The 144,179-nt window shown below is 36.7% G+C and overlaps 1 protein-coding gene across 3 annotated transcripts; it reads right to left on the reverse strand.

Annotated features, from left to right (window-relative positions):
• Window positions 1-3,495: 3,495 nt before the first annotated feature.
• USP47 (ubiquitin specific peptidase 47) lies at window positions 3,496-121,546 on the reverse strand. 3 transcript variants are annotated; one of them, XM_087433210.1, is made up of 29 exons: window positions 121,331-121,546; window positions 79,290-79,349; window positions 72,920-73,123; window positions 69,351-69,464; window positions 67,445-67,583; window positions 62,851-62,947; window positions 58,108-58,253; window positions 57,201-57,280; window positions 54,920-55,069; window positions 38,200-38,295; window positions 37,971-38,123; window positions 35,429-35,596; window positions 33,439-33,570; window positions 32,926-33,002; window positions 32,279-32,334; window positions 29,788-29,900; window positions 28,997-29,101; window positions 26,372-26,579; window positions 23,536-23,648; window positions 20,431-20,550; window positions 17,802-18,579; window positions 13,097-13,272; window positions 12,653-12,733; window positions 11,180-11,295; window positions 10,711-10,829; window positions 8,305-8,435; window positions 6,075-6,122; window positions 5,853-5,983; window positions 3,496-4,994 (listed from the first exon to the last, which is right to left on the reverse strand). In XM_087433210.1, the coding sequence occupies exons 1-29, from the start codon at window positions 121,367-121,369 to the stop codon at window positions 4,820-4,822; spliced, it is 4,125 nt and encodes a 1,374-aa protein (XP_087289336.1). In that variant the 5' UTR covers window positions 121,370-121,546; the 3' UTR covers window positions 3,496-4,819. The 3 variants fall into 3 exon arrangements, with proteins under 3 accessions (XP_087289336.1, XP_087289335.1, XP_087289337.1); XM_087433209.1 differs by having other exon boundaries at window positions 23,536-23,651; window positions 121,331-121,545; XM_087433211.1 differs by lacking the exon at window positions 79,290-79,349 and having other exon boundaries at window positions 23,536-23,651; window positions 121,331-121,544.
• Between the last annotated feature and the right edge of the window lie 22,633 nt (window positions 121,547-144,179).

Raw genomic sequence — 144,179 nt, forward strand, 5'->3', positions numbered from 1 at the left:
AGACTTATTCCTTCGGCTAAAACCTGTATGTGGGGATCTTTCAGAGAAACGCTCATAAAATTTGTATGGGAGCTATTGACACATCTGCTTGGAGTTGAGTCCTTGGCTGGTGGGACCTGCAGGGCATCTGCCTTCCAGTCTACAAGGGTTAACAGTGACCAGACGAAAGGGGACAGTAAGCTCATCATGACCCTCAGGAGGCTGTGCATATGTGGGATGTCTTCCCCTCCTCCTCACCTCTGCCACTGTCCACAGAGCTAGTGCAGGAAGGGGGGGTAGTGAGAGCACTGAGCACACCTCCCCTCACCCTCCCAAGCCGAGAGCAGCACAGCTAGTGGGCACTGGGTGGGGGGACCTTTGAATCAAATGTCTGAAACTTTAACAAGATCCAATTGTTTTAATAACGCAAAGTGTCTTAAAAGTTATAGGATTGCACTTAGAGTTTGATAAGAGTCCACTTCCAGTGGGGAACTGCATTCAACAGAACACGGTTGGGACACTTACTGGAAAAATAGAACCACTGTGTATTTGTATCTCAACAAGTTGATACTCCTTCATTAAACAGGTTACTTAAGCATTCTAAGAGGCTGAAAACTAAGTGTGCCCACTGTACTGGGGGAAGGGGCAGGTTGGGAGCCAAGAAAGCAGAGGGGGAGCGTGGTCCCCACCTTTCAGGCAAGGTCATAGGGTCCACTAATAACTCCTGGCCTGGGGAATTCTCAGGCTCTGCCCAATAGGAAGACCTGCTCACCTGTACCATTACCTGGTGACGGGGAAGGGGTGGAGCATTCCTCTCCAATGCTTTTAGCCCTCCTAGCTTGGCCCCTAGTGATTGCTGCATTCTTTTCTAAACAGTCACACAAGCTTTAATGCACTCTTGATTTTGTCAAGTATTCTTGTTTCTGAAAGCCAAGTTTGGAAAATTCACTCTCTATCTAACCAGATGATCATAGAACCCCCCCACCCCTCCCCTTGGACAACACACAAGGAGCATCTTGATTACATGTACACGAAGCCTAGGTGGCTACAAGCTTTATTCCGGCCATGAACTCCCTTTGCAAACCTGATAAAAAACATTACTAGCCCCCTAGAAAACTGTACATACATACAATTTTGCATTTAAGGATTTATGGCCTTATAATGCTTTTGACTCCTAGTGACCAAAATATTGTTCTTCAAAAATTACACAGAATTATTTAGATGGAATAGTTTTATTTAGCAAACAGAAAACTTGCTAATTCAGATTATCTTCTATTCCATATACTCTAGACTACAATTTGCAAGTCACAAGTGCAAAAGAGTTGCTTAGGGTCTTCACGCTGAACAAAGGGACAAAATTCAGAGGGAGAACCACAGTAGCCAATTGAAAAGGAAATACTAGCAAGTGAGCCAGAATAAAAGATTTTATTGTATTCCATACATTCACAGGTCACTTCCAGATTTAGTAACAACGCTGCAAGGCTCTGACGCTGGGCCCTCGTTTAGCTTAGACCACGTTGTAAGTCTGTGGCTCTCCTCTCCCTCCTAGAAATGTGCCACAATACCGTTCAGTGCAGCCTGGCATCCAGTAGCTGCTTGACTATCTTCTAGCTGTGGCCTCGGTCTACCCCCATTTTCTCAAAATTTTAAAGTCCTTTCCATTCCATTACAAAAGAGATCGCCAAACACTAGCGTAGGGCTCCTTCACTCAGTGTTTTTATCTTAGCATGACTACTATCCCTTACTTACACTTCCTTAGTTTGAGGACCCTCAACTAGCAAACTTCTGTACAGACCAGCTAAACACGGCGTGGTCCCGAAACCATAGCTTTTGCTTCTTTGGCCAGAATGCACCCCTCGCCTTCAGCACTTGCCCAGATCTGTAGGTACAGGTTTCTCCCGCTATCCGAATGTAGAGCGTTCCTATGAAACCTTTCGTAAGCCGCAATGGCATAAAGCGAAGCAGCCATTACCATTAATTTATATGTGAAAGTTTTTCGAGCATTCCCAGATCCAGAAAATAACCTACAAAATAAATCCAGATAAAGCACAGATGCTCACACAGTCAAAGCTATGGGGGCTCGAGGCGGAGATGCTAAGTGTAGTTCCCGGGGAAGGAGCTTGGCGGCGCCACTTGCCGCCTGGGTGCGCGCTGCCTGCCTCTATCACGGCTCGCTGCGAAACAAATGCTGAACGCTATTTTCACTTTTAAAAGCAAAAATCCTCTGGATTTCTTTTGGTTAGTGAAAACAGGTCCTAACGTAGGTCTTTTGTAAAAGCGAAGTGGTGTAAAGCGAACTTTCGGACAGCGGAGGAAACCTGTACTTGGTTTTCACAGGGCGTGCCTGACTGACACAAACCCATCTGCCACACGGTCAAAGCTCTTCCAAACCTGGGCGTGACCTGTGGGGAGCAGGGTCGCAGTTTATTGCATGTGGCCTGCGTCAGCCTCAGGAGATTCAGCAGATGAGTGATCCCCGGGCTCCACTGCCTCTGGGCGTGGGGCGCTTGATCCACATGTTCGTGCTCTGCCTTCCGGCTAGGCGCTCCCCTGGTTCTCTGAATCTGAGAGGCTGGCACGCATTGACCTCCCTCACTTCAGATACTGCTCCCGTCTCCACGAATCCACTTTGAGACGTTCACCAGCCCTGTACTGAAATCATTAAAGTGCAACACTGTGTTTCACTCTTTCAGGCACTGAAAAGCTAGAAGCTTTAAATTTTTGTTTTCTATAATGAAATATTTTCTTTACTCTCAGTATTTGTAATATGCCTGCAGTCAGAAGCAGCAAACACAAAACAAAAAACAGGGCAGAAGGCACAGAGAGAGGAGCAGGTGTGAAAAGAATTTTACCATTTACTCTTATAGGAACACCAAACCAAGCCCATTTTGTTTACAAATCGGCCTCCTCTGCTCCACACAGTCAGTCCTTGAAAGCAGAAACCCGATTTATTAACCCTATAGTCCAAGTAAGCAGGCCTGTATAGAACCAGAGAGCTGTCATGTTACATCAGAAAATCCAAGTGACCCAAAAGACAATTCACCGCAAATGCTTCAAGTTTCCCTCTGAGACCACCACCAATTCCACTACTGCAAACTCAGAACAGCACTTCAAATTCAGCAGAATGCTACAGAGTTTACATGGAATAAAAATTAGCCAGAAAAATACCTTAGAAAAGATTTTTTCCTTATGGATTCCAAGAGACTTTTAAGATATTATGGAATTCTCAATCATTATATTCAGATTGCAGAGCCAACATCTGCTAATACTATTTTCTAATTATCTTTCTTAAAAGGAAAAAAGGGTAAAAATCTGATTGTGAAATATTGACAGGATCCTCCAAAGTTAAATATTAACATCTCTTCATCTCTCCTATGAGAACTTTACTGTAAACATACCTTATCATAGAAATAATTATTTAATACACATTACAAACTGTTATATTTAAAGAAAACAAATCTATTCTTAACCCAGATACTTCATCCACAAAAGTTTAATGACTAAAATAACACAACAGAATGAACAAATGTTTTATTGGCATGTTCATTGTTGTAAACAGCATCTGGCATGAAAAAGTTTTACCAAAACCTTATTGATTTTTATAAATTAGATGGCATTTTCAAAATTTACGTAGAATTGTGTTCACTGAATAGTTGTATTTAGCAAAGCAAAAAAACTTGCCGATTCTGATCGACTTTGCAATGAAATCATGTTGACTGCATCAGCCTGTGCCATGACCTGACTTACCACCAAGTTGATTCAACACGATGTGAAGACGTTTTCCCCAAGTTAAACTACGTGTAACTACAAATCAACTCCAAAAATTAAAGTGGGACTTAAAGGGGTCTAGAAGATTCAAACTTGAAGTAAATCTTCAAAAATAAATGTACAAAAAGAAAAAAAAATTGAAGCTGCTGAACAGAACCACCTCATTAACAAGGGCAAATACAATCGTATGGGACCCAGCACTGAGGAGCCTCACTGAGGATTACATTTACATAGACTGCTCTACTTCTCAATGGACACAAGTGTCGATCATGAATGATATGTGAAAAGAACAGCCATGGGAAATAGCTAAACTGCAATTATGATAACTCAATAGGATCAATTTTATTTACATGCTGAATGAACGAGTGAAATGTATTCTCCACATCCATAACTTAAGTACAATCAGTTATAATTACAATATTGCAGCAATGTGAGCTACCACCTGCTGGGTGCCTTCTAAGGGAAACGTTTTGATGTTCCAGAATGTTCTTAATACTTCACAAAAAATGAAACAAAACACAACTTCACAATTCTTTACTGGGTTACGGCTGGTTCTAAGAACTCTTTCTTCAGCTCCTATTTTGCTGCTTTCCAGAGTCAACACACGTTGCATTTACTTCCAAATTGTCAATGAGGTAATGTGTGTATCAGTGAAATAAACAGAAAATTCATTCATTCATGGCCTTTGCACAGCTTTTATTATTAAGCTATGAGCATCCTGTTTGAGGCTAGTTTGACTAGCGGCTATGTGCACATTTGTCCTCAATAAAAGAAGTTTACTCATTCCCCTTCCCCCTTTTCTAGTAGCAGGTTTTGCTTTTTGTTTTTTGTTTTTATTTTTTTGCACATCCCTTTTCACTTTACAGTACATTTGACTATAGTGCACAACATGATTCCAAGTTACAACAGTGGCCCATCGGGCACTGAGCTCTTCTGATTGGTGAAGGGCAGTCCAATCAGTGCTGGTGTCACTGGGTTACCCCAACCACGTCCGGCCGTCATGGCACTACACAGTAGCAGTGAACCGTCTAATTAAAACCAAAATCCCTCAGGGAAAATGCTCCATTAGCAGTCAGTCTTGAGCCAGATCTTTATTTGGTGCTCCATCCAGATATATTTTGAGTGCTTTCTCTTTCCGAGGTGAGTACGTTACACGATGTCCTGTCTTCTGCAGTCGACTGCTTTCTTTTTTCATCAGTTCATTTCTTTGCTCATCTGTCAACTCCATTAATTCTTCTGTTTTATCCCTACATTTAAGACATTAATGACATATTAGACCAGTATAGCCATCTGCCTCTATTCATTTATGCTTCAGTGCTATAATGCTCCTCGGTGAGAAAATGAAATCTGATTGTCACCAGTGAAGTTAAATAATCCCATATACCAAGATGTCCTCGATTTCTAATGTGTTTATTATATTAACATAGCACTCACTTCTGAAAATGGCATGGAATAATTTCCATGTTATCATTAGTATAAGGATAGCTGTCATTTATTGACCATCTATATGTAACAGGCACCATGCCAGTATTTTAAATGCAATAGCACTAATTCTCATAAAATCCTGGAAGGTTGACATCACTGTCGCCATTTTACAGATGAGGAGCTAGGTAAATAACAAAGCTAAATCTGACCCCTTTGTCTGCCAGGCTCCAAAGAATATTCTTTTTCCTCTGGATCTGTGTTGTCCAATACAGTAGCCACTAGCCACAGGTGCCTACTAAACACTTGAGATGTGCCTGATCCAAATTGAGACGTGCTGGAAGTGTAACAGACAGACAATATTTCTAAGACTTGCTACCAGAACAAGAAAATAAAATATCTTATAAATGATTTTTTATACTGATCACATGTTGTAATGTTAACATTTTGGATAAATTGGGTTAAAATATTTTATTAAAATTAATTTCACCTGTTTCTTTTTACTTTTTAAAATGTGACTACTAGAAAATTTCAAAATGTAACGTGTGGCTCTTGTATTGCTACTAGTCAGAGCTGCTCTATATCATAACAACAGTATAAAGGTATTTATGGAAAACAAGATATTTATGCATAACAAAAATGTTTTATATCAGTAGAAATAACAAAAACACTATGAATGTTACCTGTAAAATATGACTGCACCATCATCACAGATATAAAGAGGCCAGACATTCAGGGTAGAAACTTTAGGATTCCAGTCCAAATCTTGATGAATATCAAGGACAGAAATATCACAGGGAAAAGTTCCTCTACCCTAAGGAAAAAAAGAGTGAATGAATAAATCATGCCATTAGCCATGTTTATTGAGCACTAGGACCCAGATGCAAACATTCTCAGAGCTTTACCTTGACAAACTCAATATCTTCCAAAGGAATTCCACTGATTTCAGAAAGCTGTGAAAGGAAACATTTTATATGAGTTCATTTCAAAAATAAATTTGCTTAGAAAAGTTATATTCCTTTTATCCCAGAAACATAGAAATAGCTTGATTTTTTTTTCCAAAGAAGTTATATATTTGATATAAAAAATTAGAAACAAAAGCAGAATGCCATGTCCCATAAATATCAATTTTGTATATTCCTTCCAGACCTTTTCCTAAGCATATATAAACTACATACACACATTTCTAAAATACACAAAATTCTATTTATGAACTATCTCTATACAACAATTGTATACAGCCCACACATAACAGGATACAGAGTAACTCATTCTCCTCAATAGCTGAACAGTACACCCTTTTATTTCCTGCTGATGGACACTGAGCCTGTTTTTAATTTTTCCAGTTACAATGCTATACTGTATACCTTTATGAATATCTTTGCATATTTCTGCAAATATTTCTTCAGACTGAATTCTTAGATGTGGAATTGCATATCTGAAATGTTGATAAACAATGCCAAACTGAACTCTGAAAAAAATCATATCAATTTAACCACTTATCACAGGTGTGTGATATTGTCTGTTTTCCCCAAAATTTAATGATTCTAGGTATTTTTTGTGTGTGTGTGTGTGTGTGAGGAAGACTGGCTCTGAGCTAACACCCATTGTCAATCCTCATCTTTTGTTTTTTTTTTGAGGAAGATTGGCCCTGTGCTAACATCTGTTGCCAATCTCCCTATTTTGTTTTTTTCTTTTTTTCTCCCCAAAGCCCCAGTACATGGTTGTGTATCATAGTTGTAGAGTTGTAGCTCTTCTATGTGGGATGCCGCCTCAGCATGGCTTGATGAGTGGTGAGTAGGTCCATGCCTGGGATCTGAACCGGCAAACCCCAGGCCACCAAAGCGGTACTCACACACTTAACTGCTGTGCTACTGGGCTGGCCCCAATTCTAGGTATTTCTTGATCTTCTAAATCTTCACCAATTTAAGAGGTGAAAACGTTATTACTGTTTTAACTTGTATTTCTTGTTCTATGATTTGTCTATTCATGTTCTTTGCCTATTTTAAAATGAGATTGTTCATCTTTTTCTTGCTTCTTTTTTTTGTTTGTTTGTTTGTTTTTGTGAAGAAGATCAGCCCTGAGCTAACATCCATGCTAATCCTCCTCTTTTTGCTGAGGAAGACTGGCTCTGAGCTAACATCTATTGCCAATCCTGTTCCTTTTTTTCTTCCCCCTCCAAAGCCCCAGTAGATAGTTGCACGTCATAGTTGCACATCCTTCTAGTTGCTGTATGTGGGACGCGGCCTCAGCATGGCCGGAGAAGCGGTGCGTCAGTGCGCACCCGGGATCCGAACCCGAGCCGCCAGTAGCAGAGTGCGCACACTTAACCGCTAAGCCACAGGGCCGGCCCCTGTTCATCTTTTTCTTATTAATGTAGTAGCTCCTTATAAATTACAGACATCATGTTGCATATATTTTTTCCTGTTCTTGTTTTTTAGCTTTGTTTATAGAGTGTTAAAAAAAATTTTCTTTTGGGGGGGGGGCGCTGTGCAGAAAATTTAAATTTTATGTGGTCTATCTTTTCTTTTTGAGCTTCTAGCATTACACTTAGAAATTTATTTACCTTTCTGGGATTATAAAAATATCTTCATCTAGTACATTTATCATTTAATTGTATTTTTTATATAAATTTAATACATTTAGAAACTATTTTTGTATTTGAGGTGAAGTACAGAAACAAATTTCTTTCTAAAATGCCAACTGTTCTAGTACTGTTTATGAATAATTCACCCTTTCCCCAGAGATCCTTAAAATTCCCACCTTTAAAATGGAATATGTAAAAGAGACCTTCTTTGGATTCTTTATTCAATTCTATATCATTTTTTTTTTCTTTTAAATATATACAGCAATTTACTCTAGTAACTTTGAACTAATCCTAACTACTTAGGACAAAGTTGATCCAAGTAACAGAAAGTGAGGGTCTACTTCTGGATGGACAGAAACCAATGTAATTTTTCAAAGCATCAAGAGCCTAAAGAAACAACGAGAGTGTGACACAAGGTGTCACAAGCTGTGACAGAGACAAAGAAAGAAAGGTTGCTGCATCAGTGTTTGGCACTTGCTTCCTAGGCTATCTCTTAGGCAACATAGAGAAAAATGTTTATCAGCTTATTTTGTTTAAAATGAATTTACCTTCTCTCGCAACTCATCAACACTACTGCTTTCCAACACAACCTCCTGGAAGGGATCCAACTTCATCTCTGAAGGCCTCCACCGTCTTGACAGAACTGCAAGCTGTGACATGGATTTCATCTTCTCTACCCCTATGAATATACAAGATTAGGCTATCATTCTATTTTCTCTAGAAGTTCATAATTTGACTTTTCCTGTATTGCCTGACTAAACAAAAAGATTTATTTCAAGTGTTATTCTTAAAAAGTGGGGATAAAAGAAACTCATTATCCCAAGGAATTTTTGAGAAGGAAATGTTTGCCCTCTTCTGCCCCATCTCAGAAGGTAATTCTTAACTCTTCTGCAAGCTCTCCTCCCATCAGGAGTCCTAGGTCCACTCTCTCCTGATTCCTGCTGGACACTGCTGTACCAACCACTCTCTGTGCTGGATCTCCAGGCTTTGCCTCTCTGTTGGCTTCTAGCCCTACAATTGAACCATAATCAATCACCTTCACTTGATCTTCTCTTTTCACTCAAGCTATCACTAATCCTTCTCTTTTCATTTGCTCCTAAACTTACTGATCCTTCAACACCTGCTCAGGTGTCGCCTTTCTCTCTGGTGTACACAAGAGCAACCTGCACTTACTGATTTGGGAATGTGCAGGTTTGCAGCTCTGGTTCTCTCAGACTGCGTGCATCTGGAGGGCAGTCACTGGTTCTTATTCATTCTTGTAGGACCAGGCATTAGCAGTGTGTGGCAAATTACAGGTCAATAAATGTTTCTTGGGTTTAATGACATGACTTATTTCTTAGTTAACTATTTTGATGCTAAAATATATATAGTCATGCATTACTTAACGACAGTGATATTTCTGAGAAATGCCTTGTTGGATGATTTTGCTATTGTGTGAACATGATAGAGTGTACTTACACAAACCTAGATGGTATAGCCTACTATAGACTTAGGCTATATGGCACTAATCTTATGGGACCACCATCACATACGCGGTCCATCATTGACCCAAACGTCGTTACATGGTGCATGACTGTACTGAAACGATACTGATGCAGGCACCCACCATTCAATAAAATTTTCTGGCTAATCCATTTCTGCTAATACATACTCAATCCTTCCTAACAAGGGTGACTTCTATATCCTTCATGATCTCTTCCTGGCTTACCCAGACAGTAATTCTTCTCTAAGGCCCCAGATAGTCAGAGAAGGAATTACAATCTGGAGCACTTGCCTACACACCATGGTAGACATGTCCTGGTTGTTCCTTGTCTCTCCAGTTAACTTATCAATTAATCAGAATTTCAACCACTGAAATTTAAACCAAATTAGACCTGAAACAGCCTAAAATAGGTGAGGTGTTGGTATTATTGAACTTTCTGAAAAACTATCATAATCTTACATAAAAACATCCAGAACTTAGGACATTTTATTCTGTGGAAAAAGAAAAGGAAAACCAAAATCTTTCTACACAATAGTGAAGTCACAAAGGAATACAGAACTAGTTGTTTCCCTTGATAGGATCTCCCAAAAGCCAACTTTTCCCCGACTACTGCCTCCATAAAACAATATTTGATCATTAAAACCAGAGGTATGACAAATACAAGTGCTCTTCTAGGTCACTGTCATGGCTTGAGTTGTGTCCCCCCAAAACGACATGTTGAAGTCCTAACCCCCAGTACCTCTGAATGTGACTTTATTTGGAAATAGGGTCTTTACAGTGGTAATCAGGTCAAAATGAGGTCATTAGGGTGGGCCCTAATCCAATATGACTAGGGTCCTTATAATATTGGGAAATTTGGACACAGACAGACAAGCCCATAGAGAGAACACCACGCAAAGATGAAGGCAGAGATCAGGATGATGCATCTACAAGCCAAGGAATACCAAAGACTGCTTACCACCCACCAGAAGCGAGGAGAGAGCATGGAACAAATTCTCCCCGACAGCCCTCAGAAGGAACCAACCCTGCCAACCCCTTGATCTTAGACCTCTAGCCTCCAAAACTGTGAGGCAATAAATTTCTGTTGTTTAAGCCATCCAGTTTGTGGTACTTTGTTATGGCAGCCTAGGAGACTAATATAGTCATTGTTCTCAAAAGCTCTGATAAGTTATCAATACCACATCCTCAAAACAAAATAAGCCATAATGAAAAAAGAAACTAAAGAACAAACAGTTGAGAAAACATTAGCAGAATTTTCCACAAAAAGTACTAAAAATACAACTTGAAATTGCAAATTCCCTGTAAGGAGGAATTAATATTCTCAAAACTAGAGAAAAGAAGAAATATTTAAAAGGCAAATGGGACCCAGAGAAAAGATAGAAAAAACTCATGATTTGATTAAAAACTATAGGCTTCTATTAGTTTTAGAGCATTTCTAACTGATATTTCCCCACAAAAATATTGATAATACCATCAAGAACTTCAAGGAAAACCTCCCAGTTGCTGGAAATATTAATATCTTCTTCATAAATATGATAATCCAAAAAGACAGTGCCAGGATTCTTCCATGTTTTTTTCCTTAGACGAAACCTACAAATGTGATAAGACATTTTAAACTACCATAATTTGCAATTCTTAACTTTAAAAAAATTACATGAATCTGACATCAAGGAAAAATGAACTATATTCAAATACAAAAGTCAAATGGTTATTCATTAAAATTTGGAGAAAACATAATGAAATGCTCCCAAGACTTCAAATTTAGTATCCTACAGAGTCTAATATTTTTGCTTAGTTCTATTAAATTATTCTGCAGTACTAAAATTCTGAATAGTACAGGGATTTTTAATTCTTCTAGTTTCAGAAAATCATACCAATCCACGTCAACTGCTCACACGGTCTTTCTTCAAATTGCTGACGGCACTGTAATTGTACTTTACCTGTCAATACTGAGCTCTAAACCACATTGCTCCCTGAGTTGAGGAATTAATTCCTCTTTTGATTGCCGTACAGTCATTCCTTTAGCAAACACAGCGTCGAGCAGAAACTTGCATGGCTAGGAATATAAACATAAACAATTAGAGCCTGAATTACACATTAAAATAAGGATAATAAGACATTTTATTTGCACTTTATAGTGTGACAATTAGGGGCCTGAGTTTAGGAGCCTGTCTTCTTCCTTGGTTCAAATCTTGGGCTCTGCTACTTACTAACTCTGCTATCTTGGGCAAGTTTACTTAATATTTCTGTGCCTCAATTTTCTCATCTGTAAAGTGGGGACAGTGTCTCCTCACAGAGTCATTGTGAAGCTTAAATAAAATAACATTCATTATTTTCCTTCTTATAATAAAATGATCACAATTTTGAAAGTAAAAAGAAGTATTTTTATGACTAAAATGAGGGAAATGCATACTAATTCTCCAAATACGTACATTGTCTCAAGAGACATAGTATCCACAAACCCCAAACTCAGAAGGAACATATAAGTCAAAATGACTGTAATGGATCACATATAAGAGAGGATGAGTGCTTGATAAAATATTTGTTGAGTGAATGAAGGCATTTTATGAACAATGTTTCTCCTTATTTGCTATTCGGTTTCCACATTTGTCTAGGTCCTCAATAAGATGTTATAAACATCCTGAAAATAGGGTCTCCGCCTTATTCTTCTGTATTTGCCACAGCCTTTTATATCACAGGAACTAAGACATTTTACTAATTATTCCCCCAAAACACATGGCCTGTTTAGATCTTTAATCCACCATTTACAAGTTGTATGACCTTGAGCAAGTTACTTAACTTCCCTGTGCCTCAGTTTCTCCATCTATAAAATGGGAATAATAAATAGTCCTTATCTCACAGTTAACTGATGAGTATTAAAGGAGTGAATATTTGCAGGCACTTGGAGCACATGGTGAACACTGGATAAATGCCTATGAAATACTACCGTGGCTCTCTGAACACGGAAAGTACATTCTCCAGGTCAGCGGCTATCCCCCTGCAGCATTATACGATCATTCCCAGAAAACAAGCACAGACAAATCCCCTTTTAAAAGCAGGAAATTACTGCCTCACTTCAGAATTTGTAGCAACACTTTAGAGCAGGGGGGGTACAAAAAATGGCCTGAGGGCCACAGGTGTCCACTGCCTGTTTGTGTAAATAAATTTTAGTGGGACATAGCCACTCCCACTGGTTTATGTATCGTCTATGTCTGCTTTTGTGCTGCAATGTGAGAACCGAGTAGTTGCAACAGAGGCAGCATGGCCTGCACAACTACAAGATTTCCCAGAAAAAGTATGCCGAGCCTGCTTTAGAGAGAGAAAAAGGAAAGACTAGTAATAAAATCTCTGCACTGTATGTTTTTAGTAACTACCAAGAGTGACCTTACAGTGCTCTTAAGTGTCTCACTTACCTCTTGTTCATTCACTAGAAGCTGGTACACTTTAACTCTGTATTCTCCTTTTTTAAGTGCTCTTCCCAGTCTAATTGTAATCTATAAATTAAAAACATTTTTTTTAGATGGCTGGTCTCAGCAGAATAAACAACCCATTCTCACCCCATTGTTTAGTTTGTTTTCCAAAATTCTCTAGATTATGGGCTCTCTGAGAACAAGCATATCTTTTACCTCTGATTCCCCAGCACCTAGAACAGTAACTGACACACAGTTAACATTTAACAAATGTTTGTTAGATGAATGAAGAAAAACAACAACAAAAAAAGCCAAATAACCACTAAACAACAAGGAAAAATGACCCTTCTAAGGGCATCTATTTCACCTTAATTGGAAGTAGTGCAAGATGTTCTCAAATCTATCATTTAAAACAGACTCTAATTATTCAAAATTATTTTAATCAACCTTATTGTCATCTGAAAATGATGAAAGTGTCTCATTCAGCCGGACGCTCTCAAACTCTTGATTGCTGGCATACACTCGAAAGACCTTGAAGTGAGAGGACAAAACTCCAACAAAGGGTTCTAAATGCTGTTTGAAAGCGGCCAGAGTAATTCTTTTATCAACATGCACCATCAACCCTAAGCACAAAAAAACCAAAACAAAACAGAAACAAAAATGTGTAAAAGAAACCTCTTAGAGCATAATAAAACAGATCATATATTCATTACACCGTAAGCAGGAAAAAGTACCCCTTTTCAGCCACTTGACTGTCAGCTAATATACAACATTGAATGGACAGAAAACATAGACACTGAGTATAGACTAGGTATAACCTGACAGCTGTAACTGTGTGGAGATAGTTCAGTGCTTCTTTCTTTCTTTCTTTCGACTGCTGAATTCAAAACCAAACTTGCAGGAATTCTTTTCAAATACATACATTTCCAGTTCTCCACAGTGATAGTGCGGGCTCCAGGGGGTTCCGACCCTGCCTCTTCTGCTTCCTGACTAGCTATGTGACATGGAGCAAGTCATCAGCCTCTATACCTCCATTTCTTGAGTCGAAAAATGGAGATAACAATAGTACCTACCTCATAGCACTGCAGTGTGAATTCAATGAGCTAATATGTTTATCATGCTTTTAGCTTAGTGCCAGATATATAATAATTGCCTTAACAACTGTTAGTAAATCCAGTTCTGGGATTTCTCCTAGAAAAAAATATGTCAAGACTAGCATGTGAAGATAGGTCTGTTTTATCGTGGTTGCACTGTAACAGGAACAGCATCTAAGTGGATCAGAAATTTCCACCTCCAAGCTTCAATTTAAGCTCATAATTATTGTAATAGGCATTATTACACTAATTGTAATATGTAATAGGCATTGTAATAGGATTATCTTTAATGAGCTTTTTTCTAATGCTTATTATTTTAATCTTTTGACCTCTATTTTATAAGCCACTCATGAGCATACTTCTGGAATATTTCTATTTACTCTGGTCTTCACATTCCAGCAAAGAGCAAAAACTTGACTCATTTCTTTCTCTTGTAGTAGGCAGTGCAGAATACACGAGCTGGTGTGCTGTCACAGGCCCGCGGTCCCTCTGGAGCCCCAAGGCTCTCTCTTGGGCAGGCCTTCATTTTCTGTGAAAGTTACATCAAACATCAAGGAAAAGACCCTAAAACCCTCGTGGTTTATGTTCTCAGGTCATCCCAACTTAGGCTGATGAATTTTTCTGAGTGGATTTTTTCAAATAAATTAATGATCATTTACTATTTTCCTGATTATAAGATACAGGTTCACCACAGAAAATGTGACAAGTACAAATTAGAAGAAAATATAAACAGGGTGATAAACTTTTTTATTATATATACCTCTTGAGGCAGCATTTCTTTTACTTTGTTTAAAATGTCCGTTTCTAGGCTTTAAGGAGTACCCCTCAATGTTAACAATCCAGCTTTTCGCAAACAAGTTTTTACTTATGTTATCTGGCAAGGTCCTAAATTTCTTGAGAGAAGGGTGTAATGAAAAAAAATTACTTGATTAGAAATCAGAAGCCTATGGCTGGATTTCAGTGTTGCCACTTTAGTCTGACAAATGGCTTTAAGGAGGTCATCTCATCTCTCTGAGCCTCAGCTGTCTCACGGGATCATTACACCAGTCTCACTAACGCGTTACTCAAATACAAGGTATTATTGCCATTTTTGGTTTCTCTCATAACTTGCATAATGTTGTGTCACAGGAAGACACAAATGTTTGTTGGTTATTGATATTGTTCAATATGGTGACTAGGACCAAGTGGTTCTGGAATTAGATGGCCTGGCCTGAATGAATTCCTAGCTGCTCCTTGTATATTCGATTTGTGACTCTGACTTCTTAACTTCTCTACACTTCAATTACCTCTATTATTAAATGGAGGTAACAGTATTTATACCTTATGATGTGTTTTTGGGTCAAGACTTATAAAATGCCTAACATAGCCCTGGCAAAAAGTGTTAGCTTAACTGATTGGCTGTAATTATTTTCTAGTTTTAGAGATTATCATCATATCATTTTTCCTATCCACCTCTTCAAACTGAAGAGTTCAGTCTCGTCACAGTGCAACCTCAAAGTATCTTTAAGGCTTTTCTTTTTCTTTCTTTTCTTTTATGTATTTCTTGGATGAGGTGGTAACCAAAATTGTACAAAGAAATTTCAGTGCAAATGCACTACCATTTTTATTACCTTGACCTTCCTGTTTATACCCAAGTGCCTGCAGACTACAACTCGGTCACACTGGAAGAGTATTTTCAAAGAAAAGTCTATAATTACTCCCTGAAACAATGCCTGGATTACAACAAATAGCTTAAAGACCATTATGTTAAGTGTTGTTTGGTTATTGCCTATACTGTGCATAGAATATCATTCTTCAGATATCAAATTCTGTGTTATATACTTTGCCATTTCAGCACTTTCAAGAGCCCGTATTATTATTCGTCATCCACATTTCCCGGGCACCTGCTTTCAGCTCACGAGGAACTGTGACAAACCAGTCTTAGCACAGACACCTGAAACCCCTGGCTGCTGGCTAGTGTCCCTACTCCTCTATCTCCAAGCCAGTTTTCTAAACATGAAAAAGCATTTCCCAGGGTTTTCACTTTTTCTTTTCAAACAAGCCTCCTGTAAGCCTAAATAAATTGTAGTAAATGGTTTCTCTTCATCACCATGTTTCCTATTTCAATGAATGCCCACTATAAATTTCCGAAAAGGTTAAAATGGCCAGTAGTCTCAAGATGTCACTAACCATTCTAAGATGGAAATGAGACTCTTCAGACTATAATTCTAAGCATTCCCACTGAATTCTTTTTAAGGTTGAGACTATCATGCAGTCAAGTTTTCAGCACATGATTCTAAAACCAACCACTTAAAAGAAATTTCTAACCTTTTCCTAAAGAGGAGCTACTTTTAATTTCTCCAGTGCACCTGAAGGATTGAGGATGGTGAGAAAGCAGAGTAGCTACTGGCTATTTTTCCTATACTGTGGTGTGAGGAAAGGAAGGAACACTGGTAGCAGTTATGGGTGGCGGAGTCCACAACAGGCTCACAGTCAAAATGCCTCAGTTTAATCACAGCAATGTGACCTCAGGCAAATTATTTAACCCATTTGAGCCAGTTTCTTCGTCAGTGAAAAGTGTCTGACAACATCAATTTCCACAGCTGTTGAGAACTAAATGTGATAAGGTAAGTTAATGAGCCTTATCAGCTAAAAACTCCAGAGAAATTTAAAGTATTATGATGATAAGAGTTTCCCTGTCTCCATTTTGGCCCACTAATCCACACTTCCCACTTGAGTTTCTGCAAGATCTATGTGTAGATGTCACATGGTTCCAGTGTTACTTGGACCTAGTTAGTTTGAACACAAATTTATGTATTTTTACTACTGATTTCATAATTTCTACCACTCCTTTTAAAAGACCAAATTTTGAGAGTACAAGCATCATAGCACTTAACTTTCATAGTGGTTGTTTGTGGCCCCCCCCACCCCCCCACCCCAGCTGAAGCACAAGGCTGCATCCTGGTCATCTCTACTCATATCTACAGAGGCCCTGGCATCTAGCACAGATTCAGGAAATATTAATTGGGTGGGTGGACGAATGGATGGATGAAGAGTGGGACTCTCTTCCAAAGCTAACAGGAGCCAGTGCATCCAATTAGAAGCTTTAAATTCTAGTAATGGTTCCACTACTTTCTAGTTGTGTACTTTTGGGCAAGTCACTCATCCTCCATGAGCTTCAGTTTTCTTATCTGTCAAATGAGGATATCAATGTTTGCTTTATTAATTTCAGAGAAGCTTCCAGCAAAAACAAAAAAGTATTCTGAAAACTAAAATATACAAATACAAGGAGTAATATTAATATTTGCCTTGTTAAAGACTAATGCAAAGTATTTAGTTTTTCAGCTGTTTCCCTTTTATACTTGAAAAAAGATTTTTTATCTTGAACCTGGTTGTCCTGCTAATTCTTTGGCTGGTTTTAGTCTAACGTTTTATAAAAGTTGTTTTATAGTAATTTTAATGTTGGTGTGTTTTTGTTGTTACCTGACAGACCCTTTCCATCTTTTTGAGATTATTTAATTCAGAATTGCTAGTTTACACCTTGTCTGGAGCTTACTTAAAGTATCAACTTGAAAAAAAGTTCCTTTCCTTTCTCCGACTTTCCCACTTAGTTATGGACTTTTTAGGGGGTGTGGGAAGTTGTTGTTTGCATTGGGCAATAGAGGATGCACAAATAAAAATTTCCCTGGGCACTGAATATCAAATTTTCTAAAGTGTCTAGCTTTTTTTGTTCATTTGTTTACTTATTAAACAATTTCTTAATTTTTTACTTAGTGCTTTTATCATAATTCTTTCCTTTTTTAAAAAGTTCTTTTTTTCTTACTTCTCTCACTAGAGTTCTGACATCATTACTGTCCTAGGTCTGATCCATCACACAGGTCTAAGAACACTGTTCACTATAACTGCATCGAAAACGAAAGCAAGGGTGATGGAGAAGAATCGTATAGTCCAGCAAGTTACAGGTGGTCTTAGAATGAAGTACCTAACTCTTAGCTGATTCTTTTCTTAACTGAAAATTTAAATAAACTGAGAAAAAACTGATGCTGTTTCAAGGAGCATTTTTCTGTTTAAGTACATACATTTATGTCCTTCCCCAGAACCTTCATCTGCAGCATAGGGCTCTGCTTTGAAATACATGTACTGTGTTTCTCCCCTACTCTTGCCACTCTCATCATATTCACTATCAGTTCCAGAGTCTTCTTCCGCTGTATCCCATGTCTCTTTTTTCCCTTCATTTGCTTTAGTTCTTCTACTACTCGTGATGCTATGGGAGTCAAGTCCATTAGCCAAGGGGATCTGGGCATTATCTGCATTGCACAAAGTGTCACTGCTATGACTGGAGCTGAGGATGTCACTGTCCACCGAACTTGTACTCCTGTCATTATTCACATCTGAGTCTGATCGTTCTTCAGACTGAAAATTTTCAGGATCAGAAGTCTGAATATGCTGTTCAAGTTCTCTATTATCCACCGATGCTGAAGAGTCCCTCTCATTAAGAGGTGATTCGATGTTTTCAAAGTCACTTGTTTCAGTACTTTTGCTGCTGTCCCCATTATCTCCATCTTGCTGCTGCTGTAGTGACAAGCTTTTAAGCTTTTCAGTGCTTTCTTCCAGAATAGCTTCCACAGACTTTAGGCTCCCCACAGGTCCTTTGACTCTTTCACAGTCATCATCCACATTACCAGAATCGCCCCCAGCTTTCTGGTATGCTGTCCTTTTGGAATAAGATCCTGGGGATTGTTCAGGTAACAAAACAAATAATCTGATTGTATTTGCATGCCGATCCAGGAGTTTCCATAAATGAGAGTCTGTAAAGGCCATCTGGTAATCCAAAGTCTCCGAACTTTCAACGAACACCTAAATAGTAAGTCAAAGAGTTATATTACATCATTAATTTTACTGACATTCCCATTCATCAAAAGAATAATATTGCATCAATACAAGACAGTGCATAAGTTATAAAATTTGGGATGATACTGTTTCTAAAGGACACGTGCGTTGTTTTTGGAGACTAAACAAAATAAATAATTATGTTCATATGTCTTTGTAATTAGCCATAAAATTGTGCTATGATAGATGAGACACACACACATGCAGATATCTTGTTTATTAGGTTGTCCATTTTCAAAAATTTTTGTATTCCACAAAATTGTGGAATCAAAGCTTAGCATGAATATTGATAGAGAAACACGGATAAAGGCATCTTGGGAATGCAGCACCAAAATCCAGATTATAAAAGAAATCTAATGGACAAATGACTTGGTTCTATAGCAAATAAATTGCATGGAAACAGACAAAAAACATGTAGGGGAATCTTTAGGTTAAAACAGACTGGAGAGATATATTATGGACTTTATTTGGATCCTGATTTGAATAAATAAATCCCACTGGAAAAAAATTTTATAAGATAATCAGGGAAATTTGAACAGTGACTAGATATTGCTTGATATTAAGGCATTTCTGTTAATTTTTTAGGTGTAGTAATGTATTTGTGGTTATACTTTTTTTAAAAGTTCTCATCTTTTAGAGCTATACATTCAGATTACTTATAGATAAAATGATATAATGCTGGGGACATTTTTCAAATAATCCGGGGGAAGGAGGTGGTGAAATACAGATGAAACAAGAGTTGATAACTATAGAAGCTGGGTGATGAGTACATGGGGTTCATTACGCTATTCTCTCTACTTCTGTGTATGTTTGAAGTTTTACATAATAAAGTTTTTTTAAAAAATGAAATGCATATACATAAATTTGGCAATTATGAATCACATTTTGAGTTTTGCATAAAAAGATAATTATTATTATTCAATAAATATTATAAATCAGGACTATCAGCTAACCATTTAAAGAAAAAAATAAAGTTAGATCCCTCCCACTCCTTACCTTAAAACATTAGAGTGAATTAGAGATTTTAATGTTACACACATAAACACCACACAAAAGTATTAGAAGAAAACAGAGGTAAATAAAAATTAACTATTAAGATTAATAAAGCAACATAAAAAAGGTTAAATGAGATAAAAGACAAGACTGCACTAAAACGAATGAGACTGGAAAAGGCGATAAATAAAAGATGACAAACAAGGAAAATTTTGGATGAAATTTATCCCAAGTAAACCAATGGTGTTAGGAACAAACACATAAGAAAAATGGTAAATGATGGACCACGTAATAATACCAAGAGATGGAACAAAAAGATCAACGCGAACTTTCTCTTTTCTAACAGAGATAAATGAGTAGGTAAAGGGAATAATGTTGGGTGAATCCAAGATGATAATTTTCTCTATACTAGGCATGCCTCTGACTTTCACCATGAAGTACTGCTTTATGGGAGAAGCTCAAGAATGAACAAAATTCAGAGGACATAATCACTGTGGATAGAAATACTCATGAAGGCTTCATCAAGAGGCAAGACCAATCTGGGGCTGGAAAAAAATTTAGGGAGAGGGGAAGAACACTCTAAGGGGGTTAGTTCATGAACAAGGCAAAGAGGAGAACCAGCAAGACTAACTCTGAGGACAGAAAGAAGCCTGATTTGAGCTGACTACAAAGGAAGGTAATTAATTATTGGGAGGATGTGAGAATTTAAAAGGTAAATTACAGACAGACGGTGGATAGCTTTAGAGGCCAGACTTATAATAATAAACTTAATTTTATTTACTATTACCAGCATAGAAAATAGTAATGAAAAAATAAAAGACATACCTTGTTACTTCTAAAAAAACCTTCAGCTTTCAGGGTTTTACTGGGCACAGTGAGAAGACGCAAATCATTGTAGCAGCGTTCTAGCACTATTCTCATTGTTTCCGCGGGTAAATGAATGGCCTACAAGGAAAGCAATTTAATAAAAAAGTACTCTTTCAAGAATAATTCTGCTTGCCTTGGAAATATGGGAAAATAAAATGCTGCTGAGTTCTTCTTAAAAATAGCAGAAATAAAATAAAAAGAAAAATAATTTTAGTACAGGTTTACAAATTTTTAAAGAATTTATGGGAAAAATTATTAGTCCCATCCATTAATTATGCTATAAATTAGGAGAACCAAGTATCACTTATAAATTTATTCTCTGAAACTATTTTAAAGGCAATGATTTTTCACGAAAAATTCTACTCCTCTCCAATCCGCAAAGTAAATGAGGTGATTTGGTTCCAAAGAAATTGAATAACTGACTCTTTGAGAGCTGATGTCAAACCATCATCTGTTTAACCTCCTGACTTTTGGCGTTTTCTTTTGTATTCTGTGAATAGTTGTGAATACTTTTACTAAGTCAACTTTCTTCTGCGTAAAATGAGATTAAATGAGTACGTAAAGTTTAAAGTTATTCTAAAATTCCACGTCCTTAATTTTTTGTGTCATTTTATAAATTTCACATGAAATGATCAGATAAAAATAATTTACATTTTAAAAAACATAATTTGTTTTCAATACAACTAACCATACCTAATTCTTTGGTAGTCTAGTGATACTTTAAACACTGTATTTCTTGGCACCATGTTTTGTGACTGCCTTTATTCTCTACAGACATATTTTTCCCCAACAAAATTATCAGCTTCTCCAGGGAAGAGAATGTCATGTGTTTCCTTTGTATTCTACCTCAGTGCTCATACTCTAGATTAAACTATAGGACAGAGCAATTACACTAATGTAGTCTTTTTATGAGCAATTTAATTATGAAATATGACTTCACAATATGATTTGTTTCCTGCAATTATTACTTTGGCAAAAGTGTTAGAAGTCATTGTTGTCTTTTTAACATAATAATAATTAAAACCCAACTTTTATATAATACTTTACAATTTTTTTTCACAGAGCATTTATTTGTTTTATTAACATTCACAACAACCCTGTTAAAACAGGCATTAAAAAACCCCAGATGAGGAAGAAAATATTTGCAAAACATATATCTGACAAGAGGTTAATCTCCATAATATATAAAGAACTCACACAACTGAACAACAAAAAAGCAAACAACCCGATCAAAAAATGGGCAGAGGATATGAACAGACACTTCTCCAAAGAAGATATACAGATGGCCAATAGGCACACGAAAAGATGTTCAACATCACTAATCATCAGGGAAATGCAAATCAAAACAACACTAAGATATCATCTTACACCCATTAGAATGGCTACAATCACCAAGACAAAAAACAACAAATGTTGGAGAGGATGTGTAGAAACAGGAACCCTCATACACAGCTGGTGGGAATGCAAACTGGTGCAGCCTCTTGAGGTATGGAGATTCCTCAAAAAATTAAAAATAGAAATACCCTATGATCTAGCTATCGCACTACTGGGAATCAACACTGGGTATTCCACTACCTGAAATCAACAATCCAAAGAGGCTTATGCACCCCTATGTTCATTGCAGCATTATTCACTATAGCCAAGAAGTGGAAGCAACCCAAGTGTCCCTCGACTGGTGATTGGATCAAGATGATGTTGTATATATATACAATGGAATACTACTCAGCCATAAAAAAGACAAAATTGTCCCATTTGCAACAACATGGATGGACCTGGAGGGTATTACGTTAATTGAAATAAACCAGAAAGAGAAAGACAAACACCATATGATCTCACTCATGTGGAATATAAACCAACACATGGACAGAGAAAACTGTAGTGTGGTTACCAGGGGCAATGGGGGTAGGGGGTGGGCACAAGGGGTGAAGGGAGACATGTATATGGTGATGGACAAACAAAAATGTACAACCAAAAATTTCACAATGTTATAAACTATTAAAACATCAATTAAAAAAAAAAAACACACACACAACCCAGATGAGATAAAAGACCAGAATACCATAAGATGAATGACTGGAAACGGGACTCAACTTCTTGACTTGAGATTATGGAACAATTTCCACTACACCAAGGGATCTTAACCTGGGGTTTAGGGACCCTGCAAAATTTTGCTTATGTCTGTGTGCTCAATGATCTATATAGAGTACAGGACCCCTGAAAGGATAATAATCATTTCTCTGGAGTGGACTAGTTTTTTTGTCTGAGGAAATTTGAATGTTTTCATCATCATATTTTTCCAGCTCAAAAATTCTGAATGAGCCTGTGTTCTTTATCATCCCCTCACATAATATGGCCAATATTTAATTCATCACCTTCCCTGTCAAATCTCCCCGACTTTACTCTTCTATTTCTATTAATATATCATCACTACCTTTCTGATTACCTAGTTTGAAACTCCTCAGGCCTTCGGTGCTCCTGCCTTACTCCAACATTTACCAATCACAAGTCCTGCAGATACGATTTACATAATTACTCTTACAAATCTACACTTTCTCTCATTTCTTGTCATATGCCTTCACTTGAATTATTTCCACAACTTCCTCATCTACATTCCTGACTCCTCCCTCAATCCATTTGGAATTCTAGTCTAGTGTTGCCAGACATCACTCTACAGCAGAGCTCCCGTGAGACCACTGCTGTACTCAGGAAAACAAACAACCCACTTCTATTGCCTCCATCAAACAAAGCCCAAACTTTTGTGTTTACTATTTAAAACTCTCCATGAAATAAACTGAACTTATATTTCCAGGCAGGTATTTTAGAATGATCCAGCCAAACACACATGCCATTGTTATGTACACTTGCCTCACACTTTCTTACCTCCGTACTTTGGTCAATCTGTTTCTTCTATTTGACACATCCTTCTCTCCTAACTATAGTTGTCTCCTAGCTATAAATATTGGCTCCTTGAGGTAAAACTGGTTCCTATATCTTACTCATAATTATCAAACAGTGCTTTGTAGAGAGCAGGCACTTAATATCACTGAACAATTTTAAACTTACCTTTGAAATAAGCTGTTTGAACTCTGTAACGGTTTGATTTAAGTAAGCACGCACAGTGATAGGAGCAGCTACAGACTCGGCCTTGAGATCAACAACATGAACTTTCACCATCACTTCTGTCACATGTGAAAAACATAAAAAACACAACTGGAGGTTATTTTTAAAAATGTATTTTACATGAGCAATGCATTCTTTTTTTTTTTTTTTTGTGAGGAAGATCAGCCCCGAGCTAACATCCGATGCCAATCCTCCTCTTTTTGCCTAGGAAGAGTGGCCCTGGGCTAACATCTGTGCCCATCTTCCTCTACTTTATATGTGGGATGCCACCACAGCATGGCTTGATAAGCAGTGTGTCAGTGCGAGCCTGGGATCCGAACCCCAGGCCGCCACAGTGGAGCGTGCGCACTTAACCGCTATGCCACCGGGCCGGCCCCAAGCAATGCATTCTTAATGTGTTTCTAATAGATGGCAAAGATAACATTTTTTAAATTATCAAGATGGTGGATGTATGTTATACATGTATAATACATGTTAAAACTTCTCTTTCACAGTTTATCACATTACAAACATTTATAAAGAAATGGAAATGAGGCTAATAAAAAAGTTCTCCTAGATGTCTTTAAAAAATGAAAAAAGTTGGGGCCGGCCCAGTGGTGCAAGCAGTTAAGGGTGCGTGCTCTGCTGCGGAGGCCTGGGGTTCGCCGGTTTGGATCCCGGGCGTGCACGGATGCACTGCTTGGCAAGCCATGCTGTGGCGGCATCCCACATAAAGTGGAGGAAGATGGGCACGGATGTTAGCCCAGGGCCAGTCTTCCTCAGCAAAACAAAAGGAGGATTGGCAGATATTAGCACAGGGCTGATCTTCCTCACAAAAAAAAAAAAAAAAAGAAAAGAAAAAAGTCAAAATGTGATTTTTAAAAATACATGCTTTGTTTCCTTGTAAAACATAACATCACTGTCAAATTCATTAAGCATATTAAAAATATGTCCAAAGTTCCAAAACGCAAAAATCACAACACTAAATGAATGTAAATAACTAGAGAATGCAGATCAAATAATAAAGGGAACATAGCAGCCCTACCTGCTTGTGAACAACCTTCATTAAACCATTCAAGACCTTGTTCATAATCAAAGACTTCCTCTCCTCAAACTAATATTCTCTATACTCTATGGAAAATTCTACAGAAAAACTGTTTCGGTTTACATGTTTGTTTTTTCACTTAAATTCTTCATATTACAATTTAATCCCATCTTTCCCTCTTCTGTTTTCAGGAGATCGTATTAACTAAACTTTCAGTTATTAGAAAAATAAACGATCTTCAAACACGACATTTAATAGACAGCTATTCTCCAGCTTAACTGTTTAAATCTCTTATTTGTAGTATATGTCAATCCTCAGTTTTTTCCCTATGTTGCTAATCTAAATCTGACAAAATAATCTGCTAAAGTCTTGATTATTAATGAATAAAGCATATTGTTTTACAATCCACACTCACATTTAGAGTTCTTTTGAAAAAGTGGTTTTACTGCTGACACATGTTATCTTTAATCATAATTTTTGCTATCTAGCTCAAAAATAATCTGCAAGGAAATGCTCCAAAGGGATTCTTTACAAACAGGGCAGAGTCTGACCGAAGGAGCCCTTGAAAGAATACCACACTTAATTTACTATGGAAAGAGGAGCCTTCATAAAAAAAGGAGGTGCATACAATCCACAGAAGAACAGAATTTGAAAGGGTAGAAGAGTTAACAAAGTTACCTTTGTAACTTTGTTAAATTTTTAGGAATAAAAGTAGAGAACATAAGTCGGAATTCCTTTTTTTGTTTTTATTATTATTTTTATTATTTTTTTTGTGAGGAAGATCAGCCCTGAGCTAACATCCATGCTAATCCTCCTCTTTTTTTTTTTTGTTTCCCCAAAGCCCCAGTAGATAGTTGTATGTCATAGTTGCACATCCTTCTAGTTGCTGTATGTGGGACGCGGCCTCAGCATGGCCGGAGAAGCGGTGCGTCGGTGTGTGCCCGGGATCCGAACCTGGGCCGCCAGTAGTAGAGCGCGCACTTAGCCGCTAAGCCACGGGGCCAGCCCATTCTGAATTCTAATTAATGACCGACTCAAGGGAGTTACGGTCAAGACAACAACAGTAAAAATTTTGTAAAATTTTTTAAATGTTGATTTCCCCCTATTTGTTACAGTTTACATATAGCGATTACTAGAAAACTCTGAACACGTAACTGTCTTTAGGGACTACTTTGGTAAAGCTAGGGGCATTGTATTTTGCTTTCTAGATTAGTCTCAAACAAAGGAAAAAACCCCCAAGATACTGAGGAATGTGACAAATTTAATGAAAACAGAAAAAGCTGAAGTCTTTGGGACCTGTAGAAATGGAGAGGATGGAGAAAAATAAAAAATGTTCGCAGTGATGTGTTATAAAACCACCTCTTCAAGGAGACCCTGAAAAACAGACTCTACTTCTGCGATTTTTAATGGGAATGTACTTTTTTTGGACTAAGGTCTTCTCTAGAAGGTAGAGGCAGAGGCAGAGGCAGAGGGAGGGAGTGAGGATGATTCAGTACTGGAGAAGAAAAATCCTACTGAAGACTATAAGCTCGAAGTTTTGTAGTTGTTTGTTTTTTAAATTTTGTGTATAGCTCTTTGAAAGCAATCTAGAACTTAATTCCAAGTTTGTTGCTGACTACTTTCCAACTTTTCAAAATTATTCTACATTTTAAGATCATATAAAAAATTTAAAATTAAATTCATTTCTATAAACAAAAAACTTTCTTATGAAAATTTTAAGTCCAGTACAACTCAAAATACTATAAAATTCCTTACCTCCAGGTTTATAAGACTGGAAAACTTGATCAGGTTTTCTTGTCTCCAACAGCAGATCAAACATATATGTTGACTTGACTCCACCTAGTAGAAGTCCCATTGGTGTATCTTCTTCTCCCTCATACGATCGTTCAAGATAATCATGAAACTCATCATATTTAACAAGGCGACAGCAATCCATGGGTATTACCTCTTCTAAATCCATCATCTAAAAGAAAATGACCCCCAAGAAAAAAGAAAAAGAAATATGCAGTGTTTTAGTCTGATGTGTAATGGGACTACCAACAGACCCTAACAAGCAATAAAAGCCATGTATTTATGATTTGCATCAAGGCTCACAGTCATCCAAGTTGAAGGCATGACTTTGGTTATTTTTAAATAATCATATTTCATTTTCCCTCAAATCATACAACCTATGCACTAACATATTTAAAATACATTTTTGGTTTTTAAAAACGTTAACATTTTAAACTTTAGATGGACTCAAAATCAATGTATTATAAGCTATTATTCTTTAATCACTAAGTTGGAAACATAAGGGGGAAAACAACCAACTAGAATATGCATCTTTTGTTTTCTTAGTCCAATTTGGAGAAGAATTGCTAACTCATGCATCTAGTAACTATCTTCCCAAGCACAGGAGGACAGCATCCCTTGTAGAGCCACACAAAGGCCATAGCTTCTGTGTCTCTTGAGTGTATCCCATTCCTCTTTGGACCACCCCCTTCAATATTAGCCTCCAGAACACCTACAGCTCAGGAATTTCTATCATAAAATTTTCCTCTAGCCCATGTCACTCCCTAGTAGATGGCATACCCTGGGTGCAATATGTCTTAAGTGGGAAATGAAGCTCCTGGAGAAACACAGTAAGATTGCTTAGAACTATTTAACACCCATTTAAGGTTTGTGGTTAGGACTTGAGAGAAAAACGTGTAAGCATTGGTGTGTGTCCCCACTGACCTCTCCTCAGTCCCCACTCTCATCCCCAGAGATGCGGCTCCATTTTTGGTACGTAAGATAGATTTGTTTCTCTCTTCTGTTTGACTCTTTATATTTGTGAACTTTTACTTCCTATTTTTAAGACAATATTTTCTCCTGGCATTAGAAACTGATGGAATATAAACCACCTTTACTGCTATCACTGATTGACCTCACTGTGTAAAACTGTTTAGTTAAGATGTTTCCTCCGTTTTAGTCTAATTTGACTTCACTATTGTTTTGCAAAGGTAATGTTTGCAGCCCACCATTCTTTTCAAGGATTTTTATTTTAAGGAGGTGAATCCAGAGCCATCCATCCACTGTTTTTACTCATTCACATGCCCATCCAATTCTGATTCTCCTACATACCAGGCAAAAGTACTGGAAATGCAATCGTGAGCAAAACCAGAATGCTCTTCGCCCTTTAAGTGCTTACAGTGTAGTGAGGGAAAGTGACATTAATTAAAATAGTCACACAATTAAATGTAAATTTTCAGTGCTGATACGGCCTATGAAGAACCAGGTACATAATACAAAGGGGTTCTCAAACTTTAGTATGCCTAAAAATCACCTGCAGTACTTGTTTAAAATGCATATTCCCAGGCACCAACACAGAAATTCAGATTCATTTGCAGGAATTAGGTCTTTAATAGGAAAGTGATTCTGGTGCAGGTTGTGTTGGATCACACTTTGAGAAACAATGGCAGCTATCTTGTGTACTACTTTTAGTTCTCTCATTGGTTCCATAATTATAAATGAAATAATGTAGTATGCAATTTTTCTGTAGGTAATGACTATTTAATTTCAGTCAAATGATGTTTATGTATATATGGAAAGGGCAAAGAATTTAATTTGTCAAGTATCACAGATGACACTTAGAATAATCTGGTTAAAGAATGCTTCCCTTTCTATTTGCCTTTCAAAACCCACTAATAACTTTCCATTATTCTTAGAATAAAATGCAAACTTCTATTCTTACAAAGTCTCTAATTTCATTTTATGCTACTCTATTCTCATTCAAGACAATCTAACCATAAAGTCGCTTTTTCCAGCTTCTTGGTCATGTCAAGGGCTTTCTCACCTCAGTTTTCACTCATGCTGCTCCCTCTACTTAAAATATTCTGCCCCAACGTTTTGCACAGCTATCTCCTTCTCATGGTTAAAGTCTCAGAATAAATAATCTCAAATATACTACTGATTTACTTTATAGCATCTAAATGATAAAATATTTGCAAATTGTGATGTTTAAATATTTTTGGTCTGTTTTTCTTCCCAATGGATATAAACTCCATGAGGGCAGTGAGCGTGTCTTGCTCACCCTGGTGTCTCTAATGCATCATATGGTAGGCACCTAATAAACATCTGCTAATTGAATATAAAGAATAAATAAATATTTTTGTTTCTAAATCTAGTTCTGAGTTCTAGACTGCTTAACTGGTTTCAGAGTGAGAAACTGCTTAAAATCAACTGAGTATGTTCCAAAGAAGAGGTATAAACTACGATCTTTAAGAGCCAGAGGATTTAAACGGGCTATCCAAGTTACTGCAAGTGCTTATATTACTATTGACTATAATAAAAATTTTGGAAAATATGTTAATACTGTTCAATCAATCAATAATTAAATGCCAACAGGACAATTAAACATACCTTATAAGCCATTTCTACTGCTTCCTTTAATGTCTTATCCTTATGAACCTCCAATTTATTTTCCATCATTACTTGTTTCACAGGATGCAAACAGAATAATTTTATCTAGAAATTATAAAATATCATCATCAACTCAGCAGGTCATGAGTCAAAGCTTAATTCTTTTGTAGACAGCATTTTTTTTCCTAGGGATCATTTTCTCTCGTGTCTATCTCACTTAATAATTGATAGTGACTACGTCTCATGTTACTAAAAAATTCAAAAACATTAGTTTTAACAACTGTATGTTTCTTTACGAGCATGTACCATAATTTATGTAATCATTCTCCTACTGACACGCCTTCAGGTTGTTCCCAATTTTTTGCTAGTTTGGAAAATACTGTGATGAAAGCCCTCGTGGTCAAAATTTTTACAGCGTTTGTGATTATCTCATTAGGTAATATTTCTTTAAGAGAATTATATAAAAGAATATGAAATTGCTTAAGGCTCTTGATAAATTCTACTCAATTTCTATGCAGAAAGGTTTACCAACTTATTCTTCTTGTAGCAGAATGTGACAATGTTCATCTCATTGTAACCTCACCAGCAGTGAATATTACCAATACACGTTAGTGTTTTTTATGCATAAAATAAAATCATATCTTACCTCAGTAATATAGTTGATTACACTGCCTAATGACCCTGATAGCATAACTGTCTACAGAATCAGCCCAATGAATTAGTTACGAGAATGGCAGTTAAGCAAATGTCAACAGCACTTTTTAATTACAAATGAAATTACAAAATCTAACCTTGCACGTATTGCGCTCAATTTCTCGTTGCCTCTTTTCTTGTTCTTCCAATTCTCTCTCTCTCTGCACCAAGTTTTTAATATGTTCTGGATATTCATCTACTTCTAGAAATTCTGTTAATGATAAGAACAGGGTAAGACAGGGTGACTGAAATTGAGCTTCTTTTATTTAATGTTGTTCTACTATGTCCGCACAGTATATACTTCTACCACAGCCATCACCAAACTACATTTCAATTACATCAACCTCTCAACTTGGAACATGAGCTTCTTCCAGACAAGGGTGAAGAGACAGTTGATAATGACACATGGTTAAGTCTCATATTTTAAAAAGCCATATATTTGTCCGTAACAGCTCTTGGTTCCAGGACAATTCTAGCAAGTAGATTAAGATTTTTAGAATGAAAAAGCCTCTCTGAAATTTGGAAATAGAATCATTTCTGATTTCAAATCATGCTATACCATCAAATTGTGTGACCCTGGGCAATTTTACTTCTCCAGACCTTGGTTTCTTCAATTTATTAATAGCACCTACCCCAGAGAGTTATTAACTGGGATATAATAAAATGTAATAAACGCTGTTGCTGCTGCAACTACCAAAAATGCTATTTATTTACTTGTTTATTATTATTCACTAATACGTTACTTTTCCTTTGTTCTCAAAGCAGTCTTTTAGCTGCCTTCTGATCAAAGAACTTCAGATGTAACTCAAAGCATTAAAAGTGACAATATGAGATTATGACACTGTTTAATAAAGCCAATGATTATTGGGCATTAAATAGGGAGAGCAATTTGTATTAAAAAAATCATGCCTCTGTGGAAGGTCAAAATCCACTGTTTGTAGAAATGAGCTCTGATTTTTAAAATATTCCATACTATACATTACAGCGCCCTCTGGTGCTTCATCCCAAAACTAGAGTGGGGAAAGCAGATAAAGGAAAGCTGAGTTACAGCACTACTGGAAATATCGGGAACGCTGGGTACCACAGAGGACACAAGAACTACAATCCTGGCTCTGCCTCCAGGCAGCTATGATCTTGGATAAGTTACTCTTTGGGGTATAGTTTCTTTATCTGTAAAGTAAGAATGATTACTCCAACTCTGAAATCTCTGTTCTGAAATGACTTCTTGTTATAATTTCTACTTATTTTCATTAATTCCACAGTAAATTATCGATCAGCCACTATACGACAGACTCTGGATTATACCACTGGTGAAAAGATGAGTAAGTCCTAAGCCTTGTACTAAGTGAATTCACAATCTAACGAGGGTTAACAAAAATGTAAACAAAAACATTATACTACTTAAAATAGATTTACTCATAGTATGGTAGTTTCTAAACAAAGGAAATACGTTGAAATCAAAGACAGTGATTACATTATTTTAATTATGAAAAGAATATGTGCAAACACACCACCTGTGTATGTATCTGTATATACATGCACACGCCCCTACCTATTTGCAATACTGCTTCAGTCAGTCAGAGTTAGCAAGAAAAAAACAGGCACTGCAATTTTTTAAAGTAATAACTACAAAAGAAAAAAATGACAAAGCCACATGCTTTCTATACAGGATTGTTTTGGGGATTCTTAATAAAATTAAAATATAATAAAGGATGTGTACTAGACTCATAAAACTTTACTTGCTTTTTAAGCAAATAAGCAAAGATATTTAACTCTAGTTCTTAAGAATGTTTCTAGAGTAGTAAGGTGGAAGTTTATTTCACCCAGGATCCCCATTCAAAGCATTCAGATACTAAAATACCCAAAAAGCTTGTAATATAAAAAAGCCATAATAGCTAAATTTGAGATTTTACTATGTACTAGCATAATGCCAAATGCTTAAAATATATGTTATTTCATTTAACTTTTTATAAAAACCCTGTAAAATACTATAATTATTCCCATTTTACAGATGTGGAAAGACTTAGAAAAGTTAACTTGCTCTGGGACATGCAGCTGGTGAGTTACAACTGCTACACAGGTCTGGGGGGGTTATCATCACTGAACCAAACTGCATATGATACAATTTTACTGCAAATAAATATCCAATTTATTTAATGTAGAGTAAGTTTTGTGTCCTAGTGTATTAAAAAATAGTTCAGGGGGGCTGGCCCAGTGGCATAGTGGTTGAGTTCACACGTTCCGCTTTGGCGGCCCAGGGTTTGCAGGTTCAGATACCGGGTGTGGACCTATGCACTGCTTATCAAGCCACGCTGGGGCAGGCATCCCACATATAAAGTAGAGGAAGATGGGCACAGATGTTAGCCCAGGGCCAATCTTCCTCACCAAGGGAAAAAAAAAAAAAATCAACCTTTTTCCAAGTGTTTTTACCAGTTGGTATTATCTCATAACAGTTTTTATAATTAATTATTCTAAGCATAAAAAAACTTAATTGTCCTATCATTTAAAAGTGGTTATCTGAGTTTGTAAACTTGCGAAAAAAATTAGTTTATAACAGATTAAAATCAAATTAACTATATGTTAACATACTTGCATTTCTTGCTGGATCCTTCAGTCTATATATCAGCATATATGCATTTGTGGAGCTAGTAGAAATATAAAAAAGATTAATGGGGACAAAAAGTAGATTGTAAAGATTCCATTTCCTAGCATCAAATATTTATTTAAAATAGTTTTTTATTATTTCAAACAATTAGAAAATCATGCAATTCTTGGACAGGTTCAAATTTAAAACATTCTAGAAAGAAAAGGAGAATCTACTTTGCTTTTACTGACACATTTATGAGAAGATTCCATATCTCCTCTTGGTAACCTAGTAAAGTCTTCAGAATATCTGTGTCCTAGAATGATTACCACAGTTAAGTCAGGACTCAGCAAACCTCTGGAAAGGGCCAGATAGTAAAAGCCTTAAGCTTTGCGGGCCAAATGGTCTGGGCTGTAATTATTTAACTTCTGTTGTAGTGGGAAAAGATCAACATACAATATTTAACTAAATGAGTATGGTGGTGTTCCAATGAAACTTTATTTCCAAAAACTGAGGGCAGGCTGGCCCGTGAGTTACAGTTGGCCGATCCCTGGGTTAAATCTTTTTAATGGTAAAAACTGTTGAGAAGCTATAAGTGATTCTAATTTATAAACACTAAAATACAGACACTAAACATTATCAAGTTACTTACCTTGCAAAAGCACTGGAGTAATAGCCTCTGCTTCCTGAAGATCCACCATGCGTTTTCTTAATGTCCTCTTGTGTTATCTGAAAGTTGTTCCATTATTTACTTTTTTGTAAAATCTGTAACACTGTTACCTTTATGTCAACGTATAACCCAATTTTTAACCTCAGAGGTAAATGGACCACGCAGACACCAATTCACAAAATTTAATCATAATCAGTGGCTGCTACCAGCCAATCAGTTCCAGCGCTCCTAAAATTAGGCAGCCCGCATGAAGGCTCAGGGCAAGAAGAAAACTGGGAGTCTATCTCTTGGAAACAAGAGAAGCCCGAAACAAAACAAAGAAATAACAATGAACAAGCAGGAAACTTAATGAAAGCAAAAACAAAAGACTGATTTGCTATGTGTCTTAAAATGCTACAGTGGACAATCTCCCATTTTTAATAAATCCTGCTGTCGATTAGAAACATCCCTAACTCCTGTCTTTCACAATAATAATCTTAAAAAACCCCCCCTTACCCTGCTGACATGTTGATCATTGAAGCTGTACCACTGTTCATCACTGAATGACTTTATACAAGCATAATAATGACCACCAGCAGCACTCCCTGAATGAACCATAACGGAGAAGAGCTCATAGATCAAGGAATTCTAAGGGGAAAAAATAAAAGTAACTCAGAGAAGAGGAAAAACACAAAACTCTTATTTTTATATTTCCTATTCTCTACTAATACATAGTGAAGTGGCGTGTTAGTTGTCCTGTATATTTATTGAAGGTCAACTTTCCTCTAAGATAACTAAAATGGCAAGTCACCACATATTATACACCACAAGTTTCATTCAGTGTATTCCTTCACATTTTAATTATGCTATAACCTCTGGAACTATGTATATCTAAAATATAAATTTATTCATTCATATAAAAAGAAAATAAAAGTCTGAAATTTTAGAAGCAAGTGCTAAATACAAGACTGTTCTGATATGCACAAGATCAAGAAATCCCAAATAACATTGTTTTTTATTCAAATAAGATTCTATTTCCTTTACAAAAGAGCTGAAGGATATAATGATTTAGAACATCTTCTAATGTATATACGTAATATCTGTGATATAGCGATCTACCGATTTGACATCTCTCAGGTATGCAAAGCTGGTTCAATATGAGAAAATCAAACCATGTAATCCAGGCTAAAACATTACATGATTATACCAATTGACTCAGAAAAAGCATTTGACAAAATCCAATACCCATTCATGATAAAAACTCTCAACAGACTAGGAAGAGGGGAACCTCCTCAACTTGATAAAGAACATCTAAAAAAACCTAGAGCCAACATCATACTTAACGGTGAGAGACTGAACACTTTCCTCCTGAGACTGGAAACAAGGCAACAATGTCCTCTCTTACCACTCCTATTCAACATTGTATGGGAAGTCCTCCCTAGTGCAATAAGACAAGGAAAAAAACCAAAACTGACGGACATAATTGTCTATGATGAAAAACAAGCAGGGGGTTGGATTTGGCTCTTGAGCCACAGTTTGCTAACCCTTGCTTGAATGCAACGTTCTTTATACTAAGTTATAATGTATCCACTACATTATTCATTACATAGCAATTCACACTCACCTATCTGCCCTGAAAGAAACAGAAAATTTTAAAGAGTAAAGTGTAGTGATGATGGAGGTGAGAATAATGGTCTTGATCCAAAAATAGATTTATGTAAGTGAAACTGCATTCTTTAATATTTCCTAAAAAACTCTGTATTTAACATGACTCTGTAAGATTTGAGCTAGTGATCAGTCTTCATGCTAGTGATGTTATTCACACCATGCTCAAGACATTTGATCTGTAATTCTCCCCTCAATAAAGCAGATTATACTAATGTGAAAGAAATGGTTTGATAAGATCTTAAAAATCATTGATGCAGTGACAAAAAAGATTCTACCCTAGAGATTATTCAGTCTTGTAGTCTTCAAATTAAAATCCACAGAAGGATACCTTTTTCTGAAGTGCCTTAAGGGCTGTCATGGGGGAGGGAGACTGAGGGCTTTGGCTTTCCCCCACCTCAAAAAGATCAGTTCTATTATTTACTGTTTCATAAAGGGTTCTATAACCATAACTTTTTAAACCAACAGATTTAGTCTAATGCTTTCATTTTGCTGTATGAGAAAACTCTCATGAATAAGATTTAGAGGCTTGCTGCAACTTCAAAGGCAGAAGTAATTTCTTGACTACTAGGCACCCTTTCCACACCACCACCCAGCTTGCTAACGTTGTTAAAGTTCAGCCTCCCAGAAATTAATGCTCCCACTTGTAAGTATTTTTTCCTAAAGTTTAATAATGATCACATATATGCATAAAAAACAATACCTTAAAAAAAGTCTTAACTTTCAAAAATTAAACTTCTTTTAAAGAGAATTTTATCAGTTACAACAGCTGGAGAATTATATAGCAGTTCAGAGATTATCTGATTCTCTCTTTCAACAAACAACCACCTATAAAAGATACCTTTTCAAGTCCAGGTTTTGAAATCTTTTCAGTTCCACTGTTGTTTTCAAGACAGATCCCTTCATCGACACCATCATCATTGGAGAAGTCATTGCTCATTTGATCACTGTGACAACTGCCTTCATTTTCTGCTCCACTGTCCGTGCAACTTTCAGTCTGGGGAGATTTCTTAACAAAACATAATTATCTTACAATTATAAGCTAAATAAAGGGAAAATATATACTCAGTAAAACTTTCTATCTATATGCTACTAACTTTTTCACATAATTTAAAATACAATTGTTAATAAAAATACCTAAGTAAATTTATTTTCTCTTAAAAAATGACACCTTAAATAAAATTAAACAAAAAAAGTGTATTTTAAAAGCATTTCTATTAATGTCCTTAAAATTCTAATACATCAAATTAGTGATTCAGAATTCTACTAAACCCCATTTCTGTTTATAGCTACAACGTAACAACAGAGAATTACCATTTCTTTCACCAAAATCCATAAAAGCAGAGAACCCAAGCTCCAAAATGAGCTTCTTTTGTTCTCAAATCCCAAAAGAATATCATCTTTTTTCATGAACAAAAAGTTCAATTCAGCTTATCACTGTGCTACGTATTACAATTAGAAAGAAAAACAAGACATTGTATTCATCTTCAAGAATTTTATACTCTAGTGTATAGGAGGTGGAAATGTAATAACAGCATTCATACTCTTCTGTGCTTTTATGATTTTTAAATTTCTTTCATGCAAATTTAATTTGAAGAAATATACTTCTTAGAAATCCCCAAACAACTCTTTCCCTCCTTTTCTTTTAATATTTTATATACATACCTAAAAATGTTTTTATTTAAATAGTTTGAGAATTTTTCTCTAAGATGTGGACTCTTGATGCGCATACGGCATTGCATAGAAATTCTTGAATTAACCAAGCAATATGTAATAAACACCAACTTTTTGCCAAGAACTTTGTTGTAGGGACTGCATCTAACAGGCAGACTTCATCCCTCAAGAAAGTTTGGTTCAAGGAAAAATGGAGATGAAAACCAACTTTAGAACTCTACACTAAGTCCAAAGAGATCATTCCTGAAACTCTTTTAACTAAATCAGAACATCTTCTCTTCTCTTTTCCCAAGAAATGGACCTAGAACTTTCTAAAATTTTCTGTCAAACTTTATATCTAGGTTTTCTTCCCTTGGAAAAGATTTCCTTTTCCAAGAAATACATTAGTAATATACAGAAGAACAATCTAATATTCATCTCTGTTTGAGGAGGAATACTATAAAGATTATGTCTTTGAAATGTTGGTATCCTTTGGGGTAGATTTTTTAGTTTACACACGGCATTTGACATATTATTTTAAATTAAACCTTTCAAAATGTTACCTGGTCATAGGTACCATTCAATAAACATCTACTTTATTTAAGGCACTCTGTTCTATAGAAGCTATAAAAAGCAATTATTACTCTTACATTACAGACAAGCAAAGTGAGGCTCAGAAAGCTTGCTCACATTGCCTCTTAGTATTTAAATAAAACCTGATGAATGTTTAAAGTTATTTTTGAGCTTCTGGGAAAAGGCATTTTTATAACTATAATAATCAGTTCCATTCAGAAAAAAATGCTTCATGGTAGTTTTGAGAATAATAAAGATTTATCACTCTGTAATAACTATGTTAAGTGACTGTAAATATTCCCCATAATGAAATCAGAAGAGTTTCCAAAAGAATACAGTGGGACAGTACGAATCTTCTACTGAATAAGGATAGAGGAACCAGAGAATTTGGGGAGGTCAATGAGTGAAAGAAATTACCTGTGTCCTTCAAAGTTGTATTCTCAAACTATTTAGTTTTAATTAAAAAAAAAAAAAAAGACACAGAAATCGAAATATAATGGTATACACTCAAAATTTATACATTATAAACCAATATTACCACAATAAAAAAAAAAGATTCATTAAAAAGGGAAACGGACAAAATACTTTTAATTGCCTAGCTTTCTAATCTAGCCAGTTTAAGAGCTAGCACACCTTAAGTGAGAATAACTCAGAACACTTAATCCTTGAAAAAGACACTAAGACAAATACAAGAAATAAGGCCATACTACCCAGTTTGCTTGTTCATTCATTCACTCACATATATTTCCTATGTGTTTATTATGTATCAGAAACACAGGTGCACCCCATGTCTAGACTGATTCGTTTCAATAACTGGTAAAGTTATGAAACATACTATTATCACTCAAATTAAGGAAATAATTTCAGAGTTTGAGATCCTTTTTGTCTTTTCAAAGAATATCATAAGTTACTCCAATCAAGCAAGAATATTTGAAATATAAGTTATAGTGGACAGGAAAAGCTTATAGAAAGCTGGGTCTTTCTACAGAACTTGTCATTACGAAATAAGGAAAGAAAGGAAAAGTTTCAATCAAGAAGACAGTCTAACCAAACAACATCAGTGTTAAGTTACTCCAAATAGCTCTTTTAAACACATGATGGACCAAAATGGATTAATGAAAAATATCTTATAACAAGAAAATATAATAAATATTTACCTCATCTTCAACATCAATAAATGTACTCATATCTAGCTCCTCAGGAAATGTCATCCGATCATTCAATTTAATCCTGTGCATGGTTGTATAATCAAAATCAAACCTTTTCAATTGTAAGGTCAGCAGATAAGGGAAATGCAAAAACCGAAGACCCTGAAAAACAAAGGGACCTATTGAATATTGAATATTATCTCAGATAATTAAGTATTAATTTCTACATGGCATCTACCTTTCGTGCATCACACTTCTTCTTACAACGTTCACAAAAATATTGATTTGGGCCATCCAGGATCTCAGGCTGAATAAATGCATGCAATGCTTCTTCCTAGTTAGAAAAAAATAATTGTTTTATAATTACTTACAAATATTATAATATTAACGACAAAGCCCTGAATATAAAAACACTGCAGTTACCAAATACTTATAAGTAGAATGGTTAGAAAATTAGAACTCAAAATGCAAAAAGGAAAAAAATTGTCATTATAAAAACTAAGCAAAACATAATTTATTTCCTGTTGCATGAGGTCTGCCTTTCCCAGTATTGCACATCATAGTCATTTCTACCTAATTTTTTTGACTTTACATTGTGGTGTCTGGCTAAATAATCTAGTAAAAATCCTCAGTCTTTAGATTAAAAAAGTAATTCCATACTTCTTAGAAAAGCAGTTACATGTATCACTTCAATCTTCTTGTAAAAGGAGACAACTGTACAATAAATAACACAGAACTCTGAAGAATTCACACTATACATACATTAAAAAGTCTAATAAACATCCTTAATCACTATATCTAAGGTCAGTGAGTAATCCACCACTAAACTAGTTATAAAGACTGGAAAACACTGCAATCCTCTCACTGTGTATCAGATACTGCTCCATCTGAAAATGTACAGTGAGAGCTCCTGGACTGTTCACCTAGTGGAAGGAACCATGTGGTTCTTTTTTCTCCATACAGCCTTAAGACAGAAGCAAGAAACTTAGTATAATTACTGTTGAAGAATCAGTGGGCATAAAATTAATCTTTAATTTTTAATTACTGATTTTTCACAATCAAAAAACCAAATTTTAGTTAACACAACATGTAAGATAAGACTGCATAATCTCAAATTTTGTTTGATGTCATCTCTTTTCTTCACACATGGTCTAGGCAGAACTACTGACAAAAAGGAAAAGAAAGGGAATCACGAAGACAGACAAAATATCTTCAAGTATTTTTCTTTTGGTACAGAACAAGTTGTTCCTCAAAAGATAAATAAAGGAGTTTAATCTGGCAAAATGGACCTAATTATAAAATAGCTGGTAAAGCTTATTAAACTACCATCTACATATTGTTTGATATAACTCATTCTGGAGTAGGATCAAAAATATGAAAAGATATTCAAAATGCTTCTAACTTCATCTATCTTCTATTTTGTTCTCAGAACACAAGGAAGCACCAAGCGTTGCGGGGATCAATTAGCTGGGGTGTTTTCCACATGACCAAGCATTTTACTGGAGGTCACAGGAAAGGACACATTTAGAAAATGATTTTTTTCTCTGAAGCATATTTTAAGCATGAAAAAGGCAAATTCTGTAAAAACATGGCAGAAAAAAAAAAACCTTTTAGATAAATCACTTCTACAGCTTAACACAGACCAACAGATATCAAATTCATCAAGCTTTCCAACAGAGGTAATTTGAACTGGTAAAACATTTAACATCTAAAAAAAAAAAAAAAAAAAGGGTGGGGAGAGGAGGGAGAGTGAAAAATTCTGTAACTCAAATTCTACTTTACTAAACTAAGGTGTGTGTGTATTAGTCTCTGGCTTAGGGTTCACAGCTAGAGCTATCTTTTTTGTTGTTGTTTAATTTAAAACTCAGAGAAAAGTTTAAAGAACAGAAAATTCCTATAAACTCTTTACTTAGACTCACCAAGTTCTAACCTTCTGCTACCCGTGCTTTATCATTCTCCTACCCACATACACATTATGATGTATTTTTCTGAACCATTTGAGAGTAGTTCACACATCATGCTTTTCCTCTTAATACTTCAATGTGACTTTTTGAGAATAAGGATATTCTTACATAAACAGAGTTATCAAACTCAGAAAAAATTAATATTGATAAAGTGCTTTTTGTCAGTCCATATTTCAATTCTGTCAATTATCCTAATAACGTGCTTTATAGTATTTCTCCCCGTCCAGTACAGAATCAAATCAAGGATCACAGATTGCATTTGGCTGTCTGTTTCTTCAGATTTCTTTTGTCTAGAACAAAGGAAAAGCCTTCCTTTCTTTCATGACATTAATATTTTTTTTGTAGGGGCCAGTTATGTTCCTCATGATTAGGTTCAGGTTATACATTCTTTACTAGACTAGTACCTAAGTAATGGTATGTCCTTCTAAGGGTATCACAGCTGCAGGCCATGATGTTCCTAACTCCTTATTGGTGATATTAACTTTAATCACCTGGGCAAGGTGTTATCCTGTTTCTCTGCTATATAGTTATTTTTTCCCCTTGCAACTAATAAGCAATCTGCAAAAAAGACCCTCGGAGACCAGGCAAAAATCCTGAGCCTTAAACTTTCCGCCCTAGATTCAGTATCCACTAATGGATTCTCACTTATACCAAATTTTAATGTGATGTTTGCTTTAGGAGGCAACTTGAAAATCTTTTTCTTTTAATAGGCAATTTAAGCCTGTTTATATTTGATATGACTGATATGTTTTGTTTCCTCTCAGTCACTACTGTATGCTATAATTACTGCACGTATTAAGTAATATTTACTGTGTTCCTTTCTCTACATGGTGTTTTCTTTGCTACTTTTTACATTTTCTTTTGGTATTTAGGAAGGTCAGTAATTTTGCTCTAGTGCATTTATACTTGTTAGTGCCCTTAATCCTTTTTCTCCCCTTTTTTCTTACTTAAGCTTTTGGTGTCCAGTCTGCCAGTTTTTAACGGTATCCTTTGTCTCCTACCTATTCAACAGTCTATGATCTTATTCTACTTTCCCTTTCTCTCCTCCTTCTCCTCCTTTTTAAAGAATGGTATTCTTTGTACTTTGTCAAACGTGTAACATTTCATACTATTCTTCTACTCATGACCCCACCCTTGTTTTATTTACCCCTTAACTTTACAATTCAATAAATCAAATGCTCATAGTCCTTCAGCTGCAGCTTCTCCAGTGATCTCTTGGTTGGATGGAGCTCATCCTCTAATAAACTCCTCAGGAAGGGCTCATGGTTACAATATTCAATGCCTTCTTCAATGTTCAAAATTGGTTTTCTATTGCCATCATAATTGAAGGGAAACTTGGCTGGATATCAAATCCTTGGCCTGTACTTTCTTCCCTTGAGTTTCTTGAAATTGTTATGCTGTTTCCATGATTTGCACGTTGCTCATCAGAAATATGATGCCAGTCCAATTTATCCTTCAAGTTGAACAGTTTACTAAAATATGTCTCAGAGATGATCATTCCAGGTTAGTTTGTCCAGGTACATGGTGAGTCCTTCAAAAGGCAGTTTTAAATTTCCCTTATTCCTAGAAAGTTTTCCTGGATTATAAATTTTGTTCCACTGTGCTTTTATTCTTCACAGACTCTAATTATGTTGGACCTCCTTTGCTGGTCTTCCCTTTCAATCATTTTCTCTGAGATCGTTTTAACCTCTTTATCTCATTTTCATTTGATGTCCCTCTTTAGATTTTCATTCCATTCTATTCTCTTGAGAACTTTATAATTTACTCTTCATTTCTAACATAGTTTTGTCTTTTTCTTCAATTTCTTTACTGAGTTTGATCAACTCGCATTGTATTTCTTCTTCTTCTTCTTTTTTTAATCCACTTCTCTCCTTAAACTTTTGGATACCAGGTTTTGTTTTGCTTGTTTGAGAATACTTAATTTAGTCTAGAGTACGGTGTTACAGTATTCTACTTTGTGGTTATTTTCCCGAGGGTTTTTTTGGGGGAGGGGCTGGATTTTCATAAGCTGAAATACTTTAATACATATTTTCTGTTTTCTTCTAACAGTGGTGCTAAGTTTGATTTTTTCCCTCTAGTCATTTTGTGGATAGCATTCTTTAGTTTGAGTGTACCTTGTCAACTTAGTGAAGTGCAGTCTCTTGAATGGGTAATGGGAGGGGAGAGGTTGGGGTCTTCTTTCATTTTGCAGGACCCTTAATTTTTCTCTCTCTTCTTGTTTTCTCTTCACTGCTATGACTCAGAGGCATCACTCCTTCTCTGTTTATATCCTCCTTCTCCCAAAGCAAAATTCTTCCAAGGATGCCACTTCTAAGTCTGCTTACTCTAAAACCCCTTTCTTGTAGCTGGTACTATAAACTACCAAGTCCCAGTCTATGTTCACTATTTTGGCACGTACTGTTGTACTTTCTCTTTTTGAGGGTGATTTTGCCTCCGTTTTGCATAAGTCCTTCAATCCCCTCTCTTCTGTTTCACAGAGTCTCTAAAGCTTCCCACTTCATCCTCTCCACATATACAGACTTGCAGCAGCAGTGGAACCGCTGCTGGAATCTGGTGATGATTTTGCTACTTACAGGTGATTTGAAGTTCATGATATTCTGTCTCCTAGTAATGCAGAAGGAACACAAATGAAACCCAATTAACCCATACCTTCTATGGTTTTTTGGGAGGATGTGTGGAGATATGTAGATTCAGGTAGGCACCATTATCCTTCAGATTGAGAAACCAGTTAAAGCTATATTAATAATTTTCTATAGCTTCGTTACTCTAGCTTTTAACAAGATGTCACCAGGATAAATATAATTAAGATTACTGAGTTATAAAAATTAGTGTCAATTCATCCATCCATTCAACAAATAAATTATGTAAATAATGGGGTAATGTGGTTATATATTTCTATCTTGACAATGTGATTACAAGACAACTAAAAATCATGCCGAACAATATTTTAGATTTTAAAAAATAAGTTATGAATCATAAAAATGGAACAAAATATTATAAACACTGTACATTAATAATACACACAAAAAAACTGCACTGCTTACCATGAGCTGTCCTCTTGAATACGTTAAATTTATGTGTCTTGCTTCAAAACTAGCTTTGGGTTGACTATGATTATTTTTCATCATTCCAGAGTGAAGATAATAGTTTTATTTTCTAGAGCTTACTCCTCTTCATTTATTATACAAAATGTAATTTTGCCCATTTTTTAAAGATTCTGTCATTTTTACAGTTCAGAATAGAACATAGAGAATTTTTACATCCTTAGTTCTCCAAATAAAAAACACTGGCTATCACAATTTTATAGTTAATGCAGAAAATCTAGGCACCGTGCAATCAAAAGAAATAACTAAGGAATGATATTGCCTATAAAATCCTCTCATTTTTTAAACTATTAACCTATATATAAAATTCTTTCTCCATCATTCAATGTCTATTTTATTCTGAATGGAGAAATGAGTGTTAAAATATGATACTTTATTTTTCAAATTGAACAAAAAAAGATAAATCAGAAAAACCACTGATAACTATTTCCTAACTGATTTTGATGTACTTAGCGAAATTCTGTGCTATTGACACACATCAAGAGACATATTCAATTATCTTTCCCACATATACTTTAAGTTGTGTTTTTGTTTTAACTAGGAAGAGAACTAGATACTTTTACCTAAGCCATCCACTTTTTTTAATTGCAATTTTTGAGATAGTTGTAGATTGACTCATAAGAAATAATACAGAGAAAACTCTTGTACACTTTGCCCAGTGTCCTCCAATGGTAACATTTTGCAAAACTATAGTATATCACAACCAAGATACTGACATTCACACAATCCACCTATCTTGTTCAGATTTTGCCAGTTTTAGTGTACTCATTTGTCTGTGTATTAGGTTCTATACAGTTTGATCACCTGTATAGGTTCATGTATCCACCACCACAGTCAAGAGACTGAGCCGTTCCTACACTACAAGGATCCCTCCTGTCGCTCTTTTTTAGTAACCGCCTACCCATCCTTCCCCTGGCCCCACAAAATCTATAAGCTCTGGCAATGATTAATGTGTTCCCAGTTCTAAAATTTTTTCATATCAAAAATACTGTTTTGGGATAGGCTTTTTTCACTCAGCACAATTCCCTGGAGATTCATTCAAGTTTTTATGTGTATCAACAGTTTGTTGCTTTTTATTGCTGAGTTTTAGTCTATGGTTTGTATGTGTCACAATTTGTTAAACCATTCACTTGCTGAAGGACATCTGGGCTGATTCCAGTTTGGGGATATTAAAAATAAAGATGATGCTATGAACATTTGTGTACAGGTTTCTGTGTGAACATAAGTTTTCATTTCTCTGGGATAAATAACCAAGAGTACAACAGCTGGAGCTTATGGTAACTGCATGTTTAGTTTTACAAGAAGCTGCCTGTAACATTTCACATTTCCACCAAGAATGTATGAGTGATCCAGTTTCTCTGCATTGTCGCCAGCTTTTTGGGCCGTTATTTTTTATTTTAGCCATTCTGTAGGTGGAGAGTGATATGTTCATTGTGCTTTGAACTTGCATTTCCCTAGTGATGCTGAACATCTTATCCCGTATTTATTTGACATCTGTATGTCCTCTTTGATAAAATATTATGTCTTTTGCTAATTGTCTAAATAGATTTTTTTTTACTATCGTGTTTTGAGACTTCTTCATATATTCTAGATTAGTCCTTTGTCAGATACGCGGTTTGCAAGTATGTTCTCCTAGTCTGTAGCTTCTCTTTTTATCCTCTTCACATGGGCTTTCAAAGAGCAAATGTTTTTAAATTTTGATGAGATCCAACTTGTCAATTTTTCCCTTTGTGGATTGTACTTTTGGTATCAAATCTAAAAACTCATTGCTTAATGCTAGATCTGGAAGAATTTTTTTAAATGTTTTTTTCTACAACTTAATAACTTTACATTTTACGTTTAAGTCTATGATCCATTTTAAGTTAATTTTTGTACAAGATAGGAGGGTTAAGTAGAGGTTTATTTTGTGCATATAGATGCCTAATTGTCACAACACTATTTGTTGAAACTATCATCATTCCTCCATTGAATTGTTCTTGTGCCTTCTCAAAAAAGTTGGGCATATTTGTGTGGACCTATTTCTGGGTTTTCTACTCTGTTCCATTGATCTATATGTCTATCCCCTCCACCAACACCACTGTAGCTATATAATGAGTCTTGAAACCAGGTAGACTGATGTCTCCCACTTTATTCTTCTTTTTCCAAAATTCTTTTAGCTATTCTAGCTCTTTTAGTTCCTTTGCCTTCTACAATAAATTTTAGAATGAGCTTGTGTATATATCATCAAAAAACTTTGCCAGATTTTAAAAGGAATTGCATCAAAACTATATAATTTTGGAAAGAACATCTTTACTATGTTGAATCTTCCAATCAATAAGCACAGTATGTCTCCTCATTTATTTAAATATTCTTTTCAGAGTTTGTAGTTTCCAGCACATAGGTCCAGTACACATTTTACTGGATTCACATCCAAGGTTTTGGGTTTTTTCCACCACTGTAAATGGTAGTGTATTTTTAATTTCACTTTCCTCATGTTCTTTGCTAGTATTTTGAATTACAATTGATTTTTGTAGGTTTATCTTATATCCTGCTACCTTGCTAAACTCACTTAGTTCTAGGGGTTTTTTGGGTAGATACCATGGGACTTTCTCCGTTAAAAAATCATGTTATCTAAAAGAAGGGGCAGACAATTTTATTTCTTCCTTTAATTGGTATGCCTTTTATTAACCATTTCTGGCCTTATTGTCTTGGCTGGGACTTCCAGTACTATACTGAATAAGAGCGGTGAGAATAGACATCCTTGCCTAGATAACCCTGACATTCTAGGGAGAAATCATTCAGGCTTTCACCATGAAGTACGATGTTAGTCATAGGTTTCTTGAATACATTCTTTATCTTGAGAAAATTACCCTCTATTCCCAGTTTTCTGAGAGTTTTTATCATGAGTGGATATTGAATTTTTTCAAGTGCTTTTTCTGAGTCAACTGACACGATCATGTAAATTTTCTTCTTTTGCCTGTTAATATGATAGATTACACTCATTTTTTTTAATATTGACCAGCCTTGAATCCCTGGAATAAACTCTACTTAGTCATGGTCATGATATATAATTCTTTTTATACATTGCTTAATTCTATCTGCTAATATTTTGGTAAGGATTTTCCCATCTGTATGCATTAAGCATATTGGCTTGCTCATAGTTGTTTTTTCTTTTAACTATCTTTGGTTTAGTATCAGGATAAGATTAGCTTCATAAAATAAATTGGGAAGGGTTCCCTCCATTTCCATTTTTTGGAACAGATTGTGTAGAACTAGTATTCATTGTTGTAAAATGTTTAGTACAAGTCTCCAGTGAAACCACCCTGACTTGGAGATTTCCTTTTTGAGAGATTTTTAATTATGAATTTAATACCTTAACAGTTACAGGGCTATTCAAATTATCTAATTCATACTGGATGAGTTGTAGTTTGTGCTTTTCAAGGTATTGGTTCATTTCATCTAATTTATTAAATTTATATGTGCAGAGTTGTTTGCTGTAGTTTCATTATACTTTTGATATCTGCAAGGTCTGTAGTAGTATTCATTTTATTCCTAATGCTGGAAATTTCTGTCTTTTTTTTTGTCAGTCTTGCTACAGGTTTGTCAGCTATATTGCTCTTTTCAAAGAATTAGCTCTGTTTTACTGATTTTCTCTATTGTTTTTCTGTTTTCAATTTCACTGATTTCTACTCTTTTCTTTATTATGTCCTTCCTTCTACTTGCTTTGGGTTTCTTTTGCTCTTCTTTTTCCAGGTTAGGTGAAAGTTAATTGATTCAAAACTTTTCCTCTTTTTCGCTAATGTAAGCATTTTACTAAAGGTCAGCACTTAACGCTCTTAGTTTCCCTCTCAGTATTGCTTTAGGTATGTCTCAAAATTTATGATATATTTTCATTCTCATTCAGTTCAAAATACTTTTTAAAATTTCCCTTGAGACTTCCTCTTTGACTCATGGATTACTCAGAAGTGTGTTGTTTATTTTTCAAGTGTTTTGTGATTTCCAGTTATCTTTCTATTACTGATTTTCAATTTGATTCCATTGTGGTTGAAAAACACACTCTCTGATTTTAATTCTTTTAAGTTGGTTGAGGTTTGTTTTATAGGCCAGGGTATGGTTATCCTGGTATATATAGTCTACGGGTACTTGACAGGAATGTGTACTCTGCTATTGTTGAGTGGACCATTTTATGAGTGTCTATTAAATCCTGTTGGTTGAGTTTTATATCTTTGCTAATTTTCTGTCTAGAGGGTCTACCTATCAATTATTGAGAGAGGGGCTTTGAAGTCTCCAACCACAACTGTAGATTTGTCAATTTCTCCTCTCAGTTCAGACAGTTTTTGCTTCATATATTTTGCAGCTCTATTATGTGGTACATACACATTTAGGATTGCTGTCTTCTTGACAGATTGAGCTTTTTATCATTATACGATGCCCCTCTCTGTCTCTAGTAATTTTCTGTGCTCTAAAGTCTACTTTATCTGATATTAATATAGCCATTCCTCATTTTTCCTAATTAATGTTTACATGAGATATCATTTTCCATTCTTTTACTTTCACCTTGCCTATACCAATACATTTAAAGGGAGTTTTTTGTAGATAGCATACTTTTGGGTTATTTATTTATTTATCTGCTGAGGGAGATTCACCCTGAGCTAACATCTGTTGCCAATCTTCCACATTTTGCTTAATAAAGATTCACCCTGAGTTAACATCCGTGCCAGTCTTCCTCTATTTTCTATGTGGGTTGCCACCACAGCATAGTCACCAACAAGGGTGTAGGTCCGCGCCTGGGAACTCAGGCTGCCAAAGCAGAGCATGCCAAACTTAACCACTAGGCCACGGGGCTGGCCCCTGTGTTATGTTTTTTTAATCTAATATGCTAATCTTTGCCTTTTAGTATAGTTAGACCATTTACATGTAACTAAGTCTACTACTTTAGTTTTTCTCTTTCTCCTGCCTTCCTGTGGAGTACTTGAACATTTTTTTGAATTCTATTTTGATTTATATCTAGTGTTTTCGAGTGTATCTCTTTTTCAGTGGTTGCTGTAGGTATTATATTATATACACATAACTTATCAGTCTACTGGTGCCATCCTTTTACTAGTTCAAGTGAGGTATAGAAACCTTACCTCCCTTTATGTCTTTTTACCCTCTCCCATTTATAATATAATTGTCTTAAACATTTCCTCTACACATATTTAGAACTGCATCAGTGTTATAATTTTGGTTCAACCATCAAACATAATTTAGAAAACTCAGGAAGAGAGGGAAAGCCTATTGTTTTTACCAGATTTTTGCTTATCATGTTCTTTCTTCATTCCCAATGTTCCAAGAAGCCTTCCTTTTATCTTTTCCTTTCTGTTTAAAGAACTTTCTTTAGCCATTTCTTAAAGGCATATCTGCTGGTAACAAATTCTCTTAGTGTTCCCTCATCCAAGAATGTCTTCATTTTCCTTTCATTTCTGAAGAATATTTCCACCGAGTATAAGACTCTAGTTGACAGTTTTCTTTCAACACCTGAAAAATGTGCCACTTCCCTCTGTCCTCCAAAGTGTTTGATGACAAATCTGTTTATGAGAAATCAGAGTGCTTTTCCCTTATAAGAAAGGTACCTTTTCTCACTCACTGCTTTCAAGATATTTTCTTTGTCTTTAGTTTTCAGAAGTATGACTATAATTGCACTTGATGTAGAGTTCTTTTGGCTTATCCTGTTTGGGGTTTGCTCAGCTTCTCTGATCTGTAGCTTTATGTCTTTTGCCAAATTTGGGGAGTTTTCAGCCATTATTTCTTTGAGTATTTTTCCAACCCTGTCTTCTTTTTCCTTTCCTTCCAGGACTCCAATGACACAAATGTTAGATTTTTTGTTATAGTCTGATAGGTTCCTGAGGACCACTTGTTTTCCAGTCTATTTTCTCTCTGCTGTTTAGATTGGGCAGTTTCTATTGTTCTATACTCAAGTTCACTGATTGTTTCCACAGTCTCCTCCATTCTGCTGTTGAGCCTATCCATTGAGTTTTTTATTTTGGTTACTGCATTTTTCATTTCAAAATTCCCATTTCACTTTTCTTTTTATCTGCCATTTCTTCCCTGAGACTTTCTATTTTCTCTTTTGTTTCAAGTGGGTTTGGAATCTCTCACTGAAGTATTTCTATGATGCTTGCTTTAAAATATTTGTCAGATAATTCTAACATCTGTCATCTCAGGGTTTGTGTCTATTGATTGCCTCTTCTTTCATTCAAAGTGAGATTTTCCTGGTTCTTAGTATGCAGAGTGATTTTTTTTTTACTGAAATCTGGGTATTATGTTATGAGATTCTGGACTCTATTTAAATCTTCTGGGTTAGCTGCCTTCTTTGACACTGCTCCAGCTGGGGAAAAGGTCCCCGCCTTACAACTGTCAGTCAGGTGGAAGTACAAGTCCAGGTTTCTCACTTGGCCTCTGTTGACACCCAAGGTGGGGTGGGGCTCCTCATTGCTGCTGGGCAAGGGTAGGGATTCTGTCTGCTCAGTGGGCCTCTGGCTGTGAGGGGCAGGAGTGTCTCATTACTGCTCCCCTTGTGGCCTCCACTGACACCACAGGTCAGAGGGGGGCTAGCCTCCTTACTGCTGGGAGGTGGTGAAAGTCCTGACTCTCCACAAGGCCTCCTCTGACATCACTCCAGTGGGGAGGCAAAGGAGCACCTCCTTACTGTCAGGTGGGAGTGGAAGGCCAGGCTCCCCATGTGGTCTCTAATGACAGTGAACCAGAGAAACAGGAGAATGGTGGTGAGGAGGTTTGTTGCTGCCTGAAAGGGATAAGACTCCTGGCTCCCCACTCAGCCTTCTCTGAAATCACCCTGGCGGTGGGCTGGAGAACCCTGTTACAACTTCTTGAGCGTGGAAGTCTAGGATCTCTACTCAGCCTTGGCTGGCATAGGTTGGAGCGGGGGCCACAGTCTGTCTGTGGTGTTTGGCTAGAGCAGAGTGGTTATTGTCTAAAAGTTTTCTGCCTTGCTAGGCTGTCCCTTTCCTGGTCTTTTGGTTAGAGAGAGCAGGCTTTTTAGTCTGTGCCTGTTATTGTTTCCTAGCTGCCAACTTCTTCAGCTCCAAGTCTGGGATATATTAGGCAAAAAGAAAACCCAGGGAACTCACCCCATGTCATTCCTTGAGTCCTGAGGTCCCTAGTCTTTATGCCTTTTCTCCACCTTTCAGAGTCTTCTTATGTTTATTTTATATATAATGTTCAAGATTTTCAGTTGTTTTAGCGAGAGGAATAGGGCAATGTACATCTACTCCATCTTCCTGAAAGCAGAAGTCCCCACTTTTTAAACTGGTTCCCACTATGTCCAACCACACAAATTCCTGGAAAAATGAGGGTAGAGTCTGTGGAAGAGATTTTTCTTAATGTGATGCTTACATATTTGGACAAATTTGGACCACTCTGCCATCCAAATGAGTCAGGTGGCTGAGCCAGCCACATAAGAATGTCCAAATCACCTGTTAAATCAGGGCAGGACTTATGATATAAACTAGTGTATATTAAACACTTGAAACACTTATGATTTCATAAATACTCATGAATTTAACAATTTTCTATTCAAAACTTTAAAATAATCATTAAACTATGTTTACTTGGGGAATAAAAGTCTTTTACATAATCTGATCTTTCCAAAGACACTATATGGAACTATATGGCTAAATCCAATTTCAGACTTTTGAACACATTTTGTCATAACAGACAGATATTTAAAGGTACTTACCCAATAACAGAATAAAGGTATCCTAATAGAAAATAGCCTACAACAGTGCCTGCCACAGACTAGGCAACTCAATAAATATGTTATATATGTGGCTGGTGGCGCAAGCGATTAAGTGCGTGCGCTCCGCTGCGGCGGCCCGGGGTTCGTCGGTTTGGATCCCGGGCGCGCACTGACGCACCACTTAGCAAGCCATGCTGTGGCGGCGTCCCATATAAAGTGGAGGAAGATGGGCATGGATGTTAGCCTAGGGCCAGTCTTCCTCGGCAAAAAAAAAAAAAAAAAAAAAGAGATTGGCAGATGTTAGCTCAGGGCTGATCTTCCTCACAAAAATAAATACATAAATAAATATGTTATATGACAAAAGATACCCATAAAAAGATAGTGTCTAAAATTTTACTGTTAAATAGAAAAGCATTTCCCTAGTTAATGTCAAGAACATAAGGCTATATCATTTTTGTCTAATTTATGAAATATGCTTTCCTGGTTTCATAAAAAATTATAGTCCCAATTTTTATGTATCATTAGAATATATTTAGGACTATTTCCTTATAATAATACATTCTCAAATGTGTTTGGCAATAAGCAGATTCAAGGTTTCTTTAATTATGAAATTCAGAAAGATTGGTTTTATACAGAGAGCTCTAATCAGTGAAAATAAAAGGTTCAAATTACCTAATAAATCATTAAGAAAAGTTTTTAAAAGACCAATACAGTAATTTTTCAGCTGACATTAATTTTTTAGGATTAATAACAAAATATGTAAAACAACTGGAAATTATAACACATATTTCAGTATTCTCATTTCCCCTCAACATCCCAAGGATACAAACGTTAATGTAACAAAGTAGAGATATTCCTTAAACCACCTTAATCTAATGTAGAACTTCTCAAAATACGTTCCTCAGAATCCAAGTGTCCCTTGAAATATTAACAGATGTCCGACAGAGAAAGACAATGCTAAGTTAAACACAGTTAAACAAATTTCTCTACTACAGGAATCCTCAGGGCATTTAAAATAAAATATGCACTGTGAACTTCCCAAAGAGAATTATAGTTACAGTTTCCCCAATTTATTTAATCAACAAAGCTTTCTCCTGAACATCTATTAAATTCCACTGAAGATTAGTGTTGAACAGAACTCAATCAGAGAGAGAATGGCAGAAGAGCCCTTAAATGTTGATTCTCTTACTTGGCCAGGTAAAATGAAGACCAGAAATTTAATAAATATCATAGTTATAACTAAAAAATAATTCAATAAAAAATATTATGATGAAAAGCTTTTCTTTTAAATTGTAGGCAATTCCTAGCATTCATTAAGAAAACAGGTTGTCAATCAAGGTGAAAACGACAATAAAAATTGATTATAGATGTTACGATGATAAATTAGCTAAGTGCTAATTCCATTCATATTTTAATCTTAAATACTATTCTCAAGTTAATTTATTTGAACGGAGATAAAACAACTCCAGAAATTGGATGTTTCAGAGAAAAGTTAAAAGAAAAAACTTAAATTTTTAACAGAACCTCACACTTAATTGTCTGAAATTAAACATCAGGTATTAACCTTACTATATATATATATATATCTATAACATTGTGACTCACTGAACAGAACATACAATAAACAGAACATATAACCATCAATGTTGTGTGTGTATGTATGTAGATGTGTGTATAGATGTGTATTTATGTGTGTGTGTATATCTAATAAGACAAAAATACTAGAGTCCATTAATAAAGTGGGAAATAAATTTAAAAAGAGTTTGGTTCACATTAAGGCAAAATATTATATATAGTCTGAAAAAGATTTTATAATGCTTCTTTTAACTAGATTTTTACAATCCACATTTATACCAAATTCTTTCTAAAACACATAGAATTTACAAAATACACAATGGCAAGCAGTGATATAAAACTAATTTTAGATGCTGTGTGACAATTTCTGTGGATTAAGAAGTGTAGGTTATAGGTTTTGAATTCAGAAAATAATGGGAAACCACTTACCTTCAACTAAAATTCTCTGAAGGTAGTATCCTCCTTAGAACCCCTATCTTGGGTAGTTTCACCTGCTGTAATTTCCCTCAAGAGATTCCAGCAAAGTCTAGGAAGTTTGAAGTTCCCTTCTGCAAGCCCTATTAGCGCATGTGTGTTATGAACTTGCTCACATACTGCTTCATAGCTGTAACTTCCAATTCCCACTGAGTCACCACCACCACTACCACCACCACCATCTGCGTATCAATGGAAGACTGTCACTGGAGAAATCCATTAGACATGTGACTTTTTTACTTCTCCGAAAGTATCCTCCAAAGCACTCCACTGCTATGTCTATAATGTACTTAGACAGTGATGGCAATTCAGCAGCTAAATAATTAATGACATAAAGATTTAGCCAAGCAATTATATTTGTTGAGTACTCAAATATACGATTATAATATAACACAAATAAAACTAGCTTCCTCAACATTCAATTAATATATAAAAAAGCTAAACTGAATGTATAAGAGAAAAACATTTCATAAAAAATACTTTCATAAACAAAGTAGAAAAAATATTCTTTATCACTTTATTTTTTAATTAATTAATCAATTTATTTATTTATTTATTTTTTTCCTCCAAAGCCCCAGTAGATAGTTGTATGTCATAGGTGCACAGCCTTCTAGTTGCTGTATGTGGGACACGGCCTCAGCACGGCCGGAGAAGCGGTGTGTCGGTGCGCGCCTGGGATCCGAACCCGGGCCGCCAGCAGCAGAGCGTGGGCACTTAACCCCTAAGCCACGGGGCCGGCCCTTCTCTATCACTTTGGACTACCAAATATTTCCTTTGTATATTTTGCTAAGAAAATGCCAGTATTTAAACATGATTTAGAAAATTAGTCATTGAAAGACAGATGTTAACTAATTTTCAATGATTTTTCAGTATGTCACTTCTACTTTAAACTGCCAAAATAAACAAAGTAAAAACAAAACAAAAATGAAAAACAAAACTAGCCACTCAAACCAAGGGTAAGCTCATATGCCTAGAATGGGAGTTAACAAGGATAATATTAAGCATTTAACAGAATTTTTCAAATCAATTCAGGAAGCTGACTGAAAAATAGTGGAGGAAAGGAGACTTGATCTTCCACTATCCAGAAAAGGTCTGTAACTTTGGATTCCACTGATTGATTCCATATCTTCTTGCAGATTATTTCCTGATAGCCATACAAATGTAGGAGAAAAAAAGCAACAGGAATCAATCATCCTAGAGGCCAGAGGACTAAATCACATTCGTAGCACTATTTTAGAGGATAAAGTACGGATCAGCTTTAAAAACACTGATTTTAGCTATGAGCCACCATTAGCTTGTTAACAGCATAAATAAGACCCAAAACAACATCATGAATGAAATTCTACTTTTTTAGATGTTTTCGTTAGCTCTGAAAGTTTCCCTTGGTTCATAATAGGTTTAAATGTTTCTGAACACTCTAATTTTAAATATTAACTTAACTCCTCCCATTACTCTCCTTTTGTATATAAGTAGTTAAACATACACACATAAGGATAAAATGCAATAATAAAATTATCAAAAAGCAATTAAGAAATGGATAACAAGAGGTGGAACGATAGAATCTTAGATAATCTCCCAATTAGATACTGAGTATATAAATTAATTATATATAGTTCTGATTCTTCAAATTATCTATGCTTACATACGATATATGGTTTTTTAAATTAAATTTTAGAACAGGGATGCTCCTTTAAAAAATGTGGCCTCTGTTTATCATAAAAACCAAAGATTATTTTTCCAATTTTTAAAATCTATGGAACAAAACAATGTCCTCAAAACAAGAAGTACTTTCCAATGCAAAAAATGGTCACAAAAATAGCATTTATAAAAAATATTTTTTAGAGGTAAAAAAAGATAAAGTGAAATAATCTAGTCCTCTATCAGAAAGAATCAATACTGAGCCATGAGGCAGTACACGTGCATTCACTTTCTCTCTTATACATGCACTATTAGGACTCACTGAAGGGTCAAAAATCTTCTAGATCTTGCTGGTTTAAATGCAGGAATGACTAACAACCCAAGAAGGTGTATCTAGGATGATACTTACCTTACGATAGATTATACCACTGTGCTATTATGTATTCTGTGTATGGCTACACAACCAGTCAGCTGAAAGGTACACACCACACTAGCAAATGCTTGGCTGGACCCATAAGGTCGGATGACCAATGGAATATCAAGATACGTGTCGATTCTCCAGCCCTCATAACCACATTCCAGACATCTCACGTAGTCCTTCAGCTTGCCTTGATAGAGTTCATTTATAAGATCAGCCTAAAAATAAGAACATTTACATTTTAAAAAGTGTTCCTTAAAAATACTTTTTAAAATATGTGAAAACACAATAATTCGTGCTTTTAAAAATTAGTTTCAAAAGGATATTTATTCTTACTGTTGAAATTTTAGAAAGCTTTAAGATTTATCTAAAATTCTATTAAAAGATCAAGGCTTGACAAAAATCAACTAGAAATCAACAAAATTAGATTAACATTAATTTAAGAATCAACGTGCAAAACTTTATTTCAATTCTCATATTACTAAAAACCTCTCTCTTAAAACGTTTTGTTGAAATCATTTATTATACTATTAAACCTCATATTATCTTTTCATTAAGATGAGAATACAGCCTAATGTATCACTTTAGGCATGCTGATAATTACACAGCTAAACAACTGGCTGTTTTTATAGCTTTACATATGTTAAATCATCACTCTCAAAATAATATATTCTGATTTCTAAAATCATATCTTCTAGCTCAAGGTGCAAATAAAACTTTTTAACTTTCAGTAATATACATAAAACAATTTAAGAGGAAATACCATACTGTAATTTTTTAAAAATGTATAGAAATAAAAAAAAAAAATCTTAAACTCCATCTCCCTCAAAATATCCTCATCAAAAAAATGATCTCTCACCTAGTCCCCAAACTTAGCCAAGTGGGGCTCTTCTGGCCCAAAGAAGGCAGATAACTCCCTAAGGCGGAACCCTCCACATATATGTCTTGCCTCGAGATTCTTGTACCAAAACTTGGGAACTCAGTAGGAATTCCCTGGCTGATCTTAATGGAAGCGTTGACCCACAGAGGGATGTAACAAGGGGAAGGGTAACTTCAGACCCTACAAAGAGGAAACAGCCCCTAATACCATCTACATAAAGTTACTAAAATACAATTCCATAAGACTACGTAGGGAAACTGGTTCACTAAATGAACTTAAAAAAATTTTTTCAATCTCTCTTAAGTAAGAGTAGACAAGAAGGAAAGCATATTACAGTTTACCTCTTTCATAAATTTACATCTCTTCAAATGTCTAGGACTTATAAGCCTTCAAACTAGGATCCACCATCATGTCTACTCTAAAATTGTTTACTTCATGAAGGCTTCTTCATTCACTTGCTCCAGTCATATTTGATTATGTCTTCTGCACCTGGGAGAGGATTTCTAAGTGGTTCACTCCCCTGCTTTTCAAACAGTTTTGACAGCAACGCACAGTAAGAAAATAATTTACATGGCAACCCAGTACATATAACTGTAACAAAAGTTGCATAAAACAATACTTACCCTTACTTATGTGATTCTCTCTTACACTTTTCTATTCTATTCCATTTTTTAAAAATGCTGGTGTAGATTCACTAAACTGATTTCATAACCCACGAATGGATCACAATCTACAGTTTGAAAAACTGGTCCAAGCCATCATAATAGTTCTAATCAGAGAGCAGACTCTCCAAGCTATGTTCCAGATTCTTCCCCTATACTATCCCTATGCTCCTCTATCACTACACCCAGTATAAACCCTCCTCTGACTGAGTCCTGAGTCCCATCCACTTCCTCCTTACTCCTCATCCCAATGATATAGCTAGTGTTCTCCCCACTTCTAACCTGTTCCTCTTTCCATTGGAGAAGAAGAATAGGGTCAGATTAACAAGGATCCTAAGTGTCAAAAACATATGACTATACCTCACTGGTCAAAACGAAGGTAAAGCTTGATAAATATACTTTATAATGTGCTACAGATTATAAGCCATATAATTTACTTAGCAAATATCTGAAAATACTGTTCAAAAATCATTCCCAAAACATATATATATATATGTACATACAAACACACATATATGTATACATATAAATTATATAGTTTTTATCTAAAAAGAGATCATCTAGATAATAAGGCCTAACTTCCTTATTTTAAAGATGAGGAACCTGAGGTCTAGGGTGGTGTAACGAGCATCTTGATGACTCAATTAATGGCCAAGTGAGAACCTAGTACTTTCAATTCCTCATTCAGTACTTTACCAACCGGACTAATGCCCAAGTTTTAAAACATTCCAATAGAATAAAAGTCACTTTAAGGTAATGAATGATTTATTAGAAAACACTCCCCTCAACTTGAGAGGGATGAATTACCTGTTCTGTTTGTTTCCATTTCTGCTCCAAAGCATCAAACATGACTCTGCACAGTTCTTGTACATCATGCTGCTGCCAAGCTATTTTAAGATAAAATTTAATTAAAAATAGCAATAAATGTAATGTAATGAAATATTCATTTGTTGTTTAAAAGCAGATTTGTCAGAAACATGGAAAAGTCTACACAAAATAATGCTCAACTTAAAAAGAACACAAAATATACATTATAGTCATGAAAAGGCAATCATGAGAAAAAGAATCAAGAGAGCTCAGCATTTTATAAATAACATATGCTTTATGGTGCCACAATATTTTCTATTTTTGTGGGGTTTTTTTTTTTCACTGTAGAGTTAAGAAATATGTTAAGAAAAATCTAAGACAACAAATTTTTAAAAATTTTAGTTTAAGTATATAAAAACAGAGTTTAACCAAACTTATTTTACAAGAACTTTTTTTTTTTTTTTTTTTGGCGAGGAAGATCAGCCCTGTGCTAACATCTGCCAATCCTCCTCTTTTTTTTTGCTGAGGAAGACTGGCTCTGGGCTAACATCTGTGCCCATCCTCCTCCACTTTATATGGGATGCCGCCACAGCATGGCTTACCAAGCGGTGCGTCAATGCGCACCCGGGATCCGAACCGGCGAACCCCGGGCCGCTGCAGCGGAGCGCGCGCACTTAACCGCTTGTGCCACCGGGCCGGCCCCTACAAGAACATTTTAATTCATCAAAAATTTACCCCTCAAAGCTTAAATTTTAAAAATAAGTTATTTTTAAATCCTAGCAAAAAGCAAAGAAAAAGTTTAAGGTAAAGCTAATTAAGCTTTTACTATGTGTTATTTGTTTATAATACTGTCTCCCAGAATTCCTCTGAATATCAGAAATACTTATCATCACAAGAGAATTAGTACCCTCGCTACTATCCCATCCAAAGCTCCTTGTAACATCTGTAGTTTCAATTGCTCTCTTTTTGCTGGTTTGTAACAAAACAAAAAGCCTTTGAAGTTGGTATGGGATACTTGTCACTGGATCTTCTTCAGATTCTTCAAATTCCCACCTATTGAAATGAAATGTTTGAAAATTACTTATAAAATATTTTTATTTTTTAAAGCATAATTAATATTATCATAATAACATAAGACCTTAACTCTGGGGGCTATACAGAGTTTGGATATTAACTGAAGCTAGTAATATCTAATGAGACATTAGTCTTTGTCTAATTGATAAATTCAGAAGAAATTTAGACTTTAACAAAGAAAAGGCATAAGAGGGCAACATGAATGAAAGGCAAAACACATTTAAAAGTAATCATCAAACTTCAGTCTGATCAAGATTCTTGTCCTAATTGTTAATTCACAAAAAATACAGGGAACAGAACAATATCAAATGACACCATGGCATTCAACCACCAAAATCCAAACTGTGGAAGACTACAGGACAAATGACATCAGTTTTCTTTTCTTTTTTTTTTTTTTTTAAAGATTTTATTTATTTATTTTTTCCCTCCAAAGCCCCAGTAGATAGTTGTATGTCATAGCTGCACATCCTTCTAGTTGCTGTATGTGGGACTCGGCCTCAGGATGGACGGAGAAGTGGTGCCTCAGTGTGCGCCCGGGATCCGAACCCGGGCCACCAGCATCGGAGCGCGCGCACTTAACCACCAAGCCACGGGGCCGGCCCTCAGTTTTCAATATATATATTTTCAAGGAGTAAATTGCAAGGGCCAAAAAAGATGGAAGGGGATTAAAAAAAAGATTAAATAGATTAAGAGCCTTATCAATCAATTTTAATGCATGGATCTTGTTTGGATCCTGCTTTGAACAGTGTTTAAAAAAATTACACAGTAATCAGGGAAATCTTAGCACTGACTTGGGATATAATTCACAGATAATATGTTTGGGGTGTGCTTCCAAACAGTGCAGGGTTATAGATAAAAAAGATTGACCACGAGTTGATAATATTCAAAGCTGAGTGACGGATAGGGAGGGATTCATTACACTATTTCACTATTTTTTAATGTTTGAAATTTTCCATAATAAAAAGTTTTAAAAAGGAACATAAGTAAATAAAATAATCTAGATAAGATTTTTACCCTCACAAACTTATGATAAACGTCAGTCTAGCCGAACTACAGGGACTGTCTCAATAACAAGCAAATTCATAACTAACAAGCAAATTCCTTAGGAACAAATAAGATTGGGGGACTAAAGTTGATAATGCACCCACAAAATTCCTTAAAATAATTTTATATTCAACAAAAGAAAATGCCAAAGGCAAAATATTAAATAAGGGTAATATTAATGATTCTCTATATCTTAAGTTAGCAATAAGATTATTACTTTCCACTTCCTCACTAGAAGCTTTTTAGTTTCAAAAGGAGGCTGGCGCTTTAATTTTCCTCTGCTGCAGTTTACAAACTTACTAAAAGGCTTTTTTTTCTTCTTTTGGCATGGCCTTCTGTTAAAGTGTTGAATATTTTTCTTATTTTAGGGCTTAGAAGTCGCCACTCTGTGATCCTGTCCCTGTTTTCCACACCAGCGCTCCCTTCTGCCTTGCAGATGTCAGCAGAACACAATTCAAGTTTTTCTTCTCAAAGTTCCCCTGCAAACACCTCTACTCATGATCTGACGTCTGCTTTAACCCGTCACTCTTCTACATTCAATCCCTAGCCCTCCTTTATCCTTCTTTTCCTCAACAGAAGGAACTTATAATTGACATCATATGTGTGTGGTGATGGGTTGTAATTAGTATTTTGGTGGTGAACATGATGTAATCTATGCAGAAATAGAAGTACAATGATGTACACCTGAAACTTTTACAATGTTATAAACCAATGTAACTGCAATAAACAAAAAATTAAAAAAAAAAAATAATAATCTGACATCATAGGATCTAAATTTCTCCCAGCAGCTATAAATGAACAGTGAAGTTAAAATAAAGAATGCGTAAATTTCTTGCAAGGGAAATTCACTAGTGGGGAGGAATTACTGTAATATAAAACTGAATTCTCACCTGTCCTTTAATCTTGGTACAAATACCTTAAAAGGTTTTAAATCTTACTGGTACTTGAGGTTACTCCATCACCTAAGTTGGAAACTTTGGTGCCATATTTGATTCTTCCCTTTCCTTTCCTCCTAAATAAAATCTGTCACTAAGTTGTACCAGTTTTCAATCTGGAATATCAGTAAGCACTGCCACCGTCTTCATTCTGACCCTCATCCATCCATGCCTGGTTTAACAAGATCCCTCCAGGGTTCCCTAGCTTTCAAATTGATCCTGCAGGCTGCGATATATAAACTTTCCTAAAACAACGTATTTAACACATCACTTATGTGCCTCCACATCTAAAGGGGTAGATGCTCTCTGTTGGCTATCATATAACAAGTGAAGAAAATAAACAAACAGAACCCTATCCTTTCATGCTAGTGCAACCCTGCCTGTAGTCCAGCGAGGTCCAGCCATTTTAAGGAACCAAACCTTCCTTAGTTCTACATTATGAAACATGATTAGGCTCTCAAGCTTTGTTTCCCGCCCTGCAACTCTCACAATCCCCAAGGTATTTGGCCTTCCTCTTTAACCTTAAGTCTTACTCCCCCTCCTCACTCACTGGGCTTGAGTCACAACGGATTTCTTTTGTTCCTTGAAGACATTCCTTTGCACTGTGGTTTCTTCCGCCTTGAATGCTCTTCCCCCAGATTGTCACAGGACTGGCTCCTGTGAAGTCTATTCACATGGTAGTTTCTCAGAGAGGCCCTCCCTGACTCCCTGACAGTTACTGACACCTCCTGACAGTTACTTTCCACACTGGTCTGCCTTATTTTCTTCATGGAACACATGACTGTGTGAAATGAGCTCATTTATATAGGCTGACCAATGGAAGGTCTAAGGGAGAGACTTTGTCTTCTTCATCAATGTAATCTCTGTGGCTGAAAGAGTGTTTAGCACATGGTAAGTATCCAGTATATATCTGTTGAATGAATAGCCCTGGCTATGCTCTTACTCTTCTCCACAGTGCTATACATTTACAGACCACTTTCAGGGTATCAGAACTCATGGTTAATCAAGCTCCTAGGATCCCCATTCCTATGTGCTACTCACCAAAGCAAACACATCACCATGGGCTATTCAGTTAGTTCTAGTTTTAAGGGCATGCTCCAGACTCCATCTATTAACCTCATCTTTCAGTACTCTGACAAAAACTCTAGTTAGGCCGATGTCTTGGAGGCCCCTGTGACATATTATATTTGTTGGCATCAGCTACAATACAGGCAGAATAGTGTAATGCATTCTGGCATCTACTGGGTGTGCCACTTCTAGCGTTGTGGCCTCTGGTAAAGTACTTAACCTCCTTTGTAAAACGTGGATAATAACATTGCATAATTCATAGTTACCGTAAGATTTAAATGAGTCTGTACATGAAGTGCTCAGAACAGTATCTGATGAAACTAATAATAATTAATATTTAGGTAGCACTTATTATTACTCACTTTTGCTCTTGCAAGTCCTCCAGTCTGCATTGCTCTCTCTTTTTCCTCAACATGACCATATCATACCTAGCTTCATGACCTACCTGAAGTTCCACATTCCACGCTAAGCCACTTCTCCAAGTTTCGTTAATCTCCCTTCTCTCTAAACTCTCATGGCATTTAGCTGTCCTTAAATGTTTTTTAAACTATTTCATACATACAGATATTGCTATTGTGGAGAGATCTGTAAATTACTCAGGAACAAAGACCTTATTTCTAACTCCATGTCTATCCACTGAGTGTCTAGCATATAAAAACTACTGGGTAACAAACACTTGCTGAATGAAAAACACATCAACTTGTACAAGTAAATTCAGATGATGAGCTTACAAATGAATGTCATATTAACATAATATAGTATAATCAATATAGTGTTCAAGCAACTCAACCAATATTAAAGTTCCCAAAGTATGTTTAATTCATATTTACAGCAATTTCAAAGACAATACTCAAAAGTAACCCAAAAAAGGAAAAAAACCTGTTTATTTGTTCTTAAAAACACTAAAAGTTATGTATACCTTAAAGAAAATATACAAAGCAAGGGTGCATTAAATGTATTATAATAGGATATAAAAATAAATGTTTGACTTTAGGGTTTGTTTAAATATGGACTTCTGTCACAGAACATTTTTAAGTATTATCTGATGTATATACAGTCTTTTAGAAACATACACACACACACAACACAGAACAGTTGCATTATATATTAATTAGACACAAAACTTGCAAGTTTAAAAAGACAACTTTGTTTCTTAAATTGAGAAGTGGAGGCAAGGGAGAATATGGTTTACATATTCAGATTATCTCAAAAAGCAGATATTTCTTTATAATCAAGTTAAAGCTATAAGCGAGGGGAGCTTAAATACAGCAACATATCCCAAATGTAAATCTTATCAATTTTATCCTTTGCTGTCTTATGCACTTGTGATTCTCTCTCCCCACAAATTTTTCATATGCCAATCTCTCATAAAATCATTTTGTGATGTACTATTCAAGATGTGTCTTATGAAGTGAGAAATGCCCCAAACTTTACAAATAACTGCAAGAAGGTAAATTAGATTTTACTAGTTAAAAACTATATTTTCATTCTTAAATCAGTTTTATTTATAGAAGTTTTTCAATACTCACTTATATAATGCATTCCTAAATTCAGGAGTCATAAAAAGTGTTTGCAAAAGGCTATTCAAATAGCAAGTCATTGCTTGGTTTACTAATCCCACATATCCTTTAAAAAGAAAACACAAATATACATAAATCAGCATTTACATTAAAAAATAACAAAAAGAAAACAATAAAAATTTAATACACAGTAAAAATTGAGAGGTTAAGGTTACTCATTTGAAAATTATTTCAATTTTTGCAGTAGCATCTAAAAAGACCCCTTTTCTAATGTGTGAACTATGTAAACCTTGTTTCTCAGAAAAAGGATATCTTGTTATATGTTATATGTATGTTATATGTTATATACAGACATGGATATTATATAGCATTTAATAAAATTTTAAGAGGAATGTTTAATTGACATAAAAACAATCTTTGTTCCCCAAATCTAAAAGTTGTGTATTAAAATGGAAAAGTATAAAAATATTTCACTTTAACTATCATATACACCCAACGTAGGAAGACTGAACTGAACCAGTTATCCCTGCCATCAGGCCCTACAAACCAATTTCTACCAAAAATTAACCACATAAGATAAATTCATATGAAACCTCAGAGTGACCTCCTCTATTTTAACAAGCCTATAAAGTATGAGATTCCATAGATCAGCATGCTATGCAAAGAGTGACTATAAAGTAAGAAGAGGAGCCAGAGATAGGAGTAGGGAAGAACAGAAGGAGGGAGGAGGAGAGGGAAAGAAAGAGAAACTTACATGAACTTAAAATTCAAGTGAATGATTAAAAGTACTTAGCTTTATGTATCTAACTGGATATGGCTACCACTGTTGAGAACATTTTTGGAACTTCTCTTTTCAAGTAGACTTCAGGCCCAGTTTATTGGATACACATATACAAAAAAAATCAGTCTCATCATTTTAGTTATGTCATTATTTGAGCAAAATATGGTAAACTCCTTGCTTAGAAATTAAACTTACTTACTCCCACTTAATACTGAATCGCTTGGTTGTCTCAAAAAAACTTAAATTTTTTCTCAATAGATGCCAAAGGTGTTCCCTGAAGCTTTTCAAAATACTTTTTCAATTTTGCAACAATTATCATAAATGTCTTGAGAAATGGTAGGCTCTGTGGATAACTATATTGCCAAAGAAGGTGATGAAAGGACCAACAAATATGCTTGGTGAACCTTGGTCAGTTTTAAAAAAGAGGAATAGATTCCATACTATCTGCACCTGCACAATTCTAAGAGAACAAGTAGCTACCCACCTTTCACTTTGGACTAAGGACAAGGTTTGATTTCATCTTTATTTGAGGAACACTGTGTTTACATACTTTACTCTACATTGTTATATAATTATAACCTGCTTCAATTCCTAACCACCCTCAACCAGGGTGTTCTCCTAGCACCCTGTCCTTCATCCTTACTGGAGCCTTTCTCTCACTGTTCTGTTATTACCTATCTACGTACACACCTCCCCATCAGACTGTGAGGGCAGGGGTTGAATCTGATTTCTCTCTCCCTTCTATTACTTAGCAGAGCAGCAGGTGCACATGAGGGGGAAGTGCATATGACTTAAAAGTAACTCAAATCTGTATGGTATCCGGCCTGATTATTAATAATGAAAAGCATTATTTCATTCTTCGTTAATATAAACAGACTCTTCCCCACAAACAACAGCACTTTGGCAAGGAGAGCAGGCTGTTCTGCACCTTCTTCTCAGCTGAGGCTGCCTGGGATTGACGTTCCTTTCCATCTTTTTCCCCCAACTCCTCAATGGTCAATGACAACCACTGTACCTGTAGCCTTAAAAGGTAAATGAACACTACTATTGTCCTTTGTGAATCTATAGACCAATCATGTATCATTTATTTGTGACCTTGTTTCCCTTTCCTGGCTTAAAAAAAAAAGGTGGTCGGGGGAGGGGGTTTAAGGGAAGGAGGAAGTAACAGTAATTCATTTTTGCCATCGCTCTTTATTCTGCCATTAGCAATAAAATCATATAGAAACTTATGGTCTTTTGTACTTGATTTAGCACCATATTTAAATCCACTCCATATTCCTCAAAATTCACACCCCCCACCCCAACTATCTCCTATCAACAGTGGCTGGCTACCAGAGGGACTTGCTAGGCAAGGAAGACAGGAAAGAATGTGTTAAGTCCCCAAACCCATTGCATTATGGAGAAATGTGTTCCCAGAGCCCTGAGTTGAAATCATGACAGCCTTTTCCAACGAAAACATTTTGTACACAGTGCCAAGGTTTACAAAAATTTCTTAAGGAAAATGCAAATTCAATAGTCACTAACAAAAAGTTTTGAACCGCAACTCCTTTGGATGCTTATAGACTATTTTAATTCAGAAAGGCAGTACACAAGGACACCAGAGGAAAATGTATAGGTAGAGAAAAGGAGTAGAGTAGAGGCTATGAGGAATAATTGGGAATGAAGACTATGATTATAGGGCAATATATATCAAAGGCCTCTAAAATTTTTTTAAAATAAATTTCAACTTAGTAATTCAATTTATGGGAACTTACCCTAAGGAAATAACCAGAGATGAAAATAAAAACTTATGTACAAGAATGTGCATAATAAGATCAATAATAACTAGAATGTTTAAATATTTAAACCATACAAGGAAACACTATTTTTCAGCCATTTAAAACTCTCTAATAAAATACTATATAACAGCATTGAAAAATGCTCCTCATATAGTATTAAACGAAAAATACAGATTAAAAATCTGCTCATAACATGATTCCCCCATTTTCTTAAAAGCATACATACAGAGGAAAGATAAGACAAAAATAAGCAAAATCACTGAAAGTAGTTTCTGCTACTGGTACTGCCAGTGATTTTCATTTCACAGTATGACAATGAACATGTATTACATTTGTATAATCAGAGAAAATATATTTTTTTAAAAACATGTTTTAGTCTCTAGGAAATTATAGGCATCAGAGAGCCAAATAGTACACCACACAAAGTAGGAGTTCTATAAATACTTGTTGCATAAAGGACTGAATTGGTTGTCAGAATAAAAAGCAAATATTTCAAGAATCCTGATTTGTTAAATCTGAAACTTTCTCAAAGTATTCCAACTATCTCAGAATAATCTAGGGTGCTTATTTAAAACAAAATGCAATTTATCCAGCCTACTCCAGAACCCAGCTAAATCAGTACTTTGGGGAATAATGTCTTATAACCTACATTTTTAACAAGTATCCCCAAATGATTTAGAATCACTACTGTAGACAGTGTAATGAAAAACAGCTTTTTTATCTCTTATTATTTGAATAGAAGATAATTTTGCATTTTCTTTCATTCTTGATAGTTTGCTGCAAAAAGTTTTACTGATATAAATAATCCTAAATACCAAATGTGATCAGCTTTTACTGCTGTTTCCAGAACAAATACACCATTAAGCCTGCACAAATGATCAGCTATGAGGAAATTATTCTACTTTTTAATTACAAAATACAGCAAATGGAAGATTACAGATCACATTAAAACAAAATTTGCGAAGTAACCCTATAGTTTTCTTTTTATACTAGATATTTGTAGGTAATATTTAAAATCTGTTTTGAAGTTCTAAGAGTACAGGTTCCAAAGCCATAGCTAGTATTAACTAGCTGCACAATCCAAAGCTTCTCTGAGCTCCAGTTCCCATTTCTTTTAACACGAATAATACCATCTACTGTAAAAGTTTGTTGTAAGATGAAATGATATGTAAAAGTATCTAGATTATATTTTTAGGCAATTAACCAATCATATATAAATGAACAAGCTTTTGCATAAATAAAGCAATTTCACTAGCTCAACAAATTGAAAATATTCAAAAGTCTAGGTTTAATCATGTTCAGAAGAAACTTAACAGGAATTTTTAAGTTACATGGTTAATCGCAAATATGTGATTAGATTAAGCTAAAAGATAACACAGTAGGTCTAATAAAATAAGCCTCGCTCATATGCTTCAAAATGGAAGTATCTCCCATAGTCTATTCTAATCCAAAAGGAGATAACAGAGACATCCCTTTCCAGAGAAGGTCAACTTCAGAAATTTAAGATTAATTTCAAAATAGAAAATTATCAAAAAGAAAAGTCTTCCTTCAAAATATTTCAATTTTTTTTTTTTTTGAGGAAGATTAGCCCTGAGCTAACATCCGATGTCAATCATCCTCTTTTTTGCTAAGGAAGATTGGCCCTGGGCTAACATCCGTGCACATCTTCCTCTACTTTATATGGGACACCACCATAGTATGGTGCATAGGTCCACGCCTGGGATCTGAACCTGTGAACCCTGGGCCGCCGAAGCGGAGCACATGAACTTAACTGCTACACCACGCGGCCAGCCCCAAAATATTTCAATATTTTTACTTGATTACTAAATAGTAGCAGTAACAATACAGTAAAAACAATGGGTTGAGAGAAAGAGAAACTACATTCTTGTTCTAACTTTGCTTCTGCTAACTACTGATCTTGCTCTGGGTCTTAGTTTTTCTAATCCATAAAATGAGTGGATTAGGCTTGAGATCTCTAAGATTACTCAGGGTCGAATGTCCTATGATTTTATGAAAATACAAGAACAACAATAATAAATCTTACCAGTTTCTGATTTATTCAAAATAGACGAATACGAGTAGCTTTGGCTGACATAATCACTGGTAGAGCCCACAGAACCTTCTCTTGGAAGTGGACCTATAAATCTGTCATGGACACTGTCATCTCCAGCACTGGAATCCTCCTAAAATGCAGCATAACCAATATTTACTGAATGGCAAATATTGCTGAAACAATGAAAAAAGATATACTAATAGCTGAGGCAATGAAAAAAAGATGAGGCATTACTATTACTCTTACCACCAAGACATTCAAAGGAGTGTATACCCTCACCATTTCCTGTAGGAAGGTTTGAAAGATATCTGATATAAAACACTTTGGAGAGGTGCTCATGTCTCCTTCTGAAGTTCTTACTTTCTCAATTTTCTTTAATTCTCTTTCAAATTTTTACACAGGAGGAGATTTTTAGTACTAATAAATCAAAAGTACCATTGTAAACTCCTTGTTAACAGAGTCTATCAGTCATCTTTACATCATCCTTGCCAAGAAGGCCTGGCAGGTAGGGTATACTCAGTAAGTGTTGGATGAAATGGACAGTTTCCTACTATCTCCAAAAAAAAACTTCCTATTAATGAGAAAGACGTCGAAAAGGATTAAGGTATATAAAATCAGCACAAGAATATCCCTTAAGACAGAGCTGAAGAGTAATTATTAGGCATTTTAAAACATGAATTTCCAAATTGTGAATCCAGAGTTCCCTAAATCAATAGCTAATTTCAATGTCACTCAGACTAATCAAAATCTTCTCATTATGTCATAAAAATAAATGACGAGATTAATGAAGGTCAGAGAGCATACTCTGATATTGCTTCAGGATGGATGCCCTGTGTTTAATTATTGTCTACTGTCCAGAAGGGCATTCTAATTCCCAATAGGCTTCTAAATGAAAAGCATCATACAGAACTCTTCCTGAGGAAAGAAGAGAAGGGTTCTGAAAAAGTCCATAAACTCTCAGAGACTTAGCTTCCTCAGTCTATAAAATAGCAAGGTTAAATCAGACCAGGTTTTCTCAATCTTTTTAAGTCACACCCCTCAAATTGGTAGTTAACTGCATTAGGTGATCTCTAAGGTCACTGGACCACACAGGAAAGCCTACTGAAATGCGAATTGGAGTAAAGACTGAAAGAATAGAAATAAAGCACATAACTTACAAACTAATCACTCCAAAAAAAAAAGGGCAGGGGGGATAGGAGCAAAAATGGCAGAGTAGAGAATTCTGGGCATCTGTCCCTCCCCCAAAATACTGAAAAATCTGGGCAAAACTGCCAAAGATTTCTAGAAACCAAGTAAATGCTCAACCAAAGGAAAGGCCACTGAAACATAGTAAGAGATCTTTGAGGGTTTTTTTTTTTTTTTTTTTTTTGGTGAGGAAGATCAGCCCTGAGCTAACATCTGCCAATCCTCCTCTTTTTGCTGAGGAAGACTGGCCCTGGGCTAACATCCGTGCCCATCTTCCTCCACTTTATACAGGACGCCGCCACAGCATGGCTTGACAAGCAGTGCATCGGTGTGCACCCGGGATCCGAACCAGGGAACCCCGGCCCACCGCAGCGGAGTGCGCCCACTTAAATGCTTGCGCCACTGGGCCAGCCCCTGTGGAGTTTCAACTTATCCTAGAACCACCCCGATCTCTGTTGTGGTGGTGGTCTTGAAGACGGCAAGCTGTGTTCCCAGCGTAGCAACAGACTATTTATTACACAACAACAGTGCTATGGATGTCCAGTGTAACCATGTTAACACAGACACTTATAACAAACCAACATAAAATAGAAAAATAATTTATTATACATAAATTACAAAACATATTTCTCTTCCCTTTGGAAAACTGCTTCCCAAGTAGTAGGTGACAGTGCACAAAAATTATGAATATAGGGCTTTCTAAATAGTTTACCAGCAGTATTTGAGGCTGTTCACCATCTTTATCTGTCAAATGCAGAAAGTTCTTCTTTCCTGGCTCAAAATTAGCATCAAGAAGAGACTTGTCACTGGTATGATCCAGTGGAGCCTATGGGCATAAAATAAAACATCTCAGATTACGAGAAATATTAATTGTAATAATATGTAAATAGACATATTTCTACAATTATTGGGCTCAAACAGTATTTTTTTCAAATAAAGATTCTGGCAAATTCTGTTAACCTAGACTTGGAATTAACTCATCTCCTTATGTACTGGGATGGCTAAGCTGGGACAGTGCATATACTGATAGGCACCCAGATGTTCACATTTCCCAACATCTAAAAAACTGAAGAGATGGGCCGGCCCTGTGGCTTGGTGGTTAAGTGCGCGCGCTGCGATGCTGGCGGCCCGGGTTCGGATCCCGGGTGCGCATCGAGGCACCACTTCTCCGTTCATCCTGAGGCCGAGTCCCACATACAGCAACTAGAAGGATGTGCAGCTACGACACACAACTATCCACGGGGGCTTTGGGGGGAAAAATTAAAATAAATAAAATCTTTAAAAAATAAAAAAATAAAAAAATAAAAAAAAAAAAAATAAAAAACTGAAGAGAGAAAAGGTAAAGGTTAAGAAGTAATGTTAAGTACTACAAGAAAAAAAAAAAAGAATTATAGAATTTGTGTTTCTATGTTCTCTAAAATATATGCAATACAGTATTTAATGGACTTTCATGAAAATTAAAGATAATTTATATAACTAAAAACTAGAAAAACATGTTTTGATATATGAATATGAGAATCCCCAGATAAGCAACATACTCTAACAACCCAACCAAAATAACTATGTAATATAACAAAATGGGCACCTTCAGAAAGAGTCCTTAAGGAAAAGCTTGTCTTAGTAAATGATACCTATTTCCAGTTCACTGCCAGGATCCAGAGGATCCCAGGGAGATAGAGGTAATCACTCCTAAAGTCTTCACCTAACTCGTTTATCTGGTGGGGGATTTCAACCCTACCTGTCACTCTGATACACTCTAGTTCGTGGATGAGAGATGGAACTCTGTAAGCCCTAAGCCCTACTTACCCACACTTCAGTCCATTATTAAGAAAAATGAATGATGGGATGAATACCCTATTCTTTAGTTTTAAAACTATTTTGCTACACTAAGAAATGTTTTTAATGTTTCAAAGACATGAGGAATGTCTCCTTAGAAGGATTTATTTTCTGGAAATGTATTTCTTAGGAAATTAACATTATATAAAAGTACAGGTATTAAGGACAAAAAAATTAACTGTAAGAGATTCTGCCACTTGCTATTTGTGTGACTCTGGGCAAGTTCCCTCACTTCCTCATGACTCAGTTTCCTCAGCTATCACATGAGGCTGTCATAGCACCTACCTCACAGAGCGGTTATAAGGCCTAAATGAGGTTATATTTGTATAGAACCTAGTATCAGAACAATACTGGGCACCTAGTAAGTGCAAAATAAGTGTCAAGGAAATAACATAACAAACTCTCTGATCTATTTCTTAACTTTGGCTCACATCTAAAAATCCATGAGAAAAACAGGACATAGAAAACCTGAAGCTAAGAGAAGCCACATGGAAAGAGGAAAGGTCACTTTGGGTCCCTTACAATCTCTGGCAGGACATAAAAGATCAGATAATATAGCTTGGATACATAGAGGTTTTACATCAATAAATGTGTCTGTGTGTAAGAGGTGGTGGGTAGCTAAATGGGCTAGGTCTTCAGAGAAGGATACATGCAGCATTGTGCAGTAAGCAGGTGAAAGAGTATAGCTGCAGAAATGTACGGTGGGCAAATAAAAATACAGAAATTGAGTACTTGAGAACAGTCACAGCTGAAGAAAGAGAAACAGGTAAACCTGATAGAGAGCTATATAAAGCTATTACAGAAGTTAATTTGAGTGCTTAGGGGGTGTACCTATGGAGGATACAAAACTAATACTATGAGGTCCCAGCCATCAAAATACTTACATTCTACCAAATGGAAAGACACAAATGAGTAACAACTATAATAAAAAGAGACTATGATAAGCAATATAGCAGAAGAAAAGGTGCAATAGGAGGACAAAGAGAAAGAGATTACTTTTAAAGTGGCATGAGAAAACATCAAGTAAGGCTTCTTAAAAGGAAAAGATAAATAGGACTGGGTAAACATATATGACAGTACCACAGACTATCCTTTAAACTGGAAAAGAGGTAATACCAGAAGTTACATGGTGCTGAAACAGAGAGTATTCAAAGTTTCAGATTAAATATTGTTTCTCTTTATATATCTTGTTGGAGTACCAATTTTACTGATCAAGTTCAGAGAGAAAACATTGACTAATTTAACACATTAGTTTTATATTTTTAAAAAACACAAACATATTATGGGATAGACAGCAAAACATCATGAATTTTAAAGACAAATTAGGCAACATTTTTCAATGGAGAGAATTAAAACTATGCCCTCCAAATACCCTAGGGATACATGGTCAGTTTCATTTGCCATTAGAGGTATTTTTCTAGAAAATTTAAGAGCAGCAATAGCATAGGACAGCAAGAGGTACTATAAGCAAAAACACAGAGATGGAAAAGTATGGAAATTTGCACTAAGAAAATACATTAGTCTGGTATTAGGAGTTAAGATTACAAAGATTTAAATGACCAATTGTAGCTTGTCTTGAATGCTAACCTAAGGAAACTGATTTTTAATCAGTGGGCAGTGAGCAGTCACTGAATGTCTCTGAACTGGAAGGTGACACGAGTGCTATCATTTAAGATGACTGAAGATAATTCTAACAGGAGTATGCAGGGTCAATTTGGACTGAGACAGGAAACAAAAAAGAGTATTTAGTAGTGTAGATGAAAGCCAACTCAAGTTTCCTTTGCCACTCTCCCATGCAAAATTGATCAATGCCTCCTCTGCACTCATAGCAAATTTATAATACACTACTTAAAACATGTTAGTGTAATTATTTGTTGACACATCTGTCTCTACAACTGGACTGTGAGATCCTTGAAGCAGAAGTCACGGTACCACCAAACTTCCTGATCAGGGGCCTATCACTCTATCTGCTTCATAATCTCTGTTAACATTGGGGTGTATATCCTTCCACTCCTTTCTCTTTCTATAGACATGTTTTCTTCTTTTCCAAAAATTAGATTACAAAATATATACGATTTTATATAGTGCTTTTTTTCATTAAAAAATACAAGATGAATATCATTCCATTCAGTAAATACTGGAAAATTTTCTGTATCGACACGATATTATGATAGTCACCTTACATGAATTAAAAAAAAAAACTAATTAAATTACATTAAGCAAACTTTAGGATAAGTAAATGTTGAATCCAGAACCAAGGCAACGGGACAAAGAGGGATCCAATCATTGAGTTGCACACAGGCTCTTAATGTAGTTGGTATAGTTTTGCTTATGATATTAAAGATAGTTCCAGGATTTAATATACTCATCAATGACAACAACAACAATAATGACTACAATATTATTAGCAGCTTAAGAGAAGATGCTTTAAGTCTAGGATTTTACCATATCAGCAGTATTGATTCCATTTCCCCACACCAAATCAAAGGTTCCATTTATGTAGCCTACTTTGTTGGCCACATCTTCAAAGAGCTTTCTGAGTGGAGTAGAAGCTGGTAAATTTAAAGTGATCCGTTCATTCACTGTCTTTGAATTAGTAGTATCTTGTATTATACATAAAACTCTAGGTTCTTCAGCAGCATTTTCTATCTGAAATAATAAAAAAAAAAAACATATTATTTATCTTTAAAGGAAAACAAAACAACTATAATTAGCCATATTTTCTATGATTAAATGTAAAAAAAAATCCCACAAAATATTATTTTCTCTGTGTTAGTATTACTATTTTATTGCGTCTGAAACACACTCTAATGAATATGTCAAACATATAAAGCAGTATATACGTTTGTTTTGGAAAACCTGGGGCATATTTAAGAATCAATAGTCATTCTTGTGGATGTTTGCTTTCACCTTTTAAGATTGTAAATCAACGGTCAACAAGCCATAAAGATAGTATACTTAGCAGTTTTCAGTTGAAAATAACAAAATCTGATCCTTAAAAATGTGTCATTACCAAGCTAGCACAGTCAAATCAAGCATTTCTGGGTCTCCTGAAGAAAGAGAAAGGGAACTGTGTAGAAATGCACTGAAGATTGTCTAGGACGGCAAAATTCGTAACTAAAGGACAGAGGCACCAGCCCTCCTGACCTTTATGCTGCTGTACCCATGGACCAGATGTCCAAAAAGCCCATTATCAATGTGTTGGGAGCTGACAAACTTATCCAAACAGATCAGCCAGCAGAGGGGGAGGGAAAAGCAAGGAAAAAAACTTTTCAATTACCAATGTAATTGGTAATGAGAGTCAGGGTCACAAATTATCCTTCCTACTTTTTCATCTAGTGCGTAACTCAGTAATTATCAGGACAAAAATTTTTAAAAGGAGACATTCTCAAAGAAGCTACACCCTCCCTCAAGCTGTTGAAGGACACTGCTTTTCATTTCCACTTTCCCCAAGGGTAATAAGCTCCATCAGACACTTTAGTGGAAGAAGTTCTTTCCTTCCTTCTCCTGTAATGCCTGACTCAATGAATGGCACCATTATCTACCAGCTGCTGAAATCAGAGGTGAGCATTTCCTGTCTCCTCCCTCTTATTCACCTCACACATTCTATCAGTTCTACCTTTTGAATATCTCTTGAACTACCCCCTTTCTCTTTATTCCTGTCTGCAGCAATCAGAATCTTACACCGAGATTATGGCAATAGGTTCCTGAGAAGTTTAACTTCTTCCAATCTTGTCTTCCTTCAATCCAAAATAGTATTTTAATATGGAAATTCGACTGTGTAAATCTCTTGCTTTCCATCAAAGTCAAGTCAGCAGTCATTTAACTGGGGGACCTCTCACCATCCCCATAATAGACTTTTCAGAAATATGAACTGTACAAACTGGTGCTGTATATAAGAATTCATTTCTTTCCTTGTGTTTTTACAACAATATCAACCTCAACCTTTTATTGATTCTATATTATCCATTTTTAAATAAGAATAATTATATTATGATTGACTAGTATTAAAGACAGGATAGCCACAAGGTTTTTTTGTTTGTTTGTTTGGGTAATACAACTACAGACATGTGCTGTATGATGACGTTTCGGTCACCAATAGACTGCATACACGACAGTGGTCTCATATGATTAGTATCATATAGTCCAGGTGTGTGATAGGCCATACCATCTAGGTTCGTGTAAGTATATTCCACGATGTTCACACAATGATGAAATCGCCTAACGATGTATTTCTCAGAATGTATCCCTTGTATAATTTGTTTCTACCATATACAATTTTAGGTCTGCAAAAGATTATTTAAATTAAGGTAACCCAATTAATTTAGAACAGAAATAAATTGCTAAAGAATTATAATGTTTAAAACAGATTGGCTAGCACTATATTTCAGACAAATCAAACTAATTACCAACAATAATCCACAAAAATGAAAAGGAAAATACATTTCTATAAAATAAATAGGATAACCAAAAAAGCATTACTAATACACTTCTCAGAAAGGAAAAAAATCCTTCACCTATAAACTTAAGGGGCTACACTGACATATGTAATGGATTGTTTTACATATTTTAATTCCAAACTGGGAACATAAAATGGACCTTTTTTAAAACTGTGGTTTACAATAAAAGAGTGAGCAACTCAAAATAAATTTCAACTACAAAAGATCCACTTTTATAAACAGTATACTTCAGAGGAAGATCCTAGTTTCCAGGTATAAAATATTATAGTGGTCAGATTTTAAACCTTCAGATAGGTTGGAGTTGATGGTTCAAAGAAGATGACCCTACCTAAGAATTCAGAAATCAGAAGTGCTGACATAGTAGTATACATTAAGAATGGTGATTTGCCAACATCGTATGCCTAGACATTAGCAGTTCCTGGTTCTTTCCCTAAATATGTGAGCACAAGCCTCCTATCCTTCTACCCAAAAATGTGGGGAAATTACCCCCAATGGCAACTCATCTGAAGACTAAGTGTACTATAGTAAACACAAAATTTAATCTCATGAATGCCTTCTATTCTTTTTAATAACCATAGCTTTCTTTTTTGTGCATTGCATGTGAGTAATTTCACTCCTTTTTTTTTTTAAACAGAAAGATTATAAAGGAAAAAGTGGAAATCATTCATAATCTCACAACACACAGATAACTATTAACATTTTGGTGTATATCCTTCCAAATATTTTTCCTATACACACACAGACATATGCATGCACACTTTTTAAACACAAACACTGGGTTAGGATATACATGCTGTTTTGTAACTTCTTTCTTTACTTATAAATATATCATGTAATCTTTCCCTGTCAAATTTTTTTTAACTCATCATTTTAACAGTTGAATAGTATTTTATTACATGGACTAATAATCATTTGTCCCATCAATTTTATTTTACTGACTCTTAGGCTAGACTTTATTACACTTCAGAAATAATTCTGTGAAGAACACCTACATAAAACTTTCTGCACTTTTCTGTTTCTTTAAAATTCCTATAAGCAGAATTTCTGGGCCAACCACATTTTACTCTTGAATTCAATTCTAGGATAATTTAATTAAACAAACAAAAAGCTCTGCTCTTCTTTAAAGCTCTAAGATAGCCACTTGTAAATCCCATTACTTTATATCCAAACTTCTGGCCCATTCTTTATTTCTAATTTAATCTAACATGTGGTTATCATCCACGAACTGCAACTAAATTTTTGATATCACTACTGCCAACACTAATTACACTGAGGTGAAATCTCTCTCCTCCCTCCAACTCCCCAATTTGGAAACTGCTAAGAAAAAAAATTTTTTTTTCAATTCTAAGATATCATCAATTAGGTGTACCAATAATTTTATAACAGCTTTTCAAGAGAAAAAAAATCTCTACAATATTATATTAAACATGCAGATTTCTAAAACATTTAAATGTAAAAAGGTGTTTCGTAGAATTGGAAATGTAGGGTAGCTATCTTTCTTCTTAATTTCTTTGGAGCTCTACTCCTGATTGATCCTACCTATGCCCAAAGGAAAAAGCAGTATCATCTTGAGGTGATTAAAGATGGCTAAAAATTCTTTGCCACTCTTTTTCTCTTCCCTCTTCCCACAAACCTAGGCTGGCCTTGTGACCAGCTAGGAGCAAGAGAATGTGATAGAAGTGATACCGTGTGATTTAAGGTGGATTTTAAGAAATCAGCAGCTTCCGCTTTTGCACCCCTTGGAACATTCCCTCTTATAAGCCAGCCACCACAAAAGAAACCCAGTTACCATAACATAAAAAAAAAAGAAACCCAGTTACCCTGGGGCCACCATGCTGTGAGGAAGCCCTCACAATCCACACAGAGAGAAAGCAGCTACTTAGTGGAGCACAGAGATGCCTGACATGTGAGAAAAGCCTTCTTGAATATTCCATCCAAAGCCAGGCACCACCCAAATGGAGCCAAGTAATGATCCCAGATGATGCCACGTGAAGCAGAAAAACTGACCAGTTGAGCCTTTGCCCAAATCCCATCCCACAGAATTGTGAGCAAATAAATTAGTTGTTTTTTTAAGCCACTAAGTTTTAGGGTAGGCTGTTCCATAGCAATAGATAACAAAAACACACCTAAATACATTTAAGCACACGCAAGCTCCAATTGGGAAGGATGTGGTAATGGTAGTGTTAGTGATGGGGGAGGGTGTCCATTTAAGTATTACACCCAACATTAAGGTAAGGTATCTGAGGACACATCATAATTTAGGGAAAGGAGCACAATTTTTGAGTCAAAAGAGTTCTATGATGAATAAGAGAAAACAAGTGCAAAGTTTTAGAAAACCTTAAAGCATGTTCCACTAGGCAAAACATTTAATATACCTTTGGTGTGCTATTAGAGGGGCACAAAGTTCTCCCCACAGAAAATCTAGCCAAGTACAAAAAAGGCATAAAGCATGAAATTAAAACTACTTATTTTATGGACAACTCAGAGCAATATTACACTTGTGAGAATAAGGGAAAAGTCAACAGCAGTTATATTAACACTGGTGTATGCGAAGAGAGTGTTCCGTCTGTGTTTGTCTGTGCTCACTGAGGAAACAAAGCTAGATTTCCTAGCAAAGTCTGAAGAAAGAATTCTTGAAAAAACAAAGTAAAAAAAGAATAAAACCATAGTCTTTATTTACAAAAGGTAAAACGTATAAGGATAAAAATATTGAAGACATATTTTTCTTCCAGAAAGGTTCCCTGCTAGGAACACTTAGAAGAGGTCGACATAGTTGTTCTGTCTAAGATATCTCAGAGCCTGCTAAAGGCATGTTTGGTTGCCTAAGAGGTCATTTTGTCTCCTTTTCTCGGCATTCCTAATAGGTCTAACTTCAAATCTGAGTTCTCTGAAGTTAACATCATAATTTTTGTTTCATAAAAATTACTTCCTGGTGTTTTGTATTAAAAAACACAAAACAAAGTGTACAATTGATGCTATATATTTAGAATGGCATTAGCATGTAGAAAACAACTTAATATCAAATATAATCCAAAGTTATCAAGATTCAGATTTTTTAAGAGAAAAAATTAAGACAAAGAATTTTAAAACATTATGAAGGGACCCCTTAACCTCTAAATTTAATAGTCAACCCATTTTTCTCTCAAGACTTTCTTCTTTTCAACTTAATTACAAAGAATAATATTACAGTTGCAAACTTAAAAATACACACACCAGGGGCTGGCCCAGTGGCGCAGTGGTTATGTGCGCGTGCTCCACTGCGGTGGCCGGGGGTTCGCAGGTTGGTCCCGGGCGCGCACTGACGCACCGCTTGTCAAGCCATGCTGTGGTGGCATCCCATATAAAGTAGAGGAAGATAGGCACAGATGTTAGCCCAGGGCCGATCTTCCTCAGCAAAAAGAGGAGGATTGGCATCAGATGTTAGCTCAGGGCTAATCTTCCTCACAAAAATCAAAAATAAAAATACCCACATCACACACAAGTAAGTCCCTTTTATCTACTTCATGATACAGGAGCTGCTATGAGCTAAGAAATGTGCCTTAGCACATTACCCTTCTGGATACCCATAGTTCATGGTGAATATACTGCTATACATTAAAAAAGAGAATTGATGGTGTGACTATTTTTGCTGATCAAAATTTATCAGCCTCATTCAGACCGTGCTTTTTACTCTAACAAGCGACAATTCCTGGAGTAGAGATGGGGGTCCTAACGTACATGAAAACAAGGATTATTTTATATTTAAGATCCTCCCTCCCCTCCACTCCGACTGCCCCAGCAAACTCTGATGTTATATGATCTTTTTCTGAGTGATTTCTTGCCACAGATCACTTGGAGAGGATAGAAGAGATTAACGGAAGAACCTTGGGGAAAAAACTTAGAGCTGAAGGGACCTGAGGAAAATGAGTTATTAAGTAAAGGGTAGAATGGGATGCTACATCACAGGAAAATTTAGGTTTGTAGCATATACGGCCTGTCAGGAAGGTAATAGTTTTATTTAATTCTTCAAATAAGATTTCTGGGGTTTGACTCTACATTATTAAATGATTTAATCCCAACACTATTATTATTTCAGAAAATATCCATAAAAAAGAGACAACTAATATACTCGAAGTCAAAACAAAGAGTCCTGTGGTTTTTATATCAGTTTTCCCCCTCAATCACTTGTTAAAAAACAAGGGATTATGAGACACATAGTCTTTTAAGGTCACTTTCTTATTATTAAAATCATGTAGAAATAAAATAGCCAAACAAGCATAAAACTTAAGACATGCCTTGTTATTAAATAAAAATACTAACATGCTGTTACTTGCTCTGCTGATTATCACACTAAAGCAATTACATCAGCAGTCTACCTGTAAAAATTTCTTCTTCATTTCATCAAAGATATTTTGTCTGCATCTCCAAAACACATCCTATGGTATATAAGAACAAAATGAGTTACAAATTATTTCTTTAAAATAAAGAGGTAAGACAGTGAAATGAGAAAAATTAACCGAAAGACATTTTTGCAACAAAATATGTATTAAAGTATTATCACGTCATCTAAGATTTTATTCATAAATTACATTTGTAATTTTTATTTTAGGCCTCAATTACTCCTGTAAGGTTACTGAAAATCTGTGCTATAGTGATAAAGAATAATATTAAAATGGAAAACAACCACATTTTAACAAAGAGTGATAGCTTAAGAATTGTGTATAAATCAAATGTTCTAAGTCACATAATATTTTTTCCCAGTTTTATTGAGATATAATTGACATATAACATTGTATTAGTTTAAGGTATACAACATAATGATTTGACACATGACTATAGTGTGAAAATATCACCACAATAAGTTAATATCCATCATCTCATAGAGTTACCAGTTTTTTTCCTTGTGATGAGAACTTTTAAGATCTACTCTCTTAGCAACTTTCAGATACACAATACAGTATTGTTAACTATAGTCACCACGCTGCACATTACATCCCCAGAACTTATTTATCTTATAACTGGAAGCTTGTACCTTTTGACCCCCTTAACCTATTTCTCCCACCCCCACTCCACTGCTGCCTCTGGCAACCACCAATTGTTCTCTGTTTCTATGAGTTCAGTTTTTTTAGATTCCACATATAAGTGAGATCATACAGCATTTGTCCTTCTCTTTCTAGGTCATAAAATATTTTGAGTCCATTAACGGAACTCTGCAGGGAAACCAAGAGATCCCTGATTTTGCTACTTTATAAATTTGGATTTTCCACATGATACATATTCTTAAAGTAAGGCTGCTTAACATTACCCCCATAACTATTTTCTTTAATATAAATCTCTTCCATATTATGAGATAAACTTATTGTAACAATTAAGAAAATGCAGAAATATATAAAAGGAAATAAAAATAACCTATAATCAAGAGATAATCTCTTGAAAAAATCTTGGTTTTACCTCATTCTACACTTTTTCTGTACAAATTTTGCTTTCCCCATCTCTTTAATTAATAAAAAGACAGACTAACATATTGTTTCAAAAGGTGGTTTTTATTACTCACAGTAACTTGGATACTATTCTACATCAATAAAAAAAATTTATATTATTTGCTTTTACGATAGAAATTATTTCTATTATAATAGCAACACATAGCTTTTTAAAAAGCAACTCTAATATAACCCCTGTAACAATTATTAACAATTTGGTATACATCCTATCAGATCCCTCTCCATTCTATGTATATATTTATTATATAGATTATTAATTATTAACCAAATAGGATCATTCTGTACACCATTATTTGAATTCTCTCCTTGTTCCTCAACACTCATTCATCTTTCTGTGCCCAAAACATTTAGTTTAAACACTGCAGTGTTCCAAGGGCCGGCCATAGTGGTGTAGTGGTTAAGTTTGGCATGCTTTGCTTCGGCAGCCCGGGTTTGCGGGTTCAGATCCCAGGTGCAGACCTACACCACTCGTCAGCTATACTGTGGTGGCAATCCACACACAAAATAGAGGAAGACTGGCACAGATGTTAGCTCAGGGCTAATCTTTCTCAGGCAAAAAAAAAAAGGATGATTGGTGACAGATGTTAGCTCAGGGCAAATCTTCCTCAGCAAAAAAAACCCAAAAACAAAAAACAACTCCACTGGTCTGTTACATAGACAAATCATACTTTACTTAACTAATCTGCTACTAACAGGCATTTAGGTGTCTTCAAATTTTCACTAGTTTTGCTTATTTGTACATTTTTTTTCCTGAAGATAATTTTCCAAGGAAAGAATACTAGATCAAAGGTTATGTACTCATTTTTAGGATTTTTGACACATGGTGCCAAAAGGCTGACTCTCTCTTTCACAAATAAGAATTGAACTACAACTACCTGTCAAACACTGTTCTAGGTGCTGAGAAAATAGCAGTGAGGAAAGCCCCTGCCCTCAAGGAGCTGACACTGCACAGTGGGAACTCAATCATAAACAAATCTAAAGCATCAGGCATCCACCAGCCTCAGAACCTCCACAGTTCTGTTCACTGTATCTGGAATGCTCTTCTCCTGGATCTCCTCACCCTCTTTGCTCAAATATCATTGTTGTGACTTTAAAATACGCCCACAAATTCTTTGACATGCCTCCAGCAAGAACCAGAATCTAATTCCAGTCCTCTTAACTATGGGCCAGCCTTACTGGCTTCCTGTGATACACAACATGACTTCCAAGGCTGGGTTAGAAAAGGCAATACAGCTTCCTCCTGGCTCTCTCTCAGACGCTTGCCCTTGGAACCTGGCCACTATGCTGTGTGAGAGCCAAGCAGCCACATGGAAAGGTCATGTGTAGATGTTCCAGCCACAGCCAAAATGAAATCCCAGCTGGCAACCAGCATCAACCACCATACATGTTGAGTGAGAAAGCATTCAGATGATTCCAGCCCCTGGTATTTCAGCTGCCCCAGCTGATGCCTAGCAAAGCAGAAACAAGCTGTCCCAGCCCAGCCTTGCCCAAACTGCACATCTGTGAGCAAAAGTCACTAAGTCTGGGGGCAGACTATTATATAGCAAAAGATAATCAGAATAGTCAATTTCTCAATCTGGTCCTTCTCTCACCATGCTATTTAAAATTACAATCCTCTTGGTACTCTTCATCTCTCTTCTTTGCTTCAGGTTTCTCTATAGTACTTATAGCCACCTGATATATTTGTTTACATTTTGCTTGTTTATTGTCTATCTCCAAAAAATCTCCACTATGAGCCAAGACAAAATAGGAGACTGGACTTACCCTCCCCACCTTAAACAACTAAAAATCTAGACAAAATATATGAAAGAACAGTTTTCAAATATTAATCAACAGGCAACATAGTACAGTGATCCCTGTGAAAGCAGAAACAAACAAGGCAAGCCACCTTGCAGGCTGCAGTTCAGGGAAGGTGAAGCCAGGTAGAGTCCAACAATCTCCCTGAGTCGAAGAGATGGGCTGGGGAGTTCAAGAGGCCCAATTCAGCTAGAATTTACAGGGCAGAATACTGAAGAGAAGAAAGCTGTATAAAAAGCAAGCTCCAGAGATCTGTAGAGCGGTCCTCCTTGAGTATTCAGCTGAGCGCTCATCAGAATATGCATGTGAAGAAATTATCTAAGGCAGGGGAAAGAATCATAGGAAAGAATCCCTGGAGCTCACTTCAGTTCCCACCAGTCAGACTGAAAAAAATCTCATAATACACAGGGCATCAGATCAGGGTACTCAGAAGAGTACCGTCCCAGTAGTGGGACCAAATTAGGCCTAGTCTAAAGGCTACTGTGGGCCAACCTTACAAAGCTTAAAAGCAAGCTTCAAAAAGACAAACTGTTTACAAGTAAATTAACTGCATCTCAGAACAGACCTCAAGAATATTTACAGGAATAAAAAATACCCAGCACCCATTCAAGGTAAAATTCACAATGTCTGGCATCCAATTGAAAATAAACAAGCATAGGGCTGGCCCCGTGGCTTGGCAGTTAAGTGCGCGCGCTCCACTACTGGCAGCCCAGGTTCGGATCCCAGGCGCGCACCGACGCACCGCTTCTCCGGCCATGCTGAGGCCACGTCCCACATGCAGCAACTAGAAGGATGTGCAACTATGACGTACAACTATCTACTGGGGCTTTGGGGAAAAAAAACGAGGAGGGTTGGCAATAGATGTTAGCTCAGAGCCACTCTTCCTCAGCAAAAAGAGGAGGATTAGCATGGATGTTAGCTCAGGGCTGATCTTCCTCACAAAAAAAAAGAAAAAAAAAAGAAAGAAAGAAAATAAACAAGCATGCAGAAAAACAGGAAACTATCACCTATAATGAGGAGAAAAATCAATCAATGATAACTAACCCAGAAATAATACAGATGATAGAATTAGTAGATGAGTACATAAAAAATTTATAACTATATTCTATATTTCAAGAAGGTAGAGGAGAGTATATTAAGAAAAAACATGAGAGATATAAAAAAAGATCCAACTCAAATTTCTAGAGATGAAAAGTACAATATCTGAGATGAAATATACAATAGATGGGATTAACAGATTAAGTAGCACTAAAGAAAAGATTAATGAACTTGAAGACACAGCAATAAAAATTATCAAAAATTAGACACAGAGAGAAAAAACTTAAAAAAGGAGCAGAAAGTGGGACAACTTTCTTGTTAGAAACCATGAAGGCCAGAAGAAAGTTGCACAATATTTTTCAGGTGCTTACAGAAAATAACTGTTAACTCAGAATCCTATAACCAAAAAATTGTCCTTCAGGAATGACCCAGGAATTGCTTTAGTAATCAAGTAGAATTCAAGACATTCTCAGATGAAGGAAAACTAAAAGAATTTGTCTCCAGTAGAATTACCCTAAAGGAATGGCTAAAGGAAGTTCTCTAAATAAAAATGAAATGATCAAAGAAGGAGCCTTAACACATCAGGAAGAAAGAAAGAATATAGTAAGCAAAATATGGCTAAATACAATACACTTTTCCTTCTCCTCTTGAGTTTTATTAAATGTTTGACAGTTGAAGTAAAAATTAAAAGACTGCTTCATGTGGTTATAAATGTATGTAGAGGAAATATTTAACATAATTATATTATAAACAGTGGAGGGAAAAGGGACATAAAGGGAGGTAAGGTTTCTGCATTTCAATTGAACTAGTAAAACAATGACACTGGTAGACTCTGATAAGTTGGTATATATAATGTAATACCCAGCAGAACCACTAAAAAAGCTATCACAAAAGGATACAATCAAAATCACTATAGATAAATCAAAAGGGAATTAAAAAAATGTTTAAGTAACTCACAGGAAGGCAAGTAAAAGACAACAGAAAACAGAAAACACAAAATAAAATGGTAGACAAACTCTTAACATATTAATCATTACATTAAATATGAATGGTCTAAATACATAAATTAAAAGACAGACGTTGGCAGAGTTGATTAAAAAAATATGACCCAACTATATTGCTACCTCTAAGAAACTCACAACACACAGAGATATACAAACATATATAATACATATTATTTCAAATATATGATATGTAAAAAATATTTTTACATAAGTTTATATATAACATATTTCATGTAAAATATTTTATATGAAAGTAAAAGGATGGAAAAAAATATACCATGAAATCATTAATCAAAAGAAAGTAGGAGTTACTTTTAAAAATTAATCAGATAAAGTAGACTTCAGAATAAAAACAATGATCAGAAACAGAGAGGAACATTATATAATGATAAACGGGTCCATCTACAAAGAAGACATAGCAATACTAAATGCATATGAATCAAACAACAAAGCTGCAAAATATGTGAAGCCAAAACTGATAAAACTGAAAGAATTAAATAAACCTACAATTCCAGTTAGGAGATTTCAACACCTCTTTCTCAACAACTGCTAGAATAAATACACAGAAAATCCACAAGGACACAGAAAAACCCAACAACACCATCAACCAATAGGATCTAATCAACATTTATAAGACATTCCAACCAACAAGGACAAAATATACATTCCCTTCAAATGACCATGGAACATATACCAAGACAGACCATATGCTGGGCCATGGAACAAACTTCAACAAATTGAAAAGAACTGAAATCATATAGAGTGTGTTCTCTGATCGCAACGGGATAACAGAAGATCTAAGTAAATGGAGACATATCGTGTTCTTACATTGGAAGACTCAACACAGTAAAGATGTCAATTCTTTCCAAATATACAGTTTTAAAGCAAGTCCTATCAAAATCCCAGGAAGATCTTTTTGAAGATACAGACAAGATTATTCTAAAATTTATATGGAAAGGCAAAAGATAAAATAGCTAAAAGGATAAAGTGGAAGGATTCAGTCTACCCAATTTCAAGACTTATTATATAGCTACAGTAATCAAGACTATGTGGTACTGGTAGAGGGAAAGACATATAGATCAATGAAACACAACAGAGATCCCACACAAATATGCCCAACTGATCTTTAACTAGGTATGAAAGCAACTCCATGGAGCAAAGACAGTCTTTTCAACAAATGGTGCTGGAACAATTGGACATCCATAGGCAAAAAAAATAATCCTCAACCTAAGTGTCTCACCTTATGCAAAAATTAACTGAATATGGATCATGAACTTAAATGAAAACTATAAAACTTGTAGAAAAAAAATAGGAGAAAAATTTCCAGAGCTAAGGCTAGGCAGAGTTCTCAGACTTGACATCAAAAGCATGATCTATAAAAGGAAAAATTGATAAACTGGATTTCATCAAAATTAAAAATGTCTACTTTGCAAAGACCCTATTAAGGATGAAAAGACAAGCTACAGACCGGGAGAAAATATTTCAAACCACGTAACAGACAAAAGGCTAGCATCTAGACTATATAAAGAACTCTGAAAACCTAACAATAAAAAAGCAAACAATTAGAACATAAGGCAAAATCATAAGGGACATTTCAATGAAGAGCATAAACAGATGACAAATAAGCACATGAAAAGACTTCCAACATCACTAGCCAACAGGGAAATGCAAATTAAAACCACAGTGAGATATTACCACACACCTATCAGAATGGCTAAAATTAAAAATAGTGACAACACCAAATGCCGGCAAAGATGTGGAAAAACTGGATCTCTCATACTTCCCTGGTGGGAATGTAAAATGGTACAGCTACTCTAGAAAAGAGTTTGGTAATTTCTTAAGAAACAAAATACGCAACTACCACACAACCCAGCAATTGCACTCTTCAACATTTATCACAGAGAAATGAAGAATTATTCACACAAAAATCTATACATGAATTTTTAAAGCAGCTTTATTCACAATAGCCCCAAACTACAAAGAATCCAGACATCCTTCAACAGCTAAATGGTTAAACTGTGGTACATCCACACTATGGAATATTATCAAACAATTAAAAGGAACAAACCTTTGATACTTGCAACAACCTGGATGAACTTACAGAGAATTATATGTTAAGTTTAAAAAGCCAAGTCCAAAAGACTGCATACAGTAAGATTCCATTTATACATTTTTGAAATGACCAAGCATAGAAATGGAGAACAGATTAGTAACTGCCAGGGATTAAAGAGGGGCTGGGAGTGGGAGGGAAGTGGCTGTGCTTATAAAAGGGCAACATGAGAGATCCTTGTGGAGATGAAAATGTTCTGTATCTTGACTGTATCAATGTCAATATCCTGGTTGTGATATTGTACTATAGTTTCACAAGCTGTTACTATTGGGGGAAACTTGATAAAGAACACATAAGGTTTCTTTTTTACTTCTCACAACTACAGGTGAATATACAATTATCTCAAAATAAAAAGTTTAATTTAAAAAATAGTAAGTCTGCTTATCCTACTACTCTTCCACCTCTCTTTCCTAGAGACTGAAAGAGGATTCCCTACTTTAAACCTTGGAGCTGAGTGTGGGTGGGAGGTGGAGTGGGGGTGGTACTCCTGAGCATAGGTAGCCACAAGCTGGCCCTCATGCTCATTTGCAGCCCCAACTCACACTGACTGGGTATGAAAAATGTCATACCCACTGACTGGGTATGGGTATGAAAAATCCCAAGCCAAGAATTACATTGAAAATGGTTCTAGAATAGTAGTGTTCCCAGGTACCTCGTAGAAACAATCAAAAATTTTTTCTGGAAGAACTCATCTGTATCCCAAAGCTCAAATAATTTCCATAAAAATTATTTTCATAATTACAAGATAAACAACCAGCTCAAAATTCCTTTTAAGAAAAAATCACTAAACACATAAGGAAAAAGGCATCATGAGTGAGAGTCAGCAGAGAATAAAATACAGCAGATGACACACAGCTAATAATTGGAACTATCAGTCACATTATAAAATAAATATATTTAATAAGCTTCAAGAAATAAAAAAGAGCTTTGAAATTATGAGTGGATGTTAATTAGCAATTAGAAGGCTTTTAAAAGCACCAAACAGAATTCCTAGAAAAGAATAAAATAATAGAAATCAAAAACATGAAGTTTACCACTGTATTTAAAATATTTGAAAAAAGAATTAATGAACTCCACAATAGAACCAAAATTTTCTAAACTTTTAGTGACATAGAGATGTAAAACATTAGGGCATTAAGAGACATGAAGGATACAGTAAGACGATCCAATATACATTCAATAGAAGAGAGAGAGAACGGAAGTAGAGGGGACATTTAAATGGCTAAGAACTTTCAAGAACCAATGAAAGACATCAAATCTCAAGCAAAGTAAATGAAGAGTTCAAACACAGCCAGCGAGAAATGACAGATTACCTTAAAGTAAACAATAACTAGACTGACAGCTGATTTCTCAACAGCAAAAATAGAAGCAGAAGACTAGAGCATGATACCTTTAACATTCTAAAAAAAATAACTGCTAGCCCAGAATGCTAATATCCAGCAAAAACGTCTTTCAGGATTGCAAAAACAGAGATTTCTCTGATCAGTAGGTCCTCATTAAAGAACCTTAAAAAAGGTATTTTCCTTCTTCTCTACCAGTTCTTATGCCTAGGCACACAATGTTTTCTCTTGTCTAAGAATCTTTTCTGAGGGCTAAAATCCCAGTCAATGTCTGCCGACAACCACACGAGAGACTCCAAGACAGAACCACCCACTTGAGGCAGGTCAGTTCACAGGTCTGTAAGAGGCTGGTATCCTCATCATCACAAGAAGGCTGCAAAAGCTTGAGGCATCAGATGCTCTTAGAACTTCACCGAAGGATAGGATTTTTTCCTCTGCTGTCTTCCTGTTTATATTATCAAAAATTACATTTCACAGTAACCTCTCAAAAAAAAAAAAAAATGTACTACAGGCAGAAAGAAAAGTGATCCTAGAGGGAAGGTAATGAATTCGGATCTAGCCACTTAGCCTACTGACAGTGATGCATACCTCAGTTCTACTGAACAACTACTGTAGCACCCCAATAATAAGCACCATAATCATGTTCACCATGAAGATGACTTTCTGGTAAAAATACCGCCAGCTCTACAATGTCTAAACAATGAGCTCATATGTTGTCAGCTAATCAGAGGCATGGAGAGACTTTGCTTGTCGAATAGGGGATAGAGACTGTTCAAAGTATTGAACAAAGTATTTATTTTAAACAAAGAGTGAGATACAAAAAGAAATGAATAGCTACAAAACAAAATGGATCAAAGACCTAAATATAAGAACTAAAACTATAAAACTCTTAGAAGAAAACACAGGAGAAAATCTTCATGATGTTGGATTTGGCAAAGATTTCTTGGATATGATACCAAAAACAGAGACAACAAAAGAAAAAACGGATAAATTGGACTTCATCAAAATTTACAATTTTTGCGCATCAAAGGACGCTATCAACAGAGAAAAAACTATTCTTAACAGCTGCAAAATGTGTTTTGCTTTCCAGCACACATAGAACATATTTAAAAACTGACCTGATATTGGGCTTTACTATAAAGCCTACTATAAAGTAGGCCTCAAAAAATTTCAAAGGACTGGTATCATATAGAACACTTTCTTTCACTATAATGCAAGTCAATTAAATATCAGTAACAAAAAGGTAACTAGGAAAACCATATATAATTACAAAATTAAGAAACACATTAAATCACAGGTTAAAGAAGAAATAATGGAAATTAGAAAATATTTAGAACCAAATGATAATGAAAATATTACATATCAAAACTTGTACAGCGTACTGGGGGGGAAAACAGGAGAGTTTTCCAGCAGAACAGGTGAGCCTGCATGGGACGACACAGAGGTGCGATGAAGAGTGATCCTCCAAGAAGAACTCCAAAAACCTAGAGCTGAAAAAATAGCCAGTTCCCTGCTACTAATGGTGTTTGGGGCTGTGGCTGGTCCCCAGAAGCAGAAAACAAAACAACAACAAAACCTGTGCCATGTAGATAAAGCAGCAGAAGAGAAGTAAAAATTAATGAAATAGAAAACAGAAATACTGTAAAGAAAATTATCAAAGCCAAAAGCTGGTTCTATTAAAAAACAACAATAACAACAACAAAAACCCTAATGATAAACCACTAGTAAGACCAATCCCCCAAAAAAGAAGGCAAAAAATATTATGAATAAGGGGAGATAACTATAGATACAGAAAAAAGATAAAAGAATGTCACAAGCAAATTTACACCAATATATTTGAAAACATAATGAAATGAATAAACTCTCAGAAAAATATAACTTATCAAACTCAAAACAAAAGAAAACCTCAATAGGGGCTGCCCAGTGAGAAGTTCCAGGGTAGAGAGGGTCAGCTGTGAAGTCCAACATCCAGGCCTGGAAGGAGGCAAGTGAGGCCTGGGTAAAGGGGTAGGCTTTGAAGACAGAGGCCAGCCAACAGAGCGCAGGATGATGATGCTCAGCAGCTTGAGCAAGACTGAGTGGGAAAAGGAAGAGGATAGAGCAGACGTGAACCATGAGAATATCTGAAGTATCCTGCATTGTCTAATATAGTAGCCTCCTGGAGCCTTGGATATGTGGTGAGTCCAAACTGAGCTGCACCGTAAGTGTAAAATACACACTGGATTCCAAAGACTTCGTGTGATAAAAAGAATGTTAAATATCTCATTAATAATGTTTATACTGATTACTTGTTTAAATGATAATATTTTGGATATATCGGGTTGAATAAAATATATTATTAAAATTTTAAAAAAAAGAGAGTGATGTCAGCATTATGGCGGAGTGAGCTTGCCCCATTGAACTCTCCCCCTCTAAGACACAACAAAAAGGACAGTCATATTCCAACAGAAGCTATTCACACAACACAGGAGATGTGTGAGGCACCCAGGCAGCTGTACACCCGAGGACTGAGGTGCTGGAATCCCCAGAGTACATGGAAGGAGGTAAGAGGAGCTCCCTTGCTTCCCCAAGGACTGTGACCCAGAGATTGAGACCATGCAGCTCTCAGAGGAGGGGGAGCGGCGGCTCGCCACATGCAAACCAGCACTCTCCAAGACCCATCACAGCCCGAGGGGATCCCCCTACAGAGGGAGCGGAACTGTTGCGAGGGTAGTTTCAACAAGCTAGCCCCTCAGGAGAGCAGAGAGCGACAGCGAGGCAAGGCGAGAAACCTCTGAGATTGGGGAGGCGAAAGTAAGTGCCCCTCCCCCACCCGGCCCAGCCAACTCGGGCTTCAGCACAGTGGTGCTTCAGCTCAGCCTCGTCCCCAGAGGCAGGGGCCCCCAGGCGCCTGGGACCCACCAGCAGGGGCAGCATGACCATGCCTCACCCACACAGGCAGCGGCTTCCAGGTGCCTGGTCCGACCAGCAACAGGGTGAGCCTGCACCCCCACACCAGAGGCAGCGGCAGCAGCAGCTCAGGCCCCACCAGGCCACAGCCGCAGCTGCTCCAGCTGGACCAAGCCACGGCCCCAGATTCCCCGGCTCCACTGTGCCACAGCCCCAGCTCCTTTGGCTTAACCGCCCACTCTCCCCCGGCTCCAGCTGCTTCGGCTTGGCCTGTGCTTAGGCTCCACTGACTTGGTGCCAGCAACTTCAGCCCACCGCACTCCAGTTCCAGCTTCTTTGGCCCAGCGGCGCTCCAGCTCCTCCTTCTTCGGCCCAGCGGCACTCCAGCTCTTCCTTCTTCGGCCCACTGCACTCCAGTTCCAGTTTCTTTGGCCCAGCGGTGCTCCAGCTCCTCCTTCTTCGGCCCAGCAGCACTCCAGCTCTTCCTTCTTCGGCCCAGCGCACTCCAGTTCCAGCTTCTTTGGCCCAGCAGTGCTCCAGCTCCTGCTTCTTTGGCCCAGTGGCACTTCAGCTGCAGCTGCTTCAACCCACTTGCACCCAAGCCCCAGCTGCTTCAGCCTAGCAGCCGTCTCCAGTCTCAGCTGTTCCCACGCTCCAGCTCCAGCTGTTCGAACACTTCCCTCCCAGCAGCCTCCACTCAGCCACACCTCAGATCAGCCAGGGGCCAACGAGAGTGCCCGCAGATTGAGGCGGGCCAGAAGACACAGCCCTTGACCCCCACCCAGCAGCAGCAAGAGGAAATTGCGACCATATATTTTTACTATGAGGAAAAGTAAGCCAACACCGACAGGCACCATCCAAAAATATATTAAATGTCCAGACCAAAAGGAAAATGACAAGCACCCAGAAGTCAACCCAGAAAGCACAGAAATGTATAACATTAATGACAGAGAATTCAAAATAGCCATCATAAAAAAGCTTAATGAAATACAAGAAAACACAGACAGACAATTCAATGAAATCAGGAGTTTCTTCACAAAAGAAATTGAAACTCTAAAAAAAAAAAACCAATCAGAAATCTTAGAAATGAAAAATACAATAGAAGAAATAAAGACAAATCTGGAAGCCTTAAGCATCAGAGCTGACAATATGGAGGAAAGAATTAGCAATATTGAGGACAGCAATGCAGAAACGCTTCAGATGGAGGAGGAAAGAGAACTAAGACTAAAAAGAAATGAAGAAACTCTCCGAGAAATATCCAACTCAATTAGGAAATCCAATGTAAGGATTATAGGTATTCCAGAGGGAGAAGAGAGGGAAAAAGGAGCAGAGAACTTGTTCAAAGAAATAATATCTGAGAACTTCCCAAACCTGGGGAAGCAGCTGGAAATACCAGTGAATGAAATCAACAGATCTCCTAAATATATCAACATGAAAAGACCCCCTCCAAGGCATATAGCAGTAAAGCTGGCAAAAGTCAACAACAAAGAAAAAATATTAAGGGCAGCTAGACAAAAGAAAATAACAAACAAAGGATTTCCTATCAAGCTCTCAGCCTATTTCTCAATAGCAACTTTACAGGCTAGGAGAGAGTGGAACAATATATTCAAAATTCTGAAGGACAAAAACTTTCAGCCAAGAATACTCTATCCAGCAAAAATATCCTTCAGATATGATAGAGAAATAATAACTATCCCAGATAAACAAAAGCTAAGGGAGTTCATTGCCACAAGACCCCCACTACAAGAAGTGCTCAAGAAGGCCCTCATCCCTGAGGGAAAAAAGAGAAAGGGGATTCAAAGTTTTGAACAAGGAGGAAAATAGGTCGACAAAACCAGAAAAATTGCAGTCCTCTATCAAAATAGATTAGCAAACACATAATTACAAAACCGAAGATCAAGGAAAGGTAAGCACCAAGCATAAATATAACCTCATCATGTTAAACATGAACTCACAATACAAGAAGGAATAAGAGGTGACAACAATAACTTAGAAGGGGAAGAGGAAAGTGACCAAATCGACTCAGTCTAAGGGAATAAGAAGCCATCAAAAAATGGACTATCACATCCACGAGATTTTTATACAAACCTCAAGGTAACCACTAACCAAATAATCAGAACAGAATCACACACGATAAAGAAAGAGAAAACTAAGAGAACCCCCATACAGAACTACCAAATTAACTGGTAGTCCAAAACACACAGGACAAGAAACAAAAGAAATGCAAAAAAAAAAAAAAAAAAAGGAAAAAGAGTGATAAAATAACAACATCAAGCCCCCATATATCAATAATTACCCTAAATGTAAATGGACTGAACTCTCCAATCAAAAGACACACAGTGGTGGGATGGATTGAAAAACAAGACCCAACAATATGCTGCTTCCAGGAAACATATCTCAGCTCTAAAGACAAACACAGGCTCAGAGTGAAAGGATGGAAGACAATACTCCAAGCTAACAGCAAACAAAAGAAAGCAGGTGTTGCCATACTTATATCAGACAAAGTTGACTTCAAGATAAAACAGGTAATGAGAGACAAAGAGGGGCAATATATAATGATAAAAGGGACATTCCACCAAGAAGACATAACACTTTTAAACATATATGCACCCAATACAGGAGCACCAGGTACATAAAGCAACTATTAACAAACGTAAAAGGAGAGATTAACAACAACACAATAATAGTAGGGGATCTTGACACCCCACTCTCATCAATGGACAGATCATCCAGACAGAAAATCAATAAGGAAATAATGGACCTAAACAAAAAACTAGATGAGATGGACTTAATAGACATATATAGAGCACTCCATCCAAACACAGCAGATTACACATTCTTCTCAGGTGCTCATGGAACATCCTCAAGAACAGACCATATGTTGGGAAACAAGGCATGCTTATATAAATTTAAGAAGATTGAAATCATAACAAGCATCTTTTCAGACCATAATGCCATGAAGTTAGAAATCAACTAGAAAGAAAAAACCAGGAAAGTGACAAAGCTGTGGAGACTCAACAACATGCTACTAAACAACCAATGGATCATTGATGAAATTAAAGGAGAAATCAAAGCATATGTGGAAACAAATGAAAATGAAAATACACAGTACCAATTCATATGGGATGCAGGAAAAGCAGTCCTGAGAGGGAAATTCATAGCAATACAGGCCCACCTTAACAAACAAGAAAAAGCCCAAATAAGCAACCTCAAACTATGCCTAACAGAATTAGACAAAGAAGAACAAACAAAGCCTAAAATCAGGAGACGGAGGGAAGTAATAAAAATCAGAGCAGAAATAAATTAAATTGAAATTAAAAAAAAAACAGTAGAAAGGATCAATGAAACAAAGAGCTGGTTCTTTGAGAAGATAAACAAAATTGAAAAACCCTTAGCCAGACTCACCAAGAAAAAAAGAGAGAAAGATCAAATAAATAAAATTAGAAATGAAAAAAGAGAAATTACAACAGATACAAGAGATACCACGGAAATACAAAAGATTATAAGAGAATACTATGAAAAACTATATGGCAACAAATTGGACAATCTAGAAGAAATGGATAAATTCCTAGACTCATATAACCTCCCAAAACTGAATCAAGAAGAGATAGAGAACCTGAATAGACCAATCACAAGTAAAGACATTGAAACAGTAATCAAAAACCTCCCAAAAAATAAAAGTCCAGGACCAGATAGCTTCTCTGAAGAATTTTACCAAACATTCAAAGAAGACTTAATACCTATCATTCTCAAACTGTTCCAAAAAATAGAGGAAGATGGAACACTTCCCAACACATTCTATGAGGCCAACATCACCCTGATACCAAAGCCAGGCAAAGACAATACTAAGAAGGAAAACTACAGACCAATATCCCTGATGAACATAGATGCAAAAATCCCCAACAAAGTATTGACAAACCGAATACAGCAATACATTAAAAAGATCATACATCATGATCAAGTGGGATTTATACCAGGGACACAGGGATGGTTCAATATCCGCAAATCAATCAACGTGATACACCACATTGACAAAAAGAGGAATAAAAACCATATGATCATCTCAATAGATGCAGAGAAGGCTTTTGACAAGATCCAACATCCATTTACGATAAAAACTCTCAACAAAATTGGTATAGAAGTAAAGTACCTTAACATAATAAAGGCCATATATGACAAACCCACAGCCAACATAATACTCAATGGGGAAAAACTGAAAGCCATCCCTCTGAAAACAGGGACAAGACAAGAGTGCCCACTCTCGCCACTCTTATTCAACACAGTACTGGAGGTTCTGGCCAGAGCAATTAGGCAAGAAAAAGGAATAAAAGGAATCCAAATAGGCAACGAAGAAGTGAAACTCTCGCTGTTTGCAGATGACATGATCTTATATATAGAAAACCCTAAAGAATCCATTGGAAAACTATTAGAAATTATCAACAACTACAGCCAAGTGGCAGGGTTCAAAATCAACTTATAGAAATCAGTTGCATTTCTATATACCAACAACGAACTAACAGAAAGAGAACTCAAGAAGACAATCCCATTTACAATTGCAACAAAAAGAATAAAATATCTGGGAGTAAATTTAACCAAGAGAAAGACCTATACAATGAAAACTATAAGATATTATTGAGTGAAATCAATGATGACATAAAGAAATGGAAAAATATTTCATGCACTTGGATTGGATGAACAAACATAGTTAAAATGTCCATACTACCTAAAGCAATCTACAGATTCAATGCAATCCCAATAAGAATCCCAAGGACATTCTTCACAGAAATAGAACAAAGAATACTAACATTCATATGGCGCAACAAAAGATCCCGTATAGCTAAAGCACTCCTGAAAAAGAAGAACAAGGCTGGAGGCATCACAATCCCTGACTTCAAAACATACTATCAAGTGATAGTAATTAAAACAGCATGGTACTGGTACAAAAACAGACACAGATCAATGGAACAGAATTGAAAGTCCAGAAATAAAACCTCACGTCTATGGGCAGCTAATCTTTGACAAAGGAGCTAAGGACATACAGTGGAGAAAGGAAAGTCTCCTCAATAAATGGTGCTGGGAAAACTGGACAGCCACTTGCAAAAGAATGAAAGTAGACCATCTTCTTTCACCATACACAAAAATTAACTCAAAATGGATCAAAGACCTGAATGTGAGACCTGAAACTATAAAACTCCTGGAGGAAAATATAGGTAGTACACTACTCATCATCAGCCATAAAGGGATCTTTTTGAATTCCATGTCTACTCAGACTAGGGAAACAAAAGAAAAAATAAACAAGTGGGACTTCATCAGATTAAAGAGCTTCTACAAGGCAAATGAAACCAGGATCAAAATGAATAGGGAACCCACCAGCTGGGAAAAAATATTTTCAAACCACATTATCTGACAAGGGATTAATCTCCATAATATATAAAGAACTCACATAACTGAATAACAAAAAAACAAACAACCCAATCAAAAAATGGGCAGAGGAAATGAACAGACACTTCTCCAAAGAAGATATACAGATGGCCAATAGGCACATGAAAAGATGCTCAACATCACTAATCATCAGCGAAACGCAAATCAAAACCATACTAAGATATCATCTTACACCCATTAGAATGGCTATAATCACCAAGACAAAAAGCAACAAATGCTGGAGAGGCTGTGGAGAAATGGGAACCCTAATCCACTGCTGGTGGAATGCAAACTGGTGCAGCTTCTATGGAAAACAGTATGGCGATTCCTCAAAAAATTAAAAATAGAAATACCTTATGATCCAGCTATCCCACTACTGGGAATATATCCAACAAACCTGAAATCAACAATCCTAAGAGGCTTATGTACCCTTATGTTCACTGCAGCATTATTCACTATAGCCAAGAAGTGGAAGCAACCCAAGTGTCCCTCGACTGATGACTGGATCAAGAAAATGTGGTATATATATACACAATGGAATACTACTCAGCCATAAAAAAGACAAAATCGTCCCATTTGCAACAACATGGATGGACCTGGAGGGTATTATGTTAAGTGAAATAAGCCAGAAAGAGAAAGACAAACAGTGCATGATTTCACTCATATGTGGAAGATAAACCAATACATGGACAGACAGAACTGTTTGGTGGTTACCAGGGGCCAGGGGGCTGGGGGGTGGGCACAAAGGGTGGAGGGATGTACTTATATGGTGACTGATAAACAAAAATGTACAACAAAAATTTCACAATAAAAAGAAAAAATTAAAAAAAAAAAGAAAGAAAACCTCAATAGTCCTACAGTCATTAAACAAATTGAGTCAGTAGTTAAAAATCTTCCAATAACAACAAAAAAAATTCCAGGCCTAGATGATTTTACTAAAGATCTTTCCAAATACTCAGAGATAAACACTTCAAGTTTTACAGAAATTTTTCAGTTATAGAAAATGAGGAGCACTCTCTAAATCATATTATGAGACTAGCATATGATATTAAACTCCAAAAAGACTAAAATAGGAAAGAAAAATTATAAACCAATATTATTCATGAAAACTGCAAAAAATGTGAAACAAAGTATTAAGAAATTGAATCTAGCCATGTATTAAAGCATAATACATCATAACCAGGTTCATTTAACATTGGAAATACCAATTTATATAATGCAACACACTAACAAATTAAGAGAGAAATTCATGTCAATACATAAAATACAGAAAAGGTATCTGAAAAAAATTAAACATCTTTTCATCATAACTTTTCATGATAACTCCATTAACATCTTTTTATAACACATAACAAAATAGGAAGAGAATTTCCTTAACTTGATAAAGTACATCTACAAAATTTTACAGCAATCATATTTAATGATAAAATACTGAAAGCTTTCACTTTAAGAATAGGAACAATACAAGACTGCACACTAGTCACTACTTCTGGTCAACACTGTAACTGGAGGGACAATGTAACAAGCAGGAAAAAGAAAAACAAACTAAACGGATTGGAAAGAAAAAATATGGTCATTATACATAGATGTCATGACTGTCTACCTAGAAAACCCAAAAGAATTTACATATAAATTATTACTATTTAATAATAGCTTATCAAGGTTCTATGTATTACAAAATCAGTATACTAACAACAAATAAAAAAGCAATAAAAATGATATTTACCATAGCATCTTAGAATATAAAATACTCAGGAACAGATCTAACCAAAACTGTAAGATTTTTATGGAAAAATTATAAAATCTTTGTCAGAAATTAGCAAAGATCTGAATAAATGGTAAGATAATGAAAGATATATCATGTTCATAAATTGGAAGACACAATATTGTAAAGTCAACTCTCCCAAATTGACTTATAGGTTCAACGTAATTTCAATCAAAATTCCAACAGAGAGAGTGTGTGTGTGTGTGTGTGTGTGTGTGTGTGTGTGTGTGGAGGGGGTGGAGGGGGGACAAACAGGCTGATTCTAAAATCTATATGAATGTGCAAAGCTACGAGAATAGCCAAGACATTCCTGAACAACAACAAGGTTGAGGGACTTGTCTTTTCAGATACCAAGAATTAATAAGAAGCTATAGGAATTAGGATATGGTGGTACTGGTGCAGCAAGTTACCCCCAAATCAGAGCCAGCCATATGTATATAAACTTTGATTAGAGAAAGAATAAACCTTTCAATAAACGGTCCTGGGATAAGTAGGTATACATAGAAAAAAACCCACAAAAATTTGGCACATATACCATACACCGAAAATAAATAAACAATTCCGAGTGAATTAAAGACCTAAATACGAAAGCCAAAACTATAAATCCTTTAAAAGGTAATATCTTTAAAATTGGGAGAGGAAAGATAAATTTTTGGTATACAGAAAACATAAAAAGTTATGATTAAGATCAATTCAAATTAAGGACTTCCTGGTTTTAAAAATTAAAAGGGTGAAAAGATAAGCAACAAATTGAGAAAGGATATTTACAACAAATATAACTAACAGAAGACTGGTATATTAATAATAAATTCCATAAATCAATAAAAGAAAGACAACCCAATGGAAAAATGGACAAAAGACACGAACAAGAGATTCTCAGAAAAGGGTGATTAACTCACAAAGAAATTTTTTAATGCACAATATTATTAATAAGCAAAAAAGACATACTTCAAACCAAGAACTCTTCCTCACTGTTAGTGGGAATGTAAACTGATATAACCCTTTGGGAAAACAGTTTGACATTACCTATAAATCTGAAAATATGTTTATCCTACAATCCACTGATCTCTCCACTAAGAATATCTATCCATCTACCTATCTGTTTGCCAATCTATCCATCCATCCATCCACACATCCACCTATCTTCTCCTAGAGAAACTCTTGCCCCAAGTAACAAGAGACATGTCCAGAAATGTTTATAGTACCATTGCTCAAAATACCACAAAATTGTAAACATTCCAAATGTGCTTCAATGGATAAATAAACTGCAGTATATTCATAGACTGGAAGACTAACAATTAAAATGAACTACTGTTATGTACATCAACTTGGATGTATCTCAAAAACATAAAAGTGAATATTCTCCCTTGTCAGTAAATGTCACATGACATTATTTTTAAGGGCTGCAAGGTATTCCACTGCATGTATTTATCATAATTTTATTATAAATTATTCCCTTCTTTGGCTAATTAGACAGCTTTTGGTTTATTCCTATTACATATAATGTTTTGCTGAATAACCTTTAACATTCATGTTTGCACGCTCCATTGACTGTATCTTTGGATGAATTCTCAAAGGTAGACTTGGTGGATTATCATGTATGTACAGCTTATTTTTTGAACAAAAATAATGGACTTTATTCCTATTTTTTTTTTATTTTTATTTATTTATTTATTTTTCCCCCAAAGCCCCAGTAGATAGTTGTATGTCATAGTTGCACATTCTTCCAGCTGCTGCATGTGGGACGCAGCCTCAGCATGGCCGGAGAAGCAGTGCGTCAGTGTGTGCCCGGGATCCGCACCCGGGCCGCCAGCAACGGAGCTCGCGCACTTAACCACTAAGCCACGGGGCCGGCCCTATTCCTATTATTTTTAATCTTTGTTTTGGCCCTGTTGACTGAGACAGTTTCAAAATTGAAACTGTTTATTTTATTAACTGTTCCATAGATTGTTCTTTAAATTTGGTCACCTTTTTTCATGGCTTTGTCTAAATAACTCCATAAAATGTTGAATAAAATAGGGCCAAAGATAATCTTTTGGCATAATTTTTTAGTTATTATTTCAATTAAGAGTTATAATTCTCTAGGCACATTTTGTCACTTTATCATATCAGTGTTATGGGTGATTTTGTCAAATGCGTTTTTCTAAAATCAAAACATTTTGTGTTTCATATTTGTTGATGTATCAATCCAACACTATCAAAAAATAAATAAGATGTGCATTGTTCTTAGCGAATTAATTTAGACTTTAGTCATCTGTGCTTTGTTCCTATTTTGATTTCATTTTATTGTGAAGTATATAGGATACACACACAAGAGTGAATGAATATATTAAGTACAAATCATAAGAAAGAAACTTGGCTAATTTTAACATATATATAAAGCAAAATTTTTAAAGTGTTAACCCCACTCCTACCCTCTCAATCAAAACAGACAAAACAAAACTACGTGCATAATAAGGAAACAAAAGCAATTTTTCTAGGCAGCATAAGTATACATGAAAAGCACCTGGGGAGATTTCAAGGACTACACTCAGTGTGTACAGCAGACAGAATCATGTGTCTACAGAAAACAAACAAACAACAAAAACTAGCACAATCAAGATCAGGTAACATTAACAGACATTAATATACAGTTTATGGGCAATTTGAGGGTACTACATAAGAAACTAGTTGAAGGAAATAGGGATATCTAAAATAAAAAAGGCTTAGGATAATAAACTTCAACTTCTAGATTCTTCTACTTCAAGTAATATATATACTTGGAAGAAGAGAGGGCAGAAGAAAAGATGGAAACATCTTAAAGGGAAATTGAAAAGAAAATAGCACTCATTTAGATAGTGGTTAAAAAAGAATTATTGTCATTTACAGCCTTCAAGCCACGTACAATATTCTACTCTTTAAAATATCTAACACTTCCATGGGGTCAGCCCCGTGGCGTAGCGGTTAAGTGCACATGCTCTGCTGCTGGTGGCCGGGGTTCGGATCCCGGGCATGCACGGACGCACTGCTTGTCAGGCCATGCTGTGGCGGCGTCCCATATAAAGTGAAGGAAGATGGGCACGGATGTTAGCTCAGGGCCAGTCTTCCTCAGCAAAAAGAGGAGGATTGGCATGGATGTTAGCTCAGGGCTGATCTTCCTCACAAAAAAAAAAAAAAAACTAACACTTCCATTTCTGGGACAAGAGGGAGTAGATGTACTTCTTTCTATTCCACCTACTAAATACAACTAAAAACGTTATGTATAAAACAAGATAAGACATTGAAAGGCAGAGAGGCAGCAGACTAGCTAAAGACCTCAGGACCCAAGGAACGAAGGACATGGTGGTTAATTCCCTGGATTTCTTTTTGCCTAATACCCCCTGGTCTGAGTGGGTACACACTAAAAAAGCCCCAAGAAAAGAATGCCCTTATCTAGCTAAAGGATCAGGAAAGGAGCAGCCTCACAAAACAGGAAACTTTTTGACACTAACCACACTACTCCAGCCAAATACCACAGAAAAAAACTGTTGCCCTGCCTCCACTCCCATCATCAAAGTCCAAGAGAGAAGTCTAGATTTCCACCCTTGCCTGACTGTAACAAGGCACTCCCCCAACCCCCAGCCAGTGTAATGTCAAAGAAGACCTAGTGGGCAGCAGGGACTTCCATCACAGCCCAGCGGTAAGGAGCACCTATCACTTCTTATCAATGGAAGCCACATGAGGAGGAATAACAAAGTGCCCCTCCTCCTCCCACCCACGCAGGTGTCCACAGAAGCTTAAGGGGAGACTGAATTTCACACCCACCCAGCAGTAACAAGGCACCCTTCCCACCCCACACAGTAAACAAAAGTGGGATGAGGAACCTGGACTCCCACCCCCACCTTGAAGAAATGAGGAAGTGCTCCTTTTTCCCTGTTGGCATGGTATCAGAGGAGGTCTGTTAAAACAGAAGATTTAAATAAGATCCAGAGTCTCATAACCTAATACCCCAAATGTCCAGGATATAATGAAAAGTCACTTGCCATACCAAGAACCAGGAAAATCTCAACTTGAACGAGAAAAGACAATCAACAGATGCCAACACCAAGATGATACAAATGTTGGAATTATCTGACAAAGATTTTAAAGCAGCCATCATAAAAATGTTCAAGAAGCAATTATGAGCTCATATGAAACATGAAAAAACAAAAAATCTCAGCAAAGAAACAGCAGATAAAATACAATAACTAAAATTAAAACTCACTAGGTGGGCTCAATAGCAGAATGAAGATGACAGGTAAAAGAATTAGTAATCCGGAAGATAAGAACAACAGAAATCTTTATCTGAACAATGAAGGAAAAAAATAGACCAAAAAATAAAAAAAAAATCAGTCTTAAGCACCTTCAGAACTATAACAAAAGATCTAACATTTGTGTCATCCAAGTCCTGGAAAGAAAGGAGAAAGAGGGCAGGCCTGAAAAAACACTTAAAAAATAAGGGCTGAAAACTTCCCAAATTTGGCAAAAGACATAAAACTACATATTCAAGAAGCTGAGTGAAACCTGAACAGGATGAACTAAAAGAAATCCACGCCAAGACACATCATAAACTCCTTGAAAATTAAAGAGGAAGATTTTCAAAGTAGTGAAAGAGAAACACCACCTTATCTATAAGAGCAAAACAATTCAAATGCAGCAGATTTCTCATCAGAAATCACAGAGGCAGAGGTAAGTGGCACCATAGTTTCCAAGTGCTAAAAGAAAAGAATTATCAACTCAGAATCTTATATCCAGGCAAAAATATCCTTCAGGAACAAAGGGAAAATCAAGACATTTTCAGATGAAGGAAGACTAAGAGATTTGCTGCTAGCAGACCCACCCTAAAAGAACGGCTAAAGTAAGTTCTCTAAACAGAAATAAGAATGCTAAGAAACCACTTTGTATTAAAATGAAATATGACTATTATATTCTATGATAATGCATAAAAGCTATTTTATGTAAGTAATTAGAGTATTGCCCTGACTAACACACCTTGCAAAATTCTACACTATAAAATAACTTAGAGTTGACTCAATGTGATGTTGGGGTTATTTCCACAAAAAGCTAGACATCATGAGCTCTGAGTCAAATCTATAACCTCTGTTATACCGCTATCTCTAAGCTGCAAAGTCAAATTCAACTTACATCATTTCAGCTTACCACAAGTTTTCAAAAAATGTGACCCTCTATGAGTGTTAAAACTGCCTACTGATCTGGCAATTTCACTTCTGCGTATATAACCAAAAGAATTGAAAGCCAGAACTTGAATAGATATTTGCACAACCACATTCTTAGCAGCATTATTCACAGTAGCCAAAAGGTGGAAACAACCCAAGAGTCCATCGATGGACGAGTGAAAACAAATGTGATCTATACACACACACACATACATACTACAGAGTATTATTCAGCCTTAAAAAGGAAGGCAATTCTAACACATGCTACAACATGGATGAACCTTGAGGACATTATGCTAAGTGAAATAAGCCTGTTACAAAAGGACAAATACTGTATGATTCCACTTATAAGAGGTACCTAGAGTAGTCAAATTCATAAGACAGAATGTAGAATGGTGGTTGCCAGAGATGCGGGGCCAGGGTGGGGGGGTGGCAGTATGGGAATGTGGCGTTAATAGGTACAGTTTTGCAAGATGAAAAGATTTCTGTGGATGGATGATAATGAGTAGCACAACAATGTGAATGTACTTAATACCACTGAACTGTACACTTAAAAACGATTAAGATGGTAAATTTTATGTTATGTGTATTTTACTACAATTTTTTAAAACATTAAAATTAAATAAAGAACTTAAGACCATAAATTTGTGGAAGTAGCAAAACTGTCTGCAAACTGAGTTTCCAGTGGTGCTGTATTACAAACACATAATATGCATAAAAATATATTATGGCTATATGTAAATACATGTATATACATGAAATAAATTTCTATTTTTCTTACAATCCAAAAAATTAAAAATCTGCCTATTAAGGGCTTTCATATGATTTGAGTGTATATATGCATACATGTAGAGAGAATAAATATCGAAATAAAAACATTTCACATTTATATATGTGTGTGTGCATATTTTCTAGCTCCTTCCACTGAGAGGACCTAGAAGTAATGACATCCCTGTAGGAATAAACACATCTAGCACCCAGATCTTGGTTTCTGAATACCATTCTCCACAAAAAGGATCCAGAGGTCTTCGTAGAAATGGCTGATCTTAGTGGTAGGGCTGAAAAAGCATAAGAAGAGCTTAGAATATCTTGCACTGCCAGAAAGTAAGGAAGTGCTCCAAGAACAGTGGAATATGTCAAGAGGACACAGGAACCAGGTGAAAAAGGCCAAATCTGGAATACTTTCAACATCAAAATAAATTGATGATTAATTCAATTTAAAAGTTAACATTGAAAAGATTGCTGCATAGAGTGGGAAGTAATCAAATGACTAAGAATGTACATGTAGATATTCTGCAAATTTTAATAGTAAACATGCCCTATTTCCGGAATAATATTAAAAGACTGATAATGGGCAGTAAGGATTAGAGAATGGCTATAACTGGCCTAATACTTGTTAAGGAACCCTTGGAAAAATTTATTTTCCATATTTAAAATGCACTTTTCTCACTTACAAGCTAAAATGTTAGCTATAGAAGTTAACTGCCAGGAAGCTCTGTTCCTAAATCAAATATTAAAACTCTGATCATATTTTTAAAAAAATCTGATTGTGAACTTCTAATTCAGCATATTTTAAATATTCAATTTAGAAATAAATGAGTATGTAAATAAAAGAGAATTAAGGGTAAAGATGGTATCATCAAATTTGATATGAATCAAGTTAGAATTTTTAGCGCTTATTTCAGTTTTTAAATTTTTGAGAAGTTGATCATTTACTGTTTCCATTTTTGTGATTTCATGTTTTAAATGTTGCCACTTCAATGTGGATGAAAACTGAAGATCAAGTATATCATTAAAATATATCACATTTCCCATTTCCCATTCTGTTTAGCACTCCTAAACAGTCAAGCCTTTTTAATAAAACATCTCTACAAATCATTAAAATCAGAAAGTGATGCAAACTACATTTTACTAACAAAAACTCAAAACTTTCTTAGTGTCCACTTTAAGTCCATTCTCACTACTGTCCTCTACAATTTCGCCCAAATAGCTCAGTCTTCTTAACTCTAGCTTTTCACAATATTTAGTTGTAGGCTCAAATTTCTAAAAAAAAAAATTCCCTCATATATCTAGGATTTGCACCCATTTCTTAAAAAATAGAATTTAGCTCTTAATATATTCAAAGAAAACAAATACGTCCAAGGATTTGAGGAGATTAGTCAGGAATACATAAATCTTTCAGAAAATCATAAAGATACAATATGAACATGAATAAAGACTATAACAAGTGTACAGGAAGAAACACAAGCAGTTTCTTATGCATGCTTCTGCTTAGCTAAGAAATGAAAATGACTACAATCTTTACTATTGAACACAAACCATGGAAGTAGAAAGTCTAAGTCCTTCAAGGAATTCTCTAAACAAAATATAGTCATTTAGGAAAATTTCATAATATGTTATAGCTGGTGCTTTTGGAAGCTTAGTGTGCTCTTAAAACTTGTAAGCAGGGGCCGGCCCTGTGGCTTAGCGGTTAAGTGCACGCGCTGCACTATTGGCGGCCCGGGTGCGGATCCCGGGCGCACACCAATGCACCGCTTGTCCGGCCATGCTGAGGCGGCATCCCACATACAGCAACTAGAAGGATTCGCAACTATGACGTACAACTATCTACTGGGGCTTTGGGGAGAAAAGGGGAAAAAAAAGGAGGAGGACTGGCAACAGATGTTAGCCCAGGGCCGGTCTTCCTCAGCAAAAAGAGGAGGATTGGCATGGACGTTAGCTCAGGGTTGATCTTCCTCACAGAAAAAAAAAAAAAAAGAAAAAAACTTTTAAGAAAATTTCCAAAAAATTGAGTTTGAAAAATTTCCAAGCTGATTTTAATTTTGAAAATGTTTTTAGTGCAAAGGCTTTTACTATTCAGAGGAAGTTTGATAATAATCACTCCTCGCTTTAACCTGCTTTCTAAATTCAAATCTTCATATAGGGATTTTCTAAAAGATGACTTTGTTCCTGTTCTAAAAGCTTAGTCCAGGCATTAAAAAATTGTAAGTACATTCTACTTTACTATTTTAGTTAAATACAAATTCTATGATACAAGTGCTTGTGCAATATATCATGGTATGGATTTTCTGAATTTAAACTAATATACAACATGTTATAATATCAACTGCCTATCAATATACGACATTTGTTTGTTTTTAAAATTTTGTAAAAATACACATTTTCATACCTGCCTTTGTGCTCTAGTATTAGGGCGACTTTCAGATACCTGTACTCTATTTTCTTCTAAAATACCCATGAAACAAACTCCCAGAACCTCATAATATTATAATTAGAAAACTAAATATATAAAACTCTGAAAACTATGTAACATTTTTACTAGTAACAAATTACACTTATTCAGTAGAAGAAAACTAGCAATGTAAAGTTTCAGAGCTTTAACAGAATAGTTTACAATCTATTTAATTATGATCAACATATTTGACCGTTAAGAACCAGTCAATCAGATGACTCATCATACATGACACAGAATTACAATATTTAAAGCTGGATGGACCTTTGGACATCAGATCAAGCTCCTTATTTTACAAATAAATAAAAGGAAATGCAGAAACCTTAAGTGACTTTCCTAAGGTCATATATGAACATAGTTCGCCTAGGAAATACAAGCTTTCTGATGACTATAATGTTGATATATTTGTGGCATGAAAATTGTAAGGACATTATTTTTCCCCTCATTTCTAACACTCTTTCCACTTTTCCCTTACTCCTCTTAATTGTTGTTCTACTCCTGGTAATGGGTAACCCACTAATAATACACTGTAGGTATCTAAACTTAGAAACTAAACAATCTACTCTCAGGACGGGAAGTAATATGCCCTTTACTATTCTTGTTATCTTTATTTTTGATTATAGCTAAGTTTTCTTCTGGGCATAGGCCGTTGCTGACAAGAAGTGACTCAGCTTGTGATACAACTGACTTGTTTACAGGTCTTGAATGTTCTACTGAATTATTACTAAATCAGAGAAGCTTGTTCATATTATCTGTTACCAAGCTTTTTATTTAGAAGCATGGATAATAATTTTAATGTAAGAATATTACATTCTTATAATACTCTGAACGTGAATTTATACAATTGAAAAAAATGTTAAGGTTATTTAAAACTATTTAAAGACTGTTTATTTCCTTTTGGCGTGGCCTATGGTACAAAGAACAACGTACTGCAGAAGCAAAATATCTAAGCTAGAACCCTAAGGTCAACGTGGCTACTTTTCTTTTAGCTGTGTAATCCTTTGCAAGTCACTTGTCTCTGACTCTCAGGGTCCACAAAGAGTTTTTCTGAAGATCAAAAGAGAGAATATCTTGACAATGCTCTATAAATTATTATAATATCATACAAAAGGTATTATTAGAGAACTATCAGTTACTACCCTTAAAACAGATTTAAGAAATATATAATTCTCTGCTACAATGAAATTTATACTATTTAAAATTTCAAAAGATGATCTTTTTTGGGTAACAGGAACTTCATCAGGAAAAAAATCTGCAAAGATCTTTTGTTTTCTGATTGCATGGCCTTCTCACAAAGTTTAAAAACCTACTACTAAAAGAGTAGTAAAAACCCTACTACTACAAAGTTTACGTAGATTTATAATTTAGAGATAAATCTTATACCTTATCTGGTCCAACTCCCTCATTTCACAGATGAAAGAATAAAAAAAAGGCAGGCCCAGGAAAGGTTAAGCAACTAAGGCAAAGCCAACCACCGAGTTTTCTGACGCCCAAACCACTGTGCTTTCCACCAGACCTGCCATTATGCGAACCCTTTTCCCAAAGAGCCTACCAAAATCATAGCCACTACTCTTTAATGCAGTGACCAGTACCCTATGGGTACTCTTTTTACTTCTCTCTCTTTCCTATCAGTACTTAGCAAAACTTTAAACATACAACATCTGCATAAAGTACATTTTTTAGATCAGGCTTAATACAAACCCCAAGCACATGAAAAGATGCTCTACATCATTAGTCACTAGAGAAATGTAAATTAAAACCACAAAGAGATATCACACACACTTACTACAATGGTTAAAAAACTAAACTAAAAAAATGACATTACCAAGTACCAACAAGGATGCAGAGCAACTAGAATGCTCATACACTGCTCACTGAAATGCAAAACAGTACAGCCACTTCAGAAAAGAGTTCAGCAGTTTCCTCCTAAGTTAAACATGCATTTACCATATAAAGACATATGTCCACCCAAAAAACTGTACACAGTTTGTAGCAGCTTTATTCAGAATCACCAAAAACTGGAAACAACCCAAACGTCCCTCAGCTGGTGAATGGATAAACAAATTGTGGCATTCAGTAATAAAAAGGAAGACTGCTGATACATGCAACAACATAGATGAATCTCATAGTTTTACGGTAGATGAAAGAAGTCAGACTCAAATTCTCCATATTATATGAATTCCAGTCATGATATTCTGGAAAAGGCAAAATATGAGGGCAGAAAACAGATCAGTGGTTGCAGGGAGACTGGAGCTGGGGAAAGAGGTTGACTACAATGGGCACGAGAAAAATTTTTTAAGGTGATGGAGATATTTTATATGTTGATCGTGGTGGTGGTTATACAACTGTATAAATTTGTCAAAATTCATAAAACTGTATACCTTAAAAGGACAAATTTTACTGTATATAAATTATACCTCAGTAAATCTGACTTTTTAATAAAGGTCTCCTTCTAGCTCTTCCACTACCTGAGTCCTTGAGGAAGTTATTGAGCTTTATGTTTTTCTCACCTAAAAATGAAGGGACCGTAAAACCTACCTGCTCCCTCCCTCCCCGTGTTAAATCATGTCACTGAATCGTGGAAGCATTTTCTGTGTCATCTCGGCTTTTCTTAGAATTCTTAAAGTTATCTTTGCATGTTGATAGTAAATAATGTAATGGTAAATAAATATTTCAAGACATGAATTTAAAATGTCAAAACTAAAGCAATAATATTTCTCAGATGTTTAATAAGAGACCTTATTGTTAGGTATCTAATCTTTCATTACCACAAAGTACTATAAATAAAGTAATAAATTACAAATTGGTGTAAACTTAAAATTAAAGGCAATAAAATTAAAACAGCTAAACACATAAAAGGGTAGACATTTTATAAAGTGGGAGAAATGTATATAAATTCATAGATTATTTATATTTACTAAAGCGATATGTATCTTTTACAAGATGAGTCATACAAAAATTGTACTTTCTGAGGCAATCTGGAACTGGGGTTGTAATCAAGGGCTCCTCTTGGTTAAATATAAAGTCAATACCAAATGCATTGGATTCACTGTATACAAAAAGATTTAAATTCCAGGCCTTTTTGCTTAATTATGTCACTCAACAGCCCTTAATTTTTCTACTGGAAAGCCACTATATTTATTGAATATAAGCATGTTATGCTAATATTTAAAGACTCTGCAAGTCTTAGAGCAGTCAACTACACAGCATCAACTCTAAAGCACAATAATAATAGAACTCACAGGAACCCAGAGTCTCGTCCATCCACTTCAACTGGTTCCACTCCAGAGACAGAGAAAACCAGAATTATCAAACACACCAAGTTCTCTCAGAAACAAACTATTCTTAACATGGATTCTGCTTTAAAATAACATTTCACACTGAATCCTACAAACAATTTGTTAATCTAGTAAATTATTTTGATAAATATCTATATATATATTAAACCAATTTCTCTCAGGACCCCATTAGACTCAAAAATTTCTTTTTAATATTTGTACTTTGTTATATGTTCCAGTTCTCAATTAAAGCAATAAGAGTAAGTCTTAATGATATAAAAGAACCTGTCAAACGTAACAATCCTTTAGGATTTGTGCTGTACACATAAAGATATTAGCTGACAGGTCATAATCAGAACTGTTACTTCAAATGACTAGCATATTTAATAACTAAAATATGACTTCATTTTCATTTAATCAAGCAATATTTATTGGACAACAACAATATACAGCACATTGTGCTGGCCCCAAAGTAGAACATAGGGTGAAGGTAATAACAGAAATGAAGGTAGTAACAGTAATGATAGTTAACATTTATACAGTGCTTATTATGTGGAAGACACTTTACATGTATTAACTCGTTTAATGTTTCCAACAACCCTAGGAGGTAGTTACTAGTATTTTCATTTAACTAAGGTACTGAGAGGTTAAGTAACTTGTCCAAGGTCACAAAGCTGGTATCTGAACCCAGGAACTCTTGCTATTGTGTCCTGTTTGTATGACTCATCTCGACTTTGAAGAGCTTCTAATCTAATGATGGTATTAACACAAATAACAAGTAACTTATTATAAAGGGGTATAATTTTTCAAATGCCAAAAGATACAGTGCTAAGGGATTTCAGGGTTAGGAAAATGCAATCTGATTGAAAGGAAAATCAGGACAGGTTTCTTATAGACTAAGAGAGGCTGGATTTTGCCAGTTGAATAGGATTTTAAGAGCATGTTTTTTAAAAAATCAAAATTTAAGACATAACATCTCAGTAATTTTCATAAAAACAGTAATCTCTCAACACTGGGTTGTAGGAACAGTTTTACGTAAATGTAAACATTCATATCCATGGCTACTTTACGTATGCATGGTTCAGTTTAGTTCCATTAAACAAAAGAATAAGGCAATTATTACTGCTCCCACACTAGAGACAAAATAAATGGAAGTATGCAGTAAGGCAGAGAGAAGACCTCTGTTCACTTCACTACACCTGCATTCATCCCTTCTTCCACTGTACCAACAGAAACCAGGCTCAGGAAGAAGGTTGTGTTCTTTAAGAATCTTGATGAGAAAGATCACATCATTTTTGCCAATCATTTGCCATCACTGTCAATCATTTTGCCAAAGACTTTTTTTACAATGCAGAATGTTTGTAAAAAATTAGATTTTAAGCCAGCAATACCTAGACAGAACACTTCAAAATCTGTGTAATAAACCTCATAAAAGAATATGCCTCTGCATATCAAGGCACCTAAACATGTTGCCTGAAGTGAAGAAGGTCCTTAACACCAATGAATCAGTTTTAAAAGTAGATGTCTTCTGGAACTTTAATTTACATTAGGTACTTAAATATATATTTAATGCTATGTTTTTTGCAATCTCCTATTTTCAATACAATCTTTTCTTTCCAACTTGGGCTAAGATGGTATGCTAGTACTCTAGAAGTATACAAACCCTCTCCCCTCCATTTCAGCAAAAAATTATAGTATCTGGGCACTAAGACACAAAAAGTTTACGTGACTAATCCAAAAAATGGAAAATAAAAAAGAGGCAAGAACCTTAAGAAAGTACTTAAATAGTAGTTTCCATGTAAAATCAAAGTTCACCCATTTAAATTCCCTAAAAAAACGGATGATAAAAAAATACTTCACATTATTCACTCAGGGCAAGGGCACAGAAGTGGCACATGAAAGCATATAGCACATCTGGGAATAGCAACTAATGTAGTCAAATGTGGCTAAAACAAAATTGGCTTGGGGCAGGAGACAAAAATATTAAATTAAGAATTTCTGGTTAAAGAGGATAGATGAATACAAGCATTTAGCTGTGAAGCTTCCCAAAATATCTCTGAAACAAGAGTAAAGAAATTTTTTAAAGAGCATAAACCCATAAGAAACCAGAAACACAATTTTAGAAGCTGGAAAGCAGAACAAATGGTAATGACTATTATACCTGAGAAGGTTGAATCCTACATTAGCCTAGAGAAAAACCAAAGACACCTGGTTTATATCATACTTACATTTACACCAAAAGATCCCTCAACTCCTTGGAGAAGTGGTTGATTCCAGGGTTGAGGCAGGGAAAATATAAGATGGGCTGAAGCATTATATGGTGCCAGAAACTAAGGAAGCATTCAAAAAACAAGGATGAGCACAGACGCCAACCAGAAAGAACTCCTCATGGCTGAGACTGGAACAGTTTGAGCAACAAAATACTCTAAATAACCATAGTATTGGGTTATAAACCAAAGAATAAAATAAATATCCATAAGTCTATACTGATATAAATAAATAATTAAGTAAATAAATGGGAGAGAAGGGACAACTCTTCCTCACAGAATAATTCCCCTTAATAAATGTAGAAATAATGAGAGAAATAGAAAATCACTATTAGAATGAAACAGTAATAAGACAAGATGCATAGAGGGACGCTACATTAGTGGGCAGAAGTTTAAGCAGAAACAAGATACCTGCATGGTATCAAAGTATTTACTAATTATTAAATAGGAAAATAGTAACTTCACAGTGGAGAAACCAAGCAGACACCATCTTAACCAAGCGATCAAGGTTAACGTCACCAAGAGTACCTATCAGCATCATGTCCCCTTACCCCCTCCACACGATGCATTATTGAGAAGGACACATCATGTCTGTGTTAGCCTTCTCTTTAATTCATAACCTCAATGCAATAATGAGGTAATATCAGACAAACCCAAATTGAGGGCCATTTTACAAAATAACTGAACAGTACTGTTCAAAAGTGTCAAGGTCACGAAAGAGAAGGAAAGACTGGGAAACTGTCACAGATAAAAGGAAACTAAGGAGACATGACAACTAAATTTAATGCGGAATCCTGAATTTGGATCTTGGAACAAAAAAGAACATTAGTGGAAAAACTAGTAAAATCTGAATAAATTCTGTAGTATAGTTAATAGTATTGCAGTAAGGTTAATTTCTTAATTTTGATAAGTGTTTGATGGTTATATAAGATGTCACCATCAGGAGAAGCATGGTGAAGGGTATATAGGAACTCTCTACATTCTTTTTGCAACTCTCCTACAAAAAAAAGTGAAAAGAAAAGAAAAAAAAAACCTAAAAGCCTCAGGAACAGGCAGTTTCAGATACTCTGGGAGAAGGGTGGAGTCTCCTATTCTAGGAGAATAGGTTGAAGTCTGCTTAAGAAGCAGTTAGAACCCCCAGACCCCCTCTTTTACTCTTTGCCTCCTCCTGGCAAAAGACTAAACAACCTCTGGAGAGCATAAAACAGCATATCTCTGGACAAGAGAACATCAGGCTCAATTGAATTAGAGGGGCGCTATACTGAAAACTGGGGAACTGAATGAAAGTGTATTTGCATACTTAATAATGAAACCCACATTCCCTTTTCCTACTCAACAACCAAGCTTGTTCTCTCCAGGCAAAAGATCAGAATTCTTTTCTGGGAAATCAATCCAGTACAAGAGAAGATGTGTCACTAGAAGTCTGCAAGTCAAGTATCCAGACATATCAACCTATAGGGAAAACCATAATCACCCACTGGCAGAGCTTCCATTGAGCTGAGTTTCCCCTCTTTTAAATAAGCGTTGACTTCCAAGGATCACCAGACATCTAAGGAAAGCATCTAACAGGAAAGACAAAGCCCAAAGCAAATAAACAGAAAAAGGAAATTTGGAGGAAAGAGAGAATATACAGAGTGGAAAACTATCTATAATTTCCTACGAGAGAAAAGAGAAGACATTGCATCTATAAAACAAAAACAGGATATTATTAAAAATTTTTTCAGGACAAAAAAAATAGAGTGCTTGGAAATTATAAACATGATAGCAGAAACAATTCTTAGAAGAAGTGGCAGATAAAGTTGAGAAAAACCTCCCAGAAAGCAAGGGGCAAAGGAAAAGAAATGGAAAATAGATGAAAACAGACAAGAAAATTAGAGAAACCAGTCAGTAGGCCCAACACCTAAACAATAGGAATTCAAGAGAGAGAACAGAGAAAATGAAGGGACAGAAATCAAAGAAATTACTTAAAGAAATTTCCCAGGGTGCTGGCCTGGTGGTGCAGTGGTTAAGTTCGGTGTGCTCCGCTTCGGCCACCTGGGGTTCGTGGGTTTGGATCCCAGGCACAGACACATACCACTCATCAGCCATGCTGTGGTGGCAACCCACGTACAAAATAGATGAAGATTGGCACAGACCTTACTTAGCTCAGGGAGAATCTTCCTCAGCAAAAAAAAAGAAAGAAAGAAAGAAAGAAATTTCCCAGAACTGATGAGATAAATTCCAGATTGAATAAGACTACCCTGAATCCAGAAGAAATGGATAAAAACAGACCTAAACCTAGGCACATAATACAGGAATTTCAGAACTCTAAGGAAAAAGATTCTCCAAGCTTCCAGAGAGGGGAAAAAACAGTTTTAAAACAGTGGAAAAGAAGCTTTTAGGCATCTGATGTCTCAACAGCAACACTGGAAAAAGAAGACAATGGAGCCATGTTTTCAAAATTCTGAGAGAAAATTATATCTGACCAAGAATTCTCTGCCCAGCCAACCTATTTATAATGCAAGAAAGTAGAAACAACATTTTTAGATATGTGAGGTCTCAAAAAAATGATATCCCATCCAGAAAGCTCTTGAAAGTGGTCCTCCAAAATGAAAAAGCAAGCAAAGAAAAGATGAAGACATCTGATACAGAACTAGGGGCTCCAAGAGAAGAGAGACCGTGGGGAACTACTCAGATGATAGGAAAGGCAAATCTACGAGAACAGCTGCAGTTCAAGGAAATTCAAACAAAAAATGGGTAGGCTTGAACATAATGAGAGGAGACATACACTCAAGAGAGAGTTTGGACTAAATCAGGGTTTCTCAACAGTGGCACTATTGACATCTTGGGCCACATAGTTCTTTGTTGTGGGAGGCTGTCCTGCGCAGTGTAGGATGATGTTTGGCAGCACAGCTGGCTTCTACTCACAAGACGGCAGTAGCACGCCCCCCGCCCTCCCACCACCTACCCAAAAGTCCTTTGGGTTGTCCCCAATTGAGAACCCCTTGGCTAAATTAATGATAAGTACACAGAAAACAAAGCAAAAGCAAATTTTAAAAAAATACTAACTCAGGGAAAACAAAATGTTGTACAGGAAAGGAAAATAATCACAGTAAACTATATGGCTCCACTATGAATAGTTTATAGTCACACTGATATAAACTGAATACCGATGTATCCAAACAACTTGCAATATGACAACATTGGTAAGGATTGGGCAAGATTGAGAAGTGTGTGTGCATAAGGTTGGGGATAGTGGTAAACCATATCTTCCATTGTGGGAAGTCAGTGGATAATCCCTTAAACTGAAAAATCAAGAAAGAAAACTAAAAGCATGCTATTTTTAGATATGGAGGCAAATATCAAAAGAACGAGTTGAAAGTGGTTGCTCCGCAGAGCCCGAAATAAAGGGGAGGGAGAATTTGCAGAGGACTACTGTTTTTGTGTATAGTCCTGCAGAGCTATTCAACTCTTTTAAATATGTGCATTTATAACTTTGATAAAAGTTAAATTTAAAAAAATCAATTGAGGCTAGATTATGAGAGACTTGCCTACTGGTTACGGCCACATTGTCTTAGAATCAAACAGCTACACAACTTTGAGCAAGTTGCTTAGGCTCTTTAAGCCTGACTTTCTTCATCTATAAAATAGATAATGAAAAATAACAGCTGCCTTAAAGGGTTGTTATAGGAATTAAATAAGATAATGTATGTAAATTATGTAGCATAGTATCTGGCACATAGTGTTTGTATAAATAGTACCTATTATTCAATTTGCAATCAGAAGGTAAAAATTATAAACTTTAAAGCAGGTAATTCCTCATCTCATCTCTTTTAGAAAGTAAGGCTGGCAGCTGCGGAGGGGATGGCTAGGAAAGAGAAGAGCCTAGAAGCATAAAGACCATTCACAAGGGCCACATTTGAATGAGAAAATACAGAGAGGCAGAGTCATGGAGAGAAAGGTAAGGGTACAAGAGATATCTTCTAAGTGAGGGACTAACTATACATGAGTAAAAGGAAAAAGGGGGAGGCAAAAAAATGTTCCAACTTAAGCAATTAAATAGATGGTGATGACACTAACTGAACAAGAGACTACAGAGAGAGAACGATGTTGGGAGAACGACGTGAGAAGAGGGAGAGCAGAGAAATGAGGTTAATGTTACCCATATTGAATTTGTGGGTCTCTACCAAGTAGAGATATCCAGTATGCAGGTGGAAATCTGAATCTAGAAGAAGAGTGGTCAGGGCTGGAAATATAAATGTGTAAATTACAATCGAAGGCTGAAACCATACACGTGGATCAGATTACTCTGTGGCAAATATACAGAGCAAGAAGACGGGAAACTAAAAACCATGAGCATGAAAAACAACACAACACTATATAGGGCTGGCCCCGTGGTGTAATGGTTAAGTTTGGTGTGCTCTGCTTCAGCAGCCAGGGTTCACGGGTTCAGATCTCGAGTGTGGACCTACACCTCTCATCAGCCATGCTGTGGTGGCGACCCACGTATAAAGTGGAGGAAGACTGGCACAGATGTTAGCTCAGGGCTAATCCTCCTCAAGCAAAAAAAAAAAAAAAAAAGAGGAAGACTGGCAACAGATGTTAGCTCAGGGCTAACCTTCCTCAGAAAAAAAAAAAAAAAACCACTATATAAATAACTACCTCAAAAACTACAATCAGATCATCTAAATTTCTTTTTTTAGTAATGTACATGATCATCGTTGAAATATGTCAAGAAGAAAATCTAAATAAAGCCCAATAATCCAGATATCCAGAAACAGCAACTGTTAATATTTTAGAGTATTCCTTCTAATGTTTCAATGTATATAACGCTAAATTGTTCATTTTTTCCTTGACAAAATTGGAATCATATACAACTATGCATTCAGCTTTTTCACTTTGCTGAGCATTTACAATGATATCTGAAATGTAAATGATTTTTATTAAACACTCCAATTGATGTAAACCACTGATGAGTGTTACTTGACATACTTACCTTTTACTGGTAAAGGAGACTCAATACCCCAAATTTAAGAAAAAAGGCTAATTAAAAAAACAACCAAAACCAAGAATCACCACTGTAGCACATTTCCTCAAGTAATTTAATGAAGACAAAATTGAAAGAATATTCATTTGACATGCTCCATAATACATATTGATAGATTTTATTTAAAAAAAAAACACCTGACAATAGAGATGAAAAACAAGTTGTTTTAATATTTGGGGGGGCTCTTGATATCAATGGCCCTTCCAGTGATAGGTCATTGTGATATACTGTGAGGTCACTGTAAGGCTCAAATGAGTTAATACACACAAAGCACAGACAACAGTATCTGACATATAATAAACGCTAAATAAATATTGGTTATTACTATCCTCATTATTAGTTCCAGATGGAAGCAATGTATACTGCATGGAAAAGAAAGGCAGAAAAGAACCCACTGAGATATGGAACTACACATTCTTTTTCTTTTTCTTTCATTTTTTTATCTTCTTTACATTTATATTATCCTTGGAGATCACTTTAAATACTGCTGTGAAAGTATCATTTTAAAAGCATTAGTAAATATGTACCCTATCCTTAATTATACTATAAGACACTTGAGGGAAGAATAAATTTTTCTAAATTTTCCCTCTATGGTAGAGTACAGTAATATGCACAGTGAGTACTCAATAAATATTAATGTCACAAATCCTCATAAAGAAACAGAATAATAAAAATGACAAACAATAAACAAAAATTGGGATGATATTAAAAACAAGAGATCTCAAAGCCAGTACCAATACACAACAATACAAAGACATATACAGTAGAGCGAAAAACTGAGGTAAAAAGCTTTGCTGTTAATCACAATGAACAGACCACACTGTCTTTGCTCTTCTCTGGATACAACAATTCAGGAGGAATACTAAAAACACTGGATTATGTCTAAAGGAGAGCAACTGAGAAACAGTTAAAGAAATGAGGATGCTCAGACTGTAGAATGGAGAGGACCTCCCTCCTGCTCCCCTTCCCCATCTTCAACAATGAGAAAGAGCTATCCTATAGGAAATGATTTAAGATTTCTTTGTTGTCCAGAGGCAACTATCAAAAGATGGCAGCTATAGAGACCTAGACTTTCCTCAACTCAAAAACTTAAAATAACAGGTCTCTTCTAAGACAAAGATGTTATCAGAGATCAGTCATGAAGGTATTCAAGTAAAGGCTGGAAAACATCCAAGCAAGAGATAATTGGTTAGAATTCTAAGTTTCCTTACAACCCTGCAACCACATCAAGAAATATTACTGAATGTCTGCTCCAGGAAGGACACTGTCCTAGACCTACAATATATATGAAAACAAAAAACAGAGAGAGAGAAATACACAAAGATCTCTACTGCCAAGAAATTCATCACAAACAAATATAAAATGTACATTACAGTTTGAGACCATAGTAGATGTCACAAAGCACTATTTATTAACTGCCAATTCATATATAAAGGTCTTCTAAGAAGGAGAAAGCCCTAAGGTTAAAATGGTCAGAAAAGGGTTTTTAGAATAAATGAGATATGAGGTACTTACGGAAAAACGTGTATGAAGGTTCTGAACAGGTGGAGAGAAGTAGAAAAGAGGGAATAGCACAAATACAAATGAAAAGCAAGTTAGAGAGAAACCTGTTTGGCTGCATTAAAAACTTGTTTCCTGGGAGAAGAGAGAAGCTGAAATGGCAGGTTGTGGCCAGAATCAAACTATACTAGGCCTTGAATACCAAGCTAAGTAGTTTCAAATTTGTCCTGCATACAGCATCTGTAGCAACTACCCAACTCTGCTGTAGCCACAGACAACAGTAAACAAATGGGCATGGCTGCATTCCAATAAAAGTTTATTTGTGAATAATGAAATTTGAATTTTATATATTGCCATGTGTCACAGACTTTTATTATTCTTTTGATTTTTTCTAACAATGTAAAAATGTAAAACTCATTCTTAACTCATGGGCCATACAAAAACAGGCTGTGGGCTGGATGTGGTCCACGGGCTGTAGTTTACCAACCCTTGTACTATGCTAAGCTACCTTCTTCAGCAGTCCTCTAAGGTACATCTGTCCTTGAGCTTCGGGGACCAGAATAATCTATTATTCATTCAACAATGGCACGCACGCATGAATGCACATGTCTAACCAAGATCTAAATCTAGTAGGAATCAGAGGTACCCTATATAAAGGTCCTCAAAAAAAAAACCCCTCCAAATTGTTGATAATAAGCCATTAGACCAGAAGCAAAAATTTTGTAATTTATTTTCATATAGTAAATGTTCTTAGAGAGTTACAAACTATCCTTACAGAGCCTCTCAGTTACATGGAGGGACCTGTAAAATAGAGTAAAATCAAGGGGATGTGAGTTCTAGTCCTAGCTCTGTCATTTACTCCTTACATGACCCTGAGCAAGTCACTGGCAATCCTCTGGCCTTTATTTCTTCATCTGTAAAGTGAAGGGCTATAAGTTACTAGATGATCACTATGTTCTCTCTCAGCTCTAGCTCTGTATGATTCTACTCCTACTTAAAAAGACCAGACAGGAGATGACAAAGACCAGACAAAAGTGATAATTAAGGACACAGAAAAGAAGAGAAAGGCATTGACTAAAAAGGTGGGCAGATATGACAAACAGGTAGGAAAAAAGACCAGAAAAGTACAGTATGCTAAAACCTAGGAATGGTTTTGTTTTGTTTTTTTTTTTTAAAGTATCAAATGCAAAAGAAAACTCAAGGACGAGAAGCAAGCAAGAACTCAAGAAGAGGAGTATGGCCATCAAGAAAGAACTAGTTAGCTAGCTAAAAAAGGCAAGGACTTCAAGTGATAATCTTAAGACTTAGAGTACTGTGCATGCTTCCAGGAATCATGCAAGGAGCCAGGGAAAAAGAAAAGACTGAAGATGAGTCTAGGGAATAGAAGATAAAGGCATAAAGTCCAGAAAAAGTAGGGGGGAAAAAAGTTAAGATGAGCTTGAAGCCTCAGGTAAGAGAGTTAGTAGTCTTAAAGGAGAGGCATTTAATCTTTAAAATCCAAAAGGTAAAAGCAGCATTATAGTTATCAGTTTTTACACAATAGATATATTTCTGCAAAGCCGCATATCTATATCATGTTTTCTATAAATCAAATTATTAGGGAAATAAATCTACTGCTGAGTTTTCTTAAAGCGAAATTCCACCTATATTATATTTTCTAATAGTTAAAAAAAATTAAGAAAGGACTAACTTTGCTTATGATAAGAATGAAAACCAGCAATATGTTGCTCTAAAAGAAAATGCACGTTTATATCTTTTTTATAGCACCTATCAATTCCATCCTTGCCTAAGAGTTACCACTTATGTAGTAAGTACCTTGCTCCTAATTGGAGCTCAACGAATTCTAGTGTTCCTTTCTTAGTATCTTTGAAAACTCCCAAGGCAAGAATTCTGATTAATTCATCTGTTTATCTGCTTTGCACAGAACTGGTGATGCTTGATGAATAAATACTGACACATGATAACTGAGTTTTAAAAAAAATTGTCCTTGCAAAACAACCATTGTCTGATAGAGTTGGAAAAATATTTGTATCAGAGATAGATAACTCCAATATCACTGTTGCAGTGTCAGAGCTTGCTTAAGTAGCAACAAATTGCTACCAAGCAACTAAAAAGCAAAAAAAAAAAAATTTTAATGAACATCCATCATAAATATCAAGATCCTAAATAGCTAATTTCAACCGACACTTGCCTCTATTTAAGGTATACGAGAAATAAAAATCCAAACCATTAGCCCTGATGATTAACCAGTTAAAAATACACATTTGGATACGCTGAAGATATTTATAAAGCCAACAGAGATACTATTAGTATGTTGAAATTCACTGGCCAGTGCTGGATTCTGCCACTAACCTTCTACTACTATTCAAGAGAAGCCACGACTTCTCATATCACTTGCTTTTAAGAATTTAAGAAGTCGCCCCAACTGGCATACACAATCCAACTACAAAAAGTAGTTCAGCTCTCCATATGGTAATGTTCAGCTATCTCCCACCTTTCGGTGAAAGTCACATTTACTGCTTTTCAACGATCTTCCGTAGGCCCCACTTAGGCAGGCCAATAGTACTACTAAGTAACAGGAGTTCAAAAAAGTCGTAACAGTTAACTCTGCCCTCCCACAGATCCCAAGTTGGGTGTAGATTTCACAAGCCCTGAAAGGGCTACACCGCCACTGTCAAAACCAGAAGCAGCACAGTCACCCTGTCGTGCCCATCAGCAACTGTTCCAGAATATTTTCTCTGAGCGCACCTCTCTATCTTGGCTCGACATGGTAAATAAGTACTTAAAAGGCCACCTTCTCCCCCGAAGCAGGACCTGATTCCTCCCAGTGCGCTCCTTTATTTGTCCAGCCCCACAAACCCGAGGTGGGAGGTCTCGGCTCCCCCGGCCTTCCAGACCCAGCCCGGGCTCCCAACTGCTCGCCGCACCCACCAGACACCCCACCACCGCCACACACCTCCTCCCCACCCCCGGCCGGGCCCGCAGGCGAGCCGGGCCCGCAGCCGGCCTCTCGCCCGGGCCTGCGCTGCCTCGAGCGGCCGCAGGCCTCGGGCCTAGCCTCCGCTGGCCCCTCACCTCTTTCGGGACCAGTTGGTTCTCCTCGCCGGGCACCATCGCTCAGACTCCGGCCGCTCCTCTCCGCCCTGCCGGGGGAGGGGGAGGGTGGCGGCGGCTCTCTGCCTCACGAGAGAAGGGCAGCGGCAGGCATCCTCTCCACCGCCCGCGCTCCGGCAACCGCGGAGGCCTCAGCCACCAGCGCGCAGACAGCGACCCACCGCTCCGCCGCCGCCGTCGCCTTCGTCGTCGGCCCCTCCCCCAGCCCGCTGCAATCAATGGAAAAATGGCGGCGGCCGCTCTCGCGAGAATTCGGGCCTTCGGGCTCCGAGCCCGGCGCCTGGCGCCCGAGGTGCCGAGGCAGCTGTCGCTCGCGTCTAATTACCTCAGCTCTTACTCAGCCCCGGGATGTAGTGCAAAATCGGCTGAGCGGCCACGCAAACGCTTTTTGTTAGAGGGATTCTGGACCGTCCATGTCGGGACTCCCTCTGCCGGCAGAGAAAGGACCAGACCTGGGTCCTCCATGCCTTCTCGGACTCTTGGGACTCCCTGGCCACCAGGAGAAGACTGGAGCCTAAAGCCCCGCGCTGACCCTACCTCCAAGACTGTTCTCCCTTCCCGTTAGGAAAGCGCCCTAACCTCCCCTCTTCACATACCCGTGGCCTCTTCCTGGAAGAAAGCACACGGGCTCCCTCCCGGCCTCCGCCCTCAGCCAGAAAGGGCTGCGTTTTCTTTCCCCCGCCTCCCACCCTCCTAATGGCCTCGGCCCGAGGGACCTCAAGGCCCATCTCCTGCTAGGGGAGGCAACAGCCCTTGTCTCAAGAGAAATGGTGTCACATCTCCCCCACACAACACACCCTCCATGAGAGCGGCGCTCTCCGGCCCCCCTAAAGGGAACTTTCTTCTCCAACAGGTTCGAGTCTGGAACTGGGACAGCTTCAGCGAGTAGGGCGCTAGTTTGAACCTATGGTCTTCTTTAAAAATGTTTTTAGAATACTTTACTCTCCTCTGGCAGTAATTGCAAAACAAATTGTTATTGCAAAAACAAATTTTGCAGTATTTTTCCAAATCCTAGTCATTCCTCATGAAGGAATGAAGATTTTATGAAGATTCAGTGGGGTGTCCTTCCTGAAAACTTCCATGGGTACAGTGATTTGACAGCATGCTGAGATAATAGAATCCCGCCACGTTCCTAACACCCACAGCATTAACTACCTGTACCTGTGCTCTCCAAAATTTTTGATTGCACTCCCCTATTACCAAAAAAAAGTCTATATACGTGTGTAAGTTATGTACACACTGTGCATGACATAAAACATTTTTAAAACGTAAAAAGGATAAGATAAATATGAAATAAACGTTTAAAGTAACTGTAAGAGTTATTTTTTATATTAATGGTATTAAAAAATCCTTGTTACTCTCACTAAAAATATTTAGTGAAAGCCATATGATTGACTAGGTTTCAGTGGTTTAAAAAGCTTTGATACTTTGTGAAACAGTTATTAAAATGTCTGATTCAACGTTCAAGTTATTTCTGTACTTCATTTTAATGGCTGTCATAAATTCAAAAATATAACTCACAAAGATATGTAGATTCTAATGGAAGAAGTACATCTTTGGCTTCTCTTACTAACTCAAGTATCCATTTTTATCACTTCCATCCACCAAACTCAACTAGTAACTTTCTGTCTTTCCTGATGTCAGCCAGAAGATGTTGCATTTTTATATTTTTAACAAATGGGTTCAAAACTCTTTGGAATGCATTGCTTGGAAGAATTTTTAATAGGTTGGAAAATTCTGTCTTCAAGTTTTAGTGTACTGTATAAGATTTTTTAGGGTACGGATCTTGTCTCTATTTAAAATTTTGATATTTTGTTCATCATAGATTTTTGCATTAATTTTGACTTTTTAAAATAGTGCATTAAGAAATTATTTATATTGATTACTGAGTTATGGGCACCCCATTAAATTTTGTGCCCAAGGTGAATGCCTTACTTGCCTCACTGTAGTCCCAAGCTTGGGTAGCACACATACATCATTTTTGCATCAAAATCACATAATGGAAATACTTCCAAATCTCTGATTTCAAAATGTCATCTCCATTACTATAAGACGGCTTTTGTAGGGCTCATGCTAGAGGTAGATGTGTCATCTCTACTATCACCTTTTTTGCTTATGCTTACATTATTACCTCTAACTCATGTTTTCTTTCCAGAAATATTTAACTACTTTCATTTTAGTGAGGGTTAGTTTAATGAAATAATAATGTAATTGGTAAATCTACTTAACCCAGCACATATAAACTGGAATAAATCACAAGATATTAAAGGGAAAGATAAGAAGAAATTCCTGGATTATTCTCCCCATTCCATGACTCACACTTATTGAGAAGCCAGTGTCCACCTATATATTAAATATTTGTAAGACAATTTCTTTTTTTTGTTTTTAGATAAATGTAGATATTAAAAAAAGTTCTAATATTTTCTTCTCAAGATCCATGTTCTCTGGTTGCATACTCTTCTCCTTAGATGCCACTGGCATGACTGAACTAGAGCCTGATTGATAGGTGGGTAGATATACATAAATATTTGTGGAATAAGTATATGAATGCATGAATTGATTAATAGACAAACAAATAGGGATGTATGACTACTCTTCCTAGGAAGTTAAGTTACTGATATTCCATGTATCCGGGTTTGTTTATATTATATATTGATTTTATGTTGCCAACCCTGACCTCTCCATGGACTCCAAACTCATGCATCCATCTACCTTTTAGATAACTCAAAACATCTGGAATTTACCTTGACCTAAACAACACATTTGATTTCCAAGGCTCCCCAACCTTCCTCCTGCAACATATGCTCTGTCAGTTCTCCCCACCTCAATAGATTGTACCATCATCAATTCAGTTTATCAAGCCAAAAACCTGAAAATCTTCATCTCACCTTCAATTCGTTACTAAGTGCTATTGCTTCCTCCTCTTAAATATATCCCAGATCCAACCACTTTTCTTTATATCTGCTACTGCCCATCCTACTCCAATCATTATCTTTTCTTGCCTGGACTACTGCAATTGTCTCTTAACTGGGCTCTTGGCTCCTACATTTACCCCTAACAATTCATACTCCATACAGAATCCAGAGTCATCTTTTCAAAATATATCAGACTATGTCCTTCTCTTAGTTAAAACCTTTCAAAAAGTTCCCATCCCACTCAGCATAAAATCCATATTCCCTGCCATGGCCCATAAAGCCCAATGTAATGTAGCCCCTGTCTGCCTTGCTCATCTCATCTACGCTCTTCCTCTTACAACAATGACCCAGCCACTCTGCCTTTATTGAAGCTGTTAAAATACATAAAGTTTACCTCTGCTACAAAGCTTTTGCACTAGTTGTTCCCATTCCCTGAAATGTTCTTCCCCCAAATCTCTGCTGTTATCTAGTTCCATCGTGTCATTTGCGCTTCTCGAACGTTACTCCTCGAAGAGGCCTTTTGTGACCATTCAATCTAGGCTGGTTATCCCTAATGTATCCTCTGTGCCTAGAACAGTGCCTGGCACATAGTAGGTGCTTAATAAATTTTTGTTGAATTACTGACCTTTTTTTAGGTGAGATTCACATAAAAAAACAAGTGTCAGGACTGTTTGCCTTATAACTTTTTTTGGGTTATTTTTCCTTTTCCCTTCACTTTAAAATGCTCATAAAATCATCCCAGTCAAAACATGAAAAAAACCATCAGACAAACCCAGATTGTGGGACACTCTCCAGGACACTTTGCTAGTATCTCTCAAGACAGTTAAACTCGAGAAAATCAATGAGAGGCTGAGAAACTGTCACAGGCCAGAGGAGACTGGGGAGACTGACAACGAAATGCAGTGTGGTCGCCTGGATTCGACCCTGGAACAGAAAGAGAATATTAATGGAAAAACTGGTAAAATCTGAATAAAGTCTGTGGTTTAGTTATTAATAATGTTCCAATGTCAGTTTCTTAGTTTTGACAAGTGTACGATGTTAATGTAAGATGTTAACCATGGGGCAAATGGGGAGGGGTGCACGTGGACTCTTTGTTCTATCTTAGCAACTTTTCTGCAAATTTCAAATTATTCCAAAATAAAAAGTATTTTTAAAAATGCTTGTGATAATACTTAAGGTATTTTTTTTATTTTTTGTATATTTCTAGACCCTTCGTGAAACATTTCTATATTTTAAATGATTTTTAAAAAGCCATATAGTCAAAGCCATATTGTACAATTTAAGAGCTAGTGATAATGTTCACCACTGTGACTGTAACTATTAGTAATAATGTTAAATGTATTTTGTAAATGTGAATAGAAATTTTCACCATAACTATGTTTTAACAAGGTTAAAAAGATCTTTAGTTAGTGTGATATGGCTTTGGAGCCAGACCAACCAGTTTTGAGATCCAAGCTCTGTTACTATGTCTATATAAGACCTCTCTGAACCTCTTTTTTCTCAACTAGAACATGGGAGTAATAATTTAGACCCTTGACATTTACCAATTTAACATTTGCGGTTTTGACCAGACAAGTTCATGACATATAGCACTCTATAATTGAGCTAAAGAGGAAATTTGAATTTTATACATTACCCAGAGTATAGAAGGCTGTATAGCTGAGTGGTTGAAAGAATAAGCTAAAAATTGATTACCTGAATTTGATTCCTACCTCTGTTATTATTATCTGTATGGCCTTCCTTGGATAGATCTCTTAAATTCAAAACGTTCAGTTTTCTTATCTGTAAAATGAGGATAATAATAGCCCTACCTTATAAGGTTATATCAAATAGTAATAATCACAAAACTATAACAGTTAAGATTGGTTGAAGATATATCATATATATCTCCAGCCCTGTTCTAGGTGCTTTACACATATTATTTCATTCAATTCTCTCAACAACTTTATGCATAACCACTACTATTATCCCCATCTTACAAGTGAGGAAATTGATATAAAGCCTTTCAAGCACTCAGCATACTGCCTGGCATATACTAAATATACAAAATCAATATATACTAGCTATAATTATCCCAGCACTAGAATGAGCCCCATGAGGGATGACACAACCCTAACAATGCCTGGCAGATAGTAGGTGCTTTTAAATATTTGTTGAATAAATAAACCAGGCATTTAGCTAGTGAATAAATTTTGTTAATCACTCAGCAACTATACTTTGATAAAGTTTCACTGCTGTCTACTCTTCACTTACTTAGTATCTCCATGAAAATGCTTAAAATTTTCTTTGTGGAAAATGCCTCTGAAAGGAAATTCATCTATTAGCAATGAAATTGAAGAAATTAATAAAGTGATAGATCTTAGTTACAAAATAGACTCACTGGCTAAGTTAAAGAGTGGAATGTAAACTTAGTCAATAGCTTATATTTGTGATGGAAATAACACTATCAATAAGGAAGCAAGAAAAAACAATTCGAGAAATTATTTCCATGAGTGCTTCCACCACTGGGGAAAAAAGTCATCAATTGAGTAGAAAACCTAGTAAACATTGAAAAGATGACTAACTCTTCGTGTAAAGATAAGAACAAGAAACATGATGCTCCAGAAAATGTAATCCAGGAGAGACCTAGGAACATATACAAATATTTTTGTGAAGTAATAGAGTGAAGACATTAGTGAAGCTCTCAACCTGCTTTGACTTCAAAGAAAGGTTGGTTCAAGGAACTGATGTAGCGTTTTCTATTGACATAAGCTAAAAAAAAAAAAATCATTGCCTATTTCTGAGCTGAAGTTCATCAAAGAAAAGGTTTATAGGTCAGTGTGTTCAACAGCATAAAAAGCAGTTTACATCAACAGAAAATGCCTAGGCAAACATATCGAAAGAGAAGACACAATTAGAGCTTTAGGCAACCAAACACAGCTTGACCGTGATTCATCCTAGCCTTCTCTGACCATGATTTGTGCAAGCACTCAGATTGCAAGGTCCAAGAATGAGGAGGAATCCAACGAAATAAAGTTGAAGTTATGGTGTTAATCTTTTGAAATGATTTCATAAGATCTTTGCAATTGAGTAGTATTTATAAATTTGATGTTTGAAGAAATCTCAGTATTCCTTGAAAGTATCAAGAGCTTGTTGGAATAATTACTTTAGAGAATTGTGAGGATTATAAATAATGTATACAAAGGTGAATATTTTATAATAATATTGTCATGGAACAAAAACAAAACCCAGAAGTATAAAGGAAAAGATGGTAATCAAAAATTTTTAACGTGTGTAGCAAAATATTAATATAAATAAAGTCAGAAGACAAAATATCAGCTGGAAGATTTCCAACAAATATGACAAATAGCTAATTTCCTTAACATAAAAGAGCTCTTATAAATCAATAAGGAAAAGATGAACAACCAGATACAAGAATGCTTAAAGGAGATAAATCGGCACCTCATAAAAAATGAAATACGAAGTGCCAATAAACATCTGAAAAGATGCTCTACTTTACTCATCATTAAAGAACTGCAAATAAAAACAACAAAATGTCATTTTTCACTGTCATATCAGCAAGATTTATGGGGAAATAAGAACTCATTTAAATTTTGTGGAATATGAATTAGTGTAAATTTCTTTGAAGGCAACATGCCAACATGTATATCAAAATTATGCACAAAATGTACACATCTTTTGACCTAGCAATTGTATTTCTAAGAATATACTACAGCACAAATGAACAAAGATATACACATAATGATGTTCATTACAGTATTGATTGTAATAACCAAAAACTAGAAACGACATGAATATTTGTTAATAGGATTATATAAATTATGGTACACACATACTACATAATACTAAACAGTTGTTAAAATGGAGTGAGGTGGAAAAATAAAAATTGATAGGGACTAAATGCAGTATTGGTGTGCTGGCTTGGATTCTGGAACAGAAAAAGGACATTAGCAAAAAAACTAGTGAAATCTGAATAATTCCAGAGTTTAGTTAATATTAATGTACCAATATTAATCTCTTATTTTTGATAAATGTACCTTGGTTGTATAATATGTTCATATTACATATTTCATGTACGTTTATATTATAAATTTCCATAAATCCAAAATTATTACAAAATAAGTTCATTTTAAAAAAGTAATATAGAAAGATAACCAAGATATAATAAATGAAAAAAAGCAAGTCACGGGATAGTTTATAGAGCGTTTGTGTACTAAAAGATGGGGTTTATATATGTATATACTATTATAGGCAGAAGTTTCTAGCAGCATATGATCTTACTCCACCAAAAAGAAAGTGTATAACAGTTATCTCTGAGTCTTTGGAATAGAGGTTGCCAATGTCAGTGTCAGGTTGGATCTCTTATTTTTCACTTTCGCATTAAATCATGCTGTGTTCTTTTAACTCTTTTACCAGGTGGGCATGTGTGTCTTAAACAATTTTAAAACAACTAATTAAAAAAAATAAGATGTGAAAATTGACTGACATGATGACTGACACATTGTAGATGTTCCATATTCGAAAACTTTTACGGTCTTTTATTGTCTGCTTTGGTTCATAAGTTCTTTATCATATCTCTAAAAACAATCATACATTTTTATTGAGTATTTACTATGGTCCAGGCCCTATGTTAAATATTTTACGTATAGTATCTCATTACTCTCCACAACAACATTCTGAGTTGGGTACAAGTATTAGCCCCATTACAGATAAGGAAACAGGAATAGGGAAGTTAAGTAACTTGCCAGGGTCGCAAGGCTAATAAACGGGGGAGTTAGGATTTGAACCCAAGCAGTCTGACTCCAAAGTCTTTCATCATGGGGAAAACCTTGTTTGCCTCTATGGATGCTATAGAATATATTTTAATATATAGAATATATTTCTATAGAATATATTTTAACTTTATTGATGGTTATGTGACAAGTATATTTACCTTCAGCGGAAAAAGCAGTGACTAATCATTTAAATTTTTAACCCAGTTGGGTGATTCCGAGTCCCTGGGCCTTTCTTTTAAAATCTCAGCAAATGAGCTTTGCTGCTTGATCCTTTACATTCTAAAGGTTGAAACTGCTCTTTCAATTATTGATGGTTCCACTAGGCTAAAGGATCCCACTCCTTGATCATTTTTTAGATATTTAGTTATTTAATCCTTGCAGCTGCTCTTTTCTGGAAGATTATCAGTCTCTCTCTACATAACCTAAAGGTGAACCTTTTCTTTAAAAAGATAAATAGCAGTTATTATTCCTTTCCTACTCTTCCTCTTCTTCCCTCTTTTTATAGTGCAAGTAGCTTCTTTTGCATAATATCATCTAAACTTGTCTGTCAAGACCTTTCACAGACTGGTACAAGTGAGCAAAGGAATATTTTCTCCTTGGTGTAAGTGTCCTCTGGTAGAAAAAACTGCAATTGACACTTATGTTGGTTGTTGATAGAATTTTCTACACACACAGATAATTAGGTCATTTTCTTTGTTTAAAAAAATTTCCAGAAACTTCAACTGTTATCTCATTTACTCAACAGTTGGCAGAGTACAGGTTTTTAACCCCAATCATCATCACAGTTTTTTGCCAATAATCAACATTTATTGGATTTCTGCTGTGTATAGAAATACACAGCTGTTCATCAGGAATCATAAATTCTTAGCTAGACTCAATGTCTCATTTGATTTAACCACAAAAACTTGAAAATTTACTATGTGTGTGAGTGCTACAATCAAATGAGGCTCTTTAGAAGATAAAATATAGTAAATAAAACTCAGAAAGTAGATCATAAAAATTGATAAAATGATGAAAAGAATGGAAAATGAGCAAGGGTCATTTATCATAATAAATTAATCTCCACTAAATATCCCTAAGGTGTTCCACATTGTAACAGATGTTTAAGAGAGCATAAAGTCAGTGCGGTGACTGATTTCCTGCATAATTGAATAAAGAAGATTAAAAATGATGGAGATATAAGAGTTTTATGTCTGAAAATGTACTATGAAATGCAATTCAATAGATATTTGTTGAGCATCTTCTGACAAGGCACGTCACCAGGAACTATGCCAGATAGATGAACAGGAACGTTCTCTACTCTTAGGGAGCTTACAATCTAGTTGGAACAGCGCTATCCAGTGTGTGAATTGGGAAGGGCGCTCCAGGGTTCAAGGCATAGGGGGCAGTGCTTGGGCTAGACTTCAGGCTCCGCTCGCCCTTAGCCAGGCATCTGTGTGCACGGCACCACTTGAACACTCACATGTGACAGCCCTATCCATAAGTAAAACAAATATGTTAAAAAGATATAATAGGTGTATACGTAGAGTCCTGAGTGTGTTGAAAAATAGGCTTTGTCAGGACATGGCATTTGAGCCTCAGATGTGTTACAGTGAGAAAAACGGGCCCCTTTCTCTATGACTGGCCCAGTCTGGGTCACATGCCTAATGCAATGGCCACAGACTGAACTGAGTGCTGACAGCCCAGTAGGGACACAGTGAGAAGAGACTCCTGGAAGGCAAAAGCCATAGGGGGCATTATGAGAGCTGGAGAAGAGGGTCACAAACATCATGGAAGATCCTGAATGCCATGCTAAGAAGTTAGACACTTTGGGGTTGTTAGTAGAGACATAGAAATAAATTTATGCTTCGAATTTTCCTTATAAAATCTTTCACAGCAGTTGGGAAATTCCAACATTATTTAAGTCCAGAAGTAATAAGTGTAAATTTTATCTTAAAACCATTTTGTGTACACATTCTCATTTCCCAGAAAGTAACCACAATAAACAATTCGGAGTGTAAGCTTCTGGACACTCACAGAAAGTTGTTTAGCTATCTGTTAATCTCTAGGGCAGTGGTCTCCAAATTTTTTTGATCTGGTGCTTATTTAATAAAGCACTAATAATGTTGATTAATTTATTTATAAATTCAATACACGTCCTACTATTATTGGCTAATATCCCAACACATAATAATCAACTTGAGGCAAAATTCCTTATTAAGGATAGTGAAAGCAAATCCATATTTCAAATACCTTCTTGAAGGTATTTTGGCTTCCGAAGATGTCTGAGTGAGGTCTTGTACCAAGAGGAGGAGAAGCGTTGGCTCTGCCATTTTCTTGTTTGCTCATGTGTGTGGGGAGTATCGTATTGGGGTTAAAAGCATTAACAGACGGCCTGCGATGAGCTGCAGCTCTGCCATTGACTAGTAACTCACTTAAATTCTCGATTCCCAGTTTCCTCAAGTTTAAAATGAGAATAACAACAGTACCATCCTCACAGGGTTTTTGTGAGGGTTAACTGAATTAATAGAGATGAAGCCCTTAGTGCCCGGTGTGTAGTGAATGCCACATAAGTATTTGATATGGTTGGTACTATATTCCAACTGTAGTTTTTCATAGGAAACTTTTAAAGCCACTTTTCTGTTTTGTGAGGGCAAGTTAGTTAAAGTCAGACAGCATAATCTGTGACTCTATCTCACTGAGCCCTCAGTGACCCCCTCTTTGCTGTAGAAGCTCCTCTCCCCTCTTGCCTCCATGTGACCTGGGTACAGGATTCGCCACGAGGCCATCAGACGTGCCTAGTGGGAGTGCTGATGCCAATCCACACAGAAAATGTTAGTAAATCTTGATTTTTCTTTTTTTATAAAAAGTAAACTAGTATGTGCACACATGTGTGTGTGTGTACATTCTAATATTTTCTTCTCACACCTCAGTGGATTTCTCGAGTTTTCCCTGTGATGTGCCCATCCCATCTTGGAGGCCCCTGTGCCAGGGGATGCACCACTGAGGACAGATCCGCAGCCTGCCTTGGAGAGCTGACAGCTGTGGAAGCAAGACCTGCACAAGGCTGAGCCTTGGGAGGGGAAAGAAGTGCAGGGGCGGGAAAGGGCAGGTGAAGCGATGGAAACCTGGCAAAAGCCCACCAGTCGGATTTTAGCTGTGGGCGTAATCCTGTTCTGAAAGCTCTTCCAGGGCAGCTCAGCCAGGCTGCAGCATCTCAGATCCAATATATTCCCACAGCTCAGATCCCTTCAGCAAGTGTGCAGGGAGCACCTTCTGGGGCCCCGCACTGTGCTGCGGGTCTGAAGGTAAGTGGTCACTTCTGCAAGTAGTTTATAGTCTGATTGAGATGACTAACTGCAACATACAATTTCAATATGAATTACCTATTTACATCTATTAATATGTAAATATACATATAATTTATGAATAAATTACATAGCACGAAATGCTATAATGTGCTGAAGAATGAACTACTTAGCCCCACTTGAGTCTTCAGAGGAACTGCTTCCTGGAGGAAGGAGATGGTGCCTGGGATAAGTATTGAAAGAACAAACTTTCCTTCATTAATGTTAAAAAATGAATAAACAAAAAAACCCTTCTATTAATTGTTTATTAAAGACGCTATGCCTAATGACCCAGGATTTGTCTAGAGCCGCTATAGACATGAGAATCCAAATTCCATGAAGATGCCTCTGTTTTTTTCATTGTTGTGTGCCTGATGACAACAGTAATACTTGACACTGAGTGTGTTTTCGCTTGTCAAATGAATTACTGAATGATTAGAGAAACGTGTCTGTGAAATATAAGTTGGAGTTTTCATATTCTCCCTTTGAATTATAGAATGAGTATTTTGGGGACCCTAGACCAAATGTGGTCCAAATTCCACAGCTGAAAAACAAAGGCACAGATTGTTCACGTAATCTACTCAAGGCAATCCAAGAAGCCAGGTCTAGAACTGGAGTTAGAACTCCTATTTCCTGACTCCTAGCCCAGTGCTTTCTTCACGATCCAATGGCACCTCCCCAGAAGTACCAGATGGCCATAACTCATCTTCTGCTATTCAGACCTTCTCAAGAGCCAGGAAACAGTCTGATTCCACAAGGTTGAAGGAAATGAAGACAGCTAGAGATTTTTCTTTCCAGCTGCTGTGTCTGTGTCTGGCTTCCCTGGAAACCAATGGTTTCAGCTGTCATAAGTCTCTCTTCTCTCAGGAATGAGGCAGAAGAAACAAAGCAGCATTAAATCTGTAGGTACAGTTTAAATTATGTAACATCAACATATTCTCTAATTACTTCCATTATTTCCCAAGCAAACCAATCAGGCTAAGTAGCCTAAACTGTGTAGCTCGATGTTCAACAAGAATATGACCTGAATATCTCAGGGTTCTTCATTGTTCTTAAAGGCACATTTTGAATACATACATAGCCATATATATAATGAATATATATGAAATTAATATGTAATCTATAAACTCTTACACTTTATATATATCCAACAACCCAGAATTTTAGGTTTTAGGCATAAAATCTGACCTTGACATAACACCCTTTAGTCTCGGCATAAATGTTATTGCCTCAGAGTAATCTCTGCCACCCTTTCTAAATAGGGACTTTCTGAATCTTACTAAGTTTTTTCCCTTGTTAAACTGAAATTCATATCTAATAGTTGAATTTTCAGGTCTTAGTTGTTTGTCAAGTCTTCCTACTAAATACATCTCAAAACTGCCCAGTTTTCTCCATCTCTCCTGCCAGAAGCTAGGCCAACAACAATCACCTCTCAGTTAAGGCTAATGAAATAGCTTCTTCATTCTACTCTCTCCCTCCAATCCCTTTCCCACACAGCAGTTAGAATAATTTTTTTTAAAAAAGCATCATGTAACTATTTTTCTTACAATCTTTCCATACTTCGCACAGCTCACGAGGTAAAGACCAGAATCTTGAATGTGGCCAACACGGCCCCTCATGATCTGGCCTCTGCCTGGTCGCCAGCTTCCCCGTGGGCACTCTCCTCCCAGATCTTTGCATTTTGTCCACATTCTTTCAGTTCCTGAGAGGAGTCAGCTCTCTCCTTCCCTAGGGCCTTTGCACATGTTTCAACTTCTTGGAATGCTCTCTACTATGGTGCTTTCCCCTACCCCACACGCTTCCTTTGCCCAGTTATTTTCTACTTACCCCTTGGAGCTGGGCTCAATCAGTACATCCTCAAAGGAAGCCTTTCTCCCTCTTTGAATGAGGTCAAATGCCTTGTCATAACTTCTCCTAGCAATTTGTTTTCCTCTTTTTTAGCACTTAACATAACTGTAATTAAATAATTATGTTATCTGTCATTCTGTGTTTGTCTACCCTAATAGACTATAGCTTCTATAAGAGCCATTGTATTTATCACTGTCACAGCATTGGCAGGAATAAATACCTCTTAAATGAGTAAATAAAAAAGGAATAATTTTAAAAATTAAAGGGGTGTGTTACAAAAGGGAACATTTAATCATGAAATTGAGTTCACATTTGTTTTTTTTGGTGAAGAAAATTAGTCCTGAGCTAACATCTGTTGCCAATCCTCCTCTTTTTGCTGAGGAAGATTGGCCCTGGGCTAACATCCGTGCCCATCTTCTTCTACTTTGTATGTGGGACACCTGCCACAGCATGGCTCGATAAGTGGTGTGTAAGTCCATGGCCAGGATCCAAACCCGCAAACCCCAGGCCACCGAAGTGGAGTGTGCGAACTTAACCACTACACCACCAGGCTGGCCCCAAGCTCACATTTTTTAAGTGAACATAATATAAATATATACTGAGAAACACGGCTAGACACTGCCCTCAATTAAAATACACACACACAGACACACACACTTACACGCACATTCTGTACCTCTCAAAAAAAGGAAAAAGGACCTGGTCACCAACTGAGGGAGACATGACCTCACTCTAGCCAGGTACACTGGGGCTCACGTCCTCTGGAGGGTCCTCCATGCTGACTCTCAGAGAGAGGGAGGGAGGGACTGTGAACCTGGCTGACACTGGAGAGGCAGAGAGGCAGATAAACCTTCCTGGGACACACCAGGTTTCTGGGGCAGGGACAGGTAGAAGCGTGAGGTTCCCTCCAGATTAGGCACATGGGTGGGGAAGGGGTCCCTTCAGCGGCTGAGCCTCAACCAAAGGCCTAGGATTCTGCCCCAGAGTAGCGCTGTGGGTGGAGGAGGTGGCCACAGGCTCTAGGCAAAAGCAGAGTGTAGGGTCTTTGGTGGTTGTCTGCCCAGAGGTAGGGCACAGGGAGGGTATGAACACCCCTCCCTCAGCTCCCAGTAGTTTGTCAAGAAGCTGAATGGACTAGAGAGGGAGGACTTTTAAGCCCAACCTCCTCTTATGCTCTTGGTTTCCTGGTGTTTACGGCATCATCCTCAGGCTGGTGGCTTGGGAAGCCCTAATTTAATTCTATTGAACATATTCCAATAAGATTAATATTAATTTATAGCTAGGTTGTGAGTTATCACTATATATTTATTGTCTATAGGATATTAGGGATTAAACAATAGAAAACTGTATGGATAATTATTTATTAAGAATTCATATTAAAGAAAAAAACCAACTGTCTGTCTTTTTATGGTACTTGAAGTCATTTTTTTAAACCTATGATAGAAGTAGGGTCATCTGGCCGGGTAGATTTGTGACTTAAATTTGGTTAACACTGAAAACTCATCCTGATTGTGCTAACATTTACTCAAACTACACAAAATGAAAGATTGGTTACAGTGAAGATTCTTGACCAGAGACAAGTATTCATAGGAATACGACATAGGGCTTGAGAACTTATTGTTTTCAAATTAGAAGTTAATCAAGGGATGTCCACGATAACTGATTTACCACAGAGCGTCCCTTCTTGCCCTCTGTGGACCATCTTACGTACTTCTGCGAGTGGCAGCAGTAGTATCCTCCTGGGCAGTGGAGCTGGGGGAGCTGGAGAGCCCTCTCTGGTGGCTCAATGCAGGAAGATGAAAGCAGTGGAAGAAAAGAGGACCAGTTCTTGGACAAACCACAAGATGCCCTTGGAGACTTGCAAAATGAATGGGAAGAATGGGGTGGAGCTGGATTTTGGAGAGGGTAGGGGCAGGAAGGGCAGAGAACCAGATCAAGAAATATATTTCTCTGGACTATGTAGGTTTTTGTTTGTTTTGTTTAGTTTATTTTTATTTTTTGCCTTAAACTGATGTGACTTGAAAAAAGATAAGCTATCTAAATTGACATTCCGCAGCCAGTATGGGTAGGCACATGAGTGCTCCATGCATGTTTACTGACTTGAAATGAATAGGACAGCAGAAATAGTTTCTGACTAGAATGTTTAAGAATATATTCAAAATAATAGCTCTTATTAACTGAACTACACGTTGCACACCATGCTACCTGCTTCACTTTAATCCCCATAACTAACTGCAGGTGAGGGTTTTTAAGTTTCTGTTTTACAGAGAACGATACTGAGGCTCAGAGAGGTTGTCACTTGTCTAAGTCACAGCCAATAAGTGGCAGAGCCAAGAGTCAAACCAAGAAACGCCTGTTTCCATAGCCAGTGTTCTACCTTCCCATACTGCTCTGCCCTCCTGCATTACTGAGTAATCAGAACTAAGATAATTTTCCTGAGTGATGTTAATCAGATTTCCTGCAGAATTATTACTTATATGTCTCTATTCTCTACTAGTGTGTGAATTCCCAGGGTGGAGAGAGCTAATTCATCTTTTTGTCCCTACTGCTTAGCACAATGACTGGTACATAATAATAGTGTTCATTGAGTATTAGGTGTTGAGTGCAATTTAAAGTGCTTTATGTATGTTAGCTTAATCCTCACGATAACTTTATGATAGACACGATTATTATCTCCATTCTACAGATGAAGAAATGGAGCCACAAAGAGGTAAAGTAATTTGCCCACGATGTCATAGAGGCTTTCAGTGCTCACCCTTCCTGGGGGCTCCTCTCTTTCTAAGCATGTGGGAGGATCGTTTTCCCACCCTCTTTCAGTTACATGGCCTTGTGACTGGAAATGGTCCATAAATGAGCAGTAGAATTGATATGTCACTTCTGTGCTATGGGTCACTTCTCTGCTGCAGCATTTTATTGCTGGCATGAGACTCTCCAGTGTTCACAAAGCTGAAGTGCATACACAGCTACAAGACACTAGAGTCTCCATCGCCCTGCACGGCTGAGTGATTATGTGAACACAGCTCCCTCTCCCTCACAATGGAAATGTAGCCTAAGTGAGAAATAAACCCTGATGCTTTAAGCCATTGAGATTTCGATTTTGATCTGTTACCATATGCTATAGACCGAATATTTGTATCCCCCTAAAATTCATATGGTGAAACCTAATCCCCAATGTGATGGTGTTTGGAGGTAGGGTCTTTGGGAGGTGATTCAGTCATCGAGGCAGAGCCCTCATGAATGGGACTAGTGCCCTTATAAAAGAGACCCCAGAGAGCTCTCTCACCCCTTCTGCCACGTGAGGACACAGTGAGAAAACAGCCATCCATGAATCAGGAAGAGGGCTCTCACCAGACACTGAATCTGCCTGTGCCTTGATCTAGCACTTTCCAGCCTCCAGAACTGTGAGAGATAAATGTTTGTTGTTTATAAACCACCCAGTCTATTTTTTTATTTTTGTTATAGCAGCCCAAATGGACTGAGACACCATAGCAACCCTAGCTTATCTTGACTGAAACACAGGACTAGAACTCTAGTAAGTGACGGGGTAGAGATTTAAACCCAAGCAGTCTGGCTGTGAAACCCATGCCTTAACTCACTACCCCATTAGTGATTAGTTAATGTCAGTTGACTAAATAAATGAATAAATGGTGAGAGGCCTTTGTTACTCATTCATGCTTGTGGTCAGGATCCAGCTTTGGTGGGCGTTGAATGCTTTCCTCTTTCTAAGAATACTATCTCATTTTCATCTTGAAACACTGGACAGTTTTGATACGTAGAGTGAGATGAATATATCTAATCACCACAACATTCATCTTGACCTTGTCTTTTGAAGGTATTTAGCTAAATGAGAGCTTTCAGATCTCATTAAAACTGAAACACATGGTTGTTTCTACTTAGTCATTTTTGACTCTATGTATTTAAAATGACAGTACTATCAATCAAATGAAACTTTAATCAAAATTGGAATCTTCAATAACTAACAAGTTAATTTGGAAATAAAAGATAGTTCATCACAGAAGATACCTATAGGTGCTTTTGAATTTATTTAAAAAAATCATAGATAATAAGAAAGAATGTCTACCAACATTTCAGAAAATAAAACGTAGGGCAAAACATTCATATTTCAACAACCTATTACTACTATTCTCATTTTTATATTATCCTTCCAGTGTTTTTATGTCATTGTAATCAGAGTATGTCTTTTTTATTTTATTTTTTACTTAATATTATATCACAAATATTTTTCAAAAGTTTCTAAAACAAGAGTTCATAGTTATATAGTCAAAGCACCGTAATTTAATCAATCAGTCTCCTGTTTTTGGACATCTATGTAGATGCCCTGCTTTTTTTTTTAACTTGTTAAAAGCAGATGAAATGAATAGACTTATCGTCTAGTTTGTTAAAGCAAATCCATGACTTTACTGCATGACATTGAGGAAGAGTCTAATTAATTAATTAATTATTATTTTGCAGTTTATAAGACAGGTAAAAATATCTAATTAGATCTTGCTGTCTTCTACATTGACAGGTCATGCAAGGAGCCATAGAGCTGGGATCAGATCCAGTCTTCTCCACACTCCATTGCATACTGCGTTTTCATGTCTTAAGGGCAACAGCATGGATTATGTCAAAGTGTATATTAGTCAGCTTGCACTGCCATAACAAAATACCATAGACTGGGTGGCTTAAATAACAGAAATTTATTTTCTCACAGTTCTGGAGGCTGGAAGTTGGAGATCAGGATGCCAGTATGGTCAGGTTCTGGTGAGAACTCTCTTCCTGAATTGCAGATGGCTGACTTCCTGCTGTGTCCTCACATGGCAGAGATAGAGAGAGAGACAGAGAGAGAAAGAGAACTTCCTCTTCCTATAAGGCCAGAGTCCTATGGGATTAGGCCCCACCCTTTTGACTTCATTTAACCTTAGTTACTTCCCAAAGACCCTACCCAGATACAGTCACATTGGGGGTTAGGGCTTCAACATATTATTATTATTATTATTTTTAATTTTATTTTTTGTGAGGAAGATCAGCCCTGAGCTAACATCCATGCCAATCTTCCTCTTTTTGCTGAGGAAGACTGGCCCTGGGCTAACATTCGTGCCCATCTTCCCCCGCTTTATGTGGGACGCCGTCACAGCATGGCCTGACAAGGGGTGCGTCAGTGCGCACCCTGGATCCAAACCCAAGCAGCCAACAGCGGAGCACACGCACTGAACTGCTATGCCTCGGTGCCGGCCGCCTCAACATATTAATTTTAGAGGGGACACGATTCAGTTCATAGCAAAGTGTCACTAAGGTACCACAGTCTAATGGCCAAAGAAGATGGGACATGATCCAAGTTTAACAGGTTTCTAAAATTTAAGAGTTTGTTTTCCTGGAGGACCCCACACACATTTTCCCCTTTCTGATGCCAGTTGCGTCAGCTTATCAAGTTTCTCTCTGGGCCTTAGTACCAGGCAGCCCAGATCCCTGGCCCCATCCTAGTAACTGAAATGGCCCCTATTATTGGAATAGTTGCAGTCTGCCCTTTTTTTCCTTTGTTGTTTTCGCCATTACTGCTTTTGTCTCTTTTTTGTTAGCCAATTCTTTTTTTCAAGAAGATATGGAGTAGAAATTAAAGAAATAGACAATGATTCCAGTAGTCAGGAGCTTTCGGTTTCCTTTCTCACATACTATCAGTTTATAGTGGTAACGTGTATTTTTCACTGGAGCATGGTGTACTTCATAACAAAGAAACACGGCTGAACAATATTCCCTTCCTACAGGGTCTTCATATTTTCCCCGTATTATATATACTACTCTGTGTCTGAGGATTTTATCCTTTCTAACATTCTAACATTTAAATAACCACAAGGAGAGATTAAGTTTTATCAAACTTAAAACATTTATATCCTTTGAGTAAGAAACGAATATGAATATAATCAATTTGCCAAAAGAGAACGCTGAACTAAGTTAAGTTGCAGGGTCCTGAGAATACCAGATTATGATGAAAATATCTCCTTAACCATGACTGCAGTGGTTAAAATTTAATGCGACATTAACTGTGAAGTATGGCTCTTCCTGCTTCATGAAAGCTACGGGAGGATTAATGCTACCAACAGGGCTCTGTATTCATGGAAATAGGCAGCTTAGTTTTTAAATATCCCCAGCACATAAAAAAGCCATTTGCTGTGCTTTATGTTTTCATGTATTTGTTAGTTTTTAATAATAACTATGACCTCCAGAGGCTGGACATTTTCTGGAAGCTAATGATCTGTACAGGTTAGAGGCCCAAAGCTTCATGCTGAGACTATTAATCAGCCCACTAGCCCTTAACTTATGGGCAACACCCCCTTCCATCAGTCATTGTGACTCAGCTCCTGCAAGCCAGAGCATGAGGTTTGGAAAGCCTACACTGTGGGCAGGCTTTGCTGAATACCACAGCACACTGCTAATCGGACTGTGTAAACCATTGTCAGAAACTTCACACCCCCGAGGACACCTCTTCTATGACTGTCACTCTTCTAAGGCCTTGAGCTCTATCTCAAAAATCAGAATATGGGACAGATCTTTATTAACTCCCTTTTCAAGCCATTGGGTAAGCAGTATTAAAAATATTTCACAATATTTTCATATAATTCAACCCTATTAAATAAGTGTTTATAATAATTTTAAAAACTATGATGGATTTTTTAAGCAGGAAAATCAGAAATGAGTCTAATATTCCATTGTTTTCTTTACAACTGTATTATGGTTAACTGAACTTGGGGGCAGGTTGTCTGTTGATAACACACCAAGATCCTACATCTCTCTCCCTAGGAGGTCTCAGAACACTGAAGCTGGGAAAACCAGGGGAGTCTTCCTCTTGAGGCTGCTCCCCCTGGTTCCAGGGTCCTCTTTAGAGCTCTCGTCACCCACCAACTTTCTGTGGCATGTTGATTACTTCCTCCCTCCTGGCACTGCTCATTCACTCATTAAACAAGAATCTATTTGGCACCTACCATGCTGCAGGCTCTAGTCTCTCCACTTGGCTTCTGTGCCATCTTTCTCAGTTCTCAAACCTCTCTATTCAACTGTAGTGTTATCCAGGGTTCTCGTTAGTCCTTCTTCCCTCTTAATTTTTTTTTTTTGACAGTGTTTTGAGGCACACTTTAACATACTACAATAATCACCCATTTTAAGTGTACAGCTTGATGAGTTTGGGTAAATGTACACTGTTGTGCAACCACCAACACAATAAAGTTTTGGACACTTCTATCATCCCAATAAGTTCCTTCCTGCCTCATCTCTGGCCCCAGGCAACCACTGATCTGCTTTTTGTTGTGTGCCTTTTCTAGAATTTCATATAAGAATTATTCAGTATGTCTCTTTTGTGTCTGGCTTCTTTCACATAGCACGATGTTTCTGAGATTCATCCACGTTATTGAGTGTAGTTTGTCCCTTTTCATTGCTCAGTAGTATTCCATTGCATGGTTGTACCACTTTCCCTTTTATCTATAGGTCTTAAACTTTTTAGCCATCCTGTGCCTCAGTCTCCCAATTTGCTAAATGGGCACAATGCTGGTAACTTACTTAGAACAGAGCCTGGCACCTACTAGGTTCTCTGTTAGCTCATATTATTATATCTAGTTGTCCACTCAGGGGCAGTACAAATGTCTCAACATAAGGGGCTCAAACCAAGAACTTTTAAGGCAGAATTTGACTTCCTGTCGTCAGTACCGCGACCCGCATGGTGGGGCTCTCTGTGCCTGTCTCCACTGGGCCAGGAGGCTGGCGGGGAGGGAGGGAGTCCGTTATCTGGGGAGTGCAGGGCAGGGTGGGAGAAGGGGTAAGACACAGGAAGCGGGCAGCACAGGAAAGGAAGGGTACTGTAGGGCGGGAGGAAGGGAGGAAGGGGCCAAAACGGTCGGAAGAGCGGGACAGCAGGGTGAGCAGGGGACTGGGGGTGGCGGGACGCGGCGGAGCTCGGGGCCTGGGGGCGGGGCCTGGAGAAGGGGCGTGGCAGGGGCGTGGCACGGGGCCCTAGGTCCCCCGAGCGCCGGCTCAGCGGCCTGGGGCGGTGGGCGCTGCCGGGGCCTCCTTCGCGCGGGCGCCGGGCCGAAGGCCGCCTCCCCGTCCCCGGTGCGCCCCGGCTGGAGTCCGCGCCCCGGGCGCGAGTGCGCTATTTCTTCTCGGGAAGGCCGGCCCGGGTGAGCCGGAGAGGCGCCTCGCCGCCGGTGTCCGACCCAGCTCCGTCCCGAGGCCCCTTTCCCCCAGTCCTCGGGCCGGCGAGCCCAGGCCGTTGGATGCCCTGACGAGCAGAAAATCCAGGACAACCGAGTTCAGTCCTGCGGTTCCTCGCCCTCTGCCGGAGGAAGAAGTGGGGCACCAGCGCACTGTCATAGCTTTTTGAAACTCAGTTAGCTATGAAGGGGAATATCTTCTATACTAAATTCGGTGGGCGTTTAGTTTTTAGAAAACTTTTTTATTAAAAAATTAAGAGGAAGAGAGAGATTCACATCCACTCCCAGGCCACATTTTCAAATACATAGAAAGTATTTAGATTTTAAAAACGCCCTGCAGCGGAAGGGGCACAGGATCAAGATAGTCCACACCCGGACTACGGTCCCGTGCTACCTCAAGGGGGTCAGTTAGGTTTCTGGGCTTCCCTCATTTTGTCTACTGTAGAACGAATGATCTCCCAAGACCTTGCAGTTCTGTGATACTGTAAAAGGCTGTCTGGTACAGCGGAACAGCCTCGGTTTGTGTATCCTTAATCAGCGGATGGTGGCTGCAAATCTCCCACCCCTTCAGCAGCAGTTACTACAGCGAAGAGAATGCAAAGTGCTGGGGGTATGTGGTAGACAGACAAGCCCCGTGCTCAGGGGCTCCGGGTCAGCAGGGGCCGGAGAAGCCCACCGTTTCTATCCGAGTCCTCAGATCAGGGAGAAGGGAATCTAGATGTGCCGTATCAGAGGATCTGGGCAGAGGAAGGAGGAGGAGGCTGTGTTTGAGAAACAGGGAGGGATCTCAGATGGGAAGAGGAACAGAGTGTACAGGAGGCAGGCTGGCGGGATGGGGGAGTCGATGCACCGGTGCTGCAAGCATATGAAATACTTCCGCGGTTCCAGGGGTCAGACCTTTACAGCTGCGCTGAGACCAGGTCAAGCGCATCTTCCTGAGGGTCCCCTGTCCCCAAACAGGTGCTCCAACATGATGCCTAATGCAAGCCTACCTTATCAAAAAGCCCTGTGTGACTGTGATTCGCATGAGGGTTTGGGGACAAGGAGTGGCAATACTGTGTGGACTCTTTCAGGGCTGTTTCTTATTAATTTGTTTCTCTACAAGTCCCTAGCAGAGAGCCTTAGCCATAGCTGATTCTCATTTGTGTGTTTTAATTTAATTCCAGAATCACAGAATGAAAAGCATGGTGAACTCTCTCCCACCAAAAAACCTCTCTGATAACAACAAGAGAACCCCTTCTCTTGTTCATATGATCCTTGGTGCCTGCGGTTCTTTTAAAACGGCAGACAAGGGTTTTCATTCCATATTTAGGCCATTCCTGCAATATTGTGTTCTCTTCTGGGTGACACTTTTGAAGAGGGTCTTTACTGAACTGCAACAAGTCCAAGAGAGGATGAGCAAGATGGTTAGGAGCGGGTAAACCACGACATATGAGGAGCAGTTGGGCACATTTGGACTGTAAGGACATGGTCCTCAGAGGGGGAGGTGACAGCTGCCTTCAAACACAGTGAAAGGCCATCTGGAGGAGAAGGGCTTGTTTTATACTTCTCAAGTGTGGAGACACTGTAGGGGGCTAATTTTGGCTAGTGTCACTGAGAACCTTTAATGATTAGAACAGTCCAGAAATGGAACCGGCTGCCCCAGGAGGCCTCGATTTACCATGGGGGAGGTGTTTACTCAGAGGCTGGATTCCATGTGTGGGGGTTATTATAGGAGAATTGATGCACAGAGTGACAAATTAGGG

Source organism: Ceratotherium simum, chromosome 7 (genome assembly GCF_057802395.1).
Source record: "Ceratotherium simum simum isolate JZ-2026a chromosome 7, ASM5780239v1, whole genome shotgun sequence".
In the NCBI taxonomy this organism is placed as follows: domain Eukaryota; kingdom Metazoa; phylum Chordata; class Mammalia; order Perissodactyla; family Rhinocerotidae; genus Ceratotherium; species Ceratotherium simum.

Coding starts and splice junctions, on each gene's coding strand:
- USP47 (XM_087433209.1), bottom strand. CDS start 121,369: ATGGTGCCCGGCGAGGAGAACCAACTGGTCCCGAAAGAG. Junction 69,465..72,919: donor GAATCAATACTGCTGATATG/GTAAAATCCTAG, acceptor TTATGCCCATAG/GCTCCACTGGATCATACCAG. Junction 38,124..38,199: donor AGAAGTGTGATGCACGAAAG/GTAGATGCCATG, acceptor TTTGTTTTTCAG/GGTCTTCGGTTTTTGCATTT.